Raw genomic sequence first — 144,179 nt, forward strand, 5'->3', positions numbered from 1 at the left:
TAGAGTTGGATTAAAGTCATGACTATAAATCTTAATACCTATGGTTAAGCAGACTTCAACTTTCAGGATGAACTCACGTCATGCAATTGTCAAAAGAAAATGCTGAACAAACACCTGTGTCTAACATTGTTATATTTATTGCCTGAAAACAGATGGTCGATATTAGCCTGCACATTAACTAATAGCACCAATGATGCCCCTGCCCATACAATATCATAGTTAATAGCAATCATAATGTCTTGCTACCACAATAATTGGCTTCCTCAGAAATCGATGGACTCCATTTCTGACGCAGACAGAACAGTTGAAAAAAACATTTTGCATTTAGAAAGGGTTGTTTATTCAGGTAACATGGAATTTAGAAAAAATAAGATGGATTTATTGGACCGTGTGTGTGCGTTTGTGTAAATTGCTACAACATTGATGCATGAAAGTCAGTGGCAGTGCAGAAGAGTCTGCTAGGTTGGAAGTCCTGAAATACACTGAAATCCAGGCATACTTGGTTGCCCCATCTATTAAAAAATCATTGTTGTTTGTTTTAGAATGTACAACCACTTAGAGATTCTTGAAATATTTTAATATTTTTGAAATATTAAGTGGTATATAAGTTCTGTACAACAAAAAATAAACTAAAATTGATACTTCTTGGGATCTAAGGTCTGAATTGACACAATTTGTTCTCATTCAGGTTTTGCCTACTTTCCCTCTTTCCTTTTGGACTCATGGCAGCTGAAGAAAACACAGAGATACTTAAGTGTCAGGAAAGGGCTTTCTGTCTGTCAACTCTGCCTGCTCATCTAAACAAAAATTCCTAACTTCTCATATACATTAAGAAGGTATGAAATGATAACTAACCAGGAATGAGATCTTGGGGTTGGGTGAATAGCCCAATGAAAATGTTCACCTAGTGAGTGACATCTGTGAAAATTGTGAATTATGTGTTCCATAAAACTACCAATATCATTATACCATTAAAGAAATCTATTGTGTGACCACACCTGGAAAATTGTGTACAGTTCTGGAAGAGCTGGAATGGTGCAGAAAAGGTACTGAAACAACTCCCTAGTGAAGATATCTTACAACATTTTGGACTTCTTAGATTAGAAAAAGGCAACAGGGAACACAATGGAGGTGTGTATGCATGATATAGAGAAAAAATGATAAGAGATATGTCCCCTCCCCCCAACACTAGAAGCTGGTCCTGGGGTCATCCAGTGAAGCTGAATATTGGAAGATTTTAGATGAAAAAAGGAAGTACTTCTTCACACAGCACAAACTGGACTTCTATACCACAAGATTTAGTGATGGCTACCAACTTGAGCAGCTTAGAAGATTCATGGATGGTTAATACCCATGCTTAATAGCCATGGAAGCTGTGTACTGGAAGTGTTATGCCTCGAAACACTAGCAGCTGGGGAACATAAGCAAGAAGAGTGTTATTGCCCTCATTTCCTTCTGGTGAACTTCTCATTAGCATTTGGTTTCTCACTGTGAGAACAAGATTCTGGACTAAGTAGGTCTCTAGTCTGATCAAGCAGGGCTCTTTTGATGTTATAACGAAATTGATGCAAGCTAACTTATATGTATCCATACAAATTTAGAAATAATACACATAATTTAAATGGGGAATGCTGAGTGATTAATTGGTGTGTTGTTTAGGTGCTAACTGTTGATGGGCAATTTCCAGGCCTATGTTCTCCCTTCTTATGGATCTTTATCTGGAAACTGGGCTTGGACCACACATCCCTTCAAACTGGGGACTATCCTTTACAGATGGCCACCCTCTAATCTTCTTGAAAAGGAAGTAGCACTCACAACATGATGTGGGGAGAAGAGATTTAACATAAGTGAGTGGGCATCATCACCAAGCTAAATGATTTTTTTAAAAAAAATAGACCTTAAAATGTTGAACCTATCTGATATAGGAGCATGATTTTTAAAGGATGCTTGAAAAGATCATTACATTCAAATTAAACCATGCAGTCTTCTGCAAACCTTAATGGACAGGCTTCAAAACAGATGATGGATCTGAAAGACATGAAAGACTTCCATCACTATCTCAGCAGCTCTTTGCAGATGATGATAATAATTTGCTAACTGACCACATTTTAAAGTTCTGATCATCTTCTCTTATCCATGTTTCCACACTATTTATTGAGATCTTAATTAATTAAATGCTTTAAGTGCTGAAGTAAATCGACATTGATTTTTAAACTGGAATAGTAATTCCAAAAATAGGGGAAAGGGGATATTTATGAAAAGCCATTGCTTGATTCATTTATAGGTACTTTCTGGCACCAGCTCGTATGCAAGTTGTTAACCAGCAGTGCTTTGATTATTGATAGTATTGGAAAAAGAAAGCTTGCAGCTTTTTAAAGAATATGTAAATGAGGTTTCTCTGGCATAAATACTAGCAGATTTTTTTAAAAAGGGCTTGTCTATATATACATTTTAGTCAAGATGATCTCTCAGCATTTTACCACCAGCTGGTAGTCATCCAAATGCAGCAGTCCCCCTCCCCACTTATTTGTATTACTGAGGCCCAGTCCTGGTGGACTTTTTTCTTTCATAGGTGCAGAAAAATATAGATAGACAAAATATGTACAAATTTTAAATGAAACATTTATTCAACAGAGCTTTCCTCCTGTCCTTAATATCCTCTCCTCATATTCTCTGGCTTGGCCTCTGTTGCACAGTGGTGGATGCTGCTTCTCTGTGGTGCAGATTTCAGCCGGACAACAGCAACAGGCCAGCCAGATGCCTGCCTGCCTGCCCCCTAGAAGTCATCTTAAAGTGAGAAGTTATTGTCAAATGGGGTGGCAGCTGTCTAGCTAGGAGCTATTTTTCCTGTTGACCCAGCTCTCCACCTAACCCCAAGATGGCAATAATGAGGAACAGCTTCCCCAAATAAGCACTCCTTCCCTGGTTCAGGTATTCAAAATCTGATGGGAGAAACTGTTCTGTTGAGGTTAGCAATCTTTGGCCATGATGCCTCTCCATAACGAAACGTTCTGTGAACCACCCTGAGACCTCTGGATATAGAGAGGTACAGTGGTACCTTGGGTTACTGGAGGTCTGTTCTTAACCTGAAACTGTTCTTAACCTGAGGTACCATTTTAGCTAATGGGGCCTCCCACTGCCGCCGCGCAATTTCTGTTCTCATCTTGAGGTAAAGTTCTTAACCCGAGGTACTATTTCTGGGTTAGCAAAGTCTGTAACCTGAAGCGTCTGTAATCCGAGGTGTCTGTAACCCAAGGTAGCACTGTATATAAATTCAATAAATAATAATAATGACAACCTACTATAGAAGATGCTATGGGATGGTAGGGAGAAAACGAGGAATGCCTATTTAATTAATTAAATATTTTGATTGACTAAGACTGTATCTCAACTAATCAGGCAGCAACTTCTTTTTTTAATGATGATAGACAAGTAGTTATAAAAACTGAAGGTAGCAAATACCATTTTAACCAATGCATTTCCACCTTTCTCTTACAGTGGAAGAGATGCCTTTTCTAAAATGATGCCTGGTGTGATACATATGTGTCTCACTTAAAAATAAATACGTATCTGGTATCAGAACTAATGTTTTTACACACATGATTGATAAATTAAACAGTTCTATTGCAATCCCATGCACATTAAGAAGTAAGCCCCACTGTGTTCAGGTTTACTCCTAGGTAAGTTTGCATAGGATTGCAACTTTCATCAGCTAAAACATATACGAATGATCAACTGATATAATAAATAATAATAATAATAATAATAATAATAATAATAATAAAATTTATTTATATCCTGCCCTCCCCAGCCGAAGCTGGGCTCAGGGCGGCTAACAACAATAAAACAGTAAACAGTACAACACAACACAACACAACACAACACAACACAACACTCTAAAATCATTCATTATAAAATTAATTCAGATCAAACCAATAGTAATCATTGGGCCATTAATTGAGTGACAGCACTAGAATAAAGCTATTCAAATGAGCCATTTAGTCACATGAGCAGTGGAAAAAGGTGACCATGAAAACATGTGAGATCATGCTCCCATTTTTTGTAAACAGAAAATGCATAAATTGTCATCTTTCTCTTCGTGGCAGAGAAGGCAGGATTTTGCATTGAGTTTGTACATCACACATCACATTGTTTATATGAACAGACCTCTCTTGTGAACGCAGCCCCACTGCCATCATCAGCCTTGGCATTTTAGCAGAACCAAACTCTCAGTCACCCTGTCTTGAAGGATGGAAATAAATACTGACTTGTGCACTTTGTTTGTGAAATCAAGTACTGACCCTTGTGGAGAACAAGCTTCTGGGAGGCAAGATAAATCTGAAAACATCTGTATATAGTATTCATCCCATTTTCTCCAAGTATATCAAAAGGTCTCCCATGGTGTATGCAAACATCCCATGTGCTGAGAAACACTTTCCGATTCCACATGTCCCATTGCAAATATTATGCACTGCAAGCGTATCATCCTCTTTGCTGCCATTTAGGCAACTGCAAATTGAATGTGCAATTTACTTCGCCAAAGCCTGGCATAAATCACCAAATGGAAAAGACAGAAATTTTTATTTATTGAAATCAGGATTAAGCTGCACAAGTGCCAGATTTCTGGAAGCCTACAGAAACTGGCCAGCAGCCATAGACATTGAATTTCTGCTGAATACAGTTTTATGTGACCACTGCTGTAGAAGTAAGCTTGCCCACAGTTACTGTATATCATCCATAAGACTGTCAGATCTGTTTCTTTGCACACTCTTCACAAAAGCATCCATTTCTCCCATCTTATACTTCTTTCTTTTAAAATAGCTGATGTCAGATTAAGCCATCAAATCTGGTTCATTTTCCCCCCTAAGAGGGCAACAAAGATCACTTCTTTGCTTGTCAGCAACGAGACTAGCAAAGTTTGAGGCACCTGTAGATCAGTGAATGTAGCACATCTAAATATGAATGACTTGTTATCATAGCAAGAGAAGTACATCTTTCCTTTCTTTTATTACATTTGTACACTTCATCCATTTTTGGAGTAATCTGTTGAGAAAAAAATTTCCATAAAGAGAAGCAGTCTTGATAAGCATGTCTGATGCTCATAATTACAGTGATTTTTCAGGATCATTCATGTCTTCTCTCACTTGCACTCATGTTTATTTTGCCATATTCTCCTTCAGCTGTAGTGGCAGATAGTAAAGCTCCTTAGCTGAAGGTAATCTTATAATCAAAGTATGTGTTGTATGACAGTAGAAATAATGCACAGTTGCTACTTGAATGTTCTCTTTCCTTCCACTAGAATAAAAAGCCAAAGCTGCAGAAATAGGCCAGGGGTGTGGATTGAAGATTAGGCTTTGTATCTTGCTGATATAGTCTCTGAGATTCCTGCATCCCAGGGGTTTGGACTAGATGACCCTTGGGGTCCCTTCTAACACTACAACAGCTGCCCTAAAGAATTTACACCTAACATGTTTAGGCTCCAGCAACTCATTCAACAAACTTTTTTTTAAAGCACCTCTTATGGTCTTTTCCTTTCTAATTTTTTAAAAGCCATCAGTGCACATCAGGGAAAGACTCGTACATCTGCTACAATGTACAGACTAGCCCTCAAATGTTTGTATAATAAAGCCCATGAGCAAACACATAAGGAAGGCAGAGTGATGCATGAGAAGTGGATGAATGACTGGGAACACCCCTCCCACCAGGCAATCCACAATGATTTGTCCTTGTTGTGTTTGGAGTCGGAACATCATGATGTGAGTATATTTGCTATTGCAGCAACATATGGAACCGCCCAATCAATACAATCGACTCTTCATAAGCTATTTGTTAGATTTAAAATTTCCTTTGGGGATTTGATTTCCCTTCACTACAAAATTTGGGGCTCCATGAATATGCTTCTGTCAGACAAAAGGTAAGCGATCTTGACATAAATTAACTGCTGCCTGTCACTGCAATCCTAGGGATCAGCTTAACAACACAGTGCTACAAATAGTGAAATGCGAACCATTCCTATGTTTAGCCAGGCCAGCATCAGCACCTGGTATCCTCAGGCAGAGGTTGAGGCTTCTACACTCTCATGCCCCATCATTGATGGGTGCCCTGGGTTTCCCCTTTCCAGTGCTCTGCTGAGTGCTGGGATGCCTCAGAGCCACACTGTAAACATCCCACAATGCCCTGGATTGCCCCTATTGCTCCACCCATTCCCAGGGAAACCTGCCTAGGCTCATGGAGGGCACTGAAATAAAAGAGGCCTATCAGAGGACACGGCTCAGAGAGTTTTCTTCAAACTTCAGATCAACCTGCTGCCAAAGAATCAGGGTGGTGTTGACTGGCAAACAGGGATGGGCGAAGAATTCTCCTTCCATACTAATGTGCTAATTTGGATGGAGTTCAGCTGAGGAATCTGTACCACAAGAAATAGTTGGAGGTGGTCTAAGGCTGCCTTTCAAACCTTTCCATCTTTTTTTCCAATCAGGGACGCGGGTGGCACTGTGGTGTAAACCACTGAGCCTTGGGCTTGCCGATCAGAAGGTCAGCGGTTTGAATCCCTGTGATGGGGTAAGCTCCTGTTGTTCGGTTCCAGCTCCTGCCCACTTAGCAGTCAAAGTGCAAGTAGATAAATAGGTACCACCCTGGCAGGAAGGTAAATGGCATTTCCGTGAGCTGCTCTGCTTTTGTCAGAAGCAGCTTAGTCATGCTGGCCACATGACCCGGAAAAACTGTCTGTGGACAAACGTCAGCTCCCTCGGCCCGTAAAGCGAGATGAGCACCGCAACCCCAGAGTCATTCGCGACTGGACTTAACTGTCAGGGGTCCTTAATAACTGCATGGAGCAGTGAGCATTGGGGTCTTGGGTGGCAGCTGCCTTTCCCTATATGTGATGCTACAGTTCATCATATCTTCCCATCATGGACCAGGGACATGTTGAGCCCCATTTTCAGGATATGGCAAGAGCAGTGCTTGCTATTTCCTACAAGTAGCTGTTAACTGCTTTAAAAAAGTAAGAAAGAAGATGTAGATAATAGACCACTATGTAAAAGTGAGTGATTCATTTTGTTTTGGGAGTGAGAGGGGCAAAATATAGTGTTGTTGTTTTTTTAAAAAAATCCAACAACTATAGAAATACAGTACACCGCTTGATCGTAAAAAACCTCAAAGTGGTTTACAAAATCAAGAAAAATTCACAACCACACTTTAAAACATACTAAAACATATTAAAATTGCCTCAACTTTCTAAGCACCTGGGTAGGCTTGTCTAAAGAAGATTGTTTTTAGCAGGCACTGAAAAGATTAGTGCAGTGGAACTTCTTTGTGGGTAGAGACTACACCAAAGCCATGTTCACGTCCAGCCAGTAATGTGCAGGGATGAGTTGTAATGGTCAAAGAGTCATGGTTCAGTCTTCAAATGATGAACTTCAGTACAGCCACACTCCAGCTAGAGCAAAGCAAAGCACTTTAGCTGCTATCGTTTTCCTACACCAAAGAGACTGAATTAAACATGCAGCTTGCCAAACGTGTGACAGCTCTGAACACGTCTTGGCAATCTTCCTAAAACATCAGTTGCACGTTTCTTCTTTTTATGCTCTGATTTATTTATTTATTTAAAATAAAATCTAGGCGTTAACTGCATAGCTGTAGAGACTGAAAATAAAGAACAAAAGGCAATGAATTGAAGCATTTTCACCAAAGGGATTTACCATAAAATGGATCTGATAATTGCTAAGGAATATATAAGGAATGGGGGAATCATATAAGCAATAAGCAATAAGGAATCCCCATATGGTCTTAATCTCCTGTCCCAGTAACCTACTGCAGAACTGAGAACTCAAATATCTTGTCTTTGGCGTGGATCCAGCTAAGGCCTCAGCTACACCATACATTTAAAGCTGAGTCATAGTTTCTCTCAAAGAAGGGTGCTGAGAGATGTTAGGTGACCCCATTCCCCTCACAAACTACAATTCTCAGAGCAGTTTAACATTCAATCCCTTCTCCCAGGAAACAAAATTTCTGCCTCTGATTCCCACTTTGAGCCTCTTATCTGAGAAAAGTCTGATTAGTTCTTCCAGAAAGCAGCCTAGTAACATGATACATCATAGGTAGCAAGTTTAGCAGACAGAGAGCAAAAAACTCAGAATGACCCATGCAGATAAAAATTAGATACCAGTGAAGCTCTCCAAGTCTGGGCTCAGAAATTAACTTGGGAGGCTTATTCCAAACTCTTATTCCAGCTCTGATTAAAATTGCAGAAGCCCTGGGAATGCTATATCATACAGCATGTTCTTAGTCAGTATGCTAAGGTGATAGAAAGTAGAAGAGGGAAATGTCTCTTCTCTATGTGTGCATTCACTGTTACACCTGCTACTATTGATTCAAGGTAAGGAAATATAGGTTTGGAGTGTTTTGGAGGAGTAAGGAATAATGAGGGTTGTGGAGAGAGGCAGAGTTTGTCCAAGACCCTGAAACTGGAGTGGAAAAGTTATCTGATAACTTCCTCTCCCCCCCCCCCGCCCCTCTCTCTAATCTTCGATAATCACTGAGTTAACCTGAAGCAAGTTTGAACTGCTTGTCTGATTCCAGCAAAAAAATGCTCTTGAGAAACCTATATTTATTTCAGTGGACCTTGTGTGGGAGATGGCCAAGTGGCCTGACCCTGAGTGAAACCCTTTGACAATCTGTCAGTTTGTTAAAATATTCCCAGACTATGAAAAATAGATTATAGTGATTTCACCACTACATACCAACTTTATTGCTCCTAAGTGCTTGATACAATGTCAACTGCTTCTGACTTACTCTAGAGGCTTTCAGTTCCTTAGTGACATGGTAGGAACATATAATTGGTGGCTGCTTAAATGTTGAAGAATGTCAATGAAATGGAAACCGCTTTACCATATTGATTTGCTTAACAAGAGGGTGGCACAACATTAATAGTACCCCATTACATGTGACAAGATGTTCAGAGACCAGATGTTATTGTAAGGCTCTGTCACTTTGGCTGTAATAAGATAGGGGCTTTGAGCATTCTAGCTGTAGAAACTGACATGGTAACTATTATATTATCCTTCATGGAGAAGACCTTGTCACCATTTCCCTTCTTGAATATGTCTGGCAGGGTAGATGGATTATAAAGTGGCTGGCTAGGAAGGAATAGGACTTTCAGACAATTGTTTTTCAATTGGACAAAGCCTGGACCCAAGAATGGGCAAAGCCTGCCAAATTACAGGCAGCTAAGCCCATGGGCTGCCATGCTAGCTAGGCATCTTGAAAAATTGCCTGGGTGGTGTTCAACTAAGTTTTACTCAGAGTAGGCTCATTGAAATTAATGGATGTGATTAAGTCAGGTCCATTCATACCAGTGTGTCTACTCTGAGTAAAACCTGAATTTGAACCATCCATATTGTCAAATCCACAATATTTTACAGACAGTGCATTTGGTTCGGAAAGCTTTTTAATTCTAGTGGCTTGAAATGGAACAATTCTTCAGAGAAAATGTCAAGAAAATAAAGATTTTTTTTAAAGCCTATTACTTAAAGTCCATAAAAGCATATTTAATAGAATGGAAGCTTTCAGAACCATTAAAAGTGGACAGCATGTCTCCTTACATTGCTGATTTATAAAATAGTGCAAGAGTTACTGGTATTTTACAATCCGTTAACCACTTTATTGTGGTAATAGCAGGGATTGTACAATCCTCTGTGTCTTATAGCAGTAATTAACTGAAGCCTATTTTAAAGCCCCTGTTACTAACTGCTCGTGCAGGCAGCTCTAAGTGTGATTTTCCATATGAATGCGTGATTCCTTATATTTCACTGGAGCTATTAATAAGATTTGGACAATAGGTACTCCAGAAAATGATTTGAGACATTTTTACCGACAGTTAATGCCAACATGTGTGTAGCAAGCAGGGCTATGCTGAACGACTGTTCTTCAATGTATAATACAAACATCTGAAAATGACTCTTGGTGTCTACAGGCTCTACTTGATCTGGAACCCTAATCAATTGCTCATGGTTCAAATACTTCCATGGAAGGGCCTGTTCAGTAAGTCTCCACTTCCCATTCATATTGGTTTTAGCCATGTGTAGACCATGTGACCAGGGCTTCCACTTGAGGTATAACCCCCAGTCATGCAAACTGGGTGGAACAGCAAAAAGGGACCAGAAAAGATCAATGCAGACAAAGTACAAAGTAAATCATGCTAAGGGGAACCAAGCTAAAACCCTCAAGAGCTGATCAGATCTGAATTTGCTTTGACTGCTGAGGAAAGAGATATCTGAGTCATGATAGTTCACTGAAAGCGTACAGTGTTCAGTGGTAGTGAAAAAATGTAAACGTGGAGTAAAACCTATGTGCATATGAAAGTAATTGCAGCAACACTCAGTGGGACTTACACCCAATTAAGTGTAGACATGACCACCACCTTAATGGAATTATTAGAGAAAAGACTGAAATTAATACAAGGATTATTTAGATTAATTTAAAAACGTAGCCAAAAGGTAGTATACTGTGTGCAGTTTTAAGGGCCCCATTTCAAAAGGGACATTATAAAGACTTTACATGATCAAGTAGTTCCTTCCTTTTGCTAGTAGAGGCAAAGTATTTACTGCAAAACAGCAACCTGCCATGATCTCTTCCATTAGACTAGTCAGTGTGCAAGGAAATATGGAACTTCAGTATGTCAGATTTAGGAGCAGCAAATACATGAGCTGTCACATCAGGAATCCAAGGAAATGCAGCAGGAAACAAATATGACCAAAGTTGGATTCAACATGTCCTTAAGATATTAAATATATTGAATTTTAGATGTCTGCTCATTAAAAAGATTTCATCAAAGAACTTTCAAATACAAATTTGTTTCATCTCCCACATTTCAGGGGATCTAGATGGATGCCTACAACTAACCAAAGTTGAACGCTAAGTTGAAGGCTATGGGTATAAAAATAGACGTTTTGTCAAGGCCACTGAACAACAGTCACATAGATCCTTCTTTAGTGTGTATGAAAGCAGTGCTGTAACGGGCACCATAGTTCTTTAGTTCAGTAGCTTGAATCCTAATATTTTCTCCCCTTTTCTTTCCCACATTGCTCAGGGAGCTCCCCTGACCCTGTGGAGAGGTGGGTGGCTCGGGTGCAGACTGAGGTTTGGGTGTCTTGGGCTGCTAATAATAATAATTCCCCAGCTCAGGCTGGCAGTGGCTCCAGCTGCCTCTTTTTTTTGCTCTTCAAGATATGGCAACCCTAATATATGTAAGATTTTCTGTTTTTTCTCATAATTCACAGATTTTAATAAAAACTTTTAAGAATGAACAATGAGTGGGAGCTATTATCATAATCTGCTCCTCACTCTGACTGTTGATTTCACACCAATAATGGCACAGGAAAATGACACCTGTTTTAACTAATATTTATTCGGGTTAGTTACAAATGTTAGTATCTGTTTCAACAGCCACAATATCTTACTGAAAAGAGCAAAGCAAAAATCACACATGTTCCAGGCTGTCTTAAGAATCACTTAAGGCTGAGTGCTGCTTGAAGACTGAAGAATGCTGAATTTCAAAGAGGGTAATGGATGAGTGCTTTATCTAAACACCTGAGGGGAGGAAAAAAGGTGTGTGTACGCTACCTAAAATGCCCTTTCAGGTGCCGTGGATAGTTTCCTTCACTTCAACTTCTCAGTTGAAGTGTTCAGTGCAGTGCAGTGCAGTCTCAGGTTCAGTGCAAGACTACGTGTATTGTTAGAGTTAAGAATTCATCTTCTAGATAAAACAACTTTCAGAAGAGAAGAGTGGAGATTAGGGAAGTTAATTCCATAGTCAATATAGTATGTTCCGTGCAGTATCTATCCCTACTGGACAGATGTCTATAACCCAATTGGACAGTGGTCCATAAAGCAGGAATTGAGCCTTTAGGGCTGTGACACCTTCCCCACTGGAATTCCTTCCCCTTGACTATTAGACAGGCACCATCTCTGTTGTCTTTTCAGCACCTATTGAATATCTTCCTCTTCCAGAAAGCCTTTTGAGATCTTTCCCTCTCTGCAACTGTGTTGGAATGGTTGTCTGTTAACAGGTGCGGCAACCCTAGGGAGCCGAGGCACCTTCAGCCCCCTCAATATTTTTTAAAGGGGGCCTGCCCCCCTCAGTGTTGATGGGGCCCAGTTCAACATCACAGAAGGCTACACCGGCCTGCTCAGCATCGGGAGAGGTGTGTGACTTCCCATGTGCAATGCACACTGGGGGCCCCCAATCTTGGGGGCAACCTGGCGCCTCTGCCTGTTAAGGTGGCTGTATTGTTTTAGCACTTGTTTGCTGCCCTGGGCTTCTTTGGGAAGAAGTGAGGGATATAAATTTAATAAATAATAAAACAAGCAATAATTGCTTTTTTTGCTTTACTTAATAGTATTCTTATAAGTTTCCGTAAGCATACTGAGATCCAATTCTCACATCCAGAAGACGCCACAGAAAACTTTTGTAGTTGACTCGTACTTTCAAACAGTGCCTTTAAACCCCAATTCTGCAATTCCCTCAGAGGCAAGAGAAAAATAGGAAATGGGTGAACGCAAGCAGAGTTGTGTGAGAAAGAACAAACTTAAGATGTGTAGACAGAAGATTTGCTGAATCCAAATGCTCCCCCTCATATAACATGGCTGTTATCTCTACAATTTATCCTCTGAACCTTCAATGCTGTTCTTCGTTGTTGGAATCATGGCACTATTCAGCTTAATAATTGAGGGGCTAGGAGGGCTGCAATGTAGGGCACACCCCTCAGTTACTGGGACAGGAGTCAGAGGGACAGGCTGTGTAGTTAGCACTGAGTCCGGGGCCTCCACAGTTTTTGCTTCAACATCATGGCCAGTATCCTCATTGGCTAGTGAACAACTGTCCTTTGTTTGCAGTGGCTTAGACTTTTCAAATCTTAGGGCAGGGCCAGTATAATCATATTCTATTGTATCATCCAGGTTATCCTCCCCAAGACGATAATGTCTCTCTTTCTTTGTAGAAATCTGAAAACAAATAAGAAGTTAGGTAAGTTCCATTTACCCCAGTTCCAAGAGCTAGAGCATAGATACCAGCACACACTCCATGAGAAGTGGAGAGCAGCATAGTCATTCCTCTCCTCCCAAGCACCAGGCGAGACATTTTAGGACCCAAAATAAAAAGGAGCTGTTGCCCACCCCCTGCAGGTCAAAGTGCATAGTACCCAAAGGTGGGAAAGTTTGGCATCCAAAGTGGAAAATCCAGAAGAATAACTCCCTGGGAGTAAAAACACCATAATGAACTAAACAATTTGCTGTCATGGTGCCAAAAATCAGCTGCTCTTTCATGACACCCAATATCAGTTCTCAGAAGTGGTAAGGTCAGCCCTGCTGGGCAGTAGATGGCATAACATGGGAATAGAAGAACTTCATGATAAGCCTTGACTACAAAGTGCTGTATTTACACATTATCCTGGCTTTCTTTAAAGAAGTAGATTAATTTTAAAGAATCTTAAATAAAATAGGATTGGAGTCCAGTTGCTCTCCACAGAAACGGCATTTAAGAGATTTGGTGCTACCACCAAGAAGTCTCTGTCTCTTGTACCTGCACATCTGATCTCATGTCAAGACAACACAAAGAGCAGGGCATCACACACTGATCTCAATGTTTGGAAAGGTTTGAATGGGAGAATATGGTCCTTAGGTAACCTGCTGCATGAGCACTCATGGCTTTAAAGGAAAAGGATACTGCTTTAAACTGATTTGAGAAATTAGCCAGCAAAAGCAGAAGAAAAGTGTTCCTGGTCACAGTTGCTGCCAGGCCCAGGTGCCTCTTCAAAATGCATACCTGCTTCTTCAGGGGAACATAACCCTATCCAAAACATGTTGTAAGTCTTCTCCCACATCACAAGAACCCTGCAATGCCTCTAATTTGTCCTTATTAACTTTTAACACCAACCATCAAATTATCACTCAAAACAGAAGCAACCTGGTGGAGTGGCCCTGCTTCCCTTCTCTCCCTCTGCTTCAGTTCCATGGAATGGCTACTACTGTGCAACTGATGAGGGAAAGAGGTGCTGGTATCATATTATACATTTTTTGGAAAATGTGTGCCATTTTTTGTCTTATCCTACGGATGGTAAAAAAGAAGAAGATGACCTAGAGCATAATTTTATCCCAAGTGAATGATTACACTTCCTTTTACAGCTGCTAATGTTGGATAATCTTTTTCCTGGATGGGATCCTGCACATGGCAAGCAGAAGTAGCTTTTGCTACTGCTGCAAATTTTAATAGCTGAATGTCTGTTTTTGCCTTATTAGGATATACTAATAGCAGATCCTCTATCCCAGTCCACTAGCCAGATACCCCTTCTATTCTAGTCCTTAAAGAGACCCATTAATCCTTGGTTCAAGAGGGAGGAAGGGGAGAAAGAATTCTTACTTCTTCATCTGATGAAATATAGTCAGAATCCTCCATTTCTGTCCAAGTGGGAGCAAATTCTGAAAAAGAAAAATGAGGATAATTAGAAGGACTAGAACCAGGGCTTGGTTTCAGCTGGAACTCACCAGAACTCAGTTTCGGTACCTCTCAGGTGAATACCATTGCCATTATAAGAAAACAAGGGAGGCGTTCATGGTTTCTATAAAAATAGCACTGCCTGGAACAGAAATATTAAAACTCAAACTCTCAAAGCATAACTTTCAAATTCAGTACTCAACTATTTAATATAAAAGTCCTAATAGGATCTAAGGCTCCATAAGAAAGCCTTATGATAACACAATGGAGGGTGGGACAGGAGAGAAAAGCAGGACTGAAATAACAAGGATAACAGGTAGCATAAAAAGCCATCACAGAAATGTGAGTAACAGTGCCTGCGGAACACCCCACTTTTAACCTAGGCTGTTGCTTTTTAGTGTAAGTAGAATAATAATTTCACCCATACAAACAACTAGGTATAAATGCCACAGGGAGGCTAATACCTTTACTGAGAGTTGCTGTCCCTTCCTATTGGCTTGTAGCTGTTCCACAAGGTTAATTATTTCAGTTGTGTGAAGTAATAACTGATCGTTTCCTTTCGCAAGAGGAACCTACTGCCCACAGATCTTACAAATACAGTACTTATACACTGAAGCACCATTTAAGTTAAATGCTTCCACCTGTTATGTGCTCCCAGCTCTAATGACTTTCACATTCCAAACATCCCACAGAGTTCCCACAGGCATGTTCAAACTAGCACGTACACCTCAAGACATCAAGGCAGGAAGAGGTTGTAGCCACCAACCCTAGCCTACCACACACTCTACCAGTCACACATGAGTGAAAAGGCCAAACATGGGTGGACTGATGGACATGGGTGAGTCCCCATATTGGAGAGGATCCTGCAGCCATTCAGATTTCCCCCTCCCTTATGTAAAGGTACACACATAGGTCCCTGCTCATGCGTGCTGGCTATACAGCCAGAGTGTTTCACATCTGGTGGACATGTCAGCAACAAGGGGCAGGGTTCACATGATATTTCAATGCATTATGGGGTTCATCTTAATCCTCCTCCTCAAACAATTAGCTTCCATGGAGAGACATTTACTTCATCCCAAGTTTTCAGGCTTTTCTTTGCCTGCATAAAGTAAAATGGAACGTCACTGATTCCTTGCACCTCCACATTGACTGTAAACCACATGACGTGCGATGAGAAGGACATGTTGTGAGGTTACGGGACTATTTCCACTCATAGCTGTCAACTTTTCCCTTTTCTTGTGAGGAATCCTATTCGGAATAAGGGAATTTCCCTTTAAAAAAGGGAAACATTGTTCCAGAGATTCTCTTCTAGTCTTGACTTTCAATACTATTAAAAGGAAACATCAGATAAGGTTAAGATTCACAGGACTGCAAGCTAGAGCTGAAATTAAATATCCTTAAAATTTCCAGTTTGACTTTACCCAAATCAATTTTTTTATCTCAAAATATTACTATTTTTATTATCTCTTTAAGGTTGCAGTCCTGTAGACATAACTTACACTTAAGGAGGAGACTTATTTCTGATTTGACATGCATAGGGTTGCTCTGTAAAGGAATGTTTCCCAAATAGCTAAATGAATCACTAAGGCTGCAATCCCAACTCTAAGTACTTGGAAGTACTCTCTATTGAATTCAATAGAATTTACGTCTGAGTAGACAAGGTTAAATTTGTGCTGTAAGTCTGCAGTCATAACCCTGCTTGCCTGAGAGTAAGCCCCACTGAATTGAATAGGGCTTACCTCTGAGTAGACATGGTTAGGATTGTGTTGCAAAATTAGCACTAAAGACCGCATTCACAAAAGGCTATTGACGTCAGGTGTCAGATACTGAATAAACCTCAAGTGAGCTATTTAAAATGTTAACTACCAAGTATAGATGATTATTAGGTATAAAACATTGACATGAAATATAAAATATCCTTAGATGTCACAACAGCCAGAAATAGAATTTGAATGAACAGAACTTATCTGACACCAGCATGTATAGAGTTAATGCCTCTCCACCTACAAATGTGTGAAGTGATGTGCAATAAATACAAGCAAGCAATGGGGACTTTTCAAAATGTTGTATGCCCTGTGGATAAATGAAGGAGGCTGTTCAGTGACTTTGAGAATCCATCTGTTCAGCTATTAAATATTAAACTATTAAGGATTAAAATCTCTGTGCTGGATCTTGAAAACCACAATTTGCATTTGATATTAAAGCTAGGTCTAGACATAGATATAGATATGCTATTATATAGATTATTTAAGAATCAAATTCCATAACTCATGAGATCTATTATAAATTAGAGTATTCCCAATAGAAGTGCAGTATTTTGAAGTATTAGCAAAGATGCCAGGCTTTTGTGAGTACTGTTTTCATATATGGTGCATAACTTATTAATGCAGACGGGAGGACAGCCATTTTAAGATTGAAAATGGACATTCCATTCAATGTACCACTTCATTTAATTCACAAGCAAGGCGAACCGGGATACAGATTTTATTATTGTGTGTCAAAAGGCACTGGGATTGGCTCAGCCACATAATTTTCCTTGTGTGACATTTTTTGAATAATGTTATAATGCTGAAACAGATTAAAATTACCTCAACATGCTAAGCATCTGAGCAGGTTTGTCTAAACAGGGATGTTTTTAGCAGGTGCTGAAAAGACTAAATGGAAGGCACTTGCTTGTGACAAGAGGCGGGGAGTTCCAAAGTTTAGGCACTGCCACACTAAATGTGGAGCAGGTATTATGAGGCACCTGTAGTAGTGCCAGTTCCTTCATGGTAGAGGGCTGTTGCCTTTCTCTCCTGCTTGTGGTCTTCTGTAGGGGATTTTGGACCAGAGATGGACTTTAGTCTAATCCAGCAGTACTCTTAACTTCTGCAGGCAGCATACGGATGGCTTATGGTTACATTCCTAAGGAAGGTTCACTAGAGCAGGCATAGGCAAACCTGGCTCTCCAGATGTTTTGGGACTACAACTCCCACCATCCCTGACCACTGGTCCTGTTAGCTAGGGATGATGGGATTTGTAGTCCCAAAACATCTGGAGGGCCGAGTTTGCCTCTGGCTGCACTAGAGAGTCAATAATGCCCACTGAACACAGTAACAATTACTTGTAGGTAAGCAGGCATAAGATACAGGCTGCTTACACTGCTCTTCCAAGTTGCCATCAAGAAAAGGTCTTTTGTGGGGCCTGCACTGGGGAAAATAAAGTCTAAACTAGTGCATTGTTTCTTGATTGTTAATCATGCAATGAGTGCCAACCAGGGACCTTTAGTAGCTTCTTTTTAATTACTTGGTTGGCTTCTTGGTTTGTCTTGAAAGCACCATCCTGTGCATCAGTGAGAACTTCAGATATGGCAATGAGTTAATAAAGATTTTGGTCCCCAAACTATTAGATTAGTCCTGTTGGTTCTCTGTGGCTGTTCATAAAAAAAGGCAGCTGTTTCATTATCTCAATCTACCCATGGAACCATAAAGAGCAAGCTAGCATTTAATCCATTTTTTTTTTAAAGTCTTGTAGTAGGAGGCTATGTTAATATGCATTTGAGATGGAAAAGCATCTGAAGTTTAAATGAGTCAGAACTGCAGATTCCCAGGATTGTGGGAAATTCAGGGGGGGCAGTCATTATCCACAGTCCCATTAACAAATGAGGGTTTTTTCTGTGTATTTCTTCTACAGCTGAGGGAGCACCATGATAACACTGAGCTCCAGTCTTTTCTCTGGTTGGCAGTAGGTAAGTTCCACTTACCAATATCTTTCCACTATATGGGTCCAAACCCAGTGATCACCCTCTGCCCGCAAGTACAAAAGTGACTCTGCACACAAGTGACTTGATTCCATTTCTAAATTATTATAGCATTGCTTGGAAGTAAATCCCAGAAATAAGCACTTAGAACTGCATTAGAGAGACACCTCTTGTGAGACATTTTGTGCTTTTGTGCAGAGATCCCTGAATACAAAAAGCTCCCAAATGCATTGCCTCAGGATGAAGGGCATACACCCAGATGCTCAGAAAGTTGCTGTGAATCATAACCTCTTTTAGTATTTTAACTTTTTATATGTTTAAAATCATTATTGTATTTCCCCCCCCCTTGATTTTGTTTCATCTTTTTGTAAACTGCTTTGAGGGTTTTTTTTTAAATAAAAAAAAATGATTAAGCGGTGTATAAACTTTATGAAATAAATAAATAAATAAAATATTTAAACAGATGCATTTCTCCTTCAAATACACACAAGTGGTGACTGGGCAATAGTAGTTTGATAGGGAAAGCTTGGGTTTCTCCTTGTGTGTTCTTTGCACATGACTTTGGTCTACATATATTTTGAAGTGTGCTTTGAGTATTTGTGCCGGTCTCAGTGCAAAGCACTGCATAAGAAGTAGCCCTTAGCTTTGGTCCTTCCTTGCCCTACCATTAGGCTGACTGAGGCAGGCGCTTCAGGTGACAGGTGCTAGGAATGGGGGAGTGGCACTGTGCTGTTGGAGAAAATCAGGGGTGAGGAACCTCCACCTTGTGGGCCAGACTTGGTCCACCAGTCCTCCCCATTTGGCAAACAAAGCTAATGTCATCCATGATGCCAGGTGTGGGGGATTAAGGGTGGGGCTTAAAAGGAACAATCTGGAGGTTGAAATGGGATTCCAGTGGCTCATTTGCTGGAACTAGGCATGCTTCCAACTGCCCATCAACTCATGGGTGAATGAAAGGAGGAACGTCTGGGGTGATAGGAGCATGTCTAGCTCAAGGAGGGGTTTTTGGGGGGGAAGGTGCCCCATGCCAACCCTCCAATGTCTCACTTTCTTGGGTCTCCCACAGCAGCAGTGGGTGCTTGAGAACTGTGCCATGGATTTTGACAGGTGGGTGCATGGGCGTAGATAGGCTTTATGTTGTGGGAGGCAGAACCTCAGTTAGTTCTGTATTTTTATTCAATGATTTAGGGGGCAGCTTCCCCCCTGCTGCCCCTTTGGGCTATGCTCATGGGTGGGTGGGTGGTTCAACCTATCCGTTAGTCATGTGAAGTCATAATGGCACCATGTGATTGACAGGCAAACATGCCCATCCACCTGTTGAATTTGGCCTACAAAGCTGATCCTGTTAGAGCCGCAAGGATTCTTCACCACTGAAGAAAATAGTTGCATAACCCAGCATTGCTGCCCCGCCACCGCCCCCAACCTGGGGCAGAACTTGGTGCATCTGGCTCCTGGCTCCCAGGGAGATTTTGCTGGAACCTGGAAGTCACTGCTGCCGCCCCTTTTCCTCACTTCTCTGGCGTGGGCGGGTGGAGGACATGCCTGTGCTTCTCTGGTGCCACCGCGGGCACTTCCCACCCCCTGTCACCAGATAAGTTAGGAAAAGCGACCTCGCCAGAACCCAAAAGCTGAGTGACCCCGACTTTGGAGCAGGGTGCGGGTGAAGCAGCATTTTCCCATTTTGCCTTAGCAGCAAAACGACGGGTAGGGTCGATCCTGGTCTTGAGCCTTTAGACTGCTTAGGGTTCATTTATAGACGCCTTTCAGCTGGCCCAGCAAAGAGCTTTCTTGGATTCATGTAATCCACAAATGGCAAAACCGCAGCCTAAAGGCAAGGCGATGCCAAAGCTCCGTCTCCCCTCTGATCTTATAGAGATGGGTGCTGCTACCTCCAGTAATATGGGGAAGGCGCTCTGTATATGCCCAGAAATATTCTCCCTCACCACCACCACCCAATCTTGCCTGGCTGCAGCGCGGATTGCAGAAGTGGCGCCTCGACCGTGCGGTAAAGCGACAAGGAAGCCCAAAGAGCCGGCAGAATAAAGCCAGAAAGTCACGCTGATTTCCCAGAGAGGGGTTGTTGGGGCGGGGGGGGGGTGGAGGCAGCCGCCCGTTACCATCTTCTGCGCGGTGGCAGAAAGACAGGGAGGCCACCCGCTCCTTTCGCGATTTGGCACCGTCGCCCTCTTTTAATCGCCTCTGCGGCTCTGGAAAGCCCTCTGCCTTGAGGAGGGGGCTGCTGAATCCGCGGCTTTCAGGACCCCCGCCCCCCAGCCCAGCCCCCGGCCTCGCGCTCGGCCCCCTCCCAAGCTGCAGCGCTGCATTTCGCACCAGAAATCGATAGTCGCTGGGCTGGCCCTGCCCAACGCGGAGGCTCCGGGAGGCTGGCCGGAGCCGCTATATAACCAGGAGCCAGCAGCTTGCGCCTTCTTTCTCCCTGCGCGTCCAGCGTCTCCTGGCGCAGGCAGGCCAAGACGAGGAGAAGGGAGACCTTGCAGTGCTTCCTGCTCCTGCTGCTTCTCCTCCTCCTCCCTTGGACAAGACGCTTCTCCCTCTCGCCCAAAGGTGTCCTGCAAAAACGCGCGCGCTTCCTTGGCGCACGGAGATGCGCGCAGCGGCAGCGGGCAGGGCAACAGCTGGCTCTCAGGGATCTCCTCAAGGCGGCTGCTGCTCCTGCAGTTGCTTGGCGCTTTGAAGGGACCCGCTTTGGAGCACCTTACCCGCGGAGGACCGGCCGTTGCGCAGGCGCTGAGGGTGCCTGCCTGCCTGACCTGCTGCTGCTGTCACTTCGGGGACTTTGTTCAGACGCCCAGCGCCTCTTCCCTCGGCCGCTGCGATGCTCCCTTTTCCGTGCGGAAGGCGTCCCCAGCTGCTGCTGCTGGGCTGCTGTTGGCTGTGGGCTCAGAGTTGCCTCTCGCTGCGAGTCCTGAGTGGTGAGTTGAAGGGAGGGATGAGGAACCTGGTTTCTTATTTGGGGGAGAGCAGCGAGAGAGCTGGGACCCCCTCCAGATGTTTCTGGACTCCACACTCCCATCAGTCCTGACCATTGACCATGCTGCCTGGGACTGTTGGGAATTGGAGCGCAACAACCTCTGCAGGGCCCTTTCTTTGCTGTATAAAGACCCCCGAAGTGCTCCGGGTATTCGGGTGCAATCCTTCCACTTCCCCCTTTCATTGCTTTTCAACTTGATCATTGAACAGTGGTTAGAGATTCCCAAACAGAAAGGTGGCTCTTTCTGGCGGGGATCCTCTTACTTTCAAGCGGGTGGCGCTCTATTGATTCAGTGAGGCAAAGGGAACTCATGGAACGCAGCCTTGGCATTGTGTCACTGGCACTAGGGACGAGCTGTTTCCTGGCGAGTAAAAAAAGGCTCGATTTTTGTCCCAAGTTGATGATTTGACTTTGCGGAAAGATCACAGCCTCAATCCTGGAAATTCCAAAGATGAGATCCCCAATTCATATCTTTAAATATGGGGGTGGAAAGTTTGATGTCCCTTATATTGTGTCTCCTAAGTCAAAAGGTTTTGCTCTGATCTGTCCTCCATTTATAGAGAGTCTATTTGTCCCTCATTTTTAAAAAGTTCAGAGACTGAGAAGCAGGATAGAGGATCAAATACGGAGAAGCAGGATGGGGGCTCAAATGCCAGATAAAGAGTGATGTGAAAGAGATGCCCATCACACCTGACAACTTTCTCAGTTCCTGCTTGTCTGCAGTAACCACCGAAATCCACATTCATGTTTGTGGATAAGGATTTGTGTGGCAGGAAAGATATCAGTGCAAGAATACCTCTGAAGAACCATGTGTGCTACCAGATGTAGACTTCCACCCTGAGTAGTGGGTGGAAGGGGTATATGGGTGGTGTCCTAAACTTCTGAGCTCATACTTCTACTGAACTTTGACATGAATCAGTATTGGAAAATCCTACAGCTTCCTCAGATGATCCCATTCTGCAGAGGGTTGGACTAGATGACCATTGGGTTCCCATTCTATGATACGATTGTCTTGCCTTGAATATTTCTTTCCAAGGAAATAACTTCACAGGGAATTTGCTGAACTGCTCAATTCTTTATAATTAGGAAGCCATCTTCATATATTGAAAAGCTCCTTAAGGAATTTTTTAAAGAAAATATTGATTAACATACAAAGTTTTTCAACTGCGGCGCAAAGTTCCTTCCTTCCTTATATATTTGCCATAAATATGTGAAATATGTCATAAATATGAGAAATATACTGTGCCTATCCATTCATTGCATGCAAGTGGTGGAGGAGCTGGAACCTGCCCTGTGTGTCCTGCACATAAAGATACAGTGTACATAAGCAATAAAGAATCCAGTTGTATCTTTAAGGTCAACAAACTTACTATGCAAGGAGCTTTCATAGATTAGAGCTAACTTTCCCCGGTGCAGATTCAGTGTGTGCCTATTTTCTAGATGGACCTGTACATATTATTACCTGAGTGTGTTCTATAGGGTACATTTCAGCCCAATTCCAATGGTTTCCTGAAAGGTCAGGCAGGAAGCAAGGGACTAGAAATTGGATAATGCTCCAGTTTTCAATAATTAAAATAGATTCATGAAACATGAGCACAAGAAGCAGGAACCTTTAGACCCCTCGTCATTGGACACACCACTTTTAAAATGAAATGAAAAGAAAAACATTCCAGGCAATCTCTTAGGAATGGCTTAAATAGTTCATGTAACCTAGAACCAGTTCTAATCCTTTTCAGCTACTGATCACATGCAGCACCAACCTTAAGGTGCTATGTAGACACCAGGGGGTGTCAGTGTCAGGAACTTGTCAAGGCTGCCACCACAGTTATGGGGACCACTGCAGATTCCCCCCCCCCCATCCCCTGTCTCTGCTTATCTGGCTGTTGTTTCTTGTTCATTCAGTGGCAACAACAAGTAGAAATATTGCCCTTTTGGGCAATGGTGGAGATGGTCTCAGGGAGAGGAAATCAGTGACAGCAGTCACAAGGAAGCAAGTCCATGCAGGAATGGGGAAGTGTTGAAGGCATCTTATCCAAGGGCCCCTCAAAATCTGGATTGTGATAATAGCTGAGGGGAGGGAGTTGCATGTAGCAAACAGGAGATTAATTCATGCCGTTCCTTCTGAGCTTTCTGCCTGGAAGCCACTATACAAATGGAACATTAATCAAATCATAGGAGATAACACTGTCCATTCAGATGCCAGGCAGAACTGTTAAAAGAGATCTGTACCATCTCCAGGTTGCAAAGTCTTTACCTGAAGACAGTGGCCACCCCTTTAAAAGTTCTAAAGTATTAGGCAACTTCTTCAAAGTACTGCACTAGTCTCTTTGTCCACTCACCTCTTTTCTACCAGAACACAAGGGGAAGAAAAGCAGAGTGGACTTTAGTGAATTAACTGTACAGGAGGTGCAACAACTGTAGTCTTGGTGTAGAGCATTTCAGGAGTGAAGTGCAACCTATGGATGAAGACCTTGAGATACTTTTGGGTGCTGAATCCTCTGGTGTCTTCAGATAACCTGTTTATGAAGTATCTAACCTGATTTGCTTGCAGAAAGCTTGTGCTGCAGTTAGACTATGTCTTGTCTTTGTTGAGCATTTGTTCAGATTTGTTTGTGGTGATGTTATATGACCATGAGCATTCTTTCAAAATTCATCCTGATTTGTTTGCATGATGTTTATACATCTTCCCATGAGCTGTTTGTTCATCCTACACTTTTCAGTGTAGATTTGTTGTGCCAGGGTAACAGAGTGCTTTGATCCACTTTAATTGCACAAACCTAAATTTCTGGTATGGTTTGACTCCATTCTACAAAATGCTGACACTCAGGAGGTGTCCATTGCCTGTAACAACCCAGGACAAATGCGAGAGTGAGAGTATCTGATGGAGAGAAATGATCATGGGATTTGGAGAGAGGGGCATTCAATACATTGGTAACATGGAGCTCTACTTTGTGTTCCTATCTTATTCAAGTGAAGCTTTAGAAGTGCAAAATATTGATGCCTGGGATTTGGGATGGCATGGATGAGGGCGAGGGAAATAAGCTCAATTTAGATATGATGGAGCTGATGTTGCTGGGTAGTTTGTCTGGCTTGGGTTCAACTCATTCTGGGAGGATCGCACCCTATAAGAGGATCATATTTGCAGTTTGGTGGGTGTTGATTGACCCAGCTTTGTCACCAGAGGCCTACGTGGCTTAAGAAGCCCAAAACATTTCCCATTAGCTAAGGCTGGTATACCAGCTGTGGTCCCTTTTAAGCAGAGATAAGCCACAGTCATCCTTACTTTGGTGATTACCTGAATAGATTATGGCGATATGTTGTATGCAGAGCTGCCTTTGAAACTTTTTGAAAATTTATGAATGCTGTTGTTAGACTAACTGAGATGAGCTATAGGTAACACATCTTGCTGGTTCTGAAACAGCTTTGTTGTCGATCAGCCCCAAATTCTAAGAGCAATTTAAAGCCTGATAAGCAGTGTTTGAAATCCCCCAGGCGCCAGGCGCGTTTTGAGACTGGCATGGGTCCAACTGTGACTATGTGGATGCCAAGTTGGTGACTGACATCTCCATCTGGCTGGCCCCTCCAACTTTCTTAAGCCGGTAAGCAGAAGAGCTTATTTACTGCATTTATATCCCACCTTTTTCTCCAAGGAGTACGGTACATGGTTCACCACCCTCCTCAGTTAATCCTGAGAACAACCCTGTGACGTAAGTTAAGAGGCTGTGACTGGCCCAAGGTCACCCAGTGAGCTTCATGACTGAGTGGGGATTTGAACCCTGATCTCCCAGGTCCTAGTCCGACACTCTAACCACTACACCACACTGGCTTCCTATAGTATTTCTGCTATGGGGCAGCAACCTAAATTAAGTAGGTAAATAAGTATGGGAAAAGCAAATATGTCACCCAGAGAAGGAGCTGAAATATTTTGCTTGAAGCTTGAATTTGTTTTATTCTGGATTGTTTCATTTGATGTTTTAATGTGTTGCAAACCACTTTGAGCTTTTTTCTTTAAAATATAAAGTGCTACAGTAATGAAATGAATAATAATAATAATAAATTTCACTGGGAAAACAATAGCTATGGTTTTCCCAGTAGTGATATATGGAAGTGAGAGCTGGACCATAAAGAAGGCTGATCGCCGAAGAATTGATGCTTTTGAATTATGGCGCTGGAGGAGACTCTTGAGAGTCCCATGGACTGCAAGAAGATCAAACCTCTCCATTCTGAAGGAAATCAGCCCTGAGTGCTCACTGGAAGGACAGATCCTGAAGCTGAGGCTCCAATACTTTGGCCACCTCATGAGAAGAGAAGACTCCCTGGAAAAGACCCTGATGTTGGGAAAGATGGAGGGCACAAGGAGAAGGGGACGGCAGAGGACGAGATGGTTGGACAGTGTTCTCGAAGCTACAAACATAAGTCTGACCAAACTGCGGGAGAAAGTGGAAGACAGAAGTGCCTGGCGTGCTCTGGTCCATGGGGTCACGAAGAGTCGGACACGGCTAAGGGAGCTGGGCATGTTTAGCCTGGAGAAGAGGAGATTAAGGGGTGATATGATAGCCATGTTCAAATATATAAAAGGATGTCACATAGAGGAGGGAGAAAGGTTGTTTTCTGCTGCTCCAGAGAAGCGGACACGGAGCAATGGATCCAAACTACAAGAAAGAAGATTCCACCTAAACATTAGGAAGAACTTCCTGACAGTAAGAGCTGTTCGACAGTGGAATTTGCTGCCATGGAGTGTGGTGGAGTCTCCTTCTTTGGAGGTCTTTAAGCAGAGGCTTGACAACCATATGTCAGGAGTGCTCTGATGGTGTTTCCTGCTTGGCAGGGGGTTGGACTCGATGGCCCTTGTGGTCTCTTCCAACTCTATGATTCTATGATTCTATGATTCTATGATTCTATGACTAAATGACTAAATGACTAAACAACAAATAAATTTCACTGCAAAAAAGAAAAGATGCCTAGATATGCCATTGTAGTGACTGTGACCCAGGTTTAAGGTGCCATTTGGTGATTAGCTGATATATTTGAGTTAATAATAATAATAATAATAATAATAATAATAAATTTATTATTTATACCCCAGCCACTCTGGGCGGCTTCCAACAGAACACTAAAGTGCAATAACCTATTAAACATTAAAAGGTTCCCTAAACAGGGCTGCCTTCAGATGTCTTCTAAAAGTTTGATAGTTATTGTTCTCTTTGACATCTGGTGGGAGGGCCTTCCACAGGGAGGGTGCCACTACCAAGAAGGCCCTCTGCCTGGTTCCCTGTAACTTGGCTTCTCGTAGCGAGGGAACCACCAGAAGGCCCTCGGCGCTGGACCTCAGTGTCCGGGCAGAACGATGGAGGTGGAGACGCTCCTTCAAGTTTCTAACACTGATAAGCCTTGGGACCTCAGGGTCCTCTTCCTCTCATATTTCCTGTGTTAACATCAGAGTAAATCGACCTTTTCGGGATGCTGCTGCTATTAGAGGTTAGATAGGTGTCTCTCAGGGAAAAAAAGCCTTTTCAGCTGTGATGCCTCACTTATGGATCACTCTCCTCTGCAAAGGTTACCTGGTGCCAATTCTTATGCCTTTTCGGCAGCAGACTCTTTCTGTCTCTCTCTCTCTGTGTATATATATATATATATACACACACACACAATAACGTTTTCCAGATCTTTTTAAACATTAAGATAAAATTGATTTCTGCTTCTGGGGTCTCTCTCTGGGATAAACTTAACAGCAGCACAATGTACAAAATCATAGTCTATAACAAGAATGTACACAATAGAAAGAAGTTGTGTTCTCAAAACTACACCATGCAACGAAATTCCAAACCAAGTTAAGCAACTTAAGCCTGTTAATTTTAATGGGATTAGACCTGCCTATTTAATGGACTTATTTGCTGTATGTGTGCAGGAAGACCAAATGAGGAGGTGCCAATCACAGAAGAAGACTTCCAGGTGCACAGGAAAAGGTTGATTAGGCCCAATTTGTTTTGGAATAAATCCTCCTTTGGAAGACACTTGAATTATTGCTGTCAACCTGTCTATAAACCACTGTTGTAGCTTGTTCCACATATACACCAGTATTCCTAATGGTGTAGTCTCAAGCCTGTTTACTCAGACATAAGCATCTCTATGTTGAATGAGACTGGCTCTTTGCTGTGGAAGACTGGGGATTTCCAAGCCATATTGAAAGCAGAGCTACTTGAAGTTTTGTCTGAGGGTTTATGTGCAGTCAAATGATTTTTATTTTTATTTTGAACAGTTGACTCCCTCCTCATTGCTGCATCACAGACTAATTTTGAGATGCCTCTCAAAAAACAACAACAGTGTATTATGAAACATAATGGGAGAGGTGACAGCTGTTGCGGTATGTGTGTAAAGCCCCCTTGGGTTCAGGGAACTAGTTCCATGGACTTACGAATACTAGTCAGGGTTGAACTGTAGGCCACAGTAGGGGTGGGGGAGAATTTTGACTCAGTTGCCATTTAAGGGCAAACCCACCTCTTCTGTATTTGCTGAAGAAGTATGTGAACCAAAATAGAGCATCCTTTAGAATTTGCTTTTTCCCAAACTGTGGAGGGCAGTTCTCCAAACTAAGTAACATGTACACAGATGCATATACAGTGGTACCTCGGGTTAAGTACTTAATTCGTTCCAGAGGTCCGTTTTTAACCTGAAACTGTTCTTAACCTGAAGCACCACTTTAGCTAATGGGGCCTGCTGCTGCCGCCGCACTCCCGGAACACGATTTCTGTTCTCATCCTGAAGCAAAGTTCTTAACCCAAGGTACTATTTCTGGGTTAGCGGAGTCTGTAACCTGAGGCGTATGTAACCCAAGGTACCACTGTACTAGGGTGCATAAACTGCATGTACCGGTATATATTTGTGAAAGTAACACAGAATAATACATTATATTAGGGGAAATTGGATTGCAAAAAATGTTTATAACAGGCAAAATTGCATATGAGGAGAAATTCACACTAAAACACTCAATAATTACACTAATAACACTCAATAATCAATAATAATGAAATGGATATATTTTCCCATCCCTGGTCACAGCGGACATAATCTTTGTTGGGTCTAAATGAATGCTCCATAAAATCACTGGAAAGGTGTCTAATCGTGTACAACAGGTGTGACTCCAGGACTAACAAGGTAACTGCAATCAAATGCCATCTCTGCAAGTTAGGCCAAGATCATATAATAGGCACATTGGCACCAATTATTTTCAGTGCACTTCTGATGTGTAATAGTGCCATTATTTTCTCTTCTCACCATGAATTAGCTCCCCCAATTCACCTTTTGTCAATAAGATTGAAAAGTGACGGGCAGCTTGGTTGTTATCAGCAAATATGATGGACATTTCTCCCACTATTTATTCAAAACTCTCTGCAACTGCAAGGGCTATAAGTATTTCTCAAAAAAACCACAACAAACAAAAAAAGACACACTGGTAATAATGTCAAAATGATAGAATGGTGGAGATGAAAAGGATTTGATCTGTGGGCTTCATAAATGAGCTCCTGAGAACTGCATGCTCCTTATCCCTCAGCAGAGCAAAATTATTCTATTCTGTTCTCTTATCTCTGCTAACTCATGATACTTCATGGTAGCTTGCAGCATTTTTACATTCTACCATGTCTTATCTCATATCCTCATAATTGACCCTGTAGCAATTTTTCTCATGGTGGTAGTGCTATAAGAAGTGATAGGGAAACACATTATGCTTTTGTGTTCATATTGAATTATTGGCAACAATAGCTGTTTGCAATGCAGTAGTTCAGAATGCCTGGAGTTGGCTGAAGACCAGTCCTTAAAAAAGAAAAGAAAAGTGAGAAGACAGGGTTAGGAAAAACTGCTGAGTGTTACATAACCCGCATTGCTGTACCTATGACATCATAAAGCACATAAAGTGATGATAATGCAGTTTGCAAAAATGCAATTACTTTAAGTATCTGTTGGGCAGGAAATACGCGAGCTAATCTTTTTACTAGCCACTTAACAACCAATGTATTAATCAAAGCCATTATGCCTTAATGACTGCTGTTTGCTGTCAGTTTATTTTTGCCCTTTTATTTGTGATATTTTCTTGATTTTGTCAAGTGCGCATTCCAATATTTATGTGACAGTACTCAAAATAAGATCTCTGAAGATCAAAAATAATTCATATTGGGGGTGTGTGTGTGTGAAGTTGCCATTTACTAAAATGGAAATATCAGCAACAGAAGTGTGGCACTATTCCAGAGATAGTTGTTGTGTTAATAATGGGCAGACAATAACTACGGTAGCCCAAAGAATAGATGGAGATACATATGTCAATCTGTTTCACAGTCCTTATGGAATGGTAGATCCCTCTGAACACTGTGGCATGAGCATCTGATCTGTGTGGACACTTTTTGCTTTTCTATGAGCAGTTACTCTGTAGCTGATCACATGAGTTCTTGCTCTAGAAACAGGCACCTCATGGAATCATAGCTCTCAAACTACTGGGGTAACATTCAAAAATGCCTTTATGTCTGCACGTGCTCAGGCACACTATTGCTTTTACTTTTACTTCACACATTCCAGAAGAGAGCTCTGGAAGTTACACAGCTTCTGGAGCCAGCCCCGGGCTCACATTAGAGCTAGTTAAAGGCTTTGCAATATTGATCCAAGACATTTGAATTCACATCACCTCTTCATGCTGAATAGGAGGTTGTGACTTATGCTTCTCTACGAAGAATTACAACTGGCTGAAGCATGAAAGCATTTACAACTTTGCAATAAGCAATACCTCTGATTAGGGCAGCACTACGTCAAAATTAGACTAGCTAATTTTAAGGTTGGTTTCCCATTGCCAAGCTTGTACCACCCTTATTTTCAAGATGTTGGCAGCAAAATAGATGGGACTAAGGTAAAGGTAAAGGACCCCTGGACAGTTAAGTCCAGTCAAAGGTGACTATGGGGTTGCGGTGCTCATCTCACTTTCAGGCCGAGGGAGCAGGCATTTGTCCACAGACAGCTTTCCGGGTCACAAGGCCAGCATGACTAAACCACTTCTGGCACAGTGGAACACTGTGATGGAAACCAGAGCGCACGGAAACCCCGTTTACCCTGCCGCCACAGTGGTACCTATTTATCTGCTTGCGCTGGTGTGCTTTCGAACTGCTAGGCAGGCAGGAGCTGGGACAGAGCAACAGGAGCTCACCCTGTTGTGCGGATTCGAACCATCAACCTGCTGATCGGCAAGCCCAAGAGGCTCAGTGGTTTAGACCACAGCGCCACTTCCATCCCAGGCTATCTCACAACATAGCTATGAGGAGCATTAGGACAGGCATTTGCCCAAGGCCTTGAATCCAGACTGCTACATCTGACTTCCCTACAAACAAATAAAAATGAGTGTTCAGTAAAGAGTAATGTTTAGTCACCCTGCAAACAAATTAGGATGAATGCTCAATTGGTGGCTTGGAAGTGACCCTCTGTCTCCCCAGTTCAATACAATAACCATGAGGCCACACTGACTCACTTTGGGTGTGATTGGCCATTTTCAAATATGCTTTTGATCTATTCATCTACTTCAGAAGACAGAGCAAACTAATGGATGAATATATGTTTTTAGATTCTTAATAACCTTCTTGGAAGAAGCTTAGCGCGATTTATCAAATCATGTTGCAAAACATAGTTGGCAAAACAAAACAAACCTTGTTTCAAGACTTGAGCTTTTCTGCATATTTATCAAGAGCTTTGAAAAACCAAAGATCCTTGATGAAAGCAGTAGTCCTCCTAAGATGTTATCTCCTCCACAAGCAAGAAAAGCAACAAGGAAATGTGATGCTTCACAATGTTTTCAGTTTAGAAGAATGACCCTTGATCACTGTGGCCACAGAAAATAAGTGCAGCTGCTGTAGAGGATCTGCTGCTTCTGTTACTTGAAGTGAAATGAGCATGTTCCACTAGGTAAATGTGGGTTGTACTTGTGGGATATGATACATAAGTAGCAGTCAAGTACAACATGCCTTGTTTTCCTAGAGTAGACATGCAGGGGAATGCTTGGTCCAGCCAGTTGGAAACTTACTGTTTACTCCTGGCTGGGACAAACTTCCTTTGCATGTGACTAGAGGTGGGCGTGACCTTACCTGTCCAGGTAACAAAAGGACAAGGCATGCTGCCTCTCTCTCTCTCTCTCTCTCTCTTTGACTTCCTCCGTCATTGGAGCAGCTCTTTAGTTAGAAATGCTCTGTTGGCTTTTAGCCAACAGAGGACACTGGGATTATCCCCTTTTGGGATAGATCCACATGCATATACTTTGTAACTAAGTCTGCCTTCAGGGATCCAATTGTAAACTGATGATGTGAGTAAACTTATTTTATATACTTTAAACAAGATTGTGACATTTTTATTCTTTTAAGAGGGATATAAGGAACTCACCAGGAACCTCATATTGAGAGGCTTAAACAAGCCTGCAGACAGCTATCCGCTGGGCATTTAAAAGGGGAATGTAAAACTCTGCTAAGTAAAGGAACTTGCTAGCGCTAGTTAGAAAGGATATTAATAAACAATATAGCCTATTCTGCCTCCTTGAACATTCCCACAGCACTTGTGCTCCGAGCCCCAAAACCCATCCCTCATGGAAATAAAGACACAGTGGAGACAGAATTTAGTTTAAATGTTAATGGGCAAATTTTGGCCACAACTTTATTGAATACACAAATTTGACTGGTAATGACTTAGGCATTGGTATCAAAACTATATCTGGCTCCTGCCCTACCCTGCAGGAAGCCTGTAAGGGTAACAACCAGCAGGGAGATCTCCGTCAGTGTATATTGACTGGTGCTCACCCCTGGGGTTCCCAGGGGTCCTGGCATGGACCTAGCCCCTCTCAGGGTGAGATCCAGACCCCTGGATTCCTTTAACAGAATACCCTATTCATTGGAGGGGCAGGTGGTGGCCGCACCTCCCCTCCCCACATTCCCCTAAACCAATGACTAACTGCCAAACCTTACAAAGTTGTGATGATTGCTAAGAGGTAGGCAAAAACCAAGTGGCCACAGACAATCTGCCACATTGGGAAAAATTCCTACCCGGCCCCCATTCCCAAAGAGGTGACCAACCAAAGTCCAAAGCAAGGCCAAACACGACCTAATTAACGGGTGGGTGAGCGGGTGTTCGGCAGCATGAAGCAAAAGGAGGTCCCTACATCGTGCTGCCAAATAGATACTCCCAACCCCCAACCTTTGCCACGATGCCAATTGGCTAAAGGCTGGTAGCATAACTGTGGCAACACCGGCTTGGGGCGGGGCAAGCCCCACCCACAAGCCGGTAGGGGAAGAGTTTCAGGGGCCAAGCACAACATGGATCCTCTGTTAGGAGGATCCAACTTGCCAAGCATCTTTAGATTGCCCCTGGTACCAGCAAATCTGCAGCAGGAAGGTAAAGAGGAAAGAGGCAGGTTATGCTGAGAAAGGCAGGTGAGTTGAACAGGTGAATTATGTCCAGAGCCAGCTTCAGAGTCCAGCTTCAAAAACAAGGTCTCCCACTGATCAGAACATCTTCTACTAAAAAGAAAGGGGGGGGGGGAGTTAAAAACATCACAGCAGAATGAGAAGCAACTTCATGTGGATTTAGTAATACCATATTATTCAAATACAAACACTTTAATTATTAGTACAATTATCACGAGTTTCATCTGAGTGGCTGTAAAGAAAATAAATAAATGAGTGTACACATACATATGTGCCTTAAAGTTATTCTCTGTTCTGTTGAACCAGGGCACAGCTAGGGTGTATTAAGTAGAAAACCCCAAGGCTGAGAAGAGCTTGTGTGCCACTTTTGACTAGACCATTGGTTAACCTTTAGCTTCATGTTTAGAGAGAGTGTGTCCCATCCTAGGTTTCAAGTTATGCTTCAAGATCTCCGTGAAGCCACAGATACCACCAGTTTGAGACTGCTGGAACATTCTTAAGAGACTTCTGCTTAGACAGAACTCTGGCTGTCTGCCAATACTGATCCTATAATTTACAGCTGCAGGGTCCATGAGATCAAATGGGGGCGGGGGAAAGCATCTATTACAGAAACAACTAAATGGGTCTCAGCCTCACATTTTATAGCATATTAAATATATGGAGTGGAACTAATGCCAAAAAATAGACATTTTCTACTTAGAACGGTAAAGCTGTCAGAATTTTAATAGTTTGGCGCACAATTGCCTTCAGGAAATACTGTAATATGTAGGGCTTTTTCCTTGATAAAGGCATACCACTTAAACCAACAAGTAAAACAGTGTTTCATTTGCTCCTTCAGCATAATACCAATTTGCTGGTTGAAAAACCATTTATCGTGTATTGATCCAGGTAATTAGACTTCTGCATTTCTTCTGGAAATCTGTGAAAACTAAAATGCTGACTCTGTTTTAGTCAGATGTGCAAATAAACTTTGATACAGTACTAATGTATGCTCTCAGGTCTGAAGAGCTCTGTTCTTTGTGGATTCTTTCAGAGCTCACTTTATCTGTGATTGCATTAAATTGGAAGTGTGACACTTTAGGTTATAGGTGATAGATGCATACTGCTCAGAATGGGTTTACACATCAATGTACATTATTTGATTTATCTGTATTTATATACCACCCAACTTTATCAACCCCTAACTAGGATGTGCCTCTTCTGGGATGTGCTCCTGGGTGAGTTACGTGACCCACACCTTGCTTTTGCCCTGGGTTAATGTGAATTTTGCTGAGGAAAGGCACTGTGTGTATGAGACTGTGGGACCTGCACAATAACAAGGAAAGGGAAGGGATTGTTACAGTATTTGATAAGAGGCTGAGAAGATGATCATGAGGTGAAGCCATAAGACGTTTGGTAGAGATAACTTTGAGAATATTCTGAGTCAAAATATGTTTACGAGATAGTGGGACAAATCACAAGGACAGTGCTTAAACTTTCCCCCTGATTTTTATTTTTTATTTTGCAAACAAGGAGAGTGGAATAGTTCCCACCTCTTAGCAACACAGAAAGGTCTGGCCCCACCTCTGATTGATTAATATTAATTAATTATATACCACTTAATGCCAAGACAGGCTTCCAAGCCATTTACAAAAACCATGTGTAAAATCCTTAAAACATTCAACTCTGAACATAGCTTAAAACATGCAGCAAAACAATAATCTTGCAACAGAGTAACTAGGACAGGGTACTTGGATCAAGAGATCAAGAGAATTCAATATCAGAAGTTCAGAATTAGTGAGTTGGAGTATACACTTTCTGCCTCTCTTCTCAGGGGAGTGATGGATAGAAAAAGTTCTCCAGGCCCTTTGTAGTGGTTGATATGAAGTACTTTGAAACTCAGAAGGGGCTAGACTGATTTAACTTTTAAATAGGTAGACTAGAAGGGAGCTTTGGATAAGAGGAAAGCTTGGCTTCATTTGTTTCTTATCTTTTTAATTTTACATGGCTGTACTGTTTATTTTTACAAAGTTGTTTATTATCCTTATTGTTTTATCATTTCTTTATCACCCATTCTTCTTTGCATTTATAGTATTCCTCCTATTTTATTAAGCAGATATATAATTATTTCTCTACTACCCCTCGTGTTTTAAGTTTAGTTCACATGAGTTACCGTTTTAAGTGTATGGTCTTTTATTAGTGACTCAGCTGTGCCCATGGAGAATAGTTTTGAACCCAGATTCATTTGCTGGAAAAGATCGCCAGTGAGAGATCTCCTACCATAAAACCTGTGTCTCATGCGCTTAAGGGAATCTTAAATTCTGGATGCTCAGGCAAGATGTTCTTAAGTTCTGATTCTCTGGATGTAGTTAGGTAGGACATTTGTGTACTTAGAAAAAATATATTGGTAATATATCTCCCCAGGGGATCTTGTACTGTTTTAAATAGTCACTCCCTGACTCACCAAGTCATATATGGTAGCTTACAAAGAATTTGATCAACCTCCTTGTTTTGCTTCCTACCTGAGACCACCGAAAGTGTGTGTTCTCAGGCACCAGGCAGGTTACTATACCTGGTTGGTCATTAGAATTCAGCTTTATGGGTCACATATTGTGCAGGCTTGGCAAAAGATAACCAGCTAGAGGGATGAAAGACCAGCATAAATGTTGAAGCAGAAAGATGTTTCTTAGCGGAAAAGAAGCTATTAGTTTCCATATATTTATCTTACTAATGAATACAGAGTACAATTATGAAATTATGCTGCGGCAGTAGTTTTTGAAGAGACATAATGTAATGTGATTTATCCTAAAATGCAGATTAGAGCCCATCGATGGAACAAAAAAGAAAAAGAAAAAAAGGGTATGGTTCAGTGAAACATCAATAATACTTAATGCAATTCAGCACAAGATTGGCTTCTGAATCGGATCAAAGTTCTGACAACATAATAGGAAAGGATGATTGCTAATCATATGATACATCATGGATGGGTCAAAATGCTACCCTAGAGATCTGTTCTTTCTATTTATCGGCTCACATCTTGCATTTTCTGTGGCATGTTAGCTCTCAAGCTGAAATTGTGTGTGACGTTTAGGTAGTCAGGACCACTTGTAGGATGAATAAAATAACTTTGGTACATTAACAGAGATATCAATGAATTTGTTATCATCATTTTCAGCAGCTGTGACAATCTGTTGCCTATTATGTAGCATTTGAGGGTGTGGCTGTTAATTAAAAAAATGTCAAGTTGGTCTTTACTCCTATTATTCCCTTCAGGTTTTTCCTCTATTGGTCTCTTCATTTCCTGATCTTCCAGGAATTCTCATACATCCCTCTTCTTTAAAACTCATGGGCATTTGTCAACATCACTCTTTGCCTCTCCAACAAAACTCTCCGGTTTCTTATCCTTCATGGTTCTCTTTAATTCCCTTTTGAAGCTGTCCAGATTGGTGGCAAAAATCACACTCCCTCTGGTAGAGAATTCCTTGGTTTAACTAAGTGCTGTGTGAAGTAGTCCTTCCTCCTATTTGTCCTCATTCTTCCACCATACATTTTCATTGGAAAAATGGCTTCTAAGTATTATATGAGAAAGAGAGAAAGACTTCTATCTACAGTGGTACCTCGGGTTAAGAACTTAATTTGTTCTGGAGGTCCGTTCTTAACCTGAAACTGTTCTTAACCTGAGGCACCACTTTAGCTAATGGGGCCTCCCGCTGCTGCCACGCTGCCGCCGCACGATTTCTGTTCTCATCCTGAAGCAAAGTTCTTAAGATGAGGTACTTTTTCTGGGTTAGCTGAGTCTGTAACCTGAAGTCTCTGTAACCCGAGGTACCACTGTACTTCTATACACCATGCATAATTCTGTCATGTTCCCACAGTTTACTTACATTTTAAAAATAAGTTTAAAAGTCTCAGTGATTGTAGCCTTTTCTTATTGAGAAGTTGCTGCAGCCACTTGATAATTTTTACCGCTCTATTCCAGCTCTGTAGCATTTTTTTTAAAATAACCAGACTTATAGGCAGTCTTTCAAATGTGGTCACACTAGATTTGTATAAAGGCATTTTGATAACGGTATTTTTAGTTACACAGTCAGACAATGGTTTGATGTTTTCATCAAGTTGTCCACCATAACCTCAGATCCCATTGTCATTTATGTGGTTAGGATTCTTTTTGCTCTAATGTAAATCACTTTCTACTTGGACTTACATAGTGGTACCTCAGTTTACAAACTTAATCCATTCTGGAAGTCCGTTCTGAAACCAAAACCATTCTGAAACTGAGGCGCGCTTTCCCTAATGAGGCCTCCCACTGACGGTGCCCTTCCACTGTTTGGATTCCGTTCTTAGACCGAGGTAAAGTTCGCAACCCGGGATACTACTTCCGGTTTTCTGGAGTTCGTAAACTGAATAGTTCGTAAACAGGGCTGTTCTTAAATCGAGGTACCACTGTACTTAGACTTTATGTGCATACTTTATACTTATACTGAATTATATTTACTATGCTTATCATGCAGTTTTGTGAGTTTCATTTAAGAGTTCCTTGCAATCCCCTTTTCTTTTAAGAACATTGAACAATTGAGGGATCATGAACAAATATGGATATCATTCTGTTCCCCCAGAACTACTGATAATTTATCAATGTTTAAAAAGCACTGGTCCTATACAGATCCTTGGAGGACCCCACTGTTCACATCTCTCCTTGATGCAGTCTGTCCATATATTCTTATTTCTGTTATTTCTGATCCATACGAGGACCTCTTCTCTTATCCCATTCCTGTTGGCCTTATCTGGTACCAGATATGCTTTCTCCTTGTGGAGCTGGAAAGTATTTTTATTCAATTCATTCATGAAAGCCAGCAAGGAATAAATGCATGCCTACCTTCATCCAATATTGCATGCTTTTGATATGCTATTTGTTGGATATTTCACAGACGATGTGGTAGGTATAAAGCTTTCTGGTCTAAATTATATTTTCATGGGAAAATACAAAAATAAATAAAACAAGGATGATGCTGTGATTCTTTCAGTAGGCTGAGTCCACATCTGAGTTTGCAATTTGTTTCTTGTTTTCCTTAAACTATTCGGATCACCTTGTTTCTGTGTCTTAACTTTATACTATATTGTTAAACAGGGTGTTTATTATATTAATATAGATATGTTATTATATATATATTTATCATATTAAACATTATATATATATATACACACACACACACACACACAAATATATATATATATATGGGTGTTAGATAAATGTGAATTTGGTTTCTAACAAATGTACATCTGGTTCCTTTGTCTGGATGCCATAACTCATGACCACAGCCTAGGGTTGCATATGATTTTGTGTTGCAGAATTGGGACCACACATGCGGCACTGAAAAGTTGACCAGTTCTGCCATATATGGTAGGGCTAAACATGTGCTTGGGCGTGAGGTACAAGCAGTGATGTGCACATATCTCTGAATCAGAATATTCAACCCATGAATTAGATTTCTATCACACTGTCCACTTAATCCAGTAAAGTCAGATTAAAATGATCCAACAATTTAGAACTATGTGACATAATCAAAACCCAAACCTGGCAATTAAAAGGCAGCAAGAAGTGGCAGTGGCAGAAGTGGCCAAAACAAAACAAAAAATAATGGTTAAGTGATCAAGTTATAGTGCAATTCTATGCATGTATTATTGGAAGTAAACCCCATTAAGTTCAGCAGGACTTGTGTTACATTCAGACAGCACTTTATTGTTTCCCTGACATTTCCTTACCTGATAATTTCAATCTTTTATGTGATATTTCACATGACATAAAAGCCACTTTTGGAAATCTGGTGGAGGTTTAGCACTTATTTCCATACTAATTGTTGTTGTTTTTTATTCTGTTTGCAACCCCATTAACTCGCAAGCCTGATAACTTGGAAAGCTGAGTTTTGTATTGTAGTTCCATGTGATGAAAAGTGGGGCAATATCCCAGCAAGAGTTCTTCCCCACTGTTCAAAATTCAGCTTGACATGGCAGTATGTCAATCTAAAAGCCACAGTTCCATAATGCAGCTGGTACTGCAGTGTAAAAGGAACATTAGAAATTGGGATAGAAACTCTAGCCTTATAATCAGTAAAACTAACACAACAAACCTCACATTTGAATGCAGCCTTGCTTCCAGCCCATAACCATGTGTATTAGCCTAGCAAAGAAGTTTTGAGAAAGGCACTGAAAATATTGTAAGGTGGGGGATGACATATCTACCTAGGCAAGGAGTTATATAGGCTGGGAGCCATCACAGAGCAGGTCCCCTTCCACATTCTTACTGGACGTACTGCAGAAAAAGGGAAGATATACAGCATAACCTTATCAGATGTGCTCAGAGATAGAGCAGCCTAAAATGGAAGAACGAGGACCTTTAAGTATTCTGTCCTCAAGCCTGGTAGACTTCAGTAGTGCCAGCAAGCACTTTGATTGGAGTCCAAAAACTTACTGGTATCTAGTGCAGTTGGTACAGCAAAGGTGTCACATGTCCCAAGGACCAGCCCACTTAGTGCTCTTGCTGCTAGCTGAAGTTTCTGAAAGCTTCTCTATAGCAGCCTCACATAGAGCACATTGCAGTAGCAGTCCATTCTTGAAGTAACTATGGAGCAATGTAGTGTAGATAGATATTCTTTTCAGAGTCCTTAGCAGGGTTTTTTTTTCTTTTCATATCTGGAACTCGCCAGAGTTCAGTTCCAGCACCTCTCAGGTGGGTACCATTGCCATTATAAGAGAACAAGAGAGATGTTCATGGTGAGTTCTGGCACTTCTTTTTCTAGAAAAATAGCACTGGTCGTTTGGAAACCATAGTTTGGAAACCATAGCTATGTCTGCTAGGAACCTGTGTGAGCATTGGGTTTATACGCTTCACCCTCTCATAATTTTTCACAGTCACAAGGAGAGGATTAGAAACATTCATTTCTACTTTTGAACAAATCACAGTTTCTGGTTACTGGTGCTGGTTTTAGCCTTTAAAGCCCTAAACGGTTTGGGCCAAGGATACCTGAAAGACCACTTTCATCCATATGAGCCTCACCAGATGCTCAGTTCAACATCCGAGGTCCTGCTGTCTGGCCAATCAATAAACCAAATATTTATATGTTTATATTCTTACATTTTTAGCCTACGTTCCTTCCATTTTGTAATCCAAGACAGCATTCATGTGCTTCCCAAAGACAGTCTTTCATCTATTCACTGACCAGAGCCAGAACTGCTTAGCTTCAGCAATGTGGTGGCCTCATGATTCTTCAGCTCAGACCTTGGGCAGGCACCTTACACAGGGCATTCTCAATGGTGTCCCCATACCTTTGAACCCTCTCCCCATTTCTGTTTTTTGTAACTTAAAAGGTTTTGCAAGAACAAACCATGCTTTAGATCCTCAGGGGTGTATTAGAAAAGTATTTAAAACATGAATACTGGGGAAACTGGTTTGTTCTAGTTAAACCATAGTTTGTGCAAATCACAGCTCTCTGAATTCATAATGGAGGACTGTAGTTTGTTTAAAAGCTGAAAGGATACTTCCATTGAAACTCACTCCATTTAAGCGTCTGATGAGGTCCTTTCCAGTTCCATTTTAACAGCACCAGTATCAGCATTTTGATGTTCAAGTTACACTTGTCTCAGGACCTATCATGTGACATTTGCTCAGGAGACAGCTTTTGCTCATCAATCTCTGTAGTTGGATAGGAGCAGAGCAGTTAGGGTAGAGAGGATCAATGGCGGAAAGGTGTCATTTTCATGTCATTCCATTTCTTTCATTTTCCACAAAAAATGTTCATGGCTCCCACAAAAAATAATAATAATGAAAATATATTCATGATTCATTGATTCCCCCCCCCCTTTTAGTCTGCTCTTGTGGGTTGTAACCTTCATGGATATTGTACCCATTGCGTCTCAAAAGTTATCCTATCAGATTCTTACATTTTTAAGGCACATAACATTTTTGAGTTGTTTATTAATTTTTCAATCATTAGCATGGAATTCTGGGAAAAGTTAAATAAAGGATGGTGCGAGAGTAGGGGAATGTAACCCTGATGTCATTCATATGCTGTTTTGCTATGAAATAAGTCTCCATTAACCTATAACTACATGTCTCTGTATTGGTGTGTGGTTGTTTTTTTAGGGCAAAAGATATGTTATGGTGATTCAACACACCCCTGCTACAAGATAGCCTATTTCCAAGACTTGTCCAGACGTCTGGGATTCCAGGAGGCTCGCCTGGCCTGTGAAATAGATGGCGGAGTACTCCTCAGCCTCGAAAGTGAAACAGAGCAAAAGTTAATAGAAAACATGCTGCAGAACCTCACAAAATCAGGCCTCGGCATTTCTGACGGGGACTTTTGGATCGGGCTATGGAGAAGTGGTGAGGGACAAACCACATCAAGTGCCTGCCCTGATCTTTACAAGTGGACAGATGGAAGCAATTCACTCTTCAGGTAAATATTTTGTGTCATTTGCTGCTGCTGCTGCTGCTGCTGCTGCAAACAGAGACCAAAAGGGGATTTGGGGCTGCTAGGCAGACTTGATATTGCCCTGGGGCCCCATAATACCGGAAGAGAAAATGGATCCTGTGAAATAAGAATAATGAACTATGTATTAGTAGTTTATAAAGAAAGAAATGTTTACTAGTGAAATACCCACCAAATGCTGGCAGCATGTATGGAAATGTGACTAAGTGGGTGGATAAATGCTAATCTCAATTTTCTCTGTTTTTGTCTCACTTTCCCCATTTCTCTGCTCCATCACTGAATCTAGCATAGTATTATTTATATCCAGGGTAGTCAACATGCTGTCCTTCAGATGATGTTAAACTGCAGCTCCCAGCTTCCTTAGCCATTGACTATGTAGGCTGAAGATGATGGGAATTGTAGTCCAACAACATTTGAAGGCACCATGTTGGCTACCTCTGGTCTTCATAGGCATACAGTGGTTTTCCAAAGCTTCAGAATGAAGTATTTCTCAGTCCTTGCTGGGAATTGAACCTTGGATGCTTTGCCTGCAGAGAATGTGCTTTACCACTGAGCTACTCCTGCTCCTTTTTTTAGATCCAGCAAAGCAAAAACGGACTCACAAGCAATAATAGTTTTCAAACTAATTTTTACTGTAATTTGTGTATTGTTATAGAAATTGGTATACAGATGAGCCTTCCTGTGGCAGCGAAGCTTGTGTTGTGATGTATCATCAACCAACTGCAAATCCTGGCTTGGGAGGGCCTTACCTTTACCAATGGAATGATGACAGATGCAACATGAAGCACAATTTTATCTGCAAATATGGTCCAGGTAGGAAATGCTGAAGATGAGCTTCAGATGTTATGTGTGATTTCTGGTTGACTTTTCAAACCCTTGAAGTCCTGGTGACTTTACCCTAGTGCAGACCATGTATCTCATTAACACAAGTGAAATTCACAGTTTAGTTGGATTAGTGTATAGAAGCAAGATAAAATGTAAACCAGGGGGGTACTATGTTATTCTGTTACTAAGAGGCAACATCACCCTGCTTCAAATTTTAATAGAGGGCCTAGATTTTAGCAGAAGTTAAACTAATCATTACACACTATTTTATTTTCTGCCTCAAGCATAGGATCTTGCATTAACTATCCATACAGTAGTATACATATCTCCTTATAAATAAATTTCATTGAGTTCAATGAGACTTATTCCAAGGGAAGTAGGTATAGAATTGCAACTCTAATTAAGTACTTCTTAAGATGCTACAGGATGTATTGTGTCCTTAAGTACAAAAATGTATCCCACTGAACACAATTGTCAACATATGGTTTTAAGTATCTGAAAAGCTGCTTATTTAAATTTAGGATTGCCTGAAAAATGTAAACAACCTATTCCTCCCTGCCTTGTTTATATATTATTTTAACAGATGACATCCTAGAAAAAGAATTAGGAGACAGAGCAGATCCAGATTATGGTAAGAAACGTTTGGATTGAGTTGCAGTGGTAAAGCAATAGAATCTCATCCATCATTTCCAAAAGCAAAACAATCCATAGATTGGAAAAGCAGAGTAGCCATGGAACAGCTGAACAATGAATCCTGTAGAGAATAATAGTTACCATGTATGTTTTTATAAGTGAATGGATACATTTTGGAATATTTCAGTTTGTAACCCTTATTCCAGATGTTATCCCTATGTTACAGTAAAGTCCTTAGACGAGTTTATCACCTACACGTATTCATGTTCAAAACTGATTAATCCTGTTGCCTTTGGAGCTTTTGCAAAGTGCAGTAATATGTGCAGATGTCCCAACACAGGAATTCAATTTTGTTTTCTTAAAATATGTAATTACTTTCACAGAAGCCCAGCCAACGGTGCCAGCAGGGAAGCCTCACGATTCAAGCAAGCCAGAAGATCATTTTCCGGTGGTTGTTACTGAAACTGGTAATTGATGCATATGATTCTGATATCTGAGTAATATTTAAATATAAAGCATAGACTGCAGACATGCAAACCCCACTTATTCATCATATGAATAAACTGGCTGTACTCCCAGAAACTAAAATGAACCTGAGCTCTGGGATTTTAAAAAGAAGAAGAATTCAAGATGTCGTTGCTGCAGGGCAAATAGCTCTACTTGGGTTTTTAAGGGGAAATGCTTTTTGTCAAGGATAGACATCACATCGCAAACAGCCAGAGTCAATATGCCAAGTATTTTCTCCCACAGTTTCCTCTCATTCTTACTTCAGAGCCACACACAGTGAATGAATTGCAGGGGGTTCTGCATGTTCAAGTCTTAATCTAGTCCATTAAGCTTAATGGACCGCAGAATAACTAATTAAAAAAAAAAATGATCTAACAAAACATTTGGTTAATGAACAAGTTTTGGAAAGTCAGGTTTTTGCTAAAGTTCTGCACCTTCCCAATCAGGTTCTTGTTTTGTATGTTTGGCTTTTATAAATGGTGGCTGGTGAGGTTGTTTGCTGAGTACAACTGCCTACAGCTATGATGCTGAAGTAGGGGGCATGCATTTTCCCCTACATTGTTAGGTAGTGCTGGAGGTGGGGTACTATTGAAGCAACCTGCACCCGTGCTGGGTTGACCATCTGGTTACCAATCATACATGGGACTGGGTTCAGCACTCCCTGCTTCCACTGCTACCACTCAACACAGAAAGGAAATGATGAGAACCAAAAGCCCTGGCCAGGAGTGAAGATAAACCTTGGGTCACTCTCAAAACTTTTGCAGTTGTACTTTATGTGGAAAGGTCTTTAGAGGTGGGCAAGTTGTCTTTCAGGAAAGCTTTACTGCCATGACCAGTTTTTTCACTGAGGCCTTGAAAGAGCCTCAGGGTGGTGTTCTGCAGTCTACAGTTTTAAAATTGGAAGAGTAGAGTCCGTAAGGTTGGACACCTCTTGGGTTGTAAGATTTCATGGACTAGATCACGCTAGTTCATATGTGTGAGCCATTGGCTTAAGAGATCTCTGATTGTTGTGATTAACTGGTGCAGTACAAGAGAATTTGTGCAAGCAGAGCCCATGATTTCAATCCAAATACAATAATGAAACCCCTTTTTTTTGTAGGTTTAATTCCCAATTTAATTTATGTTGTTATACCTACTATACCACTGCTGTTGTTGATATTAGTGGCTTTCGGGACTTGCTGTTTCCAGATGCTGCATAAAAGGTAACTATTATGACTGGAGAGAAAGAGTGTCTTGGAACTTAAGCTCATGTATTATAAAATTAATCCTTCCAACTGACTCATATTCAAGGCCATTCCACACACAAAGCAAGGCCATTCTCATTTGCACTTGAAAATGAATATTATTCCAGTGTTATGCCTTGACTAAAATGGCAGGAAGTCCACATTTAATAATGTAGCCATATCGTCAAATATATAATGTGTTCAACATTATTAGCAGGTATATTGAGTTTGCAAAACCTTTTGTTCTAAGTAAGTTAATGCTGCTCTCATGCTAGTGTAAAGAACTCGTTGCTTTTGTAGATTAGTCATGGGGAACCTTGGCCTTCCAAATGTTATTGGACTACATTTTGCATTTTTGTTGCTTTTTGGCCATGCTGCCTGGGGCCAATAAGAGTCTATCAACATCTGGATGGCTGCTGCTTCCACACACCTGTTGTATAGTATAGAAACTAGAAAACTAACATTTAAACCCAATGCCTAAGCAAACAGCCTTTAGATGGAAGAAAAGGTCCTTGTTGTGTACTTGATTACAATGCAAAACTGAACTTACTACTTTTTCTACCCTGCTATCTACCCTGCTTTCTGTTATCAAAAGGATCACAGGAACAGGCTGTTTTTTAGGGCTGAATCAGCTGAAACACTTTCTTTGACACAGGCTGTGTACCCACCAAACACTGAAAGTACATGACACCACCTGAAGAATCCTGGGAACTGTAGCTTAACCCATCACAGAGCTACAATTCCAGTACCCTCAGCAAACCAAAGTCCCCAGGGTTCTATGGGGGAAAGTAATGTGCTTTAAATGTATGATGTGCACACAACCACAGTACGTAGTCTTGGAATATTGTGGGCACTGTTCTCTCTGCACTGCAAGTGAGGGCTTGCTACCTATGCAGAAGAAAGAGCAATGGCAGGAACAGAAGGATTTGATCCCATGCTGAGCTTTGTCCTCATCCTCATAAAGTTTAGTCAGTCTTACATCATCCCCATTTCCTTAACCAATCGGCTGCAGTCAATGATGTGGAGCTGAAGTGGGCTGGGAAAACAACACAGGCATATCTGACTGAAAGTTGCAAGGAGAGGTAGGAGTTGACGCACAAATGCCATTTCAGCAGCAAACTTATGTCAAGAACACACCAAGTTCTGCTCCAACAGGATGCTCTATTGCTCTTGCTCTCAAAGGAAGAAAAAGTTATGATGGTCCCCCTGGTAGTGCTAAAACCAAAGTAAGGCACGAGAAGCATCCACACCAAGCATTTCTCCTGTGCTTTATGGCAAACCAGCAACTCATTCATGCTTAGTGGCTTTCCCTTTCCTTTCTTCTAGGGAAGCAAGGAGAAACTGCTTCAATGACTCATCTCCATTATCATCTGAATGCCTTGCAGAAAGTTTAGATTCTAACTTGGTATATTTCTCAGTTTCTATGATTGTATTTTTAAGGTAGAGCTAGGGATCCTGGCAACTCCTGTGATCTACAGAACGCTCTTCCAAGAAACTTTGGACAGGGACAGAATCTCCTCACCAGGGCTCGGTTGGCTTCATTTAGTTTGGTGGCCTTGAAATTATGTTGATCTATATCTATGGATATAGTTCAATCTATGCACTTGGTTCAGAACATATTTTTGCTACCTTTGTTCAGATGACATCCCACTCAAAGTGTCCTTTAAAAGCAGCAGTACTGGATTGGGAGTAACTTTTCCTTGCTTCATTCCATGGCACTGTGGCAAATTCTGAAGGTTTGGCACAATGTGGTTGGGATCAATTGTGCTTTTATTATCAGATTGTTCCTAGCCCAACCCATGCATCTCAGACGACTAACAGTTGTATGGGAAGGACTCAAATGTATTGCTAGGCTTTTAGCTGCAGTGCCTTTGAATGGAGCCATAGAAAAGAAGCTTCCACATTATGGATGTAGTGCCCTTAGGTTAGCTGAGAAATAAATGCACACTGCAAAACTGGTTTCAAAGTATAACACTGCTAATGGTGGATTGAAGAAGGAAAGCCACTGGGCTGATTCAACAGCTATGGCTATTAACTACCATTAGGAATTTTTGACTCAATACAAAGAAGCTATAGATCAGGTAATGAATTAATGTACTGTAAGATAAATATGTAAAGTACCACACGAAGCTTACTGGATCTAAGCTTTAGACTTTAAGGTTTGCCTGAGGGTGGGCATAGATTTTGAGGATCATATAGATGATAGATCTGTGAGAAAGCACAGCATTGATAGGCTCATCTTGTATACTTCCTTACCAAGAAAAACATCCTGTCGAGTGTGAGGTCACTTTCCAGCTGCTTAAGTGCATAATCTTTTTACAGTAGGCCAACCAAGCAACATTAGTAGCAGAGACCATTTGGAAAGCCTTTACAATTGTTTATTGTGCACCGTCACCCATCTTTCATTGCATACTTACATGAACATATGAAAGGAATAGATGAATAATAAATGCATGTATATACAATTGTGTTTCTAATTTTCCAGTAAAGGAAGAACAAAAACCAGTCCGGACCAGTCTACGCTATGGATTTCTAAGAATGCACGGAAAGACAGCAGCATGGAGGTATAGAGATAAGACTGAAAAGAAAGCAGGAATAACACTTTTCCATTCAGGATCTATTATAATGTCATGTCAGATATTAGCTTGGAATGGCTTGGAATTGCAATGGATCAGCAAAATGAACTGGAAGCTCCCCCTTGAGGCAATTGTTCAGATCATTTTTATATGCAATGTTTGATTTTGAATTCAGTAGCAAAACATGGCACTCCAAAAGAAAAAAAAGAATGCATTTATTTTGCTATGGAAAATGACTCTGCTACAGATAGTAATGAGATGGAAAGAGCATTTGGAATATATATGGAAAAATGTCTACTGTATATGTCACTTCTAAACAGTCATTTCTAGTTTAAATTTTAACTCCCTCCTTGTTAGTTTCTCATACGTTGTATTGTCTCTTATTAATGGGTGTACTGTAAATTCAGTTAATATAAATTTACAGTGTAACAAAATAATTTATCTTTGCATAAAAATTTGATAAAAATATTGACTGTAGGATTATTTATTTGAAAAAGGAGGTGATTTTACTGTTGTTCTTTGACTTACATTACTAAAGACAATTGGCAACGCTGTGCTATTCTGCAAGGATAAACTTCAAAACCATGGGGAAACAAACTGATGAACTGTAATGAGTACACTTTGGTAGCAAAAAGGGTATTTTGATATGCTTGTCCAGGGGCAACTTGAGTCATTCTGCCCATGGCAAGTTATTCATTCAGTCCTTGGAAACAAACAAAAAAAAAAGGGTGGGGGTGGGGGTGGGAAGGCAAAGATTGCTGTGCCAAGTAACTAGATTTTAAGAACAATTGTTGATGATCTAAATAAATAAATTGTCCCCACCTGTGTTCTGCTATGTCAGGAAAGTCAGAAATGTCCAGGGTCTAGTATAAAGAAGCCAGTCACTGGCACAGGGGGAACATTTTGTCTCCTTGTTTTGGTGTTTTTCCTCTTTCCTGCACTGGGAGAGAGAAGACACTGTCCCAGTGCATCACAGTTTCTAGGTCACTGATCCTTTCAAGACCCTGGGAAGCACAACTGCTATTCAAAGGCAGTGGCAGTTGAGGGTGGGATATATGTGGCAATTGAGAAGAAGCTTATATGAACAGCTTCTTACAGTGCAGTATCAGAAAAGCACAACTACAGTCATTCTAATGATCCAACACCAATGGAGGTTGTTTAGGTATATCCTTGCAGTAAGGAAGTGAAGCTGTGTGGCATTTTGACCTTCAGAAATGGATGGCTCTGCCAAAGTTGCCTGTTCCAGGAACATTTTTTTGACAGCTGAAATCTCTGCTTCTACCTCAGCATCTTAAATAATACTTCAGGACTGAGATTTCCAGTAACCAAAATCAACAGAAGGAAGGCTTACTTGCAGCGTCTTCAGTACTTTATTTGTGATGAGAAAGGCACAACGAAAGTTAAGCAGAGAGAGCAGGCATGAACAATATTCAGTACTACAAAAATACATTTTAAAGACTATGATTCCTTCATTGCAGGGGGTTAGCTTAAATGTCTCTTGGGGTACCTTCCAACTCTACAATTCTATGATGCTATGGTATACATGTCACAGTTGATGTTTCAGGGTAAAGAGGTGCATTTATAGCATACAGTGATCGATGAAGATGCAAGACACTTCTACCTCAGGAGAGAGTTCTACCATTTAGGGGCTGCCATGGAGAACGCTATCTCCCGGGGTACCGTTCTTTGCACTTCTGAATGTAGTGCCCTTCTCTGCTGATCTTGTAGTCCTAACGGGACACTGTTGTCCTGTTAAGTTTCCCCAGGACATACTTATTGTGGGGGGTGGAAACACAGGGGGAGAAGAGGCAGTGGAAGTTCTTCTGAACAAGTGGAAATCCTTGTAGTAATGGAGTGGCTTTGTTGAACATAACCCTCTAGTTTTCCATATATATATATTAAATGGTGCTAATGGATAGTCTTTTTTATCCAGTCGACAAATTTCGAAACTTTCACATAAACGCCGGGACGATTTGGCAGAGCACACTGACGGCCAAAGGATATCACGCCAGCCAGTAACCACCTTTCATTCTCCTGACACATGAGTGGCCCACCAGAATCTCCCTGGAATGACAAATATTGTTACATACATTTGTTTTTAATTGGAGACAAAACACTATGTAAAGCTAAAATGGGATTTGCTATGGCCTTCAGCATTCACTGAGATGCCTGTCAGTTATATGCAGTATTAACAGAACCCTCTGCATGAGCTTCTACTTTAAGCTAAATTCTTTGAGCCAGCATGAAAGTTGTGTCAGAAGGGTTTTTGTAAGCATTGGAGAAATAGACATTGCCTTTCTTAGACGGCAGAATATCTTTAGAAACAATCTGAGGATGACAGCAGCCCATGGCCTGCAATGCTATCAGTAGTTGCTTTGTATTCCCTTGGAGGTGACAGAGCCTAGAGGTTGTTGTTTCTCTAAATAAATTCAAGTATGCTAAGGTCATAAATGAGAAGAATTGAAAGCAGTATGATAATGATGATGTTGATAATGATGCTGTCCTTAAAGAAAGCTCCCTAGTTAAGTAATGCTTTTTCCATATATCAGTTATGAAATTATGATATAGAACATTTAGCACCATAAGTAATGATCAGAGAATTAAAAAATGTGCCTAATAATAATAATAATTTATTATTTATACCCCACCCATCTGGCTGGGTTTCCCCAGCTGTATTGTAGCAGAGAAGACATATGTTATCAATTTTACCTGACAGGAATCAGTTCCTCCTTCATCATATCCTGCACATATCATATTTTCAGTAATATTGTACTCTGGCATCAATTGCTGGCATTTCTCATGTGTTATAAGAGGGACTTCTGCTTCCTGCAATATGCTTGCCACAGAACCTGTTTAAACATATGCATTGAATGAGCCTGATGCATAATGTAAAACAAGTTCTTCAAGCAATATTTTCATTCATTCTAACATTGCTCGTTTCCAACGGACAGTTTATAGATGCCTTATACTGCCTGTGTTACCGTGCTAATAAATCCAGTGAAGTCTATGAGCAGCTAGCTTTCCATAATGAGTAGGGAGCTTCATAACTGCTGCAGGAAACAATGTATATCAGGTATTTTCTGCTGCAAACACATGAAGTGTGAAAGAAAAATATGCATGTGTATACACACACACACACACACACACACACCCCTATTTTAAATACCTACATTTGGGAAACCTGAATAATTCATTTATAATTACTTATGTCTGTACATTTGGGGTTGCAGCAAGACTCTTAGAAAGTCAACAAGATGAGCTTGTAGCAGATGTGTACATTAGCATAGCTGTGATAATGCACAGACTGGCTTAAAGTTTGGACTAACATAGCCAGGTGGTCAGTCATCTCCTTTTAGTTGTTAAAAACAAAGATTGTCACAACTATTGACATTCACACAACTTGGGTGGTGTTCAGCTATGCTGTGATTCCTGCCTTACAGGGGATTGTACTAAATGACCTCGAGATCCGTCCCAACTCTTCAATTCTCTGATTCACATAGAATCTTAGACCCATTGAAATTAATTAACATGTTAGGACTGAATGGGGTGTCAAAAGAAATGCATTCATTGTTGGCTTCCATTTTAGCTTCCATTTTACCTTCCATGGAAATGAGGTTGCTAGCTGGTCCCAGCTGCATCTCTGAGCCTTGGTAAAGGGTACCCCCCCCCGCCAAATGTTTGGGTCCTTACATGATTGCTCAACCTAAGTAGGTTTTGGTGCAGTCAGTACCTAGATGGGAGAGTGCCTGAGAACCTATGCCTCTTTGAGTTCCATGATCGAATACAAATGTATTAGATGAAATACTAATGTTCTATTAAACTACAAATAAGTAAGATATTTAAAGCCATAAAATTGTAAGAATGAAACGCTAAGACTAAATCTAGCTGAATCCTAAGATCAGTTTTCCACAAGAATCTATGAAATTTGAAAGGGGGGTGGGCGAGAAATCACATTTAAATTTGTAGGCTGTTAACTGAAACTAAACTATTTTAAAACTGGCAAATTTATGTTGGTTGCACTACCAAAAGCATTCCATTTAATACTGCATAAAAATTTAGCCAAAATATTTCTCTATAGAACAATGAAAATCATATTTAACTTTTTGCAACTCACAAATAATTCCTAAAGGATAACTGAATATCTGTTTGAAAATGTGTGACACATTCAAAACAGATTTATTGCGGCACAAGCTTTTGTAGACTAGAGCTGCCCTCAATTTATGGTTTTTATTGTTTGTAAACATCTATGTGTTTGCCAAATGAGGAGGATACTTGATGCATCGAATGAAATAGGCTCAGGTCCATAAAAGCTAATGCGACAACAACTCAGCTAGTATTTTTAAAGTGCCAGAAAACTCTTTGCTGATTTATTGGTATCTTTAAATATAGCCCCTTGTTTATACATATAATTGAAAGCATAGGCTAGAACAGAGGACCTGTGGGCACATTTGCAAACCAGAGAAACTGTTGTGGGCACCCCTCCTGCAACCAAGCACACAGCACCACCTCTTCCATTGTCTACAATAAAATGCTTCTTTCAGGATGAACCTCAGTGGAGAGAGATACCTTGTGAATGACAGGGAGGGTCTTTGTAGGCACATGTGCATCTGCCGGTGAACCATGGTCTAGAAGCAGAGGCCAACATACAAACCAACATATCAGAATGGAAAAAATAACTTTCTTCTCCATGGAGCAACTTGATGGGATTGGTAGGCATTCGTGAGAAATGAGGCCTTATGTATTTGCATCATGTATTGATTTTCCTGATTTCCTTAACCCTGGCCTTGACTGCATTCTGTCCTTTTTAACTGGTGCAGATCTATGCATATTGGTTGCAATGTGCATTACTTATTCAGGGCTAAACCACATGCCATGCATTATTGAAAAGCAGTCACCTTGATCTGCTAATTTGATTGGAGCAGGTGGCTAAATTACTAATTCCTTGCACAACATTTTCCAGATAAAAATATCCACACCCAACCTGTTGTTTGCCCCACAGAGTAAAAAAAGGGCTTATCTTTTCTTCTTATGGCCCACACTTTGGTCCAACAGCTCTCCTGGGTGGGGGGGTATAATTTGTTCCATTGCAGCTAGTGCTATGACAGTTAAAAGAAAAATATTTTTCTGCATAGCAACATATATTTACTTCAAGTACCTTGTATTGATTGCATCATGAAAATACCAAAACACAGAGACAAAAAAACACAGAGAAAAAGTTCTGCTCTGGATTTTAATAGGGCCTTTTAACAGTGTGATGACGTACCTTGATTTGTAGTTCTTCCCCAGCCAGCAATGGAGCAATTAGTTCCTGGCAAAAATTGTTTTGTATTTTCTGGGAAGCAAATGGGCTGAATGTAATCTGTGAAAAATAAATGATCAATCAGTTTCAATTCCAGTGTCCATTATGTCCATTTTGTGATGTCATTATACAAGCAGCTCCTCCACAGCAATGAGTCCAGAATGCATCCATTACTCAGGTCTATTTTATTATTTTTTTGGAAACATGTAGTATCTTAACTTTCCAAAGTTATTCCAGATTTGACTCTAAATCACTTCACCATATGAAAGAAACCAGGAAAAGAAAATGATCCCACCTGTGTAATTCACTCGGATTTGAAGATGCATCAAAGCAATGTCACTATCTTTCGTTCGCTTATTGTAATGGGGATTTATGATGATTTGATCGATCTCTTGAATAACTATTTGAGGATATGACAAATTCAGATTGTTATGCGCACCAAGTACGGCTTTCCACTGAGATGGTTTTAAATTCCTCCTGAGGAATTACAAGGAATATTCTGAGTCAGAATCAACTGTGATCAAATAACAAATCTGAACAATTTGTGACATGTAATTTCTGTTAATTTCTACTTTTACACCACTTTGCACAATGTCTCAATCATTTGAATGCAGCTGGACCATGCAATGGGCTCTTACTGTATCATTTGAAATTGGTATGGAGGTCTGACAGTATTGTTGATATAAACCAGAGCATGCCAAATTTTTACAAGATTCCCACATATTAAAATTGGAGAGACATATTATTTTAACACAAAAATTACACACAGCCTGAAAACTGAATAAGCAATCTGTTTGCTACTGTGAGAAAGGTAATCTAATATTGTGTCCTGCATACCACCCAAAACTTTGTGGGATGTAACATAAGCAGTCAAGTACAACATTTCCTGTCTGCTCAGAGTGGACACACGGGGATGGTACTCCAGCCAGGAGGACTTCCTGTCACACCTGGTCTGGAGCATCCTCCCCCTGTCTGTGACCAGGTAGATGGATGTGATCACGTGAGACCCTTTTAAAAGGGTCAGTCATGCAGCCATCTTCCTCTTTGACTCTTTTGCTGCTCTCTTCTGATACTGATGCTTTTGCTGTCTGCTGGCTCTCAGCCATGAGCCCAATCCTCATATGGGATGAACTCAATCTCTATTCTGTAACTACAAGCCTGCCTTCAGGGAGCCAACTGTGAACTGAATGTGAGAAAATTTCTTATTACTTTTAAAAGAAGACTGTTGTGCCTTTATTCTTTTTAAGAGGGATAAAAGGGGAAATTACCAGGAATAACCCAATCTGGACAAAGCCAGATTGGATTGCTTAAGTAAAGAGATTCATACAAATATACCAACTAGCTGCCTGCAATACACTGGGGAATGTACTCTGCTACTGACTCACTAGCGTGAGTGAGGAAGGATAATATTTAATCAATATATCCTCTCCTACTATCCACAACATTCCCACAAGCCTTCCCTCGGTCAGTTGATATTGGGACTATATTTTCCTTAATTGTATGAACTACAGTATGAACTGGACCAGTATATGACAGTGTAGTTCTACACCTTCCTGGGGATACCTCTGCCCATATTTGGTACCCATCTTTCTACCAGATGTCAGGGACTGGCAGGGTTCCACTGAATGTGTGATGGAGGAAGGGGGCATAGAGGCTGACCCAGGAGAGAGGGCAGTGATTTATGAATTTTGGTGCCACCCGCAAGGCAGGAGCCAGGATTGAAGCAGTAAGAACTGGAGGAGGGGGACAGGGCATGTCAGAAATGGAGGTAAGAGGCAGTTTGGGTGAGGGACCTGATCTCTCCTGCCCCACTGCCCCCAATGGGAGCTTGTATAAAAAAAGCACAGGGACAACTTTCATGTCTCAGGTTGTGTCTGCGCACTCTGTCAGACAAGGCTACACAAACTGGGGTGGTGGTGGTCAGAGTGGCTTGGTCCCACAGTTGCTTCAACTACTTCACCCAGCACAAACCTGGGAAAGTTAATGCTAGCTACGTAGACGCTAGAAGTATGCGTGCGTTTCTATCTGGTGCGCTGTAATTGTGTGCTTTTGTCAATAAAGAATTTACTATCGGCTGCTTGTCTTCCTTGGCTGGGTGTGCACAGGACACCATGTCTGGTTTTACCACATAGTGAGGGATGATCCAACAGGGTGGCTTAATTTTTCAAGTCACACTTCAGCTTCCGCCAAGGAACTATGGTGCCTGGGGATACCTTTATGGAATACACCAAAATGTTTGTACATTGCTTTCATATTTAAGCAGCTTTTCAGATGAATTTAGATTATTTGTGAATAAAGAAAAATAGGTTTGATAGTTACAGACTTTAATTTAACCTGACTTACCACTGCCTGTATTTTGTGTCTCATAGCACTGGGAAGTGGGGTGTCATCAAAGAGGTAAGGATAACTGATGCACTTATTTCACTGCAGAGACATGATCACCTTCTAGCCCAGGACTATCTATTATGCAGCTTTGAGAAAAGAGGGGTCTTTTTATAGCAGCCAAAGGAAGAGGGCTCAGGAGTATATTATTGTGCTTTTATGACAAAGACTAAATGACAGCTTGGTCAGTGACAAATGGGGTGCTTGCTAATACCACTTACACTGCAGAGTGTAATTCATTGCTCTAGTGGTCAAACACGAATACCTTGGCTTATTTTGCCTTACATGGATGGGTTGTATACTGGGCTGTGAAGCTGAATCTACCTTTAGAAGATATGAGGTCATTTCTTAATGACACCACTGGCAACATGTTGGATGAGTAATGCAGATACTCAAGTGATTCTAAATAACGTGGGAACATTTAGCCTGGTATAGCATATTTCATGTAGATAACTTTACATTAATCACTTGTTACTTGCTTATATCCCCTATTGTAACGGATGAGATATAAGGTTGCAAGTAAATTGAAGAATCATCAAACTGGATTCCATTTTTAGAAGTGAAGAGCTTTGACTGTATTAGATACATTACAATAAATATGTTCACATTCTGATATACTGTACAAAGTTTTAGTAATATGTAATCTGATCAACACTGATTAAAAAAAATGAACTGAAATGAAAAATAATCAGCAAAATGTTAACTATATGTTAATAATTTATATATATTTACATATGCACACACACAAATACATAAATACTAGAAGGAAATGCCTGGCACTGCCCAAGTATTTTTGGAAACCAAGAAATATTGTGATTTTTAAATGAATAGTGTTGAGTTTCTGCTTGTGATGCCAAAAACTGGGTGAAGTCAATCCACTGATTGTCTCCAAAGAACCTAATTTTGACTCCACACACACTTTCCCTTTACACCAAGATGACAATGCAGTTGCTTCTAATACTACCTTAGCAGTCTTTTATATCTCCTCCAAAACCATTAACAACTCATTAACACATCAGCTCATAGTGATTTCGGCCCCAGAGTGTAACTGTCAATAAAACAGACCTTGATAGAGGCAGCTAAAATATCTAAAAGATTGAGAGACCTACATGATGTTGTGGAAGTATGCTATGTAAGTTTGCCTAGTTTTTGTTTTTTTTAAAAAAAACCATTCAATATGCCAGCATATCCTTAATTGCTAAGAAAAAGTTCTATGTTATTGTTAGAACAGTATGAATAAATACAACTGAGTAAGAATTGCCCAGAAGATCTTCATAACATTAATAAATCTAGATGGAAAAAATCAAGAATTATAACTGATTATGGCTATTTTCAATCAACCTTTGGGAAATCTGCCAGAAGAATTTACACACTTCTTTTGTCTATATAGCAGAACAATCTGTCTCTATGTATGTGCAACAGTGCTTTTTTGTATAGTTCTTAAATGAGCATTACACCAAGATGCCTGATAAAACCTGATTGAAAGAGGGGGCTGAATGTATATAATTCATTTTCACTAGAAAGACATTTTGGCACCTGAGGCGAACTACAAAATGGCACCTTCCCACAAGGGATGAAGTGGTGAATGAATTTCTGCATTAGGAAAAAGGGGAGAATAAAAATCTACATTGGTGGGGAATCCAATCAACCTTACCCAAAGGCTGTCATGGGTGTGGGTGTGGGTGTGGGGAAAGGGCCCACTGAATCACACCAGGCAGGTGAAGATTCCAGGAGACCCCAGAGGGACATCTTCACCATTTCTTCCCTAGGGAAGGGAGGAAATCAGTAGTGTCTCCTATACACCAAGAGGCTGCTGGTAGCAAGGTGGAGGATCCAGCTGTAGCTATTGTTGCTGGAGCAGCAAGAGTGGGCCAGCCCTGACTAGAGCTAAGCTTCATCCCAGGAAACACAGCATGCAACAAGGATAATGAGCCCTTTGCAGCACCAGGATTAAATGTTGATATAATGAAATGATATAACATGAAATTTCATATGATCCCTAACCCTGATCATTTATGTTGCTGAGTTTGAAGATTTGTCAGTTTCAAGGTCTAGGGCACCCCCCACTCCACCCCCAATGATCTAAGATCAGAGTGACATGGGCTAAAACAGGTAATGGGGTCCTACATTGCGTCATGGCCATTTCCCCCAAGCCACATCAACCTGCTCTATACCTGATGCCATATGACATCAAGTGTGGGACAAGTAAAGGCTGCAAAGAAATCTTTGGGAGCCTCAAAGTGCATTTTTGATATTACCCAGCAAGAAGGGCTGTTTTTGGTGTCAAAAACCTAGCCCGGCTGGATTTATGCAGGAGCTCTCAATCTGAGCTTCTGCAGTTGATTTCTGCATAGAGTGGTGCTGAGTTTTGACAGGAATATTGCAGCCCCAGCTTGAATTCAAGCCATGGCTGCAAAGATCCATCCTTTGCAAGCCCAGTTTAGCTCAGCTGGTAGAGCAGGAGACTCTTAATCTCAGGGTCATGGGTTTGAGCCCCACATCGGGCAAAAGAGTCATGCATTGCAGGGGGTTGGACTAGATGTCCCTTGTGGTTCCTTTCAGCTCTATGTTTCTATGAAATTAAAGCTGGGGTTACAAAGAATGAAGAATCAGGCGTGTACCTGACAAAAGTGGCCCCTGAAAGATGGGTCAGATTCATGTATCCACTCAACCCTGATTTTATGTTAGCTTATGGCTCTCCCCGAAATGGCAAATCAAACACCATAGCTCAGTTGTAGAGCACTAACCTCTATGTGCAAAAGGTCCCAGGCTCATGCCCTGCTATGTCCCCATAGGGTTCGGAAAGACCCCTGTTTGAAACCTAGAGAACCACAGCCAGTCAGCGTTGACAATTTGTTTATCTATTGAAAGTATTTTTATACCTCCTTTTATTTGAAATCACAATGCAACATAAAACAACATGCTAAAATTACAATAAAACAACAACATAAACAGAATCTAAATTAAGAAACAGCATCATACAGAAGCCAAGGAATGCTAAGTAAGATGCACCAATGGTCTGACTTGGTATAAAACAACTTCCTAAATTCCTAATTCCTGCTAAGCTATCAGAAGTAAAAATATTATGACAACAAAGAACCAGGTACATATTACAAATTAAGGATAGAATTAAGCTTACCCATAAACACAGTGTGCAGCAGAGACCAGCCATTCATTGCTGACAAGAGATGCTCCACAAACTGGCCTGGAATTGAAACGTAACGAGACCATCCAAGGCCAAGCACCTTCTGGAGCATCAGAACCACCTATAATTTTCATTCCATGTTCCCGAGTAATCAGCCTTTCCCCACATGCTACCATTAAAAGAAAAGGTTAAAGTTAAATCCATGTCATTTGTGGGGCTCCAAATCTAGAAGGAAGTATAATGACTTTCCAAAGTGTTGGAATTTCATTTGAGATTGCCTTCTTTATGAACAGTTTATGATCTCCAGAATTACCCAGAGCTACATTATTTGAGTTTACTATACAGACAGATGTCAGAGACAGATACTTGGGGCAACTGCCCATAGTGGAAATCCCTTCTCTTAGAGCCTTCACATAGCATGAAGATGGATATTTTCTGGAAACACTTAAAGATTATTTTATTTGTGCTGCCTTTTGATGTCCTAACTTAAGCTAGGATTTACAATACATTTTGCTCCTGTGAAATCTATTTTATACATGTTAAATATAAACAACCATATTGTTACATATAATATAGTAAGAGAAAATGTACGTGGTGCAGGCATTATGTGTTAAACTTTTGAATGTTCATACACTCACGTTTATTGTTGCATTGCAGGTGAATCACTGAATTATTGAGACAACTTGCCCTAGAATGAGAACACAGTAATTGTATTTAAGCTGTTTAGCGAAAACAGATTTTCATTACCTGTTGGAACACCATAAGGTTAGTGACATGGTGCTTCTCACCAGATAAATTTAATTTTTTTTGTTTAAAATATGCAAGTATCTTTAAGGATTATGTAAAGTCTACACGGCATAATCTACAAAAAAGCCACCCCAAACCCTGTACTTCCTTAATCATTAGTATTAGGAAGTATGCACATTTTACAATAGTCTATAGACTCTCAGTACTCTAGTAAGAAAACAGTATTGCTTTCTTATATGTTTACACAGTCATTTGCCACTAGAGATCAGTGTGACCAAAGATTTAAAAATGTTAGCTTGCTAGGAAGTAATACCTACATAGATATAACTCTGCTCTGTCAGGACTATCTTAGCTTTGCTCAGAAGACTGAGAGATATTTGGTCAAGAAAAAAAGAAGATAGATTCCAGAGCAGTAAAAGACCACAGATCAAAACAACTCTATTATTTCTGTGATCCAGGGGCTTGAAGAATATTTCATTAGCCTGCAATTCATCTGAGCCCCAGAAGCTGTGACTGTGCCATTAGTTAACACATCACAAATCAGTAAATATCAACAAGCATCATGGATAAAAATGTGCAGATAAATAGAAGACAACTGCACAAATGGAAAAAAAAGAATGCACACAGTGAGAGACTAGGGCAGGGGTAGGCAACCCAAGGCCCAGGGGCCGGATGTGGCCCAATCGCCTTCTCAATCCGGCCCGTGGATGGTCTGGGAATAAGCGTGTTTTTAGATGAGTAGAATGTGTCATTTTATTTAAAATGCATCTTTGGGTGATTTGTGGATCCTGCCTGGTGTTTTTGAATGAGTAGAATGTGTCCTTTTATTTAAAAGGCATCTCTGGGTTATTTGTGGGGCATAGGAATTTTTTCAAAATATAGTCCAGCCCACCACATGGTCTGAGGGATGGTGGACCAGCCCACAGCTGAAAAAGGTTGCTGACCCCTGGACTAAGGGCTTCTGCCCCTGCTTGCATTGCTTGCCAAGGCTGCCTCCTCCAACCAACCCCTTACTCTATTGCCAACCCGCTGCTCACCCAGGTAATCCCCTAGAACTTCCCACCTGATGCAACTAGTACTATTGGCCCTGGGAACTCCCCTCTCGCCCTATCCCCAACCATATGCCCTCAACCCAGGCCATAGCCCTCACTGGCTTTGCTTCACACACTGCTTGTGAGGAGAGTGGTATAAAAGGAAGATGAAAGGCAAAGTCAACAGGGTCAAATCTCCAGAGGACTTGGAGGTTGTTCAAAATCACAGTAAGCTCAGGTAGAATGTATACAGCAGTTCAAGAGGTACCACTAGAGCCAAGAAGATACCACAATAGTTAACAAGAAGAAGAAAAGGTAGCTGTTAGAGGCAAGAAGGCTTCCTTCAGGAAATGGAAGTCCTGACCACATGGGAAGAAAAAGGAAGATTAACTTTGACAGAAGAGGTGCAAGGAAAAAATAATGGATGTAACCCCCCTCCACTATACCATTGGAACTGACCTGCAGATTCTGCATAAGCCCTCTCCTAATGCAACTAGCATGATCCTTTTTTTATAAAAGATGAGAGGATCAGATGACAAGCTGAATTTAAAGAAAAAATAATGTGCCCTAAGCACAACTGCAGTTGTTCATCATCATAAGTTAAGAATACTTACTTGGGTGTTAGTATTAAACTGTTGTTGACTGCTTTTGTAACTTCCACAAAAAGTCCTGCCCGATCAAATAATACAGGATACGATCTATTCATACTTCTACAAAGGAAAACAATGCTTGGAATATATTCTTTAAAATAATAATAATAAACCTTCTAGAAACAATTATGCCAAGTGCCTTATTAATATAGCAGTGGCTTTAAGAAAATGTCTGATGGATTTCTTTCTTCCTCTTCCTCAAGGAATCTTCCCTTTACAGATACATGTCACACAACATCTGTGATGTATGGAGAAATGTGTCCAGTAAATTGAGCAGTCAGAATACGACAGCCAACAATTCCTGTGATCACAATGGTACTTTGGCCAGCCAAGGGCAAAAAGTGCTATACCTATCACAGTGTTGTACTGTTTCTGGAATGGGACTACACATGAACTTGCCAGACACAACCCATTTGAGAAAAGGGAATCAATCCACTTACCTTCTTCCTTTCCCTCCCCAAAATGAGGGATTAGTGGCATCAATACTGACAGTGCCAAATTGTACAGTTTTCATCAGCAACCAGTGATGATAGTAAAATTCATTACGTATTCTGAAAATTTTCAGTTAGGAAGGATGCTCTACATAGACCAATGCACTCCCTGGTTTCATTCCAACTATATCAAATGATGTATTATTATTATTATTTTACTGTACTTGACTGTAGTAAACAGCTACAGTCACATATAATCTGTGGATGTAAGCATTACACATGAAATCTTGAGCTTCTATACCTAAAGCAGGCTTTGGGGACTAGAGCAAGAAAGTATAGTGCATATTTTCTCCATGAAAGCTAGAATATTTTTTCCTGAACTCCATTCCATTTTATAAATCCTAGCATGTTTTAATTTAGGTGAGTAGGAGAGAAGGTTAATGTCTAACCCTTAGGACTTTCATTTTACTTACCATTGACTTAAATAACATTTAATTTTAGAAGTTCTGTATGACGGTTCAAACGTGATTTGCTCTTGTGTATTGTGGTGGCAATACCCAGTAGGACTCTTCATGCCCATTGTGATAAAATATTGAGGAAATGAAAATATAGGCCAAATATCAGCAGAGCTCTAGAATGCAAGGCTAAACATGCAGAAGTCATTGGGCGATTGGCAGAATATCCTGGAAGCTGAAAACTAGGCTGGCTAACACTAGTGTGGAAATACAGCTGGAGAACAATCCCACACTTGGCAGGAAGATGGACTAAGTGACCTAGCAGGTCTTTTCTATCTGCAGTTTCTTTGATTGTATGATTGACTTTGCTCTTGCCACTTTACCAAAGTGCTTGGAAGCAGCAGGATATGCGCAGAGGTTTGAGGGTCTGGCGGAATACAATACATCCATTATAAAAAGAATACAACATAGTCATCTTCCCCCAAAATTTCAAGCAACGGGGATGCTGTTGGCAGTTAGCTGAAGCAACACACTGTGCTAAAGACGGCCCTAAACCACTCTTTCTGTTAAGCTGGTCAGTTTTACACACTGTTCCTCAAGTCATTATCAAGAAGGATGATGCTGAGCACATGCCCAGCCCCTCTGATTTACTTCTCCTTGTCACCATGGGAAGACCAGACATTTCCAATTTGATCAGCAGTTAGTCTTTTTCCTCAGGAAAAGGCTAGGTAAAAAGTGAATTTCCTCATAAATCTCAACTGAAAAAAATGAACTCCTTTAAAAGATCTGCCTGCTCCACAAGCTGTTTTAGCTGCTCAGTTCAGTGCTATCTCCAGTTCAGTGCAAGAGAGAAAAAAGCTAAAGTGCATTGCTTGCAAGTCTATTAGCTACTGGACAATGCTCAGGAGGACATCACTGGCATCAAATGGCAACTCCCTTTGCTCATGCCCATGCAGTTTTTCAAATATTAGGGTGGTATTCAGCTATATTTTATTCAGAGTAGAGCCATTGAAATGAATGAGCATGGCTTAGGGAGCAAGCCAGATCCAAGATCTGCCAGGATGTGACTTAGGATCCATCATACCATGCAGCTAGGGACCTAGGCTGAATCTTAACTCTACTCAATCACATTGCCTGACACCCTGGCAGAAGTGAGGCCAGCAAAAAGGATGGAGTAATTCAAACCACACAATGGAAGTTAATAGAGAGGGCCCAGTCCTCAGAAATCTGGTCCTAGCTTGCCCTAATGCCCCACACCACTCTGAAAGAGCACTTGGGTAGGGGTGCAGCAGGGGCCTTGTGAACACTCCAGGGAACATATTTCACAAACACTGGGCACTCTGAACACATTCCCAATGAAGTGCAAATGGGGAAGAAACAAAATTGTCATGCTAACATCTCTTTCCCAAGCTTTTTCTCCCCACAGGAATGCACCAGCAGTAGCAGCTGCAATTTGGAGATCCAGTAACAGCAGCAACTGCCCACAAGGAGCAGCAGCCACAGAAAGCAAGGTCAGTTCAGCTAGGGGGATCTTCAACAGAAGACCAGGCAACAACCCCATTCCCAGTGAGGAGGGTTGCCTGCTAGTGTATCTCACCAAACATGGTTGCCATTGCTCCTCTTAGGGAAAGCCTCTCTGGCCACAGCAGCCCCACTGGTATCCTAAGAATAGGTCCCTCCTCTCCCAACTGGTCACAGCTGATGCCACACACAGCTGTGTGCCTGACAGGTGCTCCTGCCAAGCAATGGTGTTGCAAGTGTCTTGCTGCTACTGCTGCTGTGAAAATCATTGTCCTTAGCAGCCTACCCTACTTGGCTTAATGGCAAGGACTGGAATGATACCTACAAGAACATTTGAGGCTGCCCACCCAGATGGCCATGGTGCAAAGCCTGTCTCAGGATGAGGTGATCCTCGGTCCAATCCTGTCAATGGAAACCTTCTGTGGGGTGGATTTCCTAAGAGGTGAATGGCCCTGCAGAGGAGATGGTATATAGAGGGAGAGCTGGGCCTCTGAGAGGCTGGCAGCTACAGGATGGAAGGGCAGCATCCTTCATGCTGATAGCACCCTTAAGATTAAGATGATGATGGTGATGATATCATCAGTTGTATGTTATAGCATTCTGTACTCTTCTTTAAAATAGTGCTACTAATAGATGCTGGTAATACAGTGGTGCCCCACAAGACAAATGCCTCGCAAGACGAAAAACTCGCTAGACGAAAGGGTTTTGCGTTTTTTGAGTCGTTCCGCAAGACGAATTTCCCTATGGGCTTGCTTCGCAAGACGAAACGTCTTGCGAGTTCTTGCGAGTTTGTTTCCTTTTTCTTAAAGCCGCTAAGCCGTTAATAGCCGCTAAGCCGTTAATAGCCGCTAAGCCGCTAATAGCCGCTAAGCCGTTAATAGCCGCTAAGCCGTTAATAGCCGCTAAGCCGCTAATAGCCGCTAAGCCGCTAAGCCGCTAATAGCCGTGCTTCGCAAGACGAAAAATCCGCAAGACGAAGAGACTTGCGGAACGGATTAATTTCGTCTTGCGAGGCACCACTGTACTCCATTTAAGAAGATGTCTTCTAAAACTAAAGAAAGAAGGCAGAGTGCATTGGCCAATGCAGGTTTTCTGAACGATTCAGCATTTGTTATGAAAGTTTCGTTTATTTGTGGACTTTGCGGAACTAAATCAGCTATACTTCACAACACATTCAAGAGGGTGCCAGTCTTAGGGCCCTTCCTGCATCCCTGCTCTTTCTCAAAGCAGTGTCATAAGCTGCCCACTGCCCTTTCCGAGAAGTGCCTTAGTGGAAGAACAAAAATATAAATATATAACCTCATAGTATTGATCCACTAAAAATGATGCTCTCTATTAAGGATGGGAAACCTACGGCCCTCCAGATATAACTGGACTTCAGCTATTGTCATCCCTGATGATTCAGCTACAGCTGATGGGAACTGGAGCTGAACAACATCTGGCGAGCCATAGGTTCCCTATTCTTTATCTACATTTTATTGGATAATCACACATGTATGTATACTGTCCTTTGCAAAGTTGGCCAATCTTCTACCAGATATAGCTATTATGAAGCATATACAGTCTGAAACAAAATGAATTAAACAGCCTTACTTACCCAAGTCCCAACCAGTGACAGACACTGCTTGACAATTGTTCAGCCCACTCATCTGCACAAGCTGTGTACCATTCATTCTCAACCTTGAACTGGACCAATCCATTGAAGCTGAGAGAACCATTGACCAAGCGCACTGTTGACAAAGTAAATAGACTCAGAAGTAAACTTCTAACAGTGCACTATAGATTGTAGGATATTTCCACTCATGAAGAGGAGGCATGGGCTCAACTTAAGGCATCCTAGCCAAGAATGGGAAAAGGGAACTAAGACTTGTGCTAAGACTTCTCCCTAATTTAGGTGTTTAGAAAGCTACTCTGAAGCCAGCCATAGTGTGTGTGTGTGTGTGTGTGTGTGTGTGTGTGTATAAGTTTGGGTCCTGAAGCAAACACCATTGCAATCATGAACCCATTACCTGTAACCCAAACAGGGTGGCTGTACCATGGTTAACTCCTGAATGGCCAGTAAAAAGCTTTCATCTATCAGTTTCTTGCAACTGTATGTTGCTTAGCATCCCTTAGGTATATCTGTGGATGGTATGATAAGTACACTGTTAGAGGAAACATATGGACAGACGATTTTACGAATGCCTTGACCAATAAAAGAGGAACAGATCAGTAGGGGGTAACAAAGTAGCAGGTTGAGAGATTATCAGGGCATTTGATGGAGACGCCTTGTGGGACGTGGAGTGCCTGCTCTCCTCTCTCATCGGCATAGAGGGGTCCCCTTGCGATAGGAGTCTTTGTTTGAGTAGATCCAATCTATCGAGAATAGCCTGCTGTTCTTCTGAAGGGAGTTTTCCATAAGAGAAGATAAGATTTCTCTCTTCAGGGATATTCCAATCTCCGCTTGCAATTGGATCATTCCTCAGTGTAGCTAGATGGGCACTTGAGGTCGCAGATGGAACAGGGGGTACCCGGCTAGGTGTTTTCCCCTTTATTATAGGAACAGAAGGAGGAAACGAGCGTTCATTGCCGGTTAAGATATTGGCAAAAAGAGGTTTAACACTCGTGTCCTTAAAGACTCTTGTTGTTACAATCTTCCAGGGTGCCAGCCGATCTTTCTGTCTTGCAAGGAGATGTGGGATCCTTGCAGACTGGAAGGAGAGCATAAATTTCCTTGGCCAGGGCGTGGCAATTAGGGGTACTACAGATATAAGATCTATCTGGAAAAAAGGAATATTTAACAAATCACGTAGGTACCCTTTAGCCATCCTCAGGTTATTCCACCTAAGTCTGGGGGCGTCACGGGAAAAAATGGCTAGACATATTTTATTAGGTTGAAAAATCAAGGATTGCCTATTCCTTTGGGGCAGTGGCGGCCTGCATCTTGAGCTCTTAAGGTGAGATTTCTGGTCAGGTTGTCTCTTTAAGGCACTTACAAGCTGCGCAGGAGATTGATGCAAATTAGATAGCTCAGTTGAGGAAGGTAGATGAGCTAGAAGGGCCCGTGAAAGTTTATTCAATGACAAAGAAATCCCCTCCAATTCCTTGAAAATGAAGCTTAAAGTCCTGATTACCAGTTGTATTTGATCAGGTACTAATTCATGGGCAGTTTGCCCTAATGCGTCCCGTTTCAATGACGGAGGTGTAATTAGAGTGTCAGGGAGGAGGGCTTCCCTATGGCTTCCATCCCCCGCTGGATCAGCTAGCTTTTCCGGCTCTCCTTGATCATACAGAGGCCAAAAGCGGTTGTATGTTTCGACCGCAGAAACAAGAAAGGTCACTGCAGTAGCAAAGTACATGCAAATAAAGTATTTCATATTGCACTTTAGGGATAGGTGTTCAGTTAACCATAACCACAGCCATAATTTTATGGGAGTAAAACTGAGCAAATAAATACTTGTATTATTCAGATTTTAAACCTTCTATAGAAATTACTGTCAACATTTGCAGGTTCATATTTGTTAAAAAATAATAAAGTATAGTTTTTTTAAAATAAGCTTCTGCTACAAAAAGTAGACTACGGATAAAAAATGTCGTCTTCTTTAAATATAGCAAGATAAGATGTATTAGGAGCTGTATTTTGCCTTTGGACACATATACCACTAATGATACCTGCCAACAGATGTCTAAGAGTTTCACTACTAACAGTTATGATTTATCTAACATAAGCCAAGGAAATACGTGTCTCCAAATCTAAACATCCACCCACAGAAACGATTGTGTCAGACAGCTCTTTGTCTGTGAGAGCAATTTCGTTTTTTTTTAAAAACAGACCCTAGCATCATTTTAACATCAGTTCTGCATATAAATTGGTGCACAGAGACCATTATTTCTGTTTTATGAGAAACAGAGCTATGTATGGAACATTTAATTTTGGAAATAACTACCTCCACAGATGGTACTGTGACAACAGCTGTCATAGTTGTCAAAGTAACCCGCATATGTGTTGCAAAAGAGTTGAAATGGTGCTCCCCCGCAGCTGTTTTATGCTCCTGTCAAACACTTTTATCAGGCTTACACTTGATCCTAAACTCGTTTGCTTGAAAGTGAGCTTGAGAATTTAGTCCTAAGCATGCTTTTTAAACAAACATTGAAGTGAATAAATAGGACGTTGCAGAGGCAGTAAATCTACAGCTCCTACGTGTATATACATTCTGGTTCAAGATACTAGGCTGCAAGTCTCAGTCCTCAATAGTTTCTTCTTTCAGTTCAGTGGAAACAGAGCTGCACAAGGAGTCTAAGGGATATCATGTACTGAAGTCCCTTTACCACTAAAATGAACAGAGCTCACAAAAGATCATGTGTATTCTCTGGCCCAGGGCATACTAATTCAGAGAGGGTATGTGCATAGATACTGAGCATACAGAGCTCAGAGTACATTTGGCTCCTCACTCTGTGGCCTCAGTCTGCTTTAAATATTGTATGTGTATAGATACAGCAGTATGTAACATGGTTTACATTTTGGTCGAGAATCTTGGCCTGTGTGAAAGTTTCAGTAAGGTCAGTGGAATGAAGCCTATTAAATATAAACCAGTGGGTAGATTGTTCCCATGGAGATAAAGCAGCTTGTACTGCTTCACATGCCAAAAAAAAGCCCTTCACCTACCAGAAAAGTAGATGTGCAAGCAGGGCATATCTACTATGAAACAAGTACATCTTTCCAAATGTACACTTGCCTACTTGTGCCATCCAGTTTGGTTGTTGTTATAATTCCTTTGCTTGATCCTATAATCCACTCTACAGGTATAAGAGCTCAGGAGTTATAGCACTTGTCCAGTGAAAGCAAAAATTCCATAAAGAAGTGTTAGGATGACTTAGTTTTCTAACTAGTGATCTCTGTAAACAGAGTTCTTAGTTCTTCACATTTTTTTGAGAGAGAGATTAGTACAGGAAAGGCGTGGTGATGTCACCGTCAAACAAGATAAAGTAACTGCTACAGAAGATCAAGGATAGGCATATTGTTCATTACACTTAGGTAAGAAAGCTGGGATAGTAAAGCAAAGTTTTTAACATCTACTTTCCTTCCTGAAGATATTCTATATATGACAATTTCTTATTGAATTTGTTTTTTTACTTATTCAATAATGTCACATGTATTAGAAGTGGGTAGCTTGTTTTTCGTTTTTGAAATAAAGATTTACCACAGTCTGATTCATCAGAATTATCTTTACAGTGCTGTGATTGATCACAAAGGTAAACCAGCGGGATGCATTCTCTACTTCCACACTGATAATAATTGGGACCACAGGGATCTGTAAAATAAAAATATGTATCATATTTTTCATCTAAATGTAGCATTTTAATTATTGTACTGAACTCGAATTCTACATAATGTTAATAAACACAATCTGAATCCATTTTATCTTTAGAAACTTGAGGCAATTTTCTGGTCTCTCATGTGTAAGGGCATTCTTGCAACTCCTGCAAGAAGGACTTACAGTTCAAAAGGGCTTAGTTAACCTCTTCTTGTGAAGAGATACTAGGTTACCCTGATAACCAACATTAGTCCAACAGCCACTTCTTTGTTCCTCCATCTGTCATCAGAAGAAGGTGATTTGCAGTGGGGAAAGAGCAGGGAGGATGCTTAACCCTTTTCTTCATACTATTTCCTCTCTGGAAGCCCATGCTTTCTTAGACCCATGTTTTTAAGGGAAACACAGCCTGGCATCCCACAGGAAACAGAAGTGTATGGGGTTGACAAGGAATCTCAGGGGAAAGTGAAAAGAGGGCAATTCCACCCCCCACCCCCACCCACTGGTTCTCTGCAGCAAATCATCCCTGCTGAGCTTCTTTGGAGTACAGAATTAGCCATTTGGCTAATGATAGGCAGAATAACTGAAAGTTAGTGTGTAAGATGTAGATTAGCCCAACAGAGGTCCTGATAAATGTGAATTACATTTGAAGGCTTTAGCCTTATACACTGTAATAGAGGAAGCTCCATTAAATCCAATGAAACTAACTTCTAAGTAGAAATGCATAGGATTGCACTGAAACAAATCTTTGTTCACAGTTTCATGTGCCCTTTTAAAATGTTTGATTAAAAATGTGTAAGTGTGAATCTCACCTGGCATGCCTAAATTGTATCCTGTAGTGAAATTGGCTGCAAATCCTTTCTTAGTTACAGAATCGTCAGTAATGAAGAGTACAGTCATCTGATGAGTCGTAGAGAATATATCTGGCACCGGGGACTTTCCTGTATATACAGCTACCCATAGAGAAAACAGAAATAAAATATAGGTCAAATGCTTTCTGCTTAGAAATTGTGTGAAGTGTTGATATACATAAAAATAAGAAGAAAAAACCCAACCCCATAACTTTATGAGTGAAAAAAATGCCATTGTCCTTCATCTATATCTAGGGGAAACAGTTTTTCAAGACTAGTCTAGAAAAATTATCCTGAATTCTTTCAATATGTTTCATCTACATATATTGGTGAATTCTGCCCAAACTGGAATTTGTGGGGAAATGTACCTGAAACAGGACCAACATTTGTAATCTATTAGCAGTTCTGGTTCAAGCAAGTTGTGGGTTCACTACTAGAATCTGCCACATATGCATGGAAGTCTCTCTACCACATTGTGGTACAACATGCTACAATGGTGCTACAACAATACCTGACACACTGAAAGCCTTACTACACAGAAACCTATGGAGCATCATGGGATAAACGGCATTTCAGAGTCCAGAATGACCTCTCTGTAATTCTTTTAACTATATCAGCCAATTTGGAAGTTTCAGTGAAATCCGTGTGAAAAGCCCACCAAATTGTTTCCGGAGTAGAACCTGCCCACTTCTAGTTTCACCTGCATTGTTGCAGCTAGTGTTATTGATGTTATATTTTTAACTCTAGCAAGGATAAACCATCAAAATATTATCTCATGCTCAGCTCAGTGAAATTGTCACAAATGTACTATAAGCAACTTTCATGGTGTATTTTTTTAAAAAAAACCTCACTAACTAACTAAGGTCGCCTGTGTTTTCCAGAAAATATGAAATACTGCTCAACCACACACAGTATTCTAATTCTGCATAAATTTGTGGATTATACTTGCCTAAAAATAAAGAACCAGTTCCTGTGCCATCTCTGATTTCTACAACGTCATTAATATTTTCCAGATCAAGGTACTGGAAATGAAGTTGGATATTTTTTCCTTTCTCTGCATTTAAATACCATACACCTAGGAAATAAAAGACAGAGAAAAACAGTCCCTTTGTTTTACAGATATACTAGAGGTTTGATTTATCAACATCTCCACATAGAGAGATATGAGTAGCAGCTTAAGCAAAGAGGCAGACATAACAACATTCTCTTCCAGTCTGAGAATGAATATAAAACCAATTCCTGCCTCATGTGAAGTCACTCTGGCATGTCACTTCTTCCATTTATGCTCTGCCTTTCAGTATGAACATCTTTGAACATCAATACATCCTACAATCATTTACTTGGAATTATCTGACTGTGTTCTATGTAATACAGAGAGACACAATCAAAACTGCATTTTGATTTTTTTTGGAAATTGCACCTTTTGCTGCAGGCTGTGGGCAAATGGAACCATAAATAAAGAGCAATGTTATTTCACACTAGGGACAGGGAAGAAATTTGATTCAGTTTGCATTCAGAGGCAATCATGCCTAATTCATACTTTCTGTTACAATGAGAACCAAAACACAGGAATGCTTGAAATTCATACTTTTCTTAATTGTGCGATACAGTTCTCCAGTCAAGCAGTGTCTACAAAAATGCATATATCCTGTGTAAGTACACATAAAAATGAATATTTTAGTGAAAATAGCAAACAAAATGCACTTTATTAGGGAAACTGTTTGCAAAAATATGTGCATCAGTCAAAACTGCGTACAAAAATGTGTTTATTAGAAAAATAAATGCTCATAATTATTATTAGTTTTAAAATAGCAAATTACTGCAGAAATGTGGGGAGGAGTTTAAGACTGGAAGAATGAGAAACTGAGAGAACTGAAATTAACAGTCCAGTCCACCCCTATTCCACACCAAATAAAAGAGGGAATGCAACCATTTTAGTGCAGTGTTTAAGCACAGTGTACCTTTCTAGGCTTCTAGTAGGTTCACAAGATTCTCCTCATGTATAAGCACTGTTCATGACCACATACCATATTCAATCCAGTCTAATAACAGTTTATGATGTAAATTGCTTAACAGAATTTTGTTGATTAAGTGGTATATAAATGTTGTATATAAACAAACAAACATTTATTAAGTTCTGAAGTTACAGTACTTACAAGAAGCTATGTTGGGGTAATTATTTGGATAATTCATGGAACTAAATGTAGTGTTTGGTTCCCACAGGTCAAATGGTCCACCGCAGTCAGCTGAAAGGGGGAAAATTATAAAGAAATGACAATCCATTTATTTATTGACTAGTGTACATCAATACAGTTGTTTACTTGGCTGAAAATTTAGCAGCTGTGGACTTCCGGGGTGGCGCCATCGGCAATGGTGGACTCCCTCTGAACAGGAGGGACTAGCTCCGCGGGAAACGGGTCTTCTCCGCTACGGCGAAGTGGGGACCCTTTTAAAAATCACAGGTGGATGAAGCCTGTGACCATGGGACTCGGCGGGCACCTTTAGCGCCCCCCCCAACTCGCTAAGGAACCCACTAACGGGCTCCGAAGTGAAGAGGGGGAAGTGGCGCGGTGCTGTGAGTCAATTGCTATTTCCGTGGAGCAAAGCTGCACAGCCGTTGCCGGAGAGTGCTGCCTTTTTCCTGGGACAATTTGGACTCTAAAATAAGCACCCGTGAGTACTTAGACTTTGAACAACTGGACATTAGATAAGGACTTGCGAGCAGAAAGGAATTGGATTTTAAAAACCTATTTTAATTTGGTACGGAACAGGAAGGTCTAAACAGGAAGTCAGCCTTCCGTTCTTCTGTAGACAGAATAAAGCAAAGACAACGTAAACTAGAGCTTAGAAAATCGCCTTTAAAGGATTGGATTTCATCATTTAAAATTGTGGAACCCCCCTTCGACAGCAGGAGAAGGAGGGGGATCTTTTCTGGACTGTTTAAAGTGAGTTTAAAGTAAAGTAACTTTCCTCCGTCCTGATCCTGGAGCGGGGTGTCAGGACTGACATTTGAAGTTCATTGACCAGAGACAAGCATTTTGACAGATAGCTAAAAGAAGAGAAACATAGCGATTCCACTGCTTCCCTTCGCATCTTTAAGCAACAAATATTGACAAAGTATCTCAAAAAGGGAAATTTTGTTGCAAGAACAAATAGAAGTTTTCCCCCTAGAGGGAGACTGTGTAACTGTAACTAACTCCAGAGAGCCGGCAGCTGTTACAGATAACAATCGTGGGAACAGGCATTCGACCTTGCAGGACAATGTATTCAGAAGCTTTGTTGTGTGCTTTCTATAAAACAAATGCCCTACTGGAACAATTACATGAAAAGGTGAATTGGATGGCGACTTCGACTAGAAATTTTCAACAGGCAGTGGGAAATTTTGAACAGACAGTGGGAAAATATGTGGAGCCCACTCAGGAATTAAATCAGGAGTGTGTCCTGACAGAACAGGCCCAACAGGAATATGAGTTTTTGGATTTGATAAATGAACTTGGAAAAAGCCAGATTTGGAAAGAAAAAGTTTGGTTTGGCTTGGAAATGGGGGGCTGGATTGACCCCCCTATGCTGGGATGTTTGGACTTTTCAAATCTGACAATGGGCCGTGAGATGTTTGGGATTGGGGGGGCTCTTAATTTCAGAGGGTCTTTGAAACATGCTTTTAAATACCATATGGAACTCAGTGTTGAATATGGAAAAGGGGCTGATCTGTCGAGAAGGGTTAAAAATATTGCCAAGCTGGAGTTACCACGAGCAGGAGACAAGGGAAAATACAGTTACAAATATGAAGAAGAGCTGCGGAAGGGACATGGAAGAGACTTGAAGGCCTCGGATATAAGGCTGCCAGGTTAATGGGCTAGATTGATGGGATAATAAGGACTGACAAAACCCGGAACCAGGAGGAAGGGACGTTGGATGAAGATTGGATTTGTTTGTATTTCCTCTTTCTACCATTAGAACTGTTTTATAAAATTGATGAATGTTAGAAAAATGTTGGAATGAAACTACTTGGCTTTAGTAAAGATGTTTAAAGAATTATGAAAGAATATTATGGTTATGAGAAGTTGATAAGGATAAGATTTAAGTTTTAAGCTTTAAGGTTTATTTTATTATAGAAAGATAAGATTAAAACAGTTTAGGGTAATGTAATGACAGAATATTGTGAAATATGGAAAGGATTTGCTGGGATAATTAATAACTAGGATACAAAGAAAGGGAGGAGGAGGAGGTCAAAGAAAGAAGGTAATGACAGTTGAGGATATGAGAATAATGAATTTGTTTTTAAATGTTTTTTAATTGTGTGTGATGTATTTTTGTATTTTTTTTCTTTTTGTCACTTTTTCTTATTTTTGAATTTGTATTCATACGGTTGGAAGGGGTTTGTTTTCTTTTCTTTTTCTACTTTGTTAATTATTTTTATTTTGTATTTTCTACTGCTTTTATTTTATTTGGTAACACTTTGAAAATTTCAATAAATATCTTATATAAAAAAAAGAAAATTTAGAAGCTGTGCTCCAACCTTGCTCCCTCTTCCATGTAATGCTGTTTGGACATATCCTTATCTCATCCTTAGAAAGAGGATATGCACCATACATTGCTGTGCACTTGCTCCAAATGTGTGCATTCACACAGGCACAGGATACATGCTTGCATTCATTCATTCAAATGACAAAAGCCCCATGCTTTCGAGAGCCTTTGGTTTCTAAAACTATAACTGGATTAAGATATTCCAAAGTGGTGGAATTTCAAGAGTGGTGTTGCTAACAGAGACACACTGGCTTTTGGAACTCTTGGGTTGGTGTCCATTCTTGCACTTCTTAAACACCGAACACAAAGAGATTTTTGGAGAGTGGCGTTGCTGACCTGGCTGCTTTCTGAATTCCAGGACATATCTTGCTGAGATAAGCTTAGTCTTATGACTTGTAAACTCCCGCTTTGGATTTCTGTGCTCCTCCTCATCTACTGATCCTTGACTGGCAAAATCTTGACTGAGGAGAACTGCCTCCCTTTTGAACTTTCCCTGATGCACAGGAACCTTGCCGTTGTTAGCTTTCCACTGCACCACTTCAATGCCCCTCCTTTCCCTTGAACTCTAAAGCATCACAGCCTTCTGGACATTGCAGTCATCTCAATTCTTATCCTCCCTCTACCTTTCTTTTCTCTGAGAAAGCCTTCAATGTATAATTTCCCAAGTACCTTACAAGGACATCCCAGTATCTAGACTAATTCCTTAACTGACACACTCTGACCTGTGCATTTTTGTAAATGTCTCCAAACCCAGCTCTACCAGATGGATAGTGACCTCTCTTCCAGCTGAATAATGCCAGGCAGAAAAAGGACTGCACTAGACCTAGCCTCCCTCTTGTGTTTGAGAAGGGCTTATTCCTGAACACAGGAAAGCATTTTTGGATTTACGTACCCCAAGTAAACAGGGCAAAATATTATTTTGGGCTCAATAAGTCCTTTTGGCTAAGACATTCTAATAAAAAATAAGCAAACATTTCTCAAGGGGCTAAGAAACACAACATTGTATTTATAATAAAATCAGCAATGTCACAATCCTGTCTACTGATTTAAAATCAAAACTGGGGATTGCTAACCCCTGCCCTGGAAAATGGATTAGGTGTCCACACTAATTGTTCTGTCCTTGCTAGACACCACAGAGTTTGGGGGCAGCGGCAGCAAAAGGGAAATTAAAACAGACACAGAGCTGGTTGGGCAGAGAGGTTTAAATATCTTCACTCAGCCGAGGGCCCTGGAGATGTTTAATTACACAGAAAGAACTTGGGAAGTTCAAAAAGTAGTCTGTTTATCTTAAGATGGTTTTTATGGTCCTACAAAAAAAAAAAATGTTGAAGGAAAGAAATGTCATGGGCATTAATGAGCCTGGCAAAATTACTAAGCCTCTCTAATATCTATAATACATACTAAGTAGAAGATGTATTCTTAAATAATGAAGACCCAAGTTTTAGAATAAAGTATAATTTTATGCTGAACACCTCACCAGGCAATGTATCTTTTATTCTTTGTCTAACAAGATATATTAACAGCTGTCTAGGTACAGATGGCTTGAAAGAAGCACTTACAGGATCAGCTATTATAATTATAATGATACCATTAAATCTAATGATAATTTGACTACTCTGTGTGGAACAGATCTTCCTCTATAATATTGCTTCATGCATCCTCTTATACTATGCTATTAGATATACTAATCATACAGCGGCAGAATAAGCATTCAATGGAGAAAGGTTGAGAGCTACATATTTAAAGAAAGAAGCCTCACTCTGGACTGTCTGCCCTAATAACCTTCAAATGTCAAGTCACAAGGTGGTGGGGCAAAGCTCTGTTTTTAGTACTTCGGGGGTTGCTGCTGAAGATCAGTATGCTTAGCTGTACAACAGGCAGCTTGTGTATCTGTTTCAAAATAATTTGTTTTCTCTAAGAGAAGTTGAGAAGTACCAGTGAATTAATGTGTTTAAATATTCCATAATTGCAAGGGGTCCAAATAAGAAAACTTTTTTGGGGGGGGAGGGCATGGAAAAAGAGAGAAATAAACTTGGTTTTCTATTTCATGTTATTGATTAGTGGACTTTAACATCAAAGAACATCCAGTCACCTGGGTTCTTAGGAAAACTGTCACCACATAGAGAGAGCAATACAATGGATATGTATGGGTAGGAGGGGGACAATCTGTGAGTCGCAAAGCTGCCACTACTTCCTATGTCCTGCTGGTTAGCTGCGGCCAGGGTGGGAGGAGATATTGTATCCTCTGGGTCTCTCCACTCCTAAATTGATTGCAATAGGAGGGGATTAATTACGCCTGCTCTGAGTTGGTATAATTAGGGGACCCGTCTGGGACTATGGTGGGGGAATGAAGGGGCTTAGGATCCAGCAGATCCACTGTATCCCCACCTGGAGTGCCCTGTTTTCACCCCCCAATGGGACATGACCACCAGGTGGAGTTTTCTATTGCTGCACCAGGGGACCTATGGTGATGGACTTCTGGGCACTGGAGAGATACATCAGCAGCATCTTGCTGTGCCTCAGCCACCTTCCCTTGGAGCACAGGATTGTTCTCACAGTTTATTAACTGAATTACTCCCCCCACCCCCATTTTCTAGGACAGAGTAAGATATGTGTCAGGACATTCTTTTTTTGTTCTCATATGCCAAATGCACAAGATCACACCCTTGTATGTGGCACTAAACAGAAAAACTACAACTCCCGAGTGACATATTAATAATCATTTACACAGCAGACTCATAATTCACCTACCTGTGTCATACTCTTGACATGAAGTAGATCTATCTATGGCTGCCAAGTGTTTGTGAAGGGCAGTAAGCTAAAGTTCTAATGATATTGTAGTTACCATTGTTACCAGCTACTGTTGCTACTGCTGTTTAATCACTGCTGAGGATAACACAGTAATAAGGGATATTCTAGGTACGTGCATTTGATTCTAATATATGGCATCCCAATGAGAATACACCCTTATTAAAAAAAAATTTTTTAAAAAATTATACAAATCCCACCATTTTTTCTATGCATTTGTGGCACATTGAGGCTGAAAGATGGCAGCACTATGGAATCAATATTTGTTTTACATTGAGTTTAAACACTATTTGCATGTATCACATATTTCAATTTGGCAGAACAACTGGATATATAAGCCACATGGGAAACCTGACAACAAGCATAATTTAAGCAGCTCTTGGTTAATGTCCTCCATGGCTAGGGCTATAGAGACCAAGGTTATTTGAACTGTTTACACATGGATTGGTCTCCCCATATTGAGACATATGGTGTTAAGTGAAGTGTACTCATACAAACAGCCCCAAACTTGTCTGAACAGAATGCTCTCTTACATCTACTGAAAGTTTAAAGAAATTTGGAGCGTGGTCCTGTGAAGACTGCGCCTTGATTGCCTGTCAATTTTTTTGTTCTATGAACTGCTGGGTGCTACAATAAAGAATAGACTTGTTTTCATTTTTCAGTGTTGGCCAATCTATATGGTTTTCTAGTTGACTGAATTGCCACATCCAGAGATAGCAAAAGATGTACAATAGAAAGAAGCTACACATCAAGTGACATAAATTTAATGAAGATATTGATAGAACTAGAGTCAGGGGAAAACCTCAAGTGAAGTCCATTCTCAACAGATATAAATCACTGGCATTTTGTTTTGGAGCAGGTTTTTAAGGCTGGATAACAAGATGAGGAAAATAGTGTCTCTCTGTGTGTGATCTGATGATTTAAACAGAATCATAGAAGCAAAGTCAAAACTTGAGCTTGGCCAAAATTTGATTGTGTATGATTTCATGAATAGGAAACATAGTTCTATTTGCAAAAATAATGTAGAAAAATACTTCTGCTTTTATCTTGAAATGTACTTTCAAGATTGTTCATGGCTTCCAAGCCATCAGACTGGAAGATACATCACTTTTCTATGTTTATTTCTATGTTTATTTTGAAATTGCGAGGTGATCCAAAACTAAATAAAGGGGTAAGAAAATGTCAGGTATCATTGTATGTGCACAGTAAATTACTTAGGAACAAAAATAAATTCCCAACCAGATGCATGCTGAATGGATCTTCAGTGTCTGTGGCCACCCAGAAAAGCCATATTGGATCTATAGATGGAAACTCACTGGAAATGTCATCTGACTTCAGTGTTAAGAATTATTACGAAAACAGAATCTCAAGAATGACAAGGCCACACAGTAAATTTGGAACACTGTGTAAATGGAGCAGCTTCCTTTTGAGGAAAAGGCTAAGGCACTTAAGCATTTAGTCTGGGGAAACAGCTGAAGATGGAACATGTTAGAGGTTTATAGAACTATGTAAAATGAAAATGAATAAGAGAAAGATTACAGATGCTGCCTAGTGGGGCTGGTTGGGCAAAGGATGGGGCATTTAAGAGCAGGGGTAGGAAAAGCCATAGGTCACAGTAGGTACAGCAACCCCACCTTCTCTCTCACACACACAAATTTACATGGAGTTTAAGCAATGGGAAGAGAAGAAAGAGCAAGGCAAAAGGCTGGGAAGGGTGTGGTGAAGAGTGCAAGCACGACCTGCCTTTATGTTCAGTAGGCGGACCAGAGTGAAGACTGGTCCACCCAGTAGACCATACCCGTCTTTCTCAGAAGGGAACTGCAGCAGCAGCAATGCGAATAGTTGAAAGCATTTTGAATGAATTCTGATTGGTTCAGCGACACACTCAAGAGTAACATTGTGGGGAACATTTTGAAGCAGACTAGCTGTGGAAATTAGTTTGCAATGGACTCTTTTCTGCAAATAGCAGCAAATAATTATGGGTGGTGTCCAGCTATATAGTTTTGTTACTGCAAGGACATTTTGTGTGCAATGGAACTTCCATCCCCTATCATGTCCCCATGTAGAACAGAATCTGAAAAAAGAGCGATAGATATTAGTGATATATTAAAAGATGGCAAGGGTGTCCCCTTCCAATGATTTTAAACACCATGCCCTGTTTTAAAATTTCACTAATATCCATCCTTTTTAAAAAAATCATATATTTCACATCTGGAAACGGGAATATTACAGCAACGTGTAAAAGACGGCCGCTCCAATTCCTTTAAAATCACTGATGCTTTGCTATTGTCTCCAGTGAGTGCTGCATTACAGCTAATGTCTATTGGAGTAGACTGAGGTAGGCTCAGGTCCTTTTTGTCTGTTGTTTTTGGCAGAACAGATTTAATAATATCAGTAGCATTATAAAAATGTGACAAGTTGAAAGATTGAATTTGATGGTATTCAAGATTTCTGATAGCTCTACAGGGAAAACAATTTTCAGCATGCTTTAGCAGAAGGAGGAATATAATAAAACTAGACGTATTAGCCATCTTTCCCTGGCCGGAGTTAGTATAGAATACGCTATTATTTCATTATGTGAAGCAATCTGATCCTGCCTCAGAACCTCATTAACAGTTTCATAAGCATGTATGGCTGACCCTTTATCCTTTCCACCATTGTTATTATTTGTCAGTTCACTGAATGTTCATGAGATATAGGTTAGTGTTTCTCTCTGAAATGGACAGAAATTACTCATGTGCATCATCAACTCTGTGTCTTTCAGCATCTAACACAGCAACAGCAGCAAAATTGGAAAATATGTGAATTTAATTAAGACATCCTTATTTCCCCCCTGCCCACGAAAGTCATATCCTATCAATGCTTTTGCTGAGATTTCCAGTGAACATCAAGTTGTCACATAATGCAATTAATGGGATTTTACATTAGTGATGATCTGCAAAGTGATGCCATGGATGAATTTGCATCAGTGTGTGACGTTAGTAGGAAGTCTGGATTTTAATAGGTTACAGTTAATTTGGGGATGCATTAGAAATATTACACTTTCGTCTTAAGGCCTACAGATAACTTCCAGTTCAGTACATTGGCACCACATAGTGAAATATCCCTCCTTGCTCAAAAACTGGCTTCTGTGTGGCATAAATCAAATAGCCCTACTATTTCCCCCATTATCTGCCATGCCAGAGGGTTGAGGGCTAGCATGGCACTAGCTAGTTGTTTGGAGTCAAGGGCTCAAATGTGCTAAATTAGCACAGCCAGTCCCCAAAGAAAGTCCTGGGCAGACATGCCATTCAAAATTTAAAATAGTGGAACAGTAGAGCATTATAACCCCTTGCACCGCATAATTGTACAGTGCAGAGGAGAGCTATAGTGCAGCAATGCTGATAAGAGTCCAGCCCTGGCAGTGCTAAATCCTTAATTCCCACCTTGACTGGCTGCAGCAAGCAAAACAGCCAGTAGGAAAGAAAGAGATAACATAGGAATGGCGGGTGAAAGGATGTTATTCCTTCTTCAGATATTATGCCTCTAGCTTTGCTTTGTTTTTCTGTCATCAGTTGTTCCACTTACTACTGATAGCCCCCTCCAAGAATACAACATAGTAATCCAACCTATAATGAAATGCTTCTGTGATCACAGAAAACAATAATACTTACTGGGCAGCTGAGGGGTCGTAGGGACTGTGGGGACCAAAGTAGGCTCTGGATAAACAGTTTCATTGCAGCCTCCATTTGTCAGACCAATATCATCAAGGGCAATGCCATCCCATCCTGGTCTTTTAAATGCATCAAAAGCAACCTTTAAAAAAAATATCACATAAAATGTTATACATACCGTTTCATTTTAGATTTTACTTATTTATTTTACTTATTCTACTTATTTACATATCATTTATATATCACTATTCATAAAAAGATATAAGAGCTATCATATATAAAACCATACAACACAGACACATTTTTAAAATTAGACACACATGGGAATAAAAACCATGGGATGATTCAGTGATGGGGCTTGCTTCCTAGACATGTATGGGATTCCACTGTTATAGAAGGAATCTTTCTACATTTCTAATTTTAATAAGCAGAAATGTGAGCAGTCATCTATGTGAACCTTTTAATGGCTTTACAAGGAATTCTACCTCCCCTAAAAGGAATTACTACACATTCAGATTCTCAAAACATCTCTAGCCATTTTTGCTAGCGACATTGTTAGTGGATGGAAAGATGACATATGAATACAGTAGAACTTATGGACCGAATCCATTTTTCAGTACAGGAAAGCTGAAGGAACAATTCTTCAATAGAAAGGTTCTGTTGATTTATTGGACATGTTAGGCCAATAATTTATAAACTAGATCTAAGCACGTTCTCTTTGGAAGCCAAGTTTGACAATGTACGTAAGCATAACCAAGTCCTAGAATTGCTGTTTTGGAATCTAAAGGTCCCTGGTGTGAGTCCCAAAAGAAATTGGGGAGGGGGAGAGACTTCATATTGCATTCCTATATGAAGTACTTCAAGTAAAGCAAGTAAATTTCAGTTGTAGATATATTTTATCACTCTAGACAAGGGTTCTTAACTGGTGACAAAGCTGTCTAGCCCAAGACAGAGAGAATTTTCAGTGTTCCAACATAATCATAATAATTTCTTCTGTCAAAAACATACAGTCTGCTCATACTAACTAGTCTTGTGTGCTGTAACCATTTTTTGGCAGACTGTAATGATAAAAGTATTCTTTTTGCAGATACGAAGATTGGGATAGAAGATTGGGAATGGTCATAAAGGCCCACTGAACTCAGTGACTTGACTACATTCTTTACTGATGATAGATAGCTTGACATACTTTAAAATTAGATGTTTCATTTAGTGTTATTTGCCCATAGTTCCAGTTATTTCCATAATTTCCTTCTTTCTGGAAAACTGTCCTTTCAGTGTTCTGATCATACGTGATGGTAATGCTCAAACGATACACATTAATACCATACATGTGATACCTGAATTGGAAAATGAGAGGTAATTATTTATTGTGGCATATTAAATTGAAATCCATTTGGTATCCACTAGCACAGCAGACTTCAGCTTGTGCAGTGAGCTTTTCCTCCCCTCTGCAGCCCCTCGTGGACCCTCAAAATCTGTTCCAGAGGGTCGGGAGATTCTCTGGAACAGATTTTGAGGATGTGTGGAGGGAGGAGAGAGAACTGACTTTGCTATTAGTACATATGGTATGTTCACAATACCAGAAACTTAGGCAGAACACATCTGAAGAGGGGACTAAGGATAAGCTTAAGAGTCGAACTCTCACAAGTCTGCCTCCAGACATCATTGGTGTTGAAATGTAATAGCCTGCAAGACAGATAATAATATATATTAGTTAATTATTAACTCCTTGTTCCACCAACTACCTAAGGAAGTACACTTGCTAATTTGCTGCCCTGAACAATGGAATATACACTGAATAAATAATAATAATATAATTTATACGATTATTAGTTGCTGTAGTTTTATAAAAAGAGACACACATAGTCCACTGGCTCTCATATAGATGCCTAAGCATGATGGATCACTGGGCTGAGGGGAAAGGTCCAAGGAGCCCATGTTTTGTAGCCCCAGGCCTGACAAGCTAAAACTCTTAGTTTTTAGAGCAGACATTGTTTCCTTTGCTAAATACAAACATTCATTATTTTGCAGATATAACCAAAAAAAGGGGGGGTCATTGTTAACTCACATGAACAATAAATATAATCCATCAGTTCTGACCTAAATATTGATTTTAATATATGCATTCCATTGGTCCAAATAGGTATCCAAATGAGATTGATGATTATAAGATATATTGTCAAGTGCACAAAGAGTAGTGAGATCTTCAAGAGGGGAAATTATCCCTCCTGCCTTGCAAGACATTTCTATTTTATTTTGCAAAAATACATTGGTAAAAAAAGAAAATTCAAATCAATTCATGTTTTGCTCATATCTTAATTCTTACCTGATAAATTGCCAAATGTATGATCAAAGTTAGGGCCAGATGTAATAGGGAATGTGGGACCACTAATTCTTGCCCATTCATCATCGTCATCTAAATCTTGAATCCAGTAGCAAAAGCCATCTTCAAAAGTGCAGCTAAGTTTCTGACTGTCTTGAAGCGAAATGTGAATAAATTAATGAAACGAAATTTAATAAATTAACTCAATGGACTGTGAGCAATGACATTCCACCATGAACTGATTTATTATAGTCTTTTCATATCACAAGCAAAGTGACTGTGTTGAAAGTGCTTCCCATCCAACCTTAAAATACATCACCCAACTGTTAGCTTCTATGAACCTTGGCATGGTTTTCTGTAGATACTCCACACACACTTATTTTCTGTACTAGTTTCATGGTAGGTTTAATGGCCTTTCCCCATTCTCAAAGCACTAAACATGAGTACTATTTCCCTCAACCGGCATTAGGGGATTGGTGTTCGACTGGATGACCCTTGGAGTCCATTCTCACTCTGCAATTCTAGGATTCTCGATATACAGTAAGCCTGTAATGCAGATGCAAATCTCCCTCCCATCTCTGTTCTAATATTCAACCATGGACTTATCCACACTTACATTTCCTCTGCTTGTTCTAGGCATGGTCCACGCTTTAAAGCTCTACGTCCGAGCACCCCACCCTTTTTTGCTCCAGAGCCTTTCCCCGCAAAACTCCACTCTTTAAAGCTCAGTTGGAACAAATGGCAATCCGTGGAAAAGCCAAATTGATATTTGCTCTGATGGAGCCCTCAAAAAGCAGGTTTTTGTGGGGAAAGCTCAGGGGCAAAAATACCCTCATGCTCAGACACAGAGCTGGGTTGGAAAAGAGTGGGGGGAAAGGTAAGTGTGGCTAAGCCCTAGACCCCTCTGCAAAGGAAGACAGAAATGCCTAGGCAACTGGACAACTCTCCCTCTCTTCAAGATCAGTGCAGCAACTTGTATCTTTTAGGACTGTAAGGTTTGTTAATATCCACAGAAGAAATGAATATAAAAGATACAGGTCTTTGTTTTCAGGGCCAGAGGATATTTGCTTCAAAATAACACATGATATTACAACTCAGCAGTGGTTCTTATGCATGAATGCCTATATTTAGTTTGAACCGTGTGTGTTCCAACAGGGTATCTATTTATATGAAGAAAGAAGACTCAACTGAAAGCACTAAATGTCTTCTTAATGAATTTGTGTTTTTGTTTTTGTTTTGTACAACATGCTGGGCACAGTTGTTACCAGCTCTGACTTTTAAAGCCCTAAACAGGCTGTAACCCAGTTATCTTAGGGATCACTTGCAACCATACCAGACTACCCATTTCATGAAAGCTATGCCAGATGCCCTGATGTGATGCCTGCAGCCAAGCACAAGAATCAGGGCCTCCTGCCTATCATGCTTCTGCCTATCATGCTTTTCAATTTTGGAGGAATTTAAAAGAATTTAAAAGAGCTGTCAATGCACATTTAAAAAAATGCCATTTGGAGAGTAGAGCGTGATGCTGGATGCTGGTTTGAAGTAACTGGATATTGTCCTAAAATGTGCTACGGAAATTTCTTAAACAAAGAAATATATTCTTGCATGCCACTAGTCAGACATTTCAATCAATTTAATTTATTTTTCCCCAAACCACGGGGTACTAACATCTAGGAAAAAAGTAACATAATATAGTAATTATCAAGGTGAAATGGGAATTAGATGGGAAATCATCTTCTTTAATCTGTAAATCCTGTTAATTATGTATGTTCCTGGGTAACATCTCTAGGTATGGATACATTTTCCCAATTTTGATTTATTTATTTTTTTAAAAAAGTCTAAAGAGTTCAAAGCTGAAATACAAGTAAGCAGCCTTGATGATACAGCACCTCTGGTATCTATAAGCAGCAAAAAGGGTAATGATATCAGGCCTGACCAATATAGAAAGGGATAATTATTCATGGGATGTTTGGACAAGTTAAGTGGATAACAACACATTGTTACATTAGCACTTCAAAATGGATTTGATAAAAGAGTACAGTGTCTGTAGCATAAGGCTATAGACACAATGTAAGACTAACATTTATGGGAGCTGATTTAATACATCCACTGCAAGTCACATGTGAAATCAGGTGCGTTTGTCTCCATATCAGAGCAATGTCACAGTTTTGCTAGCTGTGACTAGATCTCCTCCCACCACATATACTAACAATGTGATATTTAAACAGAAGTTAGAAAGACTACTTACCTGTCAGTTCACTTGTGCTAAATGCGGTGTAGGTTGCATTAAAGCCATTATAATTTTCAGCGTAATCTGTAACAAATTCTACAGTGGCTTTATTAGAAAATATGTAAATTGTACCAGGATCAGAACCTGAAAGAAAACCTACAAAGGAAGAGATGGCAAAGATATCTAAAGGGTATAATGCCGCATACATGCAAATAATCCAAATCAGTAGTCTTCAGTTTACAGAAAAGTGAGCCCAAACACTTATGCTTTTTCTACTATTATCCATTTGTATACCTAAAAATGAATGGAGTTGCTCATATTCAAGCATCAAGCTGTGAGCAAGATTACAATTTGCCATTGAATTTTTTTCTGCCCTCATAAGAGTTTGAAGTATTATCCTAGAATATATCGGATTATCCTCTAGAATCTCATGATGAAAATAGACAGCAATTTATAATTAGAATTAGAAACACCACTGACTTGTAACTTCATGGAAAACAAACAAATCATTTATATGACATTCACATGAAGAGTTCAGCATTATTGTGGCCACTGGTTCCCCATGGCTTTGGGCATATCGTAGTGATTGACTTCTGCATAATCAGAACCTCAATTAGCAGAGGCTTTGCATGTGGTTAGAAGTGCAACCTGGAATGCTTTTAAGCAGAGATCCTGCAACAAGTGTTGTGCTTTCATCCGCAGGAAAAGCCATAAGCTGGACATTGCATTTATTATAATAGCAATTCTTACTTCTCTTAGAACTTTTGGAAAATGCAAATGGGACACATAACAAAGGTGTGATCAACTGAACTGACTAGCACATTTGCAATGGCCACAATGAAATTGTTGAAAGGAATGTACACAAGGTGCTATCTCCTCCATTCAGCTGAATGGGGAAGCCTGCTCATGAAAAAAAAATCCCTGCGTATCTTGAAACACAAAACTCTGGATGAAGAGCATCATTCTCACCACATGGGATTATTATAAAACATTGCATTGTAAAAAGAAAAAGGTGCCTGGTTGCTGTAAGTATCACAGATTTAAAACAGTATTAAAAAGGTGTCTTACCTCTTAAAATCTTTCCTGGGCCTACACCTTCATAAATACTTAGTGTGTCTGCATACTGTTGTGTATCAAAAGCACTGAAATTCAGCTTAATAGACAGTTCTTGATTTACACTAGAAGGGGCAAAATATTCTGTTAATAGCTGCGTGGTTGCTGAATGCAGTAGACATAATACACAGAAATGTGAGGACATATCTTGAATCAAATCCCCTCCACCCAGCCCGCAGCAATTTTACTTTGTATTGCAAGCTAAGTGCTGGAAAAATGCTGCTCATGTAAAGGGTATTGGAGCTCTGTCCAGATGTTCAAATAGTTGCTTGCACATTTTATTTACTTACTTTATTGCTTTCCACCCCACCTTTATTCCCAAAGGTGCTCCTTGAATTGTATCCAAGAGAAGCAATTCAGGGATAGTTATATTTTGAAAATTACACACTTCATTTATTTATATTTAGGAAAGTATTTATATACTGCCCAATCATAAAATACCAGAGTGTTGTACAGCAATATGAGCACATTAAAAAACATTTAAAACTGTGCAAAATGATGATTGAAATGACTGGCTAGTGGCTACTCAAGAAAATGTTAAACAACTACATAGGCCTGGTGGGATAAAACAATATTCAACTTGTTTGAAAGTCAGTGTCTGCTGAATCTCTGTTGGAAGAGTGTTTCAAAACATGGGGCTGGAGACTGAATGCTCAACTTCTGATTGAGGCCAGTTGGGCCTCTGTAGCATGGCGGACAAGTGGTTGACATCCCATTCTAAACAGACTAATTTTGAAGCAAGTCCTAACGAATTCTATGAGCCACCTAATTTAGGATTGCAGTCTGAATCTGAATCCTGTTTAACTAAACTTTCTCTGTCCCCCCCCCCCCAAGTTTGTGCAAATCTAAGTATAAGTTGCTGATTTGTATAACAAATAAATATAAGCATTAATTGTGCATTATCTGCTCTGAAAGTTCATGGCAATTTTTAAATTATTTGTTGGAGAGTATTGTTTAGATTATATTTTGTCAACTTGGAATTTAAGGCAATGAATTTAAGAAATCTGGTAATACTATGGCCACTTCACACATTACCACGTTAGCAAGTGTGCTACATATGATGACAATGTATCCTGTAAAATGGGAGAAGATTGCAAATTTATTTGAGCAATGCATGCATCCTGGGTGGAGCTGGTCTATACAAAGTATATATGCAATGTACGCAGAGTTTTTAAAACAGGATACATTTTATCATTATACCTAGGAACTTGCACTACATCCATTATGTAACATGAAATGGAACTATACACACACACCCCTTTATTTTAGAGACATGCACGTTCAGAAAATGACATAAATCTGCTCCAGGATGTCATGTATCCCAATCTTCTGGAGCAGATTTTGGGGGTGTATGAGGGCCATAGGGGAAAATTCAGTTATGCAAGTGGAACTCTGTAGCATGAACAGAACAACAGTGCTGGAAACAATGCATAGTAATTTTTGTAAATAAACAGTAGCATCATCTCAGAAACAGTCCTCATTTCCATTGTCATTTCCTCCTCCTTTTAGAAACTAGAAAATGTGGAATACTCAGGATGTGAATACAAACTTCAAACTGGCAAACTGTTTTGAATTTACTAAATTACCTCCCCCCCCCCCCCCGGTTGCAGTTCCCAAAAGGAATTGCAGTATTTGACCACAACCATTTCAACATGCTTGTCAGAATCAATTTGGAAAGTGCAGTAGAGCACATTTTTAATGCAAGCTGTAATCCTTTCTATTTATTCTTTTGTTAGCACTTGCGTAGATAGAAGAAGCATAGAAAATTATATCTGACAATAAGAAAGCTCAAGGAAAACGCTGAGAAAAGTAACTCAGTAAGGCATATTTGGCTAATTTAATATGATAGGGTAATTTGACAACAATCAAGTTATTTTTCTACATTTATTAAAAAGAATAACAATATTATATATTTCTGTTCAGGAAAGAAGCACAAAATTGGATGAGGAAATGGAAAATCTTCATAAAAGCTTAAGTCAGAAGAAAGCAACAAAACAAAACAAAACCCTAACAGATCATCTTTGTCCTGCTTCTGATTTACTTTTGAATCACTGACAACAGCACGTGCAGGAGTTCAACATGTTTATATCATCATTCAAGGACAGGAAGCGTTTGAGTAATTTGTTGAATCCTTCCACAAATATCCCACATGCCACTCAGCTCCTTCAAAATACTGTATACCCCTCCAGTTTGGCTGGAGAAGAGGACTGGGGTGGAAGGGGAAGAAAACACCTAGGATATTTCATCCTATATCCTGAGCTTGTGCTTGTTTTCCCCACCCCTCAGGTATTTAGCTGGGAGATTGAGACCTAAGGGACTCTCATCCATCAGCCAATATTGGCCCTATATTGGAAAAAAACATATCCCTCCGCTGCAAACAAGACAAGCAACAGCTGTACTTTGGAGATCTATGTTCATCAGTAAGCCTCCCCACCCCCTGACCTATGAGGTGCTCCTAGAGATGTGTCAGTAGTCTCTGATGGTGACAACAGTTGATAGTTAGGTTATTAAGGAAAGAAAAGGAAGTCATTTGTTGCATGAAACAATGTTAATTGACTGATGCATAGAAGCAGGTAAACTGGATGCAACCCACCCTGAGGTTATGCATCAAGACCAAGGCCGGCCCAAGACATTTTGACGCCTGAGGTGACCACAAGATGCCTTCCTGCCAGAGAAGAAGGCGTGAGTGAAGATTTACACCAGGAACCAGGGAGAGTGTGTGCGTACATATGTGTTGTGATCTACATTGGAAACAAGGTTGGGAGGAGACCAGCAGCACCTCCTATTCACCTGTTCACTACTGCAGAGGTGCAGGGCTGCTGAGGAAGTAGCAAATCTGGCCTCCAAGGAGTGCACTGCAGCTGTCGCTTGGAGGCCAGATATGTTGCCACTGTAGATTCTGCTGCACAAGGCAGTTGCCTCACCTTGTCTCAGAGATGGGCTGTCCCTGATCAAAACAAGGAGGGAAGCTGGGCACGTTGCAGACAGTGGGCTGCTCAGTGATGGCTCAGTGCCTGTGGGAATCACCTTGAGGAGGAGACAACACAGAAAATGGCCCCTCTGGGGTTTCCCCTTCTGTGATGCCATTGGGGGCCAAGAATTGCACCCCCATGAAGTTTGCAGATAGGTGGAGGAATGATCCCGAGTGAAAGAGACCTCCGGGTATAGGTTAGTATAAAAATTCAATAAATAATAATAAATAATAAAAGACAGGGGAGTGAAGATATTCCAGGGTGAGAAATGCAGAGGGAAGAAAGGCCCCTAGGTGAGAGCAGAGAGGGCATATTTCCTAATGTTTTATTTATTGTTTATGACTACTTTTATGTTGTAGTTATTTTTTAATGTTGCAAGTCGCCTTGAGCATGGTTTGTACTATGGAAAGGTGGCATCTAAATAAAATTATATACCGTATGTATGTAAATAACTTATTGGTGCATATTATGCCCCGCATTAACTGGAGTGTATAAAAAACATTGTTGAGAAAAAAGTGTTTGCATTTTATCTGCAAATACAGTCTAGTTGATAAAATGTTGTCAAGTGACTTACTGTATAATCCATCGGCAAGCAAGGTTTGAAATATATGGCTCTGGATAATGAATAGAGTGGAAAGATCCAGTGGAGCCAGTCAAAATAAATTTTCCATCACAGGATGTAGCTGTAAATAAATAATAATTATCTTTTCAAGAAATTCAGTCTCAGAAAGAGATTGCTCCAGTCCTTGATTATAAAGAACAATTGTACTTTGTTTTCCAACTATATTGTCTCAGTAACACATTATGGGAAGAGGAAAAGCTTCACAGCTTGAGATAAATTTGATTATATTAGCAGACAGAATATAGATTTGGTATTCCTCATTTTATTTTTACTGTCTTGAAGGGGCTAGGTTTCTTGTTTCCAGGGCTCCCCCTTATACATTAAATTGATTTCTGGAGCAGGAAAAATTACCTCACAAGTCAGCTGCAACCATTATTCTAAGACAGCAATAGTAATTCATCCACTGCTGCAGTTAGAGTCTTCTTTCTGGACATGCCTCAACTATCACTGGCACCATTGCAAGGTCTGGTTAGATAGAACTCGGTATACTAGAGACATGGAGCTCATTCTTATGAAGGGCCAGCCATACCTTTAGCCACAGTCACAGAGTCATGTCAGGCAGCAGATGGTGGGAAGTGGTGTGGTATTCGAGAGAACTGTTTTTGTGCCACTTGCTCTGCTCTAGCTTTCTATCCTTAAATTCAGTAGGAGATGCTATTCCATCACTACAGTTGATGACCCCATCTGCACTATACATTTAAAGCCGTATCATACCACTTTACACAGGCATAGCTTTCCTCAAAGAACCCTGGAAACTGTACATTGTTCAAGGTGCCACAATGCCCAGAGTTTCCTGGGAAGGGTAACTGACTGGCAAAGCACTCTGAGCTCTGTAGTTCAGTGAGGGGCATGGGGTCTCCTAAATAATAGCTCTCAGTGCCCTTAACAAACTACACTTCCCAGGCTTCCTTGGGGAAAGCCATGACTGTTTAAAGCATTTGATAATGCTTTGAATGTATAGTGCAGATGGCGCCTTAGATTCAACTAATCTAATAGAATGGGGGAGAGTGCCATCTTGTCTTTTGCCTCAGACAGCAAAAATCCTCGTGCTAGCCTTGTGCCCATGAGGTAAATCCTTGTGTTGTGAATGTGAAGAAATACAAATCTGGTCACTTTTCTCCCCCAAGGGAGACCAATCTCTGGCCAAATGAGTTCAAATGCTCAGAGCATATTTTGTTTTCGCTTCTTTGTTGACTCATTACAGCAATCCAAGCACATTTTCTTGAATTTGTCCTTAGGATAATGAGGAAGGGTGTACATGTCTTCACAGCCAATCCATGATAACCAAGATATTTTGTTGACAGGTAGTTTCAGATACAATATTACCCCTCTTCAGGCATTAGTAAATGGTGACAGTAAACATGCAAGGGAAGGCATTGGGGATGAGTGTGCTAGCATTAGTCATTTCGCCCCTCACTGTTTTCATAGCCTTCATGGAAGATGACAATTTGAAGCTGACACTCTTTGGTATCCATGGGGGCTCCCCCCACATTTTACAACCCTGATTTTGTGTCTACGTTCACTGTTTAACAATGCCTGCAGAGGGTGATTAGTATAAATAGTATATAGCTGTTCAAATTTGTTGTGTTTAGACTTAGCTGACATCTCTGTCTTACAGTCATACAATCCACCACTTCTTTTAAATAAAGTAACAACTTAATAATAATAAAAAACACTTTAGATTTCCCATATACCTCTGTCCTCTTTTAACAAAAAAATCTTTTAGTACCATGACTACTTCTACTATGATTACTACCTGAATTTCAGTATAGGACATGGTTCTCACTTTCTGAAGTTGAATGGGGACAATGGTAGAGTCACTTCATTGCATGGCGATTTTATCATTAAAACTAGGGGACAGAGGGTTGCAGTGTCACCTGTTGTCTGCATTTCAGCTGAGAAGCTAATTGATTTCACTGAACTCTGACAGCATCAGGAAGAAACTGTTAGAATTACGCCCTTCCTGTGCTGTGGCTTTATACCTCTAGCATATGCGGAACTCAGTAGCACTAAAGGGAATTTTAATGGGGACCGGATAGTGTTGGACATAGGTTCTTTTGTGGACAAGAGTAGTTATAAAATGACTATAAATCCTGTTGTAAATTTTTCCAAACTTCACAGGCATCTATTATGGAAGAGGTACTGCCCCTTTGGTAATGGGAACCAAGTGAAAAATCACAGACCTGGAAAACTTGGCCTGCATTCTGACAGTGTAAGTGGCTTGGTTCACCTCTTGATGGTCTTTCTGCTAACTCTGCTAGAAGAACTAAAGCCTGGCAGAACTCTTCCTCACTTCCAACTATAAGACCATAAAAATAATGGTCAAAATGTCACACTGTTATCCCAACAGAAACCTATTCTCCTAAATTTTGTGGAGGGCAGGTTTTATCTACTTTTATTATTATCATCACCACATTTATATAACACCTTTGCTCCATGTTGCCAAAGGTAATATACCCACTTTTCTTTCTATTCATTTTATCATCACAACTATCCTGCAAAGTAGTTTAGGTTGAGAGATAGTGCATGGCACAAGGTCACCCACTGGTCTTCACAGGTGAGTGTGACTTTTAATCCTGCTCTCCCAGGTCCTAATTGAATACTCTAACTGCTGCACCATGCTGGTTCCTTTAGGGAAACAATGAGCTGAAACAAACACTTTGGCTATGTAGTATGTTAGCATCTTATGCACATTTAACTTGTGCCATTTCAACCATCTGTGGCTGAAGGCAGGCTGGTTGAAATTCTCTTGGGGTTACCTGCTGCAGAATGACCTTAAAAGCTCTTTTCACATCAGGTAACTCAGCTCAGGGGGCAAGGCCCGCTCTGACTCCCAGTTCTAGGATGCTCTCGCGAGATCTTGAGGGGCAATCTGAGTTCCAGTATGTGAACGTTCTTAGGCTTCCAGAGCCAGTGTGCTGAGATGGCCTTGCCTGGCAAACAAGTCAGTGAGCTTTAAAAGCTCTTTTCATGCCAGTTGAACCAAGCAGACCAGGCACAAAAACAGCTTTAAGCTATTTGCCTGGTTTGCAGGGCACCCAAGCCCATTCAGCTTGCAAGATGTCCTTGAAAAATCTCGCTGGGTCATTTGAGCTCCCATGAGATCTTCTGAAAGCATCTCTTGCCTTCCAGATCCAGCATGCTGAATGGGCAGAGAGCTTAAATGCTCCTTATGCACCAGGTATCCCCAAGTGGACCAAATGCCCCCCCAAGCTTTTAAACTTTCTGTCTTGCTTGCAGGGCAGGGCCCACTCAGCACACAGGATCTGGCAGTACTGAGGATTCTCTCTCCCCCCGCCCCCTCACATTCTAGCTGCTGGGTGGCTCCAAGTGTTTGATTATAGGTAATTTTCATGTATAAGCAGAACCCTTTGAACCAAATCCCCGCATAAGATGGGACCATACTGTATATGTATTGTGATGCAACATTTCAACAAATAAAAATAAGACATCCAAAGCTTTTGTACACTGAGTAATAGCAATAGTCCAATAACGTCTCCGACTGGCAGTAGCTCACTCTGGCTCAGAGCTATTGGGTTTATTGAACTAGAAAGCTCAGAGGTTTATCACTGAACTGCATACATGCTAAGCATACCACGGGGATATAGAGCTAAGCTTAATTTTTCAATTCTATGCATATGGATTTTTCACAGAGTCCCACTAAGCTGAAAGCTGAATTCTATAGGTAGGAAATAGGGGAAAAAAAATCCTTGTGTATTGGCTTAACATCTTTCAATGTTCCTACACTTGAGGCTGTGATATATTAATCTTGCATCTACATTGTTGACATACTAGGAAAGAGACTGTATTCATAATTGCTCCCTTGATGGTTTGTGAAGTTTTGTTTTAAATGTCAGGAAAAGAAATGGGTTAAATGAGCAGCTTGTGTACATGCTAGCTTCTTAACATCTTAATATTAACACCAATGCTCTTGCTATATTGTCAACAGCAGAAACCTGAAATTTGAAAGAACAAAACAAATATAAATATTGAACATAAGCACCCATAGAGAAACATGATATTGGAACTGGGGAATAATATTTGATCGCATGTAACTAGAATACTTCCTTAAGGCACTTCCTGTAAAGTTTTCCCTTCAGGGGCATCAACATGAGTTTGGACATAAGTGAACTATCTCATAACCTTTGTTTGTGTAAGCAAAATACAGCTCTGGGTTATGTGAATATGCTCAGAGTAGTTGTAGTGGCAGAAGGTGAAGGTGTGCTTAACCAGCTGTGTTAGGTACAAAGATTGAAGAATCAGATAGAAATACTACTACAAATAGTAGTAGTAGTAGTAGTACAGTGGTACCTTGGGTTACATACGCTTCAGGTTACAGACTCCGCTAACCCAGAAATAGTACACCTCGGGTTAAGAACTTTGCTTCAGGATGAGAACATAAATTGCGCGGCAGCAGCGCAGGAGCAGTGGGAGGCCCCATTAGCTAAAGTGGTGCTTTAGGACCTCCAGAACAAATTAAGTACGTAACCAGAGGTACCACTGTAGTAGTAATTCCCTGTCCAACTGGACCACTCTTGTTGGTTGGTTTGTTTAAAAAAATCCTGATCTCCACTGCTTTTTTTCCAGAAGGGGAAAAGAGACCTTCTATCATTTTCTTTACAACAGAAAAGCAGTTGTGGGAGCAGGGATTTTGACCGAGAAAATCATCTGCAGTGAAACAGTCAAGCATCTTTCTACCACTCTCTCATTCAAATTTCTAGCCCTTCCCTGGTTGTAATAACTAATAACAACCACCGCTAGACTGTTCATGCGTCTCCCATGCCTTCGCTAGTTTGGTGCTTAAAGTCCCAACTGCTGAAATGTGATTTATTTCCCCACCTTATCTGAATGCTCTGTTGTTGGCCTCCTGATATTGAAATCTCAACACAAACAGTCATCATACAGTTTCAAGAAAACAACCCAACTATCCACCATAGACTGGCTTGCACATGAAGGTAGGAACATAGGAAGCTGGCTAATGCTGAGTAGGAGCATCTAGTTCAGAACTGGCTACACTGACTGACAGTGGCTCTCCAGGATTTCAGGCAAAATGTTTTCCCAGCCTTACCTGGAGATGCCAGGGATTGAACTTGAGACTTTTTATATGCAAGGCAGATGATCTACCATTGATCTATGGGCCTTTCCCTTAAGAATGGGCTGGGAAACGGGAGGTAGACTTATAAGGTAGAACAGACTACACAAGGAATTATATTTCTTAATCTTTCCCTGAAAATCAACACGAAAGCAGAAAAACACACACAGTAGTGACTGAACTGGGCTACACCAAAACCATCCCCAATCTTGCCACCCAAAACACCTCATCTGTGCCAATACTACAACTAGAATACCAATGGTGGGGTGGCAAGGGCAGCAGAGGCCTCCATGCTTATAAAATGGAGGCATCAACCGGAGACCTCCTTCTCCTCCTGTGGATCCACATGCTATCATATAGTCTCCAAGATGTCTTCCATGGAAGACCATCTCATCTTACATATGCAGCCCGGCTTTTCACTTCTATTTCTGTCTATTGTAGCCTCTGTCTGAAAGGAACCAGACCAGACTGAGGATATGAATACAATATGAATTTAGAGCAGTGAAAGCTGGATCTTTGTTTCAAAGCAACACCATATCTTAGCCTTTTAGTTGGCATAAAACAGCTATTCATGGTTAATTGCATAAATCTTTTTGTAGTCAGAATATTGCTTTTCTGTAGTATTTCACGTATAATTTCTTTATCATTATTCTTTTATTTTAAAAACTGGTAACTCAAGTTGCAAGAATTTCTTTCCCCTGGTGGGTTAAAGAAATAATATTGTATTACCTTCCACATATTGTATTACCTTCCACACAACACTGCATGATGTTGAGAGAGTCTGTAAAGGGTCAGAAGTTAATTGAAGGAACTCAAATTCTTACCACATGTTTTTTCATTTTCATCAGAACCATCTGGGCAGTTTGGTATTCCATCACAAAATGATTCTCTTCTTATGCAGCTTATACCATCAGCACAAAGCTCATCAAGAGGTAAGCATTCTACTAAAATAAGTTTTTAAAAGGAAGATGACATTATTCAGAAAGTTGCTTTGATCATACACAGTTTGTTGTTTAGATTGTGCACCAGTTAGAGATTTTTGAAATATTAAGTTACATATCAAGCTTTAAAATAAGTAAATAAATATAGCAAGGGTGGTCTGGGATGCCCAATCCAAAATACAGTATTGACAGTGTTCTCTATACTTCCAGTGCAAACTTTACAGTGTACAAACCTGGAGCAAAAGGCAGACATGCATTCTTCTCCCAGATGTGCTACTCTAGTCTTTCCAATAAGATTGCTAACTGGCCCTTTAACAGCAGTTTGGTTCTGCAGCAATCAGGAGGTTAAAATGTTTAGCTGTGAAGGATTGAACCTAGGACTACATCAGTTTTACCCCTGAGTTACAAGCCCTCCATCCACTTAAGAGAACTTTGTGCCTTCATACTATTCTGTGAGCCCAATATTACCAGTGTCAGAGACTGATTAGAAGTTCTGAGATACTTCAAGTAAAGGCATAATAAATCCTGTGAAAATAATCAGTAGTAGTCTGCAAAAACTCAAAGAGCTTGAGTTTTATTGACGCTAGAAACTGTGCTTATAAAGGACAAGTGTAAGTCCTTTTGGAATTAAACTTCAGAAAACTAAACCACAACGCCATCTACTGGGAAAAGAAAATGTGCTTTCTTCCATTACTGATTCTCTTTCCAAGTCCGAATAACAAGCATATCCAATCATCAACCTTTTTAAGCACAAATGTTCCTTACTTGTTCCTAATATCCACTAATTGGTACAGACACTGGTTACTGAAATAAGTGTATATTAGTGTAATGTGGCAGAAAGTGCTGCTCATAATTTGAACACAACCTTTTAAAGCCTTATCTGCACAGGCTCAGTGTGGATCTTGTGGGTGGAAAAGCATATGATTTACTTGATTACAAAAATACCTGGAATCTTTGATACAAAAAACACTATATCTTGCCATTTTCTATCTACTAACCTGATGTTGTCAAAGGACTTGTACCAAATGTTCTGAAGTCTTCAAAGCAAAAAACAAAGAAAAGGGGGGAGGGACAGAAAATTATTTATAAAGCAAATGTTCCTTCCATTCATATTATAAGCTTGATAGTGCATTCCTATGCATGTCTACTCAGCAGTAATCCCCACTGAGTTCAATGAGACTTACTCCCAAGTAAATGAGCACAGTATTGTAGCCTTATATGATTATATGTGGGACGCGGGTGGTGCTGTGGGTAAAACCTCAGCTCCTAGGACTTGCCAATCGCATGGTCGGCGGTTCGAATCCCCGCGGTGGGGTGAGCTCCCGTCGTTCGGTCCCAGCTCCTGCCCACCTAGCAGTTCGAAAGCACTCTTAAGTGCAAGTAGATAAATAGGTACCGCTTTATAGCGGGAAGGTAAACAGCGTTTCCGTGTGCTGCGCTGGTGCTGGCTCGCCAGAGCAGCTTCGTCACGCTGGCCACGTGACCTGGAAGTGTCTCCGGACAGTGCTGGCCCCCAGCCTCTTAAGTGAGATGGGCGCACAACCCTAGAGTCGGACACGACTGGCCCATACGGGCAGGGGTACCTTTATTGTAGCCTTATGCAAAAATGTAGAAAATGATGTGAGCAGTTGTTGTTGCACTTCATCAATGACTTTGTCTAGATTTCTTTTAATATTAGATTATATGCTCTGTATTTACTAACCTGATGTTGAACCAGGCAGAGGACCTTCTCAGTAGTGGAATTCACCCTGTGGAACGCCCTCCCATCAGATGTCAAGGAAATAAACAACTATTTAACTTTTAGAAGGCATCTGAATGCAGCCCTGTATATGGAATTTTTTTATGTTTTATGTTTCGTTGTGTATTTAAGAATTTGTTGGGAGCTGCCCAGAGTGGCTGGAGAATAACAATAATAATAATAATAATTAATAATAATACATATCAGAATGATATTGGAAAGTGTGGGAGTATATTGTTTAGCCATTGGAGATCATCAATTATTTTTCACAGATTTTCCTTTTAATTAGGCTGATATAACCTTTAGAACTAAATGAATTGAAATTATGTTTATGTTTTCATTGGCTTGCTTTTTGGTGTTAGCTTCTGTGTTGGACCCATCTCTGCTATTTATTCTTGTTAAAACTGAATGTTGTTGTTTTATAAACTAACTCCTCAGTGTCTCTCTATCCCTGCTTTATTCAAATCTCAGTCATTGTTTAAAATCTCCACTTCCCTCAGTGTCTCTTCACCTTTGCTTTACTCAAATTTCTTTCATTGTTTTAAACTACAGTGGTGCCTCGCAAGACGAAATTAATTCGTTCCGCGAGTTTTGTCGTCTTGCGATTTTTTTCGTCTTGCGAAGCACGGTGTCGGGAAAGTTTTGGAAAAGCTTCAAAAATCACCAAAGTCTTTAAAAACCTCAAAAAAGGCTACCACACCGCGTTCTATGTGTTGCTCCTCGAAGTCAAGTCGCAACTGTATTAACGGTGTTAAGAAAAAGGAAACAAACTTGCAAGACGTTTCCGTCTTGCGAAGCAAGCCCATAGGGAAAATCGTCTTGCGAAGCAGCTCAAAAAACAAAAAACCCTTTCGTCTAGCGAGTTTTTTGTCTTGCGAGGCATTCGTCTTGAGACGTACCACTGTACTATTTTTTCCCCTCTCAGTGGATAAACTTTCACACATAGAGAAACTCTTCTCCCCTTCCTTGCCTCAGCAATACCTTCCCTTAACCACTCAAAGTCATTTATTACAGACATGAGCGTGCCTTTTCCTTCCTGCCCCTTCCTCCTTTCTATGTCCCGCCTTTAGAACCTTGGGAAACAGCCAATGAAAAGAGTATGATGATGGACTAATGCAAATATAGTATATGAGAGAGAGAGAAGTTTTTTTTTTAACCATCCATTAGGAAAAAATAACAAGTAGGAAATAAGAAAATCACTCCAACAGTCTAATTCAGCCACTTACACACTGGTCTCACAGCTAAGACTGGAAGAGAATGACCACTCTCATAAAGGACTATGTTTCTTTATTTCAATACCCCTACCCTAAAGTATTGTTACTAGAGCTGCCTTGAAAAATTATTAGCTGTGATTTCAGAATGAGAGATCCCCCACCTCTCTACCCAATTCCTTTTTTTCTACATCTTATCCCCTCTCAAGCTCTGGTTGTTTGTCCAATCAGCTTGGTTTCATTTCTCAGAAAATGCTATATGATTTGTACTTGTATTTACTAACCTGATGTTGTCAGTGGACTGTTTGTGCTAAACATTCCTGAATCTGAAAAGCCAAAACAAAACTGAATATTGTTTCAGAAAAGGAAAGAAAAAACAAAAGAATAAAGTGCCATGATTTTTTTGGAAAAGAACAAGGAGAAAAAGTTGGGCTGGAGACTCCCTGCTCCAATTTAACATGCCTTGTTAATTGCACGGCCCAACTTGGGAATGTGAGAATTTGCCCTGATTTTACCCTGATTCACCCCTACCAATTAAACATAAGGTCTAGCCAGTAAGGCTGATGCTAATTAGATGACTGTGCAACGAACAGCTGCCTTTTCAATTAGTGGTTTCCATAACAATGAATTCCAGTTTGGACTTCAATTTCTGAATCTAAAACACACTAGGTATGAAATATTTACACAGAATATAACCTCTCAAGTGCAAGCTATTTTCAAATGATAGTTTTACTATGTGCCAAACTTAGAATGGCTGCTGAGGGGTGGGCAGCACTTGCAGCCTGTCGCGGGCTCTCCCCATGCCTGGGGGGGTGAAATTCCTTTTGGTGCAGCTAGCCACTGAGTCCCCCCCCCCCGGTCAGCTGTTTTGGATGGCGGGATAGCCTGCCAAGACTTAAAGGCCTGCTGCACACATTTTACTCATCTCAGTCACCCCAATGCAAAGCAGGTGTAATTTCAGGGCACCCCATTAGAGGGGGCTAAGTGCAAGTCTCTGCCCAGAAGCCAAGTGTGGGGCAAATGGGCCATAGAGCTTCCAGCAGCAGTCAAGGATGGGCCCCATCAGGGGACCTGCATCTTGTCATGGCCCAAATCCCAGGCACAACCGTGCTTAAGCTTCATCCCTCCCATCAGGTGGCTGATAATAGATATACACCCAATGCCTGAGTCAAAACCTAACCTACATCTGTAATCAATAAAGTTGTGGCCAATTTTTAATTCCAGACTGTTGTCTTGTCAAGTTTGTTCCATCACACCATTGCTATTCGCTTTACCCTTCGAAGTTGGGGGCTCTGCAAATGGGTCCACAACTGATATTGTATATGTAATATCCTGTCCTTTTTTTTTTTTTTTTACATTATTAGATGCAAACTATTAAATACTACTGAAGGCAGAACACCAGATGTTGAGTGCCAAATAACAAATGCCAAATACTGAACAGTTTTCTAGTCCTGTCACTATGGAGATGGATTTGGGGGTTGTTAATTTGGGGTAGGAAAGCAAATAAATTGGGACACCAAATTTCCCTATTATATTATATTGTGGATATTCACCCCATTTGGAAACTTTCCCATCCTCTCTCACATCTTCAATGTACACAGTGCCTGAATTTCACTTCTGACTCATCTTACTGCACCTCACAAATTCAGTCATTTCTTTGTTTTAAGTCAGCCTTGTTGTGGCTGTTGTAGGTAAATACTTTAGGATGCGGAGTGCTGCTGACTCTTATCGACACAAAAAGACTTGCTGGCAGGAGCAGGGGTACTTTGGAGAAGACACCACTGTTGAATCAGGAATCAATGGATAGTAGTTGAAATAACAGCACAATGCAATGTTTCAAAAGGAAATAATGATTACCTATTATTTCTATGCTGTTCACATCAATGCTGAGAGTCTGCAGAAGATCACTTTTATTTCTTTCAATGCCCAATGCAAGTTCATTCTTTATAGTTACACCAGGCACCCATTGTAGAAAGGAAAGGTTGAATAGTACAATAATGCTGCCATTTCTGCCAAAGAACAACAACAAAACAAAATTAAAGTCTGCGAAAAACTTTTTTGTTTAGATAAATTCAAATGTAATACATACATTTTTTTTAATACCTCAGGTTAAGTACTTAATTCGTTCCGGAGGTCCGCACTTAACCTGAAACTGTTCTTAACCTGAAGCACCACTTTAGCTAATGGGGCCTCCTGCTGCTGCCGTGCTGCCGGAGCATGATTTATGTTCTCATCCTGAAGCAAAGTTCTTAACCTGAAGCACTATTTCTGGGTTAGCAGAGTCTGTAACCTGAAGCGTATGTAACCTGAAGCGTATGTAACCTGAGGTACCACTGTATATGAAAACTGTTTATTTCATTGATACTTTGATAATTTTATTGTCTACTGTTTTTCTCACTGCTTTGATCATCAGTGGGATCATGGAAGTTTAGGGAGTGAGCCAGAAATGGTGCAGATTTCAAACTCCAGATTAGGAGATAGTAAAAAAAAGTCATCGTCCCCCCTTAAATTGTCACCACACCAAAACTACATATAATCCTTGTTTAATGAAAATGCAAGATCTGAAATAAGGGAGAGGAGATCTTGAAAAATATATTTTTGTAAGAGACTGCAAAAAACATGGGTGTTGACTCTGAAAGCAAAAGGGGGGCGGGAAGGGAAGGATGAAAAGAGGCCTGTAAATGAATCTGGTGAATAAGTGGGTGTGCATTCAATCAGGCTAAACAAATTAAAACGAAACTAGTGGCATATTTTAGAATATACCCTTCATAAGCGGGGAGAGTGAACATGACCTAAAATGCTTCCATCCTTTGCCGTTTAATCTGAGTACTGGGATTTTTGACAACATTAGTTTACCCAGTGGAAGTTTCTGCTTGGTTTCCTTCATTTTCTTTACTCTCAATATAGATGTCTCTACTTGTAGCAATATCTGGACTGGCGATGATGTGTGACTCTATAATAATGCTTACTGAAGTGAAGAAAGTTTTCTCGTGGTTAAAAATCAGCAGTGACCTTTCTTATTTCAAAGAATTCCTGCCAGCAGACTGTCACTGATACAGCTGTGCTTTGGGGTAAGAGGTGATTAATCCTATCATGGAGCAAAGCAGAGGCTGTGACAATGTAGTGAAAGATTCTTCCCTTTAATTTCTTAAATGATTCTAACAACCTCTAGGCCAGGCTGAGTAAACAAAAGCTTTTGATGCTATCTTTGTGACTCATCTGATTTCCAGGGATTAAATAAGAAATCGGATTGCCCTGAAGGATAGGGCAAACACTTTTCTTAGGAAAGAAGCACAAGGATACACTCTTTGAATCAAAGTAACAATTGAAGTTGGTTGGCATGCAAACAATGTTGTCTAGGAAAATTTAGGGCAATGCTGGCAAGTTTAGGCCCTGAAATTCTGAAGTTGTGCCTCCTCCTGTACTGACCTGCCCTGTTGTAAGGTTGTGGGGTTGGGGAGGACCTATTCACAGAACCATCACTAAATGAAGCAAATAGGTAGGGCTTCTTGGCAGTAGCCTCTAAGTTGTGAAATGGATTTCTCCAGTCGCACCTTGCACCAGCTTTCATAAGCAGGTGAAGATACACTATTTTTGCTCAGGCTTTTGGAGCAGTGTGGTGAAGTGATGCTTTTAGTTCAGTGGTTCTCTGACTTTTTTCTCTGGGCCACACTTTCAGAATAATTTTTTTTCTTGTGCCACACAGCATTCTTTTATTGATAAGAAACAACTGCTAATGGTGCTTGATTTATAACACAGAACACAGCTGCTTTGTAATATGATTGTGGCACATCTAGAAAGTGTAAGACAATGCAGCTACATAAGAACAGGAATCATTCTCAAAATATAATACTGATTGTTCTTGAATCTTCTGACCACAATTGCCATCCTCTCCACCACACAGTTTGAGAACCACTGTTTTAACCAGTTCCACCTTCTCTGTGGTGTTGATGTGCTTGCTGCTTGTACCGTATATTTACTGTGATTCTAAGGCACAATATTTTATGGCTTGTATCTAATGCAGCACATAGTAGCCATCCTGTGAGTGCAAGGATCTTTGCCTGGACAACAGGACTTTCCCTACTCTCCTCCTCCATCAGGTACCCTGCACCTTCTCCAAAGCTACTCTAGAGGGTTGGAGGAAATCCCAGAACAGATTTAGAGATGTGTGGTCAGGGGGAAGGGGGGGCGGCGGAAGTCCCATTTCACAAGCAGAAACCCTTGCGCTATTGGGAAGGTTAATTGGTGCTTCATAGGATTCAAGCCAATATTTTTACATTTTATCCAGCATGTCCTGGTACCCTTGGCAGAGGGGCAGAGAAAAAGAAAACAGTGGGTGGGTAAACTGAACCCCACATCCCAGAGAAAGCCAAGGCTTATAGGTCAAGTGGAGAGTGATTCATCAACATTCAGGAAGTGCTGATTAGAGATCATTTTTCAGTGTTGAGTTGAGCAACCATTGCCTGTGTATGCTTGAGTATACATGTTGGCACTTTATCAAATGTAATCGATATGTGGAGGTGTTCATGCAGCCTAAAGCTTCATCGACAATCTGAATTACAGTGGGGTTAGATGTTCAAAAGATCTTAATTGATACTGCTTTGGTTACTAAAAACATTTATGTTGTATTTGGTTTCATTTTATTTCTCAGATTGTAAGCCAAAAGGTTCTGGTTTTACTTAATTTGAGTATAACTTGACAGCAAATGTTATTAAACTTGGGAATGGTGATTCTGTGCTTCATTAACATTGTCAAAGGCACCAGCCAGCTGCTGTATTTAGCAAAGGGAAAATGTGTCTTATTTCTTGACAGATCTGCTGGAGAACTGATTAGAATGGCAGTCAGATATGCTATGAGGAAATGCACAGAGTAACAAAAATCTCGGAAAAATCAAAGAAACTTTCAGAAGAAATAAGCAACAGACGTTCTATGGCAGCAGAGTTCCCTAGGCCTTGCTGGAAGTGTTATTATACAAGTCGTGAAAGAAACTAAATAAACGAATCCAGGCAGGTCTTAGGACCCATTGCTAGATTTGGAAGGTGTTGGGAGAGCTAGCACACTCCTCCCCACATCACCATTCCTGTCACCCTCACCTTGTGGAAGGTATTTGTATGATATGGGCAGAATCCTGTATCTGTGAGGTTCCATGTGCCTTATGGAATTATGTGAAAACTCAGGATTGTAAACCACATTGTGATGTGTGGGTAGGGATCCATGGATACAGGAGACTGCTTGCTTCACACAATAACTTCCACAAGTTGAGAGTTACAAAAATGAGGCAGGGTGGAGCTAGGATACTTGTTTCTGCTACCCCATCTCAAACATTTAATACCACATCGTCTTTAGTGGGCTTAAGAGAAGCATGAAGAGGAATATAATATGCTGTATTATTATCAAAATAATTTAGCCTCCATTCCTGTACACATTTGCATATATTTCAATCTGTATGATTTTAGCAGTATTTAATGTACATAAAACTGCAACCCCCCCTCTTTTTTTGGGGAAAAATACACCTCACCTGAATTGCAATATTTTGCAGTCCTTGTAGTCATTTTGAAGTTCACTTGACTGAAATATATCATCCACCTAGATAGAAAAAGGATGACATAAAATGTTTCAGCTATCTAGAGGGGGAAGGATGACAGGCAATTATGACAAAATATTTCAGTCAGTGCCTATATGCAAATTTATGAACTTTCAAGTGAGGTATAGCTCTGTTAAAAAAAAAATTAAAAGCTCTGGAAGGTTCTGTGGGTGGAGAGAGAGAGAGAGAAAAAGACTGAGAAGAGGATCCACAAGTACAACAAAGCTATATAGGACCAGGTAAGAATATTGTTCTTGACTAGGCATCAAGCTTCACATTTTTCCGAACTCCTGGTGCTTGACAATTGCACATGTGTAAGCATGGAGGCTTCTAGACACAGACTTAATATTGTAATTGGATCAATCAGTTATCATAAATGGGTCATTGGGAACAGGGTTTTTATTTAAATCAAATTTTCCACAGAAAGGGTAAATCTGGATTAAATGAAGAAAAAGTGTAAAGACACTCAAGGAAGATGCAGCACCAGGGAGAGGTGTGGCATGGGGAGACTCCTGTGGGATAGATAGGGAGACCCGGAGGGCTGCATTTGATTCCTGGACATGAGATTTCCTATCCCTGCTTTAAACTAGGATACACTGCTAAACATCAACACTATTTGGCATTGGAAGGCATTCAGATATTAATGCCAATGGCAATTTTCCTTTTGTGCTAAATAACATCTTTCAGGGTATAGGGGTGTTTTTGTCCAGACCATAGCATCAGCTCCCTCCCTACAAGCCCATGGTGGCTACTTTAATGATAGAAAACAGCCACATAATGCCATGTTCATGTACATCATTAGATAATAAACATCACATCAGTCGATTCCAAATAAGTTTCTTTTTCTCCCCTTCCTGCAGGCCTCAACCATGAATCTGCTCTGAAGGGTCCCAAACTCTCTGAAGCAGATTAGAGGTGGGCTGCAGGGGGAAGAGGATGAAGGGTAAATTTCATTTCCACAAATGGCTACCACAACTGGACGTCTCCCACTACTGATACCTGCATGTAAATGGCAGAGAACTTGGATAGATTTAAAACTGAAAGACAATATAGAGGAACCTGTGAAAGCTAATCGATTGCAATTTGGTAAAGAATGTATTGGTTGATACTTACCATTTGCTGAACATCAAAGGCAAGAGCTTTAAAGGCTGTTGATGATTTATCTTGCAAAGCCGGACTGAAAGATGCTCCTGACAGTATGGTGAATTTGCCATGGGCTGTAGTTCTGCTCACATCTGATATAATTAAAGTAGATATATACCATCAAGGATACACTTCTCTCATTTTATTTAGAGCAGTCCTTTGCACTTTCTAAGGGACGTGGGTGGCGCTGTGGGTTAAACCACAGAGCCTAGGGCTTGCCGATCAGAAGATCGCCAGTTCAAATCCCCGCGATGGGGTGAGCTCCCGTTGCTTGGTCCCTGCTCCTGCCAACCTAGCAGTTCAAAGTGCAAGTAGATAAATAGGTACCGCTCCGGCGGGAAGGTAAACGGCGGTTCCGTGTGCTGCTCTGCTTCGCCAGAAGCGGCTTAGTCATGCTGGCCACATGACCTGGAAGCTGTATGCCAGCTCCCTCGGCCAATAAAGCGAGATGAGCACCACAACCCCAGAGTCGGCCATGACTGGACCTAATGGTCAGGGGTCCCTTTACCTTTACCTTTGTACTTTCTGTGAATTCCAAAATGGAACCACAACATCAAGGAGGAATGAGTGACAAACCTTATGTTATGCTTATCAGTTTCCTCACAATTTTGAAGTATATCTCTGACAATGGATTTGGTGTAAATACCCAACCTTGCAGTGGCAGACCTTGGGATCTCAAATTTCAGCAGCTTTTGGGCAATGCCAAAATTCTAAACCCTTCACATGTCACATTCTGTTCGAAATAATAGTTGCAGTGTCTCCTACGGCTCCGCTGAGGTTCAGCTACCAGTGCAGTCAAACTCCCTTAAATCCACCTCTGCAACCGCAAGCCTGGACATAATGCTTTCTTTTATATAGTTACACTTCTACTGCACAGGAATGACGGAAATTTCCTGTAGCAACACACACACACACACACACACACACACACGGTAGTTGGCATCAGCTATGGAAGTTGTGTCACTTCTGTCTAAGGAAGGGACAATGGCCAGGCAGCCAATTTTATCCCATACAGGAAATCATGCTGAGGAAATTGAATACTTTCAGGGTATTATAAGAACTAAGGATTAATGCTATTTCCTCTGGGCATGAAATAGATACAATTCTCTGATGTACCACTTTGAAAGAGGCTGCTTTGATTTGACACAGATATGTCTGACCTTTTCTGTCAGAACTCATGTATTGCTTTGGTGAATGTAGAGAATACCTTCCTACAGTCATTTTGATCTTTCAGATTGGTAATCTTATAAAATAAAGTTCATTTCAGTCATTTGAGATCTAAAAATAGCACCTTAAATATTTAAATTATTTAATCCAGCCTAAGATTTTTTATTTTTTTCCAGTTCTGAAAAACAGCAAGGATTGAAAAGCAATCTCTTAAATAAATCCAATGTTCCTCGTGTTATCCCTTTAAATGCAGCTTAATTTTTTCATGGCCTCTGCTTCATGTTCCTGGTTGCGTGTTGAGTCCCACAATGCCACCCCCCCAAAAAATTCACACTTCACACGTCAATTTTTGTTTAAGGTTTTTGGCATAATTTTGGCCACAACTTTATTCAAAGTACAAAATGTGAGTGGTTGCTTAGGCATTGGTTATGACTATCTGTCCTTGCCCCAGGGACAGAGCTGACTTCCGGATTCCAGCGGAAGCCAGCGTGGGAAACAAGTATTGGGTGAGAAAGTGAAGCTGGGCATCAGTCTCACACTTCTCACCCTCATGTTCCGGTGGGGCTTGCACGGCCCAAGTCCGATACCAGGGACAAGGACGAAAGAATGGCAAGCCCCTGGATTCCTTTAACGGAATTCCCATTTCCGCACCACCATTGGAGGGGTAGGCACTTACCCCTCCACCAACCAAATTTAACCAATGCCTAACCGCCAACCTTACAAGTTGTGACGATTTGCTACGCAGTAGGCAAAAACCAAATGGCACCAGCCAATCAGCCAATTGGCAAAATTCCTACCAGGCCCCCGCACCAAGGCGGACGACCCCATGACAGGCATAGCAAGGTCAAGATCCAAAAAAAAACCCCCCCCCTTTTAAAGGGAGGGTGGGCGGGTGAATCAGTGCAAAAGGCCAAGAGGACGCCCAGCGTTGGACGCCCTGTATTTAAGGCCTCTGACCCCACCTCCAAATTGGCAACATTCAAAACTCCCCAGTAACCCAAGTTAACCATTTAAATGCTTGGGTTCCTCACCAAATCTGCACAGTCACTGCAGGGTGGCATGTTCCCCCAACCGCAACACGTGCTCTCTTTTATGGAGAACACGCTTTGCGTGTTGAGTCCCACAATGCCACCCCCCCAAAAAATTCACACTTCACACGTCAATTTTTGTTTAAGGTTTTTGGCATAATTTTGGCCACAACTTTATTCAAAGTACAAAATGTGAGTGGTTGCTTAGGCATTGGTTATGACTATCTGTCCTTGCCCCAGGGACAGAGCTGACTTCCGGATTCCAGCGGAAGCCAGCGTGGGAAACAAGTATTGGGTGAGAAAGTGAAGCTGGGCATCAGTCTCACACTTCTCACCCTCATGTTCCGGTGGGGCTTGCACGGCCCAAGTCCGATACCAGGGACAAGGACGAAAGAATGGCAAGCCCCTGGATTCCTTTAACGGAATTCCCATTTCCGCACCACCATTGGAGGGGTAGGCACTTACCCCTCCACCAACCAAATTTAACCAATGCCTAACCGCCATGGAGCCCTCCGCTCACCGCCAAACCACTCACAGGCCCAGCCAATCCCTTAGCTTAGCCACCACCGCACCTAGCCAAGCCTCGTTCCCTAAGGCCGAAAGGTGCACACCATCATCTCTGAAAAATGATTCATTCTGAGAAATAATCTCGGGATGTGAGATTACGTCACCACCCAACTCGAAAACCTTTTTTTTTTTGCCACCGCAGAATTGACACGTTTTCTGGCCCTTTCGATGGCAGCCGGGCAACGACTCCCTCTCCACGCGCGCCGTTGCAAAAACTTTGACCAAATTATCTTTGCAGTCGGCAACATAGCCCGCAGCACGTCGAGGTCGCCCAAAATTGCTGCACGTAGCGAAAAACAGTCCATGGAAACCAGGTCGTTCTCACCCAGCTGCACCACAATGGCTGCAGGAGGCCCCTCCGACACCATCTGCCTCCGAATCAGCGGCAGGAACTCTGACCAGCGCATTCCCCGTCTGGACAGCCAAGCCAAGTGGACATGTGGAGGAAGGCCGATACCTGGTCCTAATCCGGATTGCCGGGCTCCGATGCCAGCCCAATGCACGATACTGTGCCCCACCAACCAGATGCGAACAGTCGCTAAACCTGAGGTAAAAGCAAAACAAACAACAAACCAGATGTAAACATACCAAATTGTCAACGGACGTAATCTCTGAACGCATTTGATTTCCAACGACCCAATTCCTTTATCCTGTCGGCCGACAGGCCCCAATGCGCTGCAGTCGTAGCCGCCCCAATTCTAAAGGAATGGGGGGCAAAACCATAAGCCGAATCGCCACAAGCGATGATCGCCTTCCGCATCACCATTGTGAACTGGTGTCTTGTCAGAGGCGGCCCATCCTCATGCCGCAGCATCGGACCCTCCCCTGGGGGGCGAACAGCCAGGTACCTTCTAACATCTCTTACGGGGCAGGGGCCAGCTTCCCCCGTAGCCGGGAGACGAATAAGGGCTCCCCTACCCTTCTGATCTGTTTTTGAATTCCTAATCGTGAGTCTCAGCTCCACCGGGGATAACTGTATGTCCTGGAGCAATAGGCCCCTAGAACGACCATCCCTGTGAACTTCCAACACCAGCTCGCCCACCCGTAAGGCCCCAAAGAAGGCAATGGAAAAGGCTGCCGAAAAAAGGCGAGCCTCATATGCGGACCAACAGACACTCCGCAATTTCTTACGCATCCTGCTAAGCAAGTCGAATGAAATCGGGCGCCGGGATGCGGGTCGGGAAGGACATAGCCTACTCCAACCTTCCAGGGCCCTACGCACTACAAACTTTGCACAAGGATCTTTGTCAAAATATGACTTAGAGAAAAACGCTATTGCCGCTGCCTGAATCCTAATTGTCTTGGCTGCACGCCCCAACTGAAAAAGGTGCGCCAAATATCTCAGCACCTGAGAAGTGGAGGGTGGAACCTTCCCTACCACACTGACTGACTGCTGGGTAAAGGCCAAAAAGTCAGCCCATGCTTTAGTGTATGACCGGAGGGTAGAGGGGGAAATAGATGCAGCTACTCCCTGGAAAACTAATTGCTGCCAAGGTTCCAGAGATGATCCGGGAAATATTCCGGACGTTCCCGAGCCTCTGGAACCAGAAGTCTGAACCGCTCCATCTGAAACGGGACAGAGCATCAGCAATTTCGTTAGACACCCCCGGAATGAAACGTGCAGAAAACACTATATTATAACGTAAACAATGTAAAACAAAGGCCCTCAAAAGGGCCGACACCCTGGGGGAGCGTGAAGACAGCTTGGCCAGCACGTTCACCACCGCCTGGTTATCGGTCCAGAAGCAAACACGGCGGTCCCTGAACTCATCGAGCCACAAGTGCACTGCCACTGCAATGGGAAAAAACTCAAGAAAAGTTAGGTCCCGCGTTATGGCTTCCCCCTGCCAGGCGGGTGGCCAAGGCATGGCGCACCATCTGCCTTTCCAATACAGACCAAAGCCCAAGGAACCTGCAGCATCTGATTGCACTTGAAAATCATTATGCAAGTTCAACGTGCCTTGCCACAGGGATACCCCGTTGAATTCCTCCAAGAATTCAAGCCAAATGCAGAGATCCGCCTTCACCTCACTAGAGAGGCGGACCCGATGATGCGGGGCCCTCAACCCCGCCGTAAGTCGAGCAAGGCGTGAACAAAAGGGGCGCCCAGGCGCCACTACCCTGCAGGCAAAATTCAGGTGCCCTAATAGCGACTGGAGTTGCCTCAGGGACACCTTCTTCAAAGGGAGCAATTCCTCTATGACTTTCTTCAAAGCAACCAGCTTATCCTTTGGCAAGCTGGAAGTTTGAGAAACCGTATCTAAGAGGATACCCAAATAAGTCAGCTGGGTCGAAGGACCCTCCGTCTTTTCCGCAGCAAGCGGAACGCCCAATTCTTGCGTAAGGTCAGCGAAGGCATGCAGCAGCACCGCGCAGTTGCCGGTATCATGCGCCGAGGCCAATAAAAAATCATCCAAATAATGAGTGACTCCGCCCAATCCAGTTTTTTGTTTGAGGGCCCACTCCAAAAATGTGCTAAAAGATTCAAAAGCGGCACACGCTATTGAACAGCCCATAGGCATAGCTTTGTCAAAGTAATACTTGCCCTCAAACTGGAAACCTAGTAACCAAAAATCCTCAGGATGAATAGGCAATAAACGGAATGCCGATTCAATATCGCATTTTGCCAATAAGGCGGCAGGGCCGAACTTCCGAATCATCTTGATCGCATGATCAAGAGAAGCGTACTTCACAGAGCAAAGCTCCTGAGGAATAACGTCATTGACTGAGGTGCCCCTAGGGTGTGATAAATTGTGAATTAAGCGAAACTCGCCTGGGGCTTTCTTTGGCACGATGCCCAATGGGGATACGTGCAACTTACGAAATGGGGGAGCACTGAAAGGACCAGCCATACGATGCATAGCCACCTCCTTTGCAATCTTCTTCCGAGCGATTTCAGGCAGCTCGCAAACTGATTTTTGATTAGAAGGATTCCGTGCCACGGGAGGCATGGCTACCGGAATCCGAAAACCAGCGGAAAAACCATCAACCAGATAACGTGCAGCAACCCTATTGGGGTAAGACTGCAACCAAACTCGAAGGGTCGACAAACGAACAGGGGTATGAGCCAAGGAAGACAATACACTATTTTCCTGTTCCTGAGGTGGAAGGAAGGGGGGCTGACTTGGGGGGTTGCTGAGAACCCCCCCTTCCCCCCCGAAAGGGCCGCCTACCGCCAAAACAAGAGGAGGCAGGATGCGATCCATTGCATTTCTCACACGAGTGAGCGAATCTGCACGCTGGACGCTGGCAGGAGCCCTTATTGAAATCCCAGCATAACAGACGCCGGCCCGGCCTAAAAAGAGAAATCCTCGGCTTCTGCTGCTCCGGCGCCTTTTTATCAATGAGTGGGGCTACATAGGTGGTCCACACATCGAGATCCTTGCGATCCCAGCGGGCCGAAGGGATCCTGGCAGCGCGGCGCCTGAAATTCTCATCATATTTGATCGCAGCTTTTTCACCAGCTTTGGTGAATGCAGAGCGAACAATAGATAGATAAACTATCAAATGAAGAGATCTCCGAGGGTAAGCTGCCGTCACCACGCCAGCGAAGACCTGGAAACAATCGAGCCAATGTTCGAATGTCCGGTCCGCGGCAGAGGCCCCAGAGCGTTTCTTAGCAGAAGAACTCCCCTTCTCCTGTTCCTCCGAAGGTGGGAGCAATTTGAACATGTCTATGTAGCGGCCATTCAAAATCCTGGACCGCAACTTTGCCGACAAATGTGAGCCTGGTATGATGTCCCTGGCAGAATTGGTTGAGACTTTTATGTCGGGAACCAACACACCATCCCTATACTCCAGGGTAGCCCCGTATTTTGCCCGATGTGTGTTGGCCCTTCGTTCCCACGCCCACCGTGGAAGTCCCGAAACCGACTCGCCGAAACCCCAATAAAGTTCCATGGAGTTACCCTCATCATCGGAACTAGAAGATGATGTACCTGAATAAGAGGAAGAAGTGTCGTCCTTCCTCCGTTTGGCACGCTTCCGAGACGCTCTCCTGTGGCGACGCTTCCCTCCTGAGGACTTCCTGGCCGGGACAGGAAGACTGTCCTCGATGGACGACTCGGAATCAGGATTCAGCAGGGATGGAGCTGACACTGACTGCGGAGAGACAACAAGTGAGAGGCCAGAACCAGATGCCACCTCGGCGGGCGGCTGAGCAGACGTACGCCGACGGGCAGGAGCTACGGAGGGGCCCTTTTTTCTTGAGGCCCTTCTGGCGGGACCGCCAGACCCGCGTGACCGGCCCCGGACAGCAGGTAAGACAGGGGATTGGGCTAACTGGGGGTCCACAATCAAACCGCCTGACGATGACCCTTCTCTCCCATCTTCACTAGATGACGGCGAAACCGGAGACGACGCCGTTGCTGAGGGAGTCGGCCTCCCAGATACCGACGACTGGGTGGAGCAATGTTGAAGGAAGCCGTCCATTTCGGCCGCAAAACGAGATAAGGCTGCTGGGTCACCGGCCATACTTGCTACCAAGGATTGCACCCGCCCTGCAGGTTGACCCACCGGGGGTGAGCGGAACGCCTGGGATGGACCCTTAATAGGCCGTTTTGAAACGGTGGCCGGACCCGAACGAGCAGCAGCCTTCTTTGGCGCCATACCTGCTAGGCGGAAATAATATTATTATCAATAAACTCGACAAGCAACACGACCAATAAATCTAACAAGCTTCAAATGAGTGAACCACTGCTGGCCCATACACCAACAACGCCGAAGCACCACTGCTACCTGTCAGCCTTTTAAATCAAAACATTAGAAGTAAAATAAATCAAAATTATAAGAATTAAAGCAAAATTAACTCAATTAAAATAAATTAATAAATCAACCAACTTGTCTGTGTCGGGATAATTAAGAAACAAAGTGACGCCCTGAATTCAAACCAACGTTGGAATATGGAGCCACGCGTCCACTTATCTGTCTATCTATCTATCTATCTATCTATCTATCTATCTATCTATCTAATTGTCTATATATACTGACTAAATGTCAGCTTATTTTACGAAATGAGCCAAAGGGAAGTGAGCCTGCACTTCCCCTAGCCAGCCAGCAGAGGGCCTCTCAATTACCAGAGGCTCAGTGGCTGAGTCAGCTAAGCAGGGGGGGGGGGGAGGAGGCGCAATACCGCGCCTTGCCACTGGGGGAGCTAAGATGAATCAGGAGCAGTGCAGCCAACGGCCACAAGAGGGCCAACAATCAGCACGCAACGCAGGCAGGCACTCTCCCAGCCCCCTGCGTGCCAGGAAAATTAGAAAAATTAGAAAAAATAAGAAAAATAAGAAAAAATTAAGGCCTCACAACTGCGCAGCCAGCCACCCCGATGGGACAGGCACAGGCCGCGCCCAAGGACCCAGGGAGGGCCGCGCAGGCCCCGCGCGCAGAGCGAAAGGCGCGCGGCGACCAGGCCCCCGACCGGAAAAAAGACTCCCTAGAGCCTAGCCGGAGAAAGCGCCCGGCGCGCCCCAGGAACCGCGGCAACGGCCGCCCGCAGCGCCGGGGTCCAACGGCCGAGCCCGCCGCCCCCGGGAGGCCCAGGTAAGCGGCCTCGCGGCCCCGCGGGTCCCCGCCCGCGCGGACGACGGGCCTCGGCGACCGGCGTCGCCGCGCCGCGTCCCAGGGCCGGCCCCCCGGCCGGGACTCCGCGGGCAGGCGGGCGCGCCGGAGCGGAGTCGCCCCGGCTCCCCGAGCGGGGAGTCTCCTAATAGAGGGGGGGGAGGGGGTGCGAACGAGCAGGCCCGGCGACGCTCCGCGGCCGCGGAGCGTCGAAGAATTAAATAAGGGCGCTCGCGCGGCGCAGGCGGGAGGCGCCGCGAACCTCCCCCCGCCGCAGGCCACCGCCGGGGCCTGAGGGGCGGCGAGGCAAAGCCTCCCGGGGCTGGGGGGGGGGGGTCCCCACCCACAGCCGATCTCCTGTCGCCCCCCAAGCAAACAAACAGAAAAGTAAAATTAAGTAGGGTATTCAAAGCACAGGAAGGTATAGGGAGGTAGGAAGAGAGAACAGGAGGAGTGAGGATGGACAAGCAGAAGGGGGCTAAGGGATCAGAAAGCGGATTCGAATTAGCAAGGCCTAAATACAACCGTCTCCAAACGCAGACTGCTCCTGAATCAGTGCAAAAGGCCAAGAGGACGCCCAGCGTTGGACGCCCTGTATTTAAGGCCTCTGACCCCACCTCCAAATTGGCAACATTCAAAACTCCCCAGTAACCCAAGTTAACCATTTAAATGCTTGGGTTCCTCACCAAATCTGCACAGTCACTGCAGGGTGGCATGTTCCCCCAACCGCAACACGTGCTCTCTTTTATGGAGAACACGCTTTGTCACTAGCAGATGCAAAGAGACTGACATCATGCGATTGGGCATGACACCATTAGTGAACCATGTTATCTTTTTGATGTTGTGAGTTGCCCTAAGCATCGTTTATTATGGAAAGGTTGCATACAAGTAAATGATGGTGATGATGATGACAGGGATCAATCACCCATGAAAATATAATTTCTGGTGACAGTTCTGTGGCAAATTTAACATGTTCTCCAAATGTAACATGGGACTCAAAGTGTTGCATTAAAAGGTAAAGGTAAAGGACCCCTGACAGTTAAGTCCAGTCACAGACGACTCTGGGGTTGCAGCACTCATCTCAATTTACACGTCAAGGGAGCCAGCGTTTGTCCACAGACAGTTTTTCCAGGTCATGTGGCCAGAATGACTAAGCCGCTTCTGGTGCAATGGAACACCCGACACCAGAGCAGCACACGGAAATGCCGTTTACCTTCCCTACCTATTTATCTACTTGCACTTTGACGTGCTTTCGAACTGTTAGGTAGGCAGGAGCTGGCGTAGAGCAAAGGGAGCTCACCCTGTTGCGGGGATTCGAACCAATGCGTCCCCACCAAGTGTTGAATTACTTATTAGTAAAATGTACCACAGGGGTACTGCCATATTAGAAACACTTAGCACTTTGCAGAATGTGGTGCCAAACATGCTTCAACAAAAGAACTTATTTTTCCTTCATCTGTCTTTTTGTTCAATGCACTGTAACATTCCGTTGATTTAAGCAAGTGCCCTATAGCTCATACAATCAATTCTCAAACTTGTAAATTAAAGGAATTCACACAAAAGGCTAAGTACAAAAGCAACTTTCATATCAACTTTAAAGTCACCCTGTTCTATTCTGTCATTAACTCAGTGAACATATGCTTTAGTATTTAAATTATGGTCTAAGGGTTCACTACTTTTATGTATAATGATTCTTTTTCAAAGCAGCAGTACATCTGTCTAGCATCAAACATGACAAATAATTAAAGTAACATGAACAGTTGACTTCAGAGCTCAAGACTGAATCCTACCTCCTTACCTTGTTCGGCTGGTTTACTTTCGAACCACAAAAGTGTTAATAATCCAATGCAAATGCATAATGATACTGTAAACAGAGCAGCAAACAAAATTTCATAGCTGGTAAGAGGAATGCAGTTTTTCTTTGATCTTTTTATCAGGTTCATTTCAGGATGGAAAATGGTGACAAATTAAGGATTGCCACCCGATGCATGTAAGAATAACAAGAACAATGATCTGCTTGAGCAGATATTTATATACCGATGGTGATTAGAAACTAATTGCAACTTTAATCTTCATTTACACTCAGTCATTTCAGCTCAGGTTTCTCTGTCATCCAGTGTAATGATATGTCCTCAGGAACATATACATAGTATGAAAATGTAACTCCTGTTTACAAAGATAATATTTTTCAACATAACGTATGTAAACAAAACACCCAAAGTTATAAATGTTAATTGTCAACTTTACATTATTATTATTCTACCATTTATCTACCAGTGAAATTAATGTGACATTCTATATTGCTACTAGGCTAGAGGTATTGGAAGCCTGGTGTCAATTTACCTTTGCACCAACAAGATAAGAAATCAAAGTTCTAAACTGCTAGAAACAGTGGCAGTCAGCTTGGAAAGGTCCATTCACATTCAAACCACTTATCTTCAAACCACACACCCAGTTGCCCAGGGTTTGCTGAAGAGATACTGTCACCTTACATGAGGTTTTTAAATGATCTTCCATTCCTGGATAAAGATAAGTAAAGCTAAAGGGACCCCTGACCATTAGATCCAGTCATGGCCAACTCTGGGGTTGCGGTGCTCATCTCGCTTTATTGGCCGAGGGAGCTGGCGTACAGCTTCCGGGTCATGTGGCCAGCATGACTAAGCTGCTTCTGGCGAACCAGAGCAGCGCATGGAAACGCCGTTTACCTTCCCGCCAGAGCGGTACCTATTTAGCTACTTGCACTTTGACGTGCTTTTGAACTGCTAGGTTGGCAGGAGCAGGGACTGAGCAACGGGAGCTCACCCCATCACGGGGATTTGAACCGCCGACCTTCTGATTGGCAAGCCCTAGGCTCTGTGGTTTAACCCACAGTGCCACCCACATTCCCCTGGATAAAGATAGGGATAAGTAAAACCATTGATTTTTTCCCCTGATTATGCTATTTTTGTAAGAGTTCACCCATTAGTCTATCCTATCCCATTTCTACATGTGAAGTTCACATGGGCAGAGAAATCTGAATGGGGAGGGAATGCAGGCAGCTTTCCCCCCTTCTCCTTCATTCTGGGAGCTTTACAACAATTTCCTTTCCATTTAGTTCATCAGAGTGAGCCTGAGGCCACTGGGCCTTGGGTGTGGGAAGCATAAAAAATGACAACAGTCATACCTCGAGTTACGAATGCTGTGGGTTGCGTGTTTTCGGGTTGCAGACTGCGCCGAACCCGGAAGTACTGGAATGGGTTACTTCTGGGTTTCGGCGCTCGAGCATGCACAGAAACACAAAATGACTTTACGTGCATGCGCAGAAGTGCCGAATCACATCACGGGCATGCTCAGACGCAGTCCTTCAGTCTGTGAACGCTGCGGGTTGCGAATGTGCCTCCAACACGGATCACATTTGCAACCCAAGGTATGACTGTATTGGGATTGAAATGGCCACATCTTTATTGATTACACTGGTCAACAACAAATTTGTTGTCTGCGTTTTTTTCAGTTGATTTAGGACGAATCTGATGCGCTGAATCCAAAAATCACATTGGTTTTGCTCAATCAGGTCAGGTTTTTGAGCTATGGCCACATGTTGTTTTTTTACGTTTTTGTTCACATGTACGCTTGTGTGGAGCATTTTAGAAGAAGTTGGTAGGGGTAAAATGCCATGTCAAATAATTGTTTTGATTGGAAATGATTATTTTAATGACAAGAAGTATTTTTTAAAAAAAATGATATTTATTAAAATTTCAGGAAAAAAAGAATTACACAAAAACAAGAAGTAAAAATACAGGAAAAATACAAAATACAAAATAAAAAAATAAAAGACACTTAAAAAGAAAAAAAAAGAAAAATAGATCAATCTTTCCATAGCTTACATTCATATCCTTGTTTCCCTGACCTCCTCATACCTCCCTTTTTTGTATTCCAGTTCAATTAGTTAAGTCAGCAATTTCTTTCCCTCTTTGTTTTCTCATGATCCTTTAACTTAATATACTATAACTTTAAATTTTCATCTCTTATCAATCCTTTTTTACATACACCTTTATGGCATTTCTGCTTAAACCACCTAGCTTCATTCCAACATCATTCTAACATTCATTAATTTTGCAATATTTCTGTAAATAGTCTTTAAATTTCTTCCAATCTTCTTCCACCGACTCTTTTCCCTGGTCTCGCATTCTGCCAGTCATTTCCGCCAATTCCATGTAGTCCATCACCTTCATCTGCCATTCTTCCAGAGTGGGTAGGTCTTGTGTCTTCCAATACTTTGCATTAAGTATTCTTGCTGCTGTTGTGGCATACATAAAGAAAGTTCTATCCTTCTTTAACACCAGTTGGCCGACTATGCCCAGGAGAAAGGCCTCTGGTTTCTTCAAGAAGGTATATTTAAATACCTTTTTCAATTCATTATATATCATCTCCCAGAAAGCCTTAATCCTTGGGCACGTCCACCAGTGGTGAAAGAATGTACCTTCAGTTTCTTTACATTTCCAACATTTATTATCGGGCAAATGGTAGATTTTTGCAAGCTTGACTGGGGTCATGTACCACCTGTATATCATTTTCATAATATTCTCTCTTAAGTATGACAAGAAGTATTCAGGTCCGATAGCTCTGGGTGATTATGTCGAAAAGGGATCAGTTTGAAGTCATAAAACCTCGAAATCTTCCATAAATTGGTGCGGCAAAGCATAAAGTTGGGGGATCAAAACTAAGTTAATCCTGATCTTCAATCAGCACGTTGTCCTGTAGCTCATTGTGATGAAATTCCAGTGCCTATCTTCGGAGAACTTCCTGGCATTAGTGACGAAGATGCCTCCAGTGTTGAAGGACATGAAGAAGAAGAAGTGGTTCTTGAAGATGATGCTCCATATCCATTTTCCCAAAAGGAGTTGAATGATCTAGTTCACGACCTCAGCTTGTCAAAGGACTCTGCCGAACTGTTGGCATCCAGATTGAAGGAAAAAAACCTCCTCTCTGACAGTGCTCGCATCAGCTTCTTCCGCAACAGGCATCAAGAGTACCTCCGTTTTTTCTCAGAAGAGAAGGACTTGGTGTACTGTGCAGATATTGCACAGGTTCTGCTCAAGCTTGGAGTGCCACAGTACGAACCCAAAGATTGGAGACTGTTCACTGACTGCAGCAAGCGATCACTGAAATGTGTTCTGCTACACAACGGCAACCAGTTTGCCTCTATACCCCTGGCTCACTCGAGTACACTGAAGGAGAACTATGAAGTGGTTTATTTGTGTTGACCTGAAGATGGTGAACTTTTTGTTGGGACAACAGTCTGGCTTCACCAAGTACCCATGTTTTCTGTGCATGTGGGATAGTAGGGACCGTGCTCAGCATTACACAAAAAAGGACTGGCCTGTGCGGGAGGAATTGGTGCCTTGCAAAGAAAGGAACGTCATCAATGACCCTCTGGTGGACAGAGACAGAATATGCTTCCCACCGCTGCACATCAAGCTCGGCTTAATCAAGCAGTTCATCAAGGCTCTGGACAAGGATGGTGACTGCTTCACTTACTTGTGCCAGGCTTTTCCATGATTGACCATGGAGAAGTTGAAATCTGGCATCTTTAACGGTCCTCAGATCTGTCAGCTTATCAGAGATCCAGAGTTCGGAAACTCAATGAACGAAGTGGAACTGGAAGCGTGGAAGGCATTTGTTCTGGTAGTGAATAACTTTCTTGGCAACAATAAGGCCAGAAACTACGCAGAACTTGTCAACAACATGCTGACTGCTTTCAGAAACCTGGACTGCAACATGAGCGTCAAGATGCACTACCTATTTTCACATATGGACCGGTTTCCTGAAAACCTGGGTTCAATGAGTGACGAGCAGGGGGAGAGATTCCATCAGGACATGAAAGAGATGGAGACCAGGTATCAGGGTCGCTGGGATGCAGTCATGATGGCTGACTACTGTTGGACTCTGAAGAGAGACCTCCCTGCCGCTGAGCATTCCAGGAGTTCCAAGAAACGGAAGTTCAAGCCCTGAAGTTTGAAAAATGGTGAAGCAACATGTAATTTACGTGTACTTACCTTTATCAATGCCCACCATTCAGTTTACAGTAAACCTGTCCTGATGGAGAGAAACGGATGCCATTTCCTGATTCAGCAGTGCAAAAATACTCTAAATCAGTTGTAGAAATCTAGACAACATTCAAAAAGTAAAAATTTGTTGCCCAGTGTTACAGATGTAAGTAGGCTTTGGCAGAGGTGTTGGGCATGTACCCCGAATCAATGAGCCCAACTGCTGGCTGATTACTTCACCAGGGTTGATTTTTACTTCATCAGGGTTTAGAATCCCCCCATGACACACATCAAATAGGGAGATCCCTCCATGGTCATGTGGGAAGTTCTATGGCACTTGCTGCAGCTTCTGGACCAGATACAAGGGCAGTCTGTGGCGAGGTGGGTTCATTTTCTCGCATGTGGTGGGACTGCAAAAAAGTTAAACATTTTTGGGATTCTATTTTTGCAGAAATAAACAATAATAATAACAAAAAGAACAGCAATAACTGCAATACCAGAATTGGCATTATTAAATGTGTATATGGGAACAAACCGAGTGTTGCTTGCTAACAAGAAACCAATTGGTTTTCTTCTCATGGTAGCTAGGATATTAACAGCCCAACACTGAAAAGCTCAAAAGTTCTTACTCTGGATCGTTGGTACAATAAAGTATGGGACATATCCTTGATAGAAAAGCTATCTAAGCAACTATACCTGGTGAAGGGACAGAATAAATACCTGAAATTACCTTTCATGTGAATGGACTCCTCTCCAATGATATCTGTTTTCTTCCATGTTGCCACCTACAAAATAAATGGTTATATTAATTTATCTTCCAGGTTATGTGCATGTTTATGTTCTTGTTTTCTCACACTATCTGTTTCGTCAGGAATTAATTAAAAACCTCAATAAACATTGTTTTTATTTTGTAATTTCTTTTTAGTGTTTCATAGGAGACAACCAGCCTCTGTGTCAACTACTGTTAAATGTCTGTTACATGCAGAAGGGCTGCCATCAAGCACTGTTTTGTTAAGTGCTTTTCATAAACCTTGTCAGTGTCAAACTGGCCAGAAGTCTTTCTGGTTTCTTTTCTGAGAAATGTTTTACATATCTGAATCCCCACAGATTCATGTTTCGATGAAGTTTATGTTGGCTCAGCAGTATCTGCAGTTTCTTTGAGATTTACAGTCTCATTGTGCTGTTTTTATTTTCTCCTTTTAATCATGACAACACAAGCAAAAGAAGTTGCTGACACAGAATGGGGAAGCATAGTTTTTTTTGTTTTTTTAAAGAAGAAGAATCCCTTTAATTCCAGATCTATGTGAAAAGAAGCTAGTGCCTGACATATTGTTAATCCATCTGTGGGGAAATGATTTGGTTACATGCACAGGATTGCCCTCCATTAGCAAGATGAAGTCAGACTCAGCTTTCCTGTGGCAGGTGTGTTAAATGATTCGATCCATTCTGCAGTGCTAGCTGCTGTGAAAAAAGGTGAATAAACTGCATTGACGGATCTGCGATGAAAACCTGGGAAAAAGTCCAGTTACTTATTTTTGCTGACACTTAGAGCCTATGCTTATGAAAAGAACTCTTAGATGGATATCCTTGCCTGCTGGGGGAATGTAAGAGTTGTGAAATATAAGCAGGTTGGCCTTTGACACACATCCAAATTAGCACAATGTCTTGTTAAAAGTCATATTTTAAAAGAGTATTAGCAAAACACCAATTCTGCAGTATGTTATTTTTATGTCACACACTTCTGTTAAACATTTAAGCACATCTGCTTTCCCTGCATAACTCTCATTGTGACTATGTTACAAAAAATACCAGTGCATTTTGTGCCTCTGAATTAGCCTCCTGCTTATGAAAGTTAATACAATTATGACAACAACCACTAAAATTAGCTGGTTCTTAAGGTGCCTTTCTTACTTGGTTAACTTTATGGGAAAGTCACTGTATGGGAAAGACAAGATCCTATGATGAAATCTAATAAATAACATAACAATAACAACAATACACGGAAGATATCTTGCAACCACAAGAAAAGAGTGGCATTTCAGCAGATTATCTCTCAGACCTTATACAGGGCCTCTATATTAACCTGAAACTATTTGGCTAATTATAGACTCTTTTGGGGCTGACTTAAAGGAGTTAATGGTGTGCAGGAATGTATAATGTCATGAGAAAGGACTGTGGTCTTTTGGTAAAACTACAGCATGAGAAAGTACAATTGCAAGGGTGGTGGGCTTTGCTTATTAGCCATGATCCTTGGCCACTGGCAAGTCTTTGAAGCCACAGTCAGGAGAATGGAAAAGTTTGGTGACCTCATCTTGAAACATTACAAATTCTATATAAAGCCAGTAGTGCCCTTGCTTAATTGAAGATTGCAATGGATGCTTTAGGCTGCATTCACATGGCTCTTTATTCCATTTCTTTGACATTTCCCTAATGGTTAATTTCTGCATTTTATTTGAGCTCTCACACAACAGAAAAGCAACATAAAATACTGCAACAGAGGAATTAGAAAATGAGAAGTGACATGATATACTTAAAAAAAAGTTTCTCTCGGGAAATAATAAGCATAGAAGTATTTCCTTTATTTCTTTTAAGAACTTAGGTGCACCCAGGAATTGTTTACATTTAAGTCACAAAACTGCTTATAAAGTATAGATTGAAGTGCAACGCCATGAATAGCTCATTTTTAGTCTTTATTCTCCCTTTCTATTGTTAAATTTGCTGGAATTGTTTGTTGTGGATGTTTCGCTTGTATTTTATGATTTGTGCAACAATATGTGTTGTGCTACTGATAAACACACCCATTTCTCCACTTCTCTTTTATATGGGGTTATCTACCGATTCAATTGAGATCATATTTGTGATAAACCATGACTTGTTCTGCTTCAGTAAGTTGTACTACTTCAGTAAGTGTTTCCAATCTTTATCCTAATTCAGAGTGTCAGATACATGAGAGCTGTGGCCTTAACCATACATGTAAATTAACAGGAAGCATGCATATCTGAGAGAAGACCAAAAGATTACTTCGGACATTGCATGAGAAATTGTGTGCATAAAAGCTCATCACACACTGCAGTATACTGAGACCAGGACTGTAAGAATCTTGTGGTTGGGCCATCAGAAGCAAGTTATGAGCGATAAGAATGAAGGATGCCACAGAAGATGTAACGATGGACTAAGGTGGTCCATTCACATAGTAACATATAGGACTCTGCACTGAATTCAGCTGAGTCCTGACCCAAATCAGTAAAATTTGGAGGTCAGTCATGGATCAGTGCAAATTGGGGTGGATGGCCCAGAGTAAACCATCTGGAGCATGGGGCACCATGCAGAAAGAAGAGATACACAGGACAGGAAATTGCAGGGGAAAGCTGAGACCTGCCTGACTGGAGGCTACCCTGGAAGTTTCCCTGGAGATGGTAGACCCACTGCTGTGACTCTCCTTCCTGTCTGAGGCCTGTGGGATCAATGCTTTCACTCAATAGCCATCATGTGGAGGCATCAGTCCCATTGAGTGCAGGTGCTACTTCACAACTAGCTTCCCTGCAAAGCAGTTTTCCCCAGTTTAAAGCATTTTTGTCTGTTATTTTTACCAATAAGAACATTTTAACATGTGGTTTACTGTAATATGTGCATTTCTCCCCACATTACTTGGCTAGAGACCTGCATTTCAAAAGTCAGAGAAGCATGCATTTTGAAGTATGTCTGCCTTTCAGTCTGCATATTCTTTCAGAAAGCGTGATTTTTTTGTAGGTTTGCCTTTAAAATCAAACTTAATTGCATTTCTCCTCATCCCTCGCTGCAACCTTCTCTCTGAAAGTTCAAAGGCTTGTGCAGTCATATTTTGGCTTACTGTGCCATGTGCCAGTATAAGGCTTATTTTGTTTTCGTGTGGGTTATGGGCAATCAATTGTTTAAAAGCATTACATAAAGCAGAAGGAAGCTGTGGGCTCATTAGGGCTCAGTCTCTTTTCTGTGTCAGGTTCACCTAGGATGTGAAGCAGTTCATTGCTAGGAAAATATATGACTCAGTTCATTCACTAGGCACAGAATTCCAGGTCACAGAGTACTTAGCACCACTCTAAAAAAAGGAAAGCACTGAAATGATGAGGGGGAGAGGTATACAAGAACTGCATTTATAAGATAAGAGGCATCATGGACTATATAAATAAACATTCAGATGAGTCAAAGTCCTCTCTGCCAAAGGTAAGGGCACCAGTCACTGTGCTATAACTAAGAAAGAAACAGTTTCTTATCTCCACTGATAACGCTAATAGCATAAGAGACACGCACAGCAGGAAGAACAAAAAGAAGCCACAGCAGCATTGGCGCCAAAATGTTTTTTTGTCCGTGGAAAGTGGAATGAGTTAATAATAACTTGGTAATGGGCAAAGTTCTAGCTCAGCTTTCAACAGGTGATTTTAACATACAGTATATTACATTTTGCATCCACAGCTGAGGCAGCAACCAAGATTAAGTTCTCATCACAGATGATGCGAGCCCATTCCCCAAACCTAGGAATCTGAACAAATAAAAGTTTGGAGCTTTGGAAGGGAATTCTGCTCCACTTGCAATATACTTAGGGGTTAATGGTTTGGGGCCAAGGTACTTAAAAGACCTATGAACCTGCTGGAAATTTGAGATCAGCTACAGAGACCCTGCTTGCATGCATGTCAGGAAGGGAGATGAGGCTGCCAGGCTAGAGAAGCAGGGCCTTCTCAGCTGTAGAGCTATCTCTCCTGAGATTTACAATCAGCTCTTTTCTTGGTACTTTCATTGTTCCCACATCTGGCAGACTCCAACTGAAGGCTGATATAGCCCAGGCCACAGCCCACACCAGCTGCAAGTGCCTGAGTCTGTTCTAAAAGCCTCATCTCTTGAGCATTATCATTACTCTCTCTCTCTCTTTTTAAAAATGATATTTATTGAGAATTTTAAGATTACAAAGAAAAAAGAAGGAAAAAACAAGGGAAAGAGAAAAAGAAAGAAAAAAAAAGATAAAAGTAACAATTAAACAATACAAATCAGTAAAAACCAAAGTCAAAAAGAAAAAACAAAACACACCATACATCAAAATCAAAAAGCAAAAATAAACAAAAAATTTAAAAACAGATCCAATATTCTCAGATCCTTAACTGTCATTACCTTATTTCATCGACCTCCTCACACCTCCCTTTTTTGTGTTCTAGTTGTTAATTATCTCAGCAAATCCTTTCCATCTTTCACAATATTCCGTCATTAAATTACCTTAATCTATTTTAACCTTATCTTACCATAAAAAACCCTAAAACTTAAAACTTAAATCTTATTTATACCAAATTCTCTTAACCATAACATATTCTTACATAATTCTTTTTAACATTTCTGCTAAAGCCAAATAATTTCATTCCAACATTTTTCTAATACTCATTAATTTTACGATACTTTTCTAAATGAATTTTTAAAACTTTCTTCCAATCTTCATCCATCGTCTCTTCTTCCTGGTCTCGGGTTTTGTCAGTCCTTTCTATCCCATCCATCTAGTCCATCAACCTGGTGACCTTATGTCCGAGGCTCTTAAGTCTCTTCCATGTCCCTTCCGCAGGTCTTCTTCATATTTATACCTGTACTTTACTTTGTCTTCTGCTCCCTTCACTCGGGGAGACTCCAGCTTGACAATATTTTTGTCCCTTCTCGACAAGTCAGCCCCTTTTCCATAGTCAACACTGAAATCCATGTGGTATTTAAAGGCATGTTTCAAGGTCCCTCCAAAGTTAAAGGCCCCCACAACTCCGAGCTCCCCCCGGCCCAAAGCCAGACTTGAAGGGTCAAAACATCCCTGCATAGGGGGGTCTATCCAGCCCCCCATCTCCAAGCCAAACTGGACTCCATCTCTCCAAATCTGACTTTTTCCAGGTTCGTTTATCAAATCCAACAATTCATATTCCTGCTGGGCCACAGCTCCCTCCATCTCTGCCACCTGAGGTCCAGCAACAACCTCCTCCCTCATCTGATCTGTCAAAGCACATTCCTGGATTAATTCCTGAGTGGGTTCTATATAGGTACCCACTGCCTGTCCAAAATTTCCGATCGCAACAGTCATCAAATCCATCTTCTCATGTAACTGTTCCAATAAAGCACTTGTCTTGCAAAAGGCAAGCACCAGAGCCTCCGAGTACCTTCTTGTTCAAGGTCGAAGTCTGGTCCCACGATCTTAATCTATTGCAGCTGCAAAGCTCCCCAGTTCGGTTTTAATAACAGTTTCACAAGCTCCCTCTAGGGGAAACAATTTCTATTTGTATCCATCTTTTTTTTTTAAAAAAGCAGATCTAGCAACAAAGTTTTCCTTTTTCAGATATTTTGTCAATATTTTGTTCCTTTTAAATGCGAAGGGGAACAATGGAATCAATATGTTTCTCTTCTTTTAACTATCTGTCAAAAACATTTGTCCATAGTCAATGAACTTCCTCAGAACGTCTGTCCTGACACCCCGCTCCCAGATTCAAGACGGTGGAAAATTGCCTTTCTTTACTCTCTCTTCTGCAGGTTTAAACAGTCTAAAAAAGGTTCCCCCCTCTTCTCTTGCATCCAAGGGGGGTTCAGTAATTTTAAATGATGAAAATTTGATCCTTTACAGACGACTTTCTAAACTCTAGCTTGCCGTGTCTTTGCTTCAATCTATCTACAAAAGCGGAAGGCGGACTTCCTGTTTAGACCTTCCCGCTTCAGTGCCAAATTAAAAAATTTCTTAATCCAATTTTCCGTTCTACTCACGGGCAGTTGTTTAAAATCCAATTGTCCACAGGAAAAAGTCAGCGCTCTCCGGCAACAGCAATGCGGCTTCACTCCGTGAAAGAAGCAGTCGATTCAAAGCACCACGCCACTCACCCCACGTCGCTCCGGATCCCCGAAACTGGGTTTCCCCACGAGTAGGGGGGGCGCAAAGGTGCCAGCCGAATCCCATGTCCACAGGCTTCTCCCGCCTGTGGTTTTTGATGGGTCTCTGCCTCGCCGTGGCGGTTCAGACCCTGTTTTCCACGGAGCGGATTCCTCCCGATCGGAGGAAATCCGCCATTGCCAGAGGCGCCAACCCGGAAGTCCTGCATTATCATTACTCTCAAGGAGCTCTTTACTTGTGCAGTGAACATGGGGCTCTCAGGCACACACCATTGTTGGGTGGTTTGGATCTTCTGGAACAAATGTTCTGAAGGATACGGTGTTTGTGTGTGACTCAAACTTCCCCTCTGACTTGGCCAAAGCCTCTTGTGTCAGAGGTGGATCGGAACCCTCACCCCAAGGGTCCTTCTAGAGTCCCCTTTGGTAATAGACCTGGGGAGATCCTTCCGATGTACCAGGGTCTTCAGTCAAGGGGCTCTCTTTGCTCAGCTGGGCTTTTGATCATCAGGAGGTCCAGGTCCTTAGCAGAGGATTTTTCCATCGGAGCTTGGCATAAAAGTTTAAGCCACCTGGGTGGGTGGAAGGTGTTGATCTTTGTGCTTGGTAATAAATGATAATGGATTGGATCTAGACTGGGTTGGTTGCACTTACTTTGCATTCAAAATCAATGGGTAGCTATGACTAACTTGTCCCATTGATTTCAGTGAGACTGAAGTTCAGTTTACTTAATCTGGATCCAACCCAGTATGTCCAGAAGAAGGATCTGCCTCACTTTTAGTTTTAGTGCATGTTTTGCATAACCATATGAACCTTTGATTATGAAACTTTATGGTGCAAATCAGCAGTTATTACTGAAACCAAACCTTGTTTGTGTGCTTCCTGAGATACATAATCCTCACATAATTTAATATTGGCAGCATGCTAACTAACTGTGTTAGAATGAGTCTCATAAATTCCTAAGTCATAAGACAGCACTGCTATCATTTGAGTAAACAAAGAAGCATAATAATTTTATGTTTTGACATAACCAACATGAAAGAAAAACCCACAAATCAAGCCATCTTACAGTGTTCTTGAATATTTTGTGCCTTTTGTGTGTAACCTTCCTCTATCTTCGTTTTATCACTGGAAGATTGATGAGGATAGGAATGCCTGAGGGATCTATCTGCCACCCCCTGTTAATTGTGGTAATAAGATTACAGAGGTACATTTCTGGATCATCAGGCTTGCTCAATCACACTTACTTTCTCTTCCTTGCAGGATCCACAATCAACAGGGGAGCTGAATGCTGAATGAGAGATAATTTATGCACTTTTAAGCACCTCATGAGGAAAGACATTCAGGTTAGACCTCTGTGGTAATCCAATTAACTCCTTGCTCCTAATTAGCACTTCACAGTGGACACTTGACAAGATGATTGAGAAATAAAAAACGATGACAGAACTAATGTGGTGGGCTTTCTGGTTTTCTTTTGGTCAGATTATGTGAAAAATGTACAGGAATTCTTAAAACAGGGGTCGCTTATTTGCCTATGGTTTTGCAAAATGTTTTATTAGGCCCATTTTTTTAAAGATGGAATGCCTTGGGATGAAATGAAAATCCTGCAGGAAACACAAAGCTGGCACTGATTATAGCAGGCTTCCTGTTCTTGCTTAGGAATACCTAGTGAAACATACCATACCACACCACTATTTGATTAAATAATAAGAATGCAAACATGAGAAACAATTTCTAGAAGAAATAACAAAATACATACAACATTTAAGACTAAGCACAAAATTAAGCTCCAAGCAATATAGAATCGGAATGTACAATCTGTCGCTCCCTAGTACATCCCAGTTCTGTGCTTATACAGCAACATACACAGAATCCGCTGAGTAGGTGCATCTGTTTGGTGCTCTTATTATTAATCTTAGTTGTACTGGCTAAGGAAATCTAAAAGGAATACCGATGATGCATATTATAAAACCAAGTTCCAGTTAGAATAACCCACAAAGAGGCATTCTTCAGGCACTTCTCAGCGCGGGTAGCACTGTGGTCTAAACCACTGAACCTCTTGGGCTTGCCGATCATAAGGTTGGTGCTTTAAATCTCTGCGACGGAGTGAGCTCCCATTGCTCTGTCTCAGCTCCTGCCAACCCAACAGTTCAAAAGCATGCCAGTGCAAGTAGCTAAACAGGTACCGCTGCGACAGGAAGGTAAACAGTGTTTCAGTGCACTCTGGCTTCCATCACGGGGTTCTGTTGTGCCAGAAGTGTTTTAGTCATGCTGGCCACATGACCTTGAAAGAGGTCTGCAGACAGACGTTGGCTCCCTTGGCCTGAAAGCGAGATGAGCGCTGCAACCCCATAGTTGCCTTTGACTGGACTTAACCACCCAGGGGTCCTTTACCTTTTTACCTAATTGAATTCAGCAGTTGTTCAAGGGAAGGGAGGAATTCCTGTTCTTGATTCCTCTGTAAGGGCACTGAACTGCTTAAAACCTTAGTAGAGAAAGGTAGGTTCTAATTAGTTTACATTTTTTATTTAAATGAGGTTATACTATGATCACTGAAAATGTGGCCTCCTGAGTCTACTGCAAAATTTTCTTAAAAGGTACATTATTTATTCATTTTAATAACCTCTTAGGATTACTAAATTTGGCAGACTACTCCTACAATGTCTGTCTGACTGATATTAAAAGAAGTAGGGACTGAGTAGCTCTTTATTTTGGAAGGATTCCCTCCTCCTCAAATCACGTCTGTATCACATGATGGACAGATCCTAAACCGAAGGGACTGAACTGCCAGCATGATGGATGATTTTAGATTTTCCAGATTGTCTGTGGGCACATTAGTAAAAATTCTGACAAGTGTTTCTACCGACTGACTGTGTGGCAGTGCTTCAATAAACAACATTGGCTGTGATATGCAATATTCCCTAATATCAATGGGGTCTCTCTGGAATCTAATATTTACTAGTTTCTCAAAGTAGTGTTGGTTAAGGGTTTTAAAAGAAAAGAATACAGCGCAAAGAGAAGCAGAATGAAAAACCGGCTTTCATATTTACATATTAAAATCTCTGTTTGATATGCAGCTTCTGCTATGTAATAAATAGTGCTTGCATTTCTTTGTTTTTTATTTGGTGAGGAAGAGGGGCTGCATCACGACTCCACCTGAAAAAAGAGGTGGTTGTAAAATATATATATTAAAATGGAAGTTTTATAGCTTTATTAAATAGCATCTGGAAACCTCAAAAAGTTTAGCAAGTGCCTCTAAGGGACTGGCCAAATGGGAAGACAACAGCAGACTATTCAAGATTCAGGAAGAATGGTGTCCAGAAGTTGTGCTGGTGTTATAGTAGCATTTCAAGTCTTCAATCTCACTTTGCAGACCATCTGTTGTATACGTTGTAAACAAAACTCTAAGGGAAAAAAAGGAAGTCAACACTATAAAAAAATCTAAAGCTATTTCCATGTGTGATAAAAGCCCCTTTAATGCATTCAAAAAGGCTGAACAAACATATGTGGGGATCAGGGAAGTGGCATCGCCATGGCAGGTTCAGCCCCAGACCAACACATATTCATTAAAACCTGTATTCAGAGTCCAAAGCATATTGGTATATGCTCTCTAAATAGGGGGCTTCAGATGATATCCCTCAAGTGTTAAAAGCATGCTGGGTCACCTGTCTGCCATACCTGCTAGCCATACCCTCGCCACTAGTTGTGTGTTCTGCAATGATGAAAAAGGATTATATGCATGTAAAAAAAATGTAAAGGACCCATGGATGGCTAAGCCCAGTCAAAGGCGACTATGGTGTTGCAGCGCTCACCTCGCTTTCAGGCCAAAGGAGCCGGCGTTTGTCCACAGACAGCTTTCCGGTTCATGTGGCCAGCATGACTAAAACGCTTCTGGCACAACAGAACCTCGTGATGAAAACCAGAGCACACGGAAATGCCATTTACTTTCCCACTGCAGCGGTACCTATTTATCTACTTGCACTGGCATACTTTCGAACTGCTAGGTTGGCAGGAGCTGGGACAAAGCAATGGGAGCTCACTTGGTTGCGGGGATTCGAACTGCTGACCCTCTGATCGGCAAGCCCAAGAGGTTCAGTGGTTTAGACCACAGTGCCACCTGCTGTACCAGAATAGGTACACAGAGACCCTCATGATCCCCACTAGGAGTTCGTACATTCATAAGAGCCCCTTCTCCCAGATGTAGAGCATGGGGCTGGTGAGTGTGATGGCAGCAGAGGCAGGACTGGTGCTATTATTTATGTATTTAAAATAATGCTGTCAATTACAGTTTCTCTCATTTTTGCAAGCTTAGATTTAGTTTGCCATGTATCTGCATCAGAACTGTTGGAACAGTTACAACAATATTATTTGCACATCTTAATCACAAGCCTACAAGATGTCAATATAAAACAGTGTATGGCATTAGCTTAACTACTCGCTTACAGGTTCCTTTGATAAAATGAGGATCTTTTAAAGCAGGTACACAGAGGTCAGATAATATTTACATTTCTAACATATTCCCCCCCCAAAAGATATTGTTTGTTTTCATTATAATAAATTATGGTCAATAATTCTGACTATACTATATGCTTGAATATTTGTTCAGCAGAAAATGTAAGTCAAGTGCTCTTGTTTCATTTTAGCACACAGAAAATTGCTGCTGTTGCACTGGGAAATATCCTAGAAAAGAAAAACCTACAACCCACAGAGTTCTATAAATATTTTACTGGCCATTTCACTTCTATACCCCTGGGCACCTTCAAAGTCTCAGATCAAACAATCCTTTTCAGTCGGTAAGTACTTGCCGTTTGGATAGTTGGGAAAGTTTGACTTTTTGCTTTGCATTTAAAATCCTGGCAAAGCCTGAAGATTCGTGCTGGAACCAATGCAACATATATTTGACATAACTAATACTATTTCCAGAATTGTGAACAGTCTAAAAACTCTTTCAAATTTCGCAAACAATATTACCTTAAACAGCATTGTATACACACATATACACATACACCCCTTCAATCCATCCATAAGCGGAGCTGCTGTTGATGTGTGGCTAGATTATCATCAGTTATGTAGCTGGATAGTGGATCTACCCTATCTATTTATGTAGCAGGTTTTCAAACTTTACTTACTTCCACTTTGGATTTGTTTGCAGCAGCACACTACATATTTGCCACACAGAGCTCCCGTGGGCTGCAGATTATTCTGCATTCGAAAGCACACTCATATTTAACATAGACACAAGACAGGCACAAGATGTCACATCCTAGCCATGCTTGAGTTTGGGACCAAGAACATTCCCAACGCATGTCTGTGTATTCCAGAAGACCAATAACCTTGAACATTCTTTTTTTCTTTAAAGGATGTTTGTCTGCCATTATTAATCTATAGGATTCAGTAATAAGCTTCCAAGAAACCCTAAGGTCCTACAGAATAGAGTGCAAAAATGACTGCCATATATAATTTGACTAGATAAAACTGAAACACGACTGCAAATGGAATGGCTCTTAGCACACCGTGGGGTACAAATAAGCATGGCAGCAGCAATCATACTAGAACAATGAAGTTTCCCTTTAGAGAGAAAGTTTTCATTTTCAGTTTTGATTTCCAGCATTGTTTCATTGTGGCTGCCCTACTTTTATGGCTCATTTTCAAATATAATGGGGGGGGGGAGCAGTTGCATTATAAACTCTCAATTTAGGGTTATATTCTCCTTTGAATGCATAATTCCCATTAGTGCTAATGAGAATTATGCGCATGCACCTAGGGAAGAATCATGTCCCTAAGCTCATTTAATAATAAAAAAGCAAAAGATAAAAGCAATTGCTGCTGCTGTGCTGTTTGAAAGTCTTTGCTCTTGTGGCCTGCTCTTTTTTACTGAAATTCCTGGGTGGCGAAGCTCTATTGCATACAAATGAATATACTTTATTCCACTTCAGTGTCCTTTGGGGGAAGCAGGGAGCAATCATTTCAATTTATTTAGAGGAAAAAGAAATGTGCAGATGTTTTGAATGGCACAAAACTCATTTTTTTCTCTGTTTTCCTTTAATGTTTCTGGAGTTGTTGGGATCTTGATCTGCCTCTGTAAACAGCAAATCTGGTTTGTTGAAAGGTCAAATTTCCATGTCGTATATCTTCTCCTTTAATTATGCTACCTTTTAAAGAATGTGCCTTTCTTTCACAATCAGAGAGTTTGTCTAATGTGGCCCTGATTGTGAGATTTTCTGCAGAGTAAACCTCTCCGCAACCTACCTGAACCCAACACCCACTCATACACACTGCTGGTGACCCATATTTTCTAGACTCACCTCTGTGCACGATGAGCTGTGGCTTCACCAGGCTAACTCTTCTAGTCATCTCTCATCCTGAAGATGCAGCACGCATAGCTAAAGTCTCACAAACAAAAGGCAAAACCTAAGGCTCATTCACATGGCAATATGAGCAGTTGGCAGCAACAGTGTTTTGTCTGGTTTATGCTGGATTTTAACCCTTGCTGCCAAATGGTAAATTGGTCAAATAAAAGTGCTGAGCAGTTAATGTGCTTTTACTATGTACTCCAAAGCTACAGGTATGGTGATATGCATGCAAAAGACTTATTAGCACTTAACTCATGGTGGGTGGTTTTCACTTTCACAAAATTATCTCAGCTCAGAGCAAGCTGGGTGAAATAATTGATCTTCTTGCTAAAGAAAATCCATAGTCTCAAAAGAAAAATAAATGAAATGGCCCTTGGGCTTGAACAGTTCATATTGGTCACCTCTAGGTCCATATGCAGAATATAGGTAAAGGTAAAGGGACCCCTGACCATTTGGTCCAGTCGTGACCGACTCTGGGGTTGTGGCGCTCATCTCACTTTATTGGCCGAGGGAGCCGGAGTACAGCTTCCGGGTCATGTGGCCAGCATGACAAAGCTGCTTCTGGCAAGCCAGAGCAGCACACGGAAATGCCGTTTACCTTGCCGCCGGAGCAGTACCTATTTATCTACTTGCACTTTGACATGCTTTCAAACTGCTAGGTTGGCAGGAGCTGGGACCGAGTAACGGGAGCTCACCCCATTGCGGGGATTCGAACCTCCAACCTTCAGATCAGCAAGTCCTAGGCTCTGTGGTTTAACCCACAGCGCCACCCTTCCCATATGCAGAATATATAACATTAAACGGTGCACATGGGCGTCCTTCACGGGGTTACTAAAAATCTCATGATTATGCACAAAAGGACACTTAGGGAAATGTGAAGTGATCCATAGTGGAGTATGATTTGTTGAAATGTCTGCCACAAATTGCAACAGAAAATTTCAATTTTGTTATCAAGTCAATTCTGCTGTGTCAGAAATTAATGAACGCTGCTCACCCCATCAAATCTGAAATGGCGCTCCTGAAGCTAGACATAATGATTCAAATATTTCCATGCATCTCTATCATACAGCTAATATGGATGTTTCTTTAGAATTGTTTCAACTAACCACCTCATTAGCAAAAGGTCAGTTTTTGAGGGAATTTCTTCCAACAACCAAAAGAAAAAAAATTGGCATGGATATTCTGATACAATACAAATTGCATATATATGTGTGCCTGTGTATTATGTTCTTATGGCTACTAATACTTATCGCATTATGAATAGAGAGTTTGAGCAGCCAAATTAGAAAATATGTGGTTCAAATGAAACACGATCTATGAACTTTACATACTTTCCAATTTGCAAGAAATTGAACATGGATTCCTAGGGGATGGAACTGTTCAGAAGCTTAAAATGAAATGCTTATTATTGGGTCCCTATTGAGGCATTCCCAGCTTTGGTCTAACATGACATCCTTTTTTACTTCTAAATCATAGAATTGTGGAGTTGGAAGGGACTCTGAGTCCAACACCCTGCTAAGCAGGAATCCTGCCCACAGCAATCCCTGGGTGGGCTCGAACCACCAACCTTTTGGTTAATAGGCTGATGCACTAGCCCACTGTGTTACTGGCTTACTATGATATCAGATGCCCAAACAAAACCACCAGTAAGAAGATAGAGGATTCACAGTCACCCCTATGGACCAATCCAACATTTCTAATTATAAAATATCAGGGTCCCATCATATGTCAAAATCAGCTAAACACGAATTGGGAGCATCCTATGTATATGCTAACTTGTAGCATCCAATGGTGCCACTCCAGCATTCGGAAAGAATGAGAGAAAAGCAATGTTTCCTTTCCCAGAGCTCCAGTGTGATTCCACTCTTGAACTCCAGCCCAGAACCTCACTGCTCTGGACTGACTTGACCTGGCTATAAACATTTCTGGATCAGGTCTTGATCCCAGTTAGTCTTCTTAGTGTGGCTCGACAGTTTTTGTCTATACTCTTCTTCCTCCTTGCCTGCCTGCTTGCGTGCCCCTTGATCTCTTTGCACATAAGGTGCAGATCTCTGTGATACAGATACTCTGGTAGTGGGACAGAACACAGACAAGCTACAAAGAAAGAGCCTGGGGTGGACTTCACTCAGTTTTTATTATCATGGGGGCAGACCTTAGCAGTCTTTGATGGTTCCCAAGTGGAGCCATGGAACACAAGTTGTCTGTTTAACCAAGGTATATGTCTACCCAAGAAAAACAGGTGAAGAGGGGAAACTGCATCTGTACTCTCATTGTTTAGCCTAGATGCTGAGGTCCAGCTCCGAGGACCTTCTGGCAGTTCCCTCACTAAGAGATTGAGACTATAGGGAACCAGAAGGCCCTTTCAGTAGTCACATTGGCTCTGTGGAATGCCCTCCCAGCAAATGTCAAAGAGTTAAACAACTATTAATTTTTTTGTAGGCATCTGAAGACAGCCCTGTATTGGGAAGCTTTCAAAGATTGTTGTTGTTTTTCCTGTATTTTTGTTGGAATCCACCCAGAGTTGCTGAGGCAACCCAGTCAAATTGGTAGGGTATAAGAAATGTATTATTATTATTATTATTATTATTATTATTATTATTATTATTGCAACTGGCCTGAAGGCGGGGAAAACATTTACAGGCAATGAACAATTTGCAATCCTACATGCACACTAACCAGTCCTTCTGCCTTTCTATCAGCCTGGCTACATATCTGCCCAACATTTCCCCATATTACTGAATCTCCACTCCAACCTTTTTTGGACAGACTTCTTGATTCATAAATCAATCAGTTAAGTAAATTAGGCTGCAACACTTGTCTGGGAGAAATTCCCACTGAACTCAATGGGACTTGTGTCTGAGAAAACATACATAGGCTCACACCACTTGTCATATTCAATGCTTTTATGTCTGTTTTTCTCCACTTTAATACAACAGTAGCCATAACTGAGAATACTGAAATGTGGGGAAACTGCAGATTGATTTTAGATTATGTGGGACTGTGGATTGATGCTGATATGACCCTTTAAACAAACCTTCCTTTGCCAGCATTAACTAATAGGTACACGTTATATAACAGACCTCCTTAAACGTCCTGGGAGGTTAGATAAAAAATTGGTACTGCCTATGTTGATAGGTATCTCTTTTTGCATCTTACTGTGGCCAATGCACAAAATATTTTCTATTTTGAATTACAGGTGTTATGGTTACTTTTCATTTATTTTAAATAGTATGCTTGCAGAAGACTAACATATTAATTAGATAAAATTCATATATCATAAACTTAGATAAAAGCAATTATGTTTCCTTCTGTTTGCTTTTTAAGGAAGATATTTGTGGACTTTGTCCAGAATTGATTTCCTCCTATATGAAACCATGGCTCTTATCTATCTCACTACACTGTAATCTGTAATTATATTGGCAAGCAGCAGGGATTGCAAACATACCCTATTTCTCACAGTGCCCAGTATGATTTAGGATCAGCAAATAGGAGACTAGATCCATCTGAGTGCATTGCACATCTTTAACCAACAGCAGACTTGCTGACAATGAAAAATATTCCCCATAATTGTACATAAATGTAGAATCACTGCCCCTCTGAATGCTCTGGCAGTTACTTCTGAGTAAGTTTGCACAGAAGTGGAACATACTGTAAGAATGTCTACTCAGATGGCTGCATCAAATTTAATTGGGTTTACTTCCAGGTACATGGTTATAGGAGGAAATCCGATGATTCTCTGAAATTCTCAGTCTAAGGAACTTTGGGAGTGGCCTTCAATTAACTGCAAGTACCGTAGTTGGGATAACAAAGAAGCACAAAAAAAAAACTGGGATAAAGATGCAGAAGCACTGGCATGTGTCAAAAGTGTTCTTCTTGTCAATTTTGATACTGTTTTCTGACCCCTGAGCCATCTGAAGGCAATCCTGTATAGGGAAGGGGTTTTTTATGTTTAAAGTTTTATTGTGTTTTCATATATGTTGGAAGCTGTCCAGGGTGGCTAGGGCAACCCAGTAAGATGTATAAATAGTAAAATTATCATTATGGAATGGGACGTCCCTATTTTCATTGGAGAAATGTTGGGAGGGTATAAAAGTGATATGGTTGTAATCAAATTTAGTGATATTCAGAGTAGACCTATTGAAATTAATGGACATGACTAGCAAAGGTACATCAATTCCAATGGGACTACTCTAGTTAGACAGGGGTCAGCAATTTTTTTTAGCAGGGGGCTGGTCCACTGTCCCTCAGACCTTGTGGGGGGCCGGACTAGTTTTTTTTTGGGGGGGGGAGGATGAACGAATTCCTATGCCCCACAAATAACACAGAGATGCATTTTAAATAAAAGGACACATTCTACTCATGTCAAAACACACTGATTCCCAGACCATCCATGGGCCAGATTTAGAAGGCGATTGGGCCAGATCCAGGCCCCAGGCCTTAGTTTGCCTACCCATGGATTAGAATTTAGTTGGATACATCTCATTGTTTCATTAGGATAGTCAGAAAGAATGTCATTTTTATGCCACTAGTATGGCAAAATCTTGAACCTATGTAGAAGAAAAGTTTCAGATGATTGTACTGTATATTAAATTATTAAATTACATGCCTTTAAACAAAAGCAAAAATAAACAATAGCCATTAAAAAAATAAAGGAAAGGAAATTCAAAATCCCTTTAACAAAGAATGGATATTACCACCAGGGGGCATGGGTGCTCTTTCTCAACATCATTAGCTATCTTGCTACTAAGAAGAAGCTTAAAATTCTCTGAGCTGGGATTTCAGGTTTCTGTTTCTTCATGAAGAAAGATAATATACAGTGCTAGTAATATTATTTCTCAGACAATTCACAGTGTAGAAAAGCTTAGACCAGCATTTGTGCTTAACAACTAGCATACGTTGCAATGTATATGGAGAAATATTGCTAGCAAGAACTGGATAAAGGGACTATACTGTCCAATTTTCTGATGAGCTCATTATTTCTGAGTGTCCAGGTTAAGATAAATTGTACCCAAGCTTCAGAATTGCTGAGGATTAAGAGCTTTGATTAAAACCAATGACTGCTAAAATAGGAGTCATAGCTGGGCACTCGTATGTTTCAAAGAAAGCTATTCTCAAACCAACATCCTTTTTTAGGAATCAGAATTATCTTTCGAATATATTTACCAAAGAACATACTGCACCCAATTTTTGAAACTTTACCACTGACTTGAAGGTGACAGAATTCACAAGGCCTTTAAAAAAAAGTCCTGGTATTAAGCCTAGAAATATAAATATATGAGGTTCTGGAAAATGGAATGATCAGCTGGATATTCAAGAAATACTTCACATAAGGGGTTAAAGGTTGTACTTTGCTTTGGAGGCCAATTCAAGGCACCCATTTTGGTGTTTAAAGCTCTAAATGACTTAGGCCCCAAGCATTGAAAAACCACCTCCAAACCTACTCTTGGTAATTGAGAAGGTGTTCTCCTGGTAGTTCTGTCACTCTCAGAAGTGCGAGGAAAGGCTAACCAGGAGATAGCTTTCATGCTGGCCACATGCGGACAAACGCCAGCTCCCTCAGCCTATAGAGCAAGATGAGCACCGCAACCCCAGAGTCGTCTGCGACTGGACCTAATGGCCAGGGGTACCTTTACCTCTAATTTTTGGAACGTTCTCTTTACAGAGGTGCACCTAGCATCTTCATTAGACAGCTTCCATTGTATGCTGTCTTTGGCAGTAAGGTATTTTTGTGGGACCTTCTGCTTTGTTGAATCTATACTCTGCTGCAATTTATTTGGAATTGTTTTAAGTTGTTTTTATAATTGTATATAAATCGTTTTATTTATTTTGCCTGTATAACTCTGTAAACCACTTGGTGACCTTATGGGGTAAGAAATAATGTAACCAAATAAATAGAATTGGGTATGACTTCAGACACACATATACATAGACACCTCCAAGACTTAAGTGAGGAGGGGGCACCTTCTGTTTCCTTTCATCATTATCCCATCCTTTTTTTTGTTTTCCATTTCAATCATATTGGCAGGCAATGTGATGCCATAAGAAGACAGCATAAGACCAAAATGTAAGGGCAAACTGGTGTTAAACCATGCCTGGAATGTTGCCGTGACAACCAGAGAATAGAACTCTTGATGGGCACTTCTGCATGGGAATTAAGAATATTGTGCTGGATGGAGGTACCAGGGTTTCCAGAAACCAGGTGAAGATATTTAACTGAAATTATTTATCAGGAAGACTGTCTTCTGTGAAGGCTCTTTCAACCCAAAATAGTTCCCATGCTTCTTCTTAGAAAAGAATGGGGGAAATGGTATGAAGCATTTCAAAGCATACTCCTCTGTTAGGATTGTTGGTACAGATTGGTCAATCCACTTTCAGAATCACATGGCAGTCAGATTTTTAATAACTGATTTTATTTCTGCTTTAGTACATCCTGCAATTCTGAAATATTCCACAGTGAGAAATATGGAGAAAGAAATGAGTGTAACAATTACTTTGACTTCTGCTTTCTGGCGCTGAAATTTACAGTGGGGAGGAAGAGGTGAAGAACAGTTCTTTGGGAAAATAAATTCGTTTTAATAAGAAGAATGAAAACCTACTTCTATTTTCATCCCAAAGCATTCACAATTCAACACATTAACCCCTCAGTGCCGTGAACTCTAAATCCACAAATTTAATGTTCTGTCATTTACTGTATAACACAGTGCACACTGTCTCTTTAGCATTAAGTATTGATTAAATACTACAACAGGAACAGTGACCTCCCTATAACCCACACTTTTCACACCTTGTTGTGGACCTGGGTTCAAAGAGTTGTGTGACAGATGAAGTGGAAGAATGGCAAAATAGCCTGTCGTGCCTCTGACCCAACAATTCCCACATTTCTTGCAGGGATTTAGGGGGTTGGGGACAGTGGGCAACTTAACAGGTAAACAACTAGGGTTGATTTAACAAGGGGAGGAGAGCAAGTTGAGTAACACAGATTTAAAAAATACTGTTGTGATAAATCTCTATACAAAAAAATAGAAGAGAATTGAGGCTGATAAAAATAATTATCCGCAGGAGAGCAATTAGAGTCTCTCAGACCTGTCTATGTCTGACTATACAGCCCTGGGCTGGGATGTAGTTGTAGCCGCAGTCTCTGTTATTCCCTGGTGCTAGAGCTGCTGCTGGGTGATGGAAGACGGCAGCCCTTTTCTCCCTCGCCCACTTCTCAGGATGGTTCCTTTCATTCACAATCACAGCAGTCTCCTCAGTTTCCTTTCTCTCTCCCCCCCCCCCGAATTTCTCTCATTAGCTTTCCCTTTCTGAATCTTTTCAACGAATGCTGCTCAGAATATCTCTGAACTCTTCCTCAATTTCTTCCGAAAGAACCATTCCATCCTCTATAATAGCTCCTAAGACCTTGTATGAATAGAAGCACATTCCTCTAACAGTGTGTGTGTGTGGGGGGGGGGGGGTTGCAGCAGTTAAAACTGGGAATTTTCATCTGAGGTAGCCTAGGGTTGCCATATTTCAAGAAGTGAAAATCCGAACACAAACAAATTGTTGACCTTTCTTTAGAAAATTCCCAAAGTTGTTGAATTCTTTTGGGTAAATAGCTCATTTGTCGAGGTTTTTTTAAAGAAAAAAACCCCTAACCCCCTCCCCAATGATTTTTCATTTATGTTGCCACTTTTCGGAAATCCCCCCTGGACGTCACTTCTACCATAGAAGTAGTCACTAAGGTGGAAATTGAAGCAGGGACAGTCTTTTTCCAGATTAATTAACCCAGAACATATTTTCTCCTCTGGCTCCATCCATTTTTGACTCTGGCTTCTCTCATGGTCGGTATGTTATCTAGGGCAGATAACTCTTGAGGGAGTGCAGTCCTTGGCTTCAAAAAATATTGCCTACTTCTGCTGTAGGGCTGAAACATAGGGGACACCTGAGTTGATTATGTGATGCTAAGAATTGATGTCAATGGGAGATTTTAGGAAAGACTATTGAAATTATGAGATAGACAGACTTGGACATTCAGTCCATATAAAATTGACTGTGCATGCCTAATAGATTCTTGATGTGGTTATTCTTGATGTTGATTAATCCTATCCATGGCAATACGGTTCAGTGGTTTTCCAAGAAAGATCCCCCTTTTTTTAGTCTTCTGTTTCCCAGAATGGGTCAATAGCCTCGACAAGAGCAGCTAGCATAAATTAAAATATCTCTTCCACAAACTTTGATTAAAAATACAGACACATATTATACATAACATGATGTGGGCTCCAACTTTCAGTATCCTATATGCTTTTCCACTAGAAATTTCTGTATTTAGGTGAGAGTGCATGCCAAGTCGGAAGGTCACCAGTCTTTAATATAAAATGTAATGTGAATGTAGGGCAGCAAGTTATAAATTCAGATCCATACTCCTCACAGAGGCAGCAAAGGGGAAATAATAATGGCTATGTTAACTATGAAACAAATTAGCTTTTCAAGCCCTGATACTGGCTACCAGACTATAACATTTTTATCATGGTTGTAACAATAAATTAATGCATTGTTTGCAATCCTGTCTTATGACCACTTATGACCATACGGTGCTGATGGGAATTGTAGTTCAAGAGATCTGGAAGACACGAAGTTGGTTGCACGAGGCCTTCTTAAATCCACCTAGCTGATGCCTAAAACATCTTGTATGAGGCAGACAACAGATTGTACCTTCAAGACTAGAGAGAACTCAGACTGTTTTATTTGCTGGTGGTTAGTCATGCAGTTCTAAACAGGGCATATTACAAATAGCGCTGAACGTAGATGTTTTTTCCTACTGGTGTGCAGTTTACTAATGGGATTTCGCAAAAGAGCATGACCTCTCATCATATTAATATTTAATCAGGCAATAAACATGTCTTGCTCAGAAGCTCAAGGCTGACAGAATCCTCAATGGCTATGTTCTCTCCGTTAAATTGACAGTAATTATTGTGGCACATTTTGGCGGTTCGATATGGAGAGCCTGTATAGTCATAAACACACGGACACAGAGGACGTGCACTACTTTTAATATATACCATGAATATATTTATATTTGATTCAGATCCACATGGCACATATAATTACCCTTTCTTAAATTCTCAGTATTCCTAGATAACGTTGCCTGCTTCCAAATAGAGCTTTCAAGGGAGAACATCATTGCTGCCCTTCTGATCTGTGAATTCTCCAGGGAACTGGCTGTGGGGAGCAGGGCAGGACAGGGGATGAAAGCATACTAGATACAAATGTACCTGAAAAGGTTTTAGCAGGCACTGCTTAGAGGATCATAGATTTCACGACGTTATAAATTGGTAGTTACAAGAAAACAAAGCTGCGAATGCATAACCGGCTGGGCTCCAGATCAGGGCAAGTTCACATGTTCATTCTTCAGTGGTGGCAACATCAAGTGATGACTTGAGTAAAGCAGGTATCACAATTCAAGCATCACAGACTGAGGTGCTAGATTACCTGACATCACCTCAAACATAATGTTTTCCAGTGAAGGCTATTCACACATTTAGCTGCTAGTCTCCCAACTGTTATAATATTTTGCTCATGGACATGATATCCTGAGAAGCTTTCCAACATGCCATCCTAACGATTAAGCATCCTATCTTAGTAGTTACCCTGCATTCCCCTAAATCCAAAACCTGTGTGTGTGTGTGTGTGTGTGTGTGTGTGCGTGTGTGTGTGTTTGCGTGCGTGGGCTATACTATAGTATAAACAATTTGCTAGAATAAAGAAGAGAGACAAAAAAATTGGCATTTGAGACTGTTTAATCGGCAGCAGATTGACAAGGTTATTGGAATGCATGGCTCAAACCGCACTGATGATGAATATGCATACAAAACCCTAAAAATGGCTAAATCAACATTGTAGTTAGGTAAATTTAGACTCTGGATTTAATAGTCTTGACAGGGAATATGGCTTTTTACATGGGATTATTCCCCCACCTGACTTACTTCAAAATATGGCAAGCAAGTGGATGGCTTTCTGTTTATTCTGTCAATTGGACCCTGCTCCAATTGAGGATTCTGCTCCACTGGCTAAACGTAGCGGCACATAAGTTAAAGCAGAGTTCATGTTGTGTAACTATAAAATGTTGTTTTATTCTACCTGGACCTGATTTTTTAAAAGCACCAACACCATTATGTTCCGCAAACATCAGTGGGAATAAAGGGGAAGGGAAGACAAATCAGAAGAAGAATCAGTAGTAAAGGGAAGCAGAAATTTAGAGTTTCAAAACTGCTTTAATATCACTGTTGCCTAAGGCAAGACAGTCTCCCAAATGTGATGGATTGACTTAATAATGAATTTGTGCTGGTACAGCTAAAGCGCGAGGCCTGCTCTACACAAACAACAGATAAGGTGGTGAAATTGTTCCTGGACTGTACCACATCAGAGTGCAAATGTGGTTCACATGACTGAATGCTTTCTCTTATAGGAAACTTCACATATAGTAAACATTAAATACTGGGAAAGTGTTTAGCCTAGCCTGCATGGCATACTATGTGCAGATATTTGTTTTTGGTATTCCCTCCCTTTTCCACTGTCACCTGCAATCTGAATCGCAGCTTCCAGGAGCAGTTTCATTATTCCCACCAATTTATCATTTCTCGTGTTGTCCTGGGCGAGTTCTGCACCCAGGGTGCACCTGACTGTCTGGATGAGGTTTTCAAAAAAAACAAAAAACATTTTTGTTCCCCTTTACTTTCAGATCCATTGGTGCATCTTTGTTTAGTTCCTATAGGGCAGGCATGGCCAAACCTGGCCCTCCAGCTGTTTTGGGACTACAGTTCCCATCATCCCTGACCACTGGTTCTGTTAGCTAGGGATGATGGGAGTTGTAGTCCCAAGACAGCTGGAGGGCCAAGTTTGGCCATGCCTGCTATAGGGCAACAAGGCCTGCAGAATGTGGCATAACAGGACCAAGGTATAATGGCCCTCAACCAGTACAACTCTTCCATCCTGCCAGTCCTAAGATGCTTGCTGGAAATGGTGAGCTGCTCCATCCTGCTAAGTGGGAATCATAACATTAACAGACGTTAATGTTAGATGTGTCACAGGGAAACTTTTTTTCAGGGTGATATAGGGAAAAAGTCATTGACAGGGATGATCAACATGAAGCTTTTAAGTAATAATACAGTAATGATATTTCTCTCCCTCTGGTATTTTGTTACAGCTGACTACATTCTTATGTTTTTATTATTATTTAGTAACAATTTTAGTAGGAAATGTTTAGCTAAACATTTTAGGGGGAAATAATGTGCACTGATTCAGGGACTGTTTAATGCCTTTATAAATATGACGGGTGAGTGATTAAGATAAAAGCATCCCTGAATTGACTGAGATGCTCTAAGAGATTAAAGTAATGAAACAAAATAACATCACAACGTTTAAAAGTCAAAGGCTGCCAAAGGTGACTGACTGTACTAGTGGGGCTTTTTTATGGTGGCTTACTCCTTGGGCAGATGTAACTAGGGCATACCTATTATTATCTACTTGTGCTCATCTATCATGTACTGAGGGGAAGAGCAAGATTTATAACTGCAAAGAGGTAGAGATTACTGTAAAATCTCTTATGTGAGTGTCATTGGTTTGTTGTTTCAGAGTGCTAAAGGAACAGACCATTTCTGTATATGAAAATGAGTGCAGCTTGATCTTCCCTTTGTGGCTTTTGAAGGGAGTTCATAAGCTACTCACAGTGCTGTATTGTGATGAAAGAAGCTGTACCTGTGTGTTGATGCAACACATCTATGAAAGCAAGGCTTTCAACAATTGGGCTGCCAGACGTTGTTGGGCTCCAACTCTCACCATTTGTGACAATGGGCCATGCTAACTGTGCAGTCCAACAGCATATGCCTTTATTAAAGACCAGGAACAGTCTGTGCCTCCTGCCAGTAAGATCACTGCCATTTACTGGCAAGGAAAGAGAGAGGTAGCAGAGAGACCAG

The 144,179-nt window shown here is 41.2% G+C and overlaps 2 protein-coding genes across 4 annotated transcripts; one reads left to right on the forward strand and one right to left on the reverse strand.

The window, feature by feature from the left end:
- The first annotated feature begins 20,674 nt into the window (after positions 1-20,674).
- Positions 20,675-47,613, forward strand: CHODL (chondrolectin). Of its 2 annotated transcripts, XM_081003699.1 has the most exons (8): positions 20,675-21,163; positions 40,783-41,095; positions 41,784-41,941; positions 42,537-42,584; positions 42,970-43,053; positions 44,193-44,295; positions 45,643-45,721; positions 46,802-47,613. In XM_081003699.1, exons 1-8 carry the CDS (start codon positions 21,067-21,069, stop codon positions 46,802-46,804), a joined length of 885 nt encoding a protein of 294 aa, XP_080859825.1. In that variant the 5' UTR covers positions 20,675-21,066; the 3' UTR covers positions 46,805-47,613. The 2 variants fall into 2 exon arrangements, with proteins under 2 accessions (XP_080859825.1, XP_080859824.1); XM_081003698.1 differs by lacking the exon at positions 45,643-45,721 and having other exon boundaries at positions 20,677-21,163; positions 46,802-47,611.
- Positions 47,614-47,656: 43 nt separating this feature from the next.
- On the reverse strand, positions 47,657-115,100 carry TMPRSS15 (transmembrane serine protease 15). 2 transcript variants are annotated; one of them, XM_081003679.1, is made up of 26 exons: positions 114,772-115,100; positions 104,623-104,744; positions 103,444-103,511; positions 99,783-99,934; positions 98,210-98,251; positions 95,975-96,013; positions 94,860-94,979; positions 88,896-89,004; positions 85,305-85,414; positions 84,255-84,392; positions 82,010-82,159; positions 81,264-81,369; positions 80,870-81,020; positions 79,684-79,825; positions 70,852-70,941; positions 69,645-69,770; positions 68,657-68,797; positions 67,734-67,844; positions 64,151-64,283; positions 60,111-60,206; positions 58,357-58,406; positions 57,713-57,887; positions 52,487-52,668; positions 52,156-52,251; positions 49,602-49,741; positions 47,660-48,956 (listed from the first exon to the last, which is right to left on the reverse strand). In XM_081003679.1, the coding sequence occupies exons 1-26, from the start codon at positions 114,914-114,916 to the stop codon at positions 48,801-48,803; spliced, it is 3,090 nt and encodes a 1,029-aa protein (XP_080859805.1). In that variant the 5' UTR covers positions 114,917-115,100; the 3' UTR covers positions 47,660-48,800. The 2 variants fall into 2 exon arrangements, with proteins under 2 accessions (XP_080859806.1, XP_080859805.1); XM_081003680.1 differs by lacking the exons at positions 57,713-57,887; positions 58,357-58,406; positions 60,111-60,206 and having other exon boundaries at positions 47,657-48,956.
- Between the last annotated feature and the right edge of the window lie 29,079 nt (positions 115,101-144,179).

The sequence above is a fragment of the Podarcis pityusensis genome (genome assembly GCF_964106645.2).
Source record: "Podarcis pityusensis genome assembly, chromosome: 4".
Lineage (NCBI taxonomy): Eukaryota > Metazoa > Chordata > Lepidosauria > Squamata > Lacertidae > Podarcis > Podarcis pityusensis.

Bases quoted from the DNA above. Each gene is read 5' to 3' on its own strand.
- TMPRSS15 (XM_081003679.1), bottom strand. From the start codon at position 114,916: ATGAACCTGATAAAAAGATCAAAGAAAAACTGCATTCCTCTTACCAGC. The intron at 103,512-104,622 runs GTAAGTATCAAC...TTTTCTATCTAG, and splicing joins CCTTTGATGTTCAGCAAATG to GTGGATGATATATTTCAGTC. The intron at 58,407-60,110 runs GTAAGTATTCTT...TTCTCATTCTAG, and splicing joins AGTTTAATACTAACACCCAA to GGCAAGTTGTCTCAATAATT.
- CHODL (XM_081003698.1), top strand. From the start codon at position 21,067: ATGCTCCCTTTTCCGTGCGGAAGGCGTCCCCAGCTGCTGCTGCTGGGC. The intron at 41,942-42,536 runs GTAGGAAATGCT...TTATTTTAACAG, and splicing joins TATCTGCAAATATGGTCCAG to ATGACATCCTAGAAAAAGAA. The intron at 44,296-46,801 runs GTAACTATTATG...CTAATTTTCCAG, and splicing joins TTCCAGATGCTGCATAAAAG to TAAAGGAAGAACAAAAACCA.